Source organism: Salmo salar, chromosome ssa27 (genome assembly GCF_905237065.1).
Source record: "Salmo salar chromosome ssa27, Ssal_v3.1, whole genome shotgun sequence".
Lineage (NCBI taxonomy): Eukaryota > Metazoa > Chordata > Actinopteri > Salmoniformes > Salmonidae > Salmo > Salmo salar.
The window spans coordinates 33710438-33854616 of NC_059468.1; the positions used below are offsets into that span (position 1 = coordinate 33710438).

Sequence of the window (144179 nt, forward strand, 5' to 3'; positions counted from 1 at the left end):
CATTCACAAAGATGTGTGATTCTTCCTCCAAATGTCTGGAGAATAGAACGAACAGAGTGGGCTTCAGAAACACATCCAGTTGAATCTCTCTCCTCAGGAACATTCCGTCATCTCAACACCACGTGCCCAGATTGTCAACACTTCCTTCAAACCTTATTGAGCTGTGATGGAATTTGTAGTACTCTGCATTATTGCTAAGCTGTCATGATTAAAACATGCAATTCCAGTCCTCTCCAGTCTACCACTTCCAAAACTTCAATTTTATACAAGAGTGGGGGTCTAAAGCTCTAAAACGCTATGTTTGGCTTATGAAGGGCATTAGTAGTAATGCTCTTGGCTTGTTCCTCCACCCTCTTCCTAGAGAGAGCAGCAATGAGCTGTTTTATTGGATTGGTGGAATTTTATGCAGACAGCCGAATAACCCTTTGGAACCCTTTTAAGACTGTATAGTGTTATAGCAGCTGCAGGTAGCCTAGTGGTTAGAGTGCTGGGCCAGTAATTGAAAGGTTGCTGGTTTGAATACTCAAGCCGGCAAGGCTCATTTGATGTGCCCTTGAGCAAGGCACTTAACCCTAATAGCTCCTGTAAATTGCTCTGGATAAGAGTGTCTGCTAAATTACGTTAAAAAAAAACGTTTTGTTACAGTACGTGTTATTATCCTCATCCCTTTCACGAGTAACCAATCACAAATCTCCTTATTGCAGACATATCTGTACGATGTCCATATTAAGACAACGTCAGTCTCAAAAGGACTTGTTTCAGTCTCATATCAGTCAAAGCTTTAGACATAAATCTAGGGGGATGTAATCTCAGGCAGATTGTATTGTACCCTGTAGAACCCTCCGGAAGGCAAGGCAGCGCAGGCTCAGAGGGTTGAGGTGATGGAGATGATCGCATGGTGGGGTTTGTTCTTACCGTCCTTTTGTTGCAGAGTATCGCTTAGCTTATTAACTGACCTCAGGCTGAACACACACTGGTTTCCATGAAGGTGAGTTCTCGTGTGCCATATCATTATAATGTAATGAAACCTATGGTACGCTGTCTAATGTAGTGGTTATTGATTTTTTTTTAATGAGCAAGTAGGAGTGTCTGGTGAGCAGGTGTCGAAATTGTCAAGTCTATTTTTACTGATGTTAAATTATAAAGCATTCCATAATTACCTCTCATGGGACACTCCACCAGTTCTGACATATCAATCAAAAGTTAAATGAAATAAACAAACAGTCAGCTACATGATCTATGTTATTGGTCGCGTACACATATTTTACAGATGTTATCACAGGTGCAGCGAAATACTTGTGTTTCTAGCTCAACGGTGCAGAAATGCCTAGCTAAATGCTTGTGTTTCTATCTTCAACAGTGCAGTAATGCCTAGCTAAATGCTTGTGTTTCTAGCTTCAACAGTGCAGAAATGCCTAGCTAAATGCTTGTGTTTCTATCTTCAACAGTGCAGAAATGCCTAGCTAAATGCTTGTGTTTCTATCTTCAACAGTGCAGTAATGCCTAGCTAAATGCTTGTGTTTCTAGCTCAACGGTGCAGTAATGCCTAGCTAAATGCTTGTGTTTCTAGCTTCAACAGTGCAGTAATGCCTAGCTAAATGCTTGTGTTTCTAGCTTCAACAGTGCAGTAATGCCTAGCTAAATGCTTGTGTTTCTAGCTTCAACAGTGCAGTAATGCCTAGCTAAATGCTTGTGTTTCTAGCTTCAACAGAGCAGTAATGCCTAGCTACATGCTTGTGTTTCTAGCTTCAACAGTGCAGTAATGCCTAGCTAAATGCTTGTGTTTCTAGCTTCAACAGTGCAGTAATGCCTAACAATATACACAAATCCCCTCAGAACGAACAACGTCAGAGTCCAGAATATAAACATCTATGTATATGATGGTGTGTAGAGACAGTATGGACAGTATATATCAATAGAAAAGGTGTGTAAAGCAGTAGTTATAGAGGATGAGCCATGACTAAAATACATTACATACATATGAAGACAATAAAACTGTACATAAACATTATTAAAGTGACCAGTGTTCAATAACTATGTACATAGGGCAGCAGTCCGTAGGGTGCAGGGTAGAGTGCCAGATGGTAGCTGGCTCATAACAGTGACTAAGTTAAGAGCCGGGTACTGGGCGGAGGTCGACTAAAGTGGCTTTGTGTCCATGCTTTCTTGATACCTCTGCATCTGCATAGTTAGTCTGGAAGGTCACACATGCTGCGAATTAAATTATTTGGATTATTCTGATATCCAGGAAGTAACTACGCTATACCCCTTATTAAAACTCAATCCCAAATGGCACCCTGTTCCATATAGAGTGCACTACGTTTGACCAGATCCCTATGGACCCTAGTCAGAAGTAGTGCACTAGAGGATAGGGTGCCATTTCAGATGCAGCCCCAGTCAGTGATCTTTGAAAAACCGCTGTTCCTTTAGTTCTGATCTGGGAACAGGGAAACCATCGGTATTGCTGCTGCAGACCTCTGGGAGTTACTGACTTCAGATTGCCTATTCCTCTGCCCCCCAGCCCATTCCTCCCTCCCGCCATCCATCTGTCACTATCAGTAAGTCTCTGAGAGTTCCGCTTGATCCTCGTCTCTCTGTCGCTGTCACTCCGTGGACACACACACACACACACGGACGCACACACAAAAATACCCACAGACGCATGCACGCACACACACACACACGTTGCGGTTGGCCACCAACTCCCCTGCTTTGTGCTCCTGCGCCGCAGCTCTGCCTCTGACGCATATGGTAAGCTAGCTGTACGCATCATGATGTCGGAGCATCCTTCTTTCCGCTCCTCTGACCTTTTCTTTGCATGTCTCCTTTTTTGGGAATCCTGAGGAGAAGACTTCTGCAACAGTTGACATATAGGTTTCAATTCCATAATAGAATCTGACATACAGGTACATAAACAGAGAGCTCATCTAGCTAGCTCACAAACACAACATCTAATCAATTTTGAGAATAGAATGATCCCATGGACCAAACTGGTTGATATGATGTCAATATGATGTTATTTGAACTAGTTTTGACAAGTTTTGCCTGCTAAGATAAATTAAGTGAAGTATTGGCCATAACCTTTGTGTAAAAGGTCATCCTAGGTTTTGGTTAGAGGGCTTTGAGGAAACTGTCTGAATTCAAGACCCCCATATATATATATATATATATATATATATATATATATATATACACACACACATACACACACACATACATACATATATATATATATATATATATATACACAAATATATATATACACACACACACACACACACACACACACACACACACACACACACACACACACACACAAAAAAAAAAAAGTATCTGGATACCTCTTGAAACTAGTGGATTCGGCTATTTCAGCCACACATGTTGCTGACTGGTTTATAAAATCGAGCACACAGCCATGCAATCTCAATAGACAAACATTGGCAGTAGAATGGCCTTACTGAAGAGCTCAGGGACTTTCAACATGGCACCGTCGTAGGATGCCACCTTTACAATAAGTCAGTTCGTCAAATTTCTGCCCTGCTAGAGCTTCCCCAGTCAACTGTAAGTGTTATTATTATGAAGTGGAAACATCTAGGAGCAACAACGGCTCAGCCGTGATTGGTAAGCCACACAAGCTCACAGAACAGGACCGCCGAGTGCTGAACCGCGTAGCACAAATGATCTGTCCTCGGTTGCAACACTCACTACCGAGTTCCAACCTGCCTCTCGAACCAAAGTCAGCACAATAACTGTTCATTGGGAGCTTCGTGAAATGGGTTTCCATGGCCTAACAGCCGCACACAAGCCTAAGATAACCATGCGCAATGCCAAGCATTGGCTGGAGTGATGTATCACGCCTCACGGTCTGGCAGTCCGACGGACAAATCTGTGTTTGGAGGATGCCAGGAGAACGCTACCTGCCCCAATGCATAGTGCCAACTGTAAGGTTTGGTGAAGGAGGAATAATGATCTGGGGCTGTTTTTCGTGGTTCGGGCTAGGGCCCTTAGTTCTAGTGAAGGGAAATCTTAACGCTACAGCATACAATGACATTCTTGACGATTCTGTGCTTCCAACTTTGTGGCAACATTTTGGGGAAGAACCTTTTCTGTTTCAGCATGACAATGCCCCCATGCACAAAGCGAGGTCCATACAGAAATGGTTTGTCGAGAACGGTGTGGAAGAACTTGACATGCCTGCACAGAGCCCTGACCTCAACCCCATTGAACACCTTTGGGATGAATTGGAACACCGACTGTGAGCCAGGCCTAATCGCCCAACATCAGCGCCCGACCTCACCGATGCTCGTGACTGAATGGAAGCAAATCCCCGCAGCAATGTTCCAACATCTAGTAGAAAGCCTTCCCAGAAGAGTGGAGGCTGTTATAGAAGAGTGGAGGCTGTTATAGCAGCAAAGGGAGGGACCAACTCCATATTATCACCCGTGATTTTAGAATGAGATGTTCGAGGAGTAGGTGTCTACATACTTTTGGTCATGTAGTGTATACACTACTATTCAAAAGTTTGGGGTCACTTAGAAATGTCCTTGTTTTTGAAAGAAAAGCAACTTTTTGTCCATTAAAACAACATCAAATTGATCAGAAATACAGTGTAGACATTGTTAATGTTGTAAATGACTATTGTAGCTGGAAACGGCTGATTTTTAATGGAATATCTACATAGGCGTACAGAGGCCCATTATCAGCAACCATCACTCCTGTGTTCCAATGGCACGTTGTGTTAGCTAATCCAAGTTTATAATTTTAAAAGGCTAACTGATCATTAGAAAAGCCTTTTGCAATTATGTTAGCACAGCTGAAAACGGTTGTTCTGCTTAAAAAAGCAATAAAACTGGCCTTCTTTAGACTAGTTGAGTATCTGGAGCATCAGCATTTGTGGGTTCGATTACAGGCTCAAAATGGCCAGAAACAAATAACTTCCTTCTGAAACTCAGAAACTCAGTCTATTCTTGTTCTGAGAAATTAAGGCTATTCCATGCGAGGTATTGCCAAGAAACTGAAGATCTCGTACAACGCTGTGTACTACTCCCTTCACAGAACAGCGCAAACTGGCTCTAACCAGAATAGAAAGAGGAGTGGGAGGCCCCGGTGCACAACTGAGCAAGTGTAAGTCGCTCTGGATAAGAGAGTCTGCTAAATGACGTAAATGTAAATGTAGAACAAGGACACTAAAGTGTCTAGTTTGAGAAACAGACACCTCACAAGTCCTCAACTGGCAGCTTCATTAAATAGTACCCGTAAAACACCAGTCTCAACGTCAACAGTGAAGAGGCGACTCCGGGATGCCGGCATTCTAGGCAGAGTTGCAAAGAAAAAGCCATATCTCAGAGTGGCCAATAAAAAGAAAAGATTAAGATGGGCAAAAGAACACAGACACTGAACAGAGGAAGATTGGAAAAAAGTGTTATGGACAGACAAATCTAAGTTTTAGGTGTTCAGATCACAAAGAAGAACATTTGTGAGACGCAGAAAAAAATGTAAGATGCTGGAGGAGTGCTTGACGCTATCTGTCAAGCATGGTGGAGGCAATGTGATGGTCTGGGGGTGCTTTGGTACTGGTAAAGTGGGAGATTTGTACAGGGTAAAAGGAATCTTGAAGAAGGAAGGCTATCACTCCATTTTGCAACGCCCTGCCATTCCGTGTGGACGGCGCTTAATTGGAGCCAATTTCCTCCTTCAACAGGACAATGACACAAAGCACAGCTCCAAACTATGCAAGAACTATTTAGGGAAGAAGCAGTCAGCTGGTATTCTGTCTATAATGGAGTGGCCAGCACAGTCACCAGATCTCAACCCTATTGAGCTGTTGTGGGAGCAGCTTGACCGTATGGTACGTAAGAAGTGCCCATCAAGCCAATCCAACTTGTGGGAGGTGCTTCAGGAAGCATGGGGTGAAATCTCTTCAGATTACCTCAACAAATTGACAACTAGAATGCCAAAGGTCTGCAAGGCTGTAATTGCTGAAAATGAAGGATTATTTGATGAAAGCAAAGTTTGAAGGACACAATAATTATTTCAACAACAAAAAAATCATTATTTATAACCTTGTCAACATTTCATGTATGTTTTCATGGAAAACAAGGACATTTCTAAGTGACCCCAAACTTTTGAACGGCAGTGTGTATATATACACTGCTCAAAAAAATAAAGGGAACACTAAAATAACACATCCTAGATCTGAATGAATGAAATAATCTTATTAAATACTTTTTTCTTTACATAGTTGAATGTGCTGACAACAAAATCACACAAAAATAATAAAAATAACAGGCGGGCCAGTCCATAGCATCAATACCTTCCTCTTGCAGGAACTGCTGACACACTCCAGCCACATGAGGTCTAGCATTGTCTTGCATTAGGAGGAACCCAGGGCCAACTGCACCAGCATATGGTCTCACAGGGGGTCTGAGGATCTCATCTCGGTACCTAATGGCAGTCAGGCTACCTCTGGCGAGCACATGGAGGGCTGTGCGGCCCCCAAAGAAATGCCACCCCACACCATGACTGACCCACCGCCAAACCGGTCATGCTGGAGGATTTTGCAGGCAGCAGAACGTTCTCCACGGTGTCTCCAGACTCTGTCATGTCTGTCACGTGCTCAGTGTGAACCTGCTTTCATCTGTGAAGAGCACAGAGAGCCAGTGGCGAATTTGCCAATCTTGGTGTTCTCTGGCAAATGCCAAACGTCCTGCACGGTGTTGGGCTGTAAGCACAACCCCCACCTGTGGACGTCGGGCCCTCATACCACCCTCATTGAGTCTGTTTCTGACCGTTTGAGCAGACACATGCACATTTGTGGCCTGCTGGAGGTCATTTTGCAGGGCTCTGGCAGTGCTTCTCCTGCTCCTCCTTGCACAAAGGTGGAGGTAGCGGTCCTGCTGCTGGGTTGTTGCCCTCCTACGGCCTCCTCCACATCTCCTGATGCTCTGGACACTACGCTGACAGACACAGCAAACCTTCTTGCCACAGCTCGCATTGATGTGCCATCCTGGATGAGCTGCACTACCTGAGCCACTTGTGTGGGTTGTAGACTCCGTCTCATGCTACCACTAGACTGAAAGCACCGCCAGCATCCAAAAGTGACCAAAACATCAGCCAGGAAGCATAGGAACTGAGAAGTGGTCTGTGGTTACCACCTGCAGAACCACTCCTTTATTGGGGATGTCTTGCTAATTGCCTATAATTTCCACCTGTTGTCTATTCCATTTGCACAACAGCATGTGAAATTTATTGTCAATCAGTGTTGCTTCCTAAGTGGACAGTTTGATTTCACAGAAGTGTGATTGACTTGGAGTTACATTGTGATGTTTAAGTGTTCCCTTTATTTTTTGAGCAGTATATATATATATATATATATATATAAATACACACACAGCTCTGGAAAAAATGAAGAGACCACTGCAGAATTATCAGTTTCTCTGGTTTTACTATTTATAGGTATGCGTTTGGGTAAAATGAACATTTTTGTTTTATTCTATAAACTACTGACAACATTTCTCCCAAATTCCAAATATATTTGCAGAAAATGACAACTGGTCAAAATAACAAAAATATGCAGTGTTGTCAGACCTCGAATAATGCGAAGAAAATAAGTTCATATTCACAATACTAATGTTTTAACTTAGGAAGAGTTCAGAAATCAATATTTGGTGGAATAACCCTGATTTTCAATCACAGTTTTCATGCGTCTTGGCATGCTCTCTACCAGTCTTTCACATTGATGTTGGGTGACTTCATGCCACTCCTGGCACAAAAATTCAAGCAGCTCGGCTTTGTTTGATGGCTTGTGACCATCCAGCTTCCTCTTGATCACATTCCAGAGGTTTTCAATGGGGTTCAGGTCAGGAGATTGGGCTGGCCATGACAGGGTCTTGATCTGGTGGTCCTCCATCCACACCTTGATTGACCTGGCTGTGTGACATGTGGCATTGTCCTGCTGGAAAAACCAATCCTCAAAGTTGGGGAACATTGTCAGAGCAGAAGGAAGCAAGTTTTCTTCCTTGAACGTGGCTTGATTCATGCATCCTTCACAAAGACAAATCTGCCTGATTCCATCCTTGCTGAAGCAACCCCAGATCATCACCGATCCTCTGCCAAATTTCACAGTGGGTGCGAGACCTAGAGAGGCCTACAAGCCACAGTGTCTCGCACCCACTAGCTAGAATAAAACAATGATTTTAATTTGACCCAAACGCATACCTATAAAAAGTAAAACCAGAGAAACTGATCATTTTGCAGTGGTCTCTTCATTTTTTCCAGAGCTGTGTGTGTGTGTGTGTGTGTGTGTGTGTGTGTGTGTGTGTGTGTGTGTGTGTGTGTGTGTGTGTGTGTGTGTGTGTGTGTGTGTGTGTATATATATATATATATAGATATATACTGCTCAAAAAAATAAAGGGAACACTTAAACAACACAATGTAACTCCAAGTCAATCACACTTCTGTGAAATCAAACTGTCCACTTAGGAAGCAACACTAATTGACAATACATTTCACATGCTGTTGTGCAAATGGAATAGACAACAGGTGGAAATTATAGGCAATTAGCAAGACACCCCCAATAAAGGAGTGGTTCTGCAGGTGGTAACCACAGACCACTTCTCAGTTCCTATGCTTCCTGGCTGATGTTTTGGTCACTTCTGAATGCTGGCGGTGCTCTCACTCTTGTGGTAGCATGAGACGGAGTCTACAACCCACACAAGTGGCTCAGGTAGTGCAGCTCATCCAGGATGGCACATCAATGCGAGCTGTGGCAGAAAGGTTAGCTGTGTCTGTCAGCGTAGTGTCCAGAGCATGGAGGCACTACCAGGAGACAGGGCAGTACATCAGGGGACGTGGAGGAGGCCGTAGGAGGGCAACAACCCAGCAGCAGGACCGCTACCTCCGCCTTTGTGCAAGGAGGAGCAGGAGGAGCATTGCCAGAGCCCTGCAAAATGACCTCCAGCAGGCCACAAATGTGCATGTGTCTGCTCAAACGGTCAGAAACAGACTCCATGAGGGTGGTATGAGGGCCCAACGTCCACAGGTGGGGGTTGTGCTTACAGCCCAACACCGTGCAGGACGTTTGGCATTTGCCAGAGAACACCAAGATTGGCAAATTCGCCACTGGCGCCCTGTGCTCTTCACAGATGAAAGCAGGTTCAGACTGAGCATGCGACAGACGTGACAGAGTCTGGAGACGCCGTGGAGAACGTTCTGCTGCCTGCAACATCCTCCAGAATGACCAGTTTGGCGGTGGGTCAGTCATGGTGTGGGGTGGCATTTCTTTGGGGGGCCGCACAGCCCTCCATGTGCTCGCCAGAGGTAGCCTGACTGCCATTAGGTACCGAGATGAGATCCTCAGACCCCTTGTGAGACCATTGCTGGTGCGGTTGGCCCTGGGTTCCTCCTAATGCATGACAATGCTAGACCTCATGTGGCTGGAGTGTGTCAGCAGTTCCTGCAAGAGGAAGGCATTGATGCTATGGACTGGCCTGCCCGTTCCCCAGACCTGAATCCAATTGAGCACATCTGGGACATCATGTCTCGCTCCATCCACCAACGCCACGTTGCACCACAGACTGTCCAGGAGTTGGCGGATGCTTTAGTCCAGGTCTGGGAGGAAATCCCTCAGGAGACCATCCGCCACCTCATCAGGAGCATGCCCAGGCGTTGTAGGGAGGTCATACAGGCACGTGGAGGCCACACACACTACTGAGCCTCATTTTGACTTGTTTTAAGGACATTACATCAAAGTTGGATCAGCCTGTAGTGTGGTTTTCCACTTTAATTTTGAGTGTGACTCCAAATCCAGACCTCCATGGGTTGATAAATTGGATTTCCATTGATTATTTTTGGGTGATTTTGTTGTCAGCACATTCAACTATGTAAAGAAAAAAGTATTTAATAAGATTATTTAATTCATTCAGATCTAGGATGTGTTATTTTAGTGTTCCCTTTATTTTTTTGAGCAGTATATATATATATATATATATATATATATATATATATGTGTATGTATGTGTATGTGTACATGCCTGTGCGTGAAGTCTGAAGACATGGCGTTGTGCCAGAACCTGTGCTAGGCTGGTATCGTGGAAGGTTGCTGTGCTGGGTGAGTGGAATCAAAACGTTGCTTTACCTCCAAGCCCAGGAGATAAAGTACCTGTGTGTGTGTGGCTATGTCCAACAAGCTCTCACAGTCTCACTGCAAAATTTGACATTTATCCACAGTTCTCGAATGGTCAAATTTCAATGTTGTTCCAAACGACACATGGTTAAGGTTTTGGATAGGGTTAAAACGTAAAAATAAAAAATAAATGTCCACCAATGGGATCAGACACAAAACCTTATGATCCATTGTCATGTGATTACACCCATCCACCACCTCCGGCCTCAACAAAACCTACTTGATGGTAATAGCGCTCACTGTTGCCCCTAGTGGCTGGTTTTGGAGGCATTTCCTGACATCCTCAGGACATGGATAGATGTCCAATTTCGAAATCACTCTTGAGCGATCTGCCTGGCTATGTCAGTGTGCAAGTTCTTTTGTGCTGTGTATGTGTGAGAGAAGAACCTAACGTCAGTAAGAGGCAGACCTCTCCTCTCCTCTTAGGGGTTAGCCTACCCGTGGGTGTCATTAAGTGTCTGGTGGGAGAGCAGAGCTGCTCCATGTTTAAAACAGGAGGGCAGCCAGGCAGGTGTCTGACTGAGCCAATCTGTGGGATGTCATTACAGAAACAGCAGTGCTCTGAAAGGGCCAGATTTATCAAAGGTCTCCCTCACAGGGGAGCACTTCCACTACAGTCACTCTGCTGCGTTTGCCAGTTCGACTTTTTTTTTTGTATTTTACACACCGCTGTGTTTTCAGGGAGGGAGATATGCCACAGAGAGAAACCAGAAGGACACGCATGCACGCAGGCTTGCACGCAAACACGCACACACACAAACACAAAAACACACACACACACACACACACACACACACACACACACACACACACACACACACACACACACACACACGACATGTTATGGCTCATGGAATATACCAGTGTGGTCCTCGATCGTCATTGTTGCTGATCAGAACAGGTTAATGATATACTTTTTCTAGACTCCTAAGCAATTATTCCTTACACGCATGGCTAATAAGCTGGAATCGATGTTGATTAAAAAGTGGAAGATGGGATATTGATATTGGAAAATGTTCTGAGGAGTGGTATTGAATTTCTATTTGTTGTGGTTTTCAATTGGTCGTGAGAGTCGATGACCACGTCACTGCTAAACTGTAGTGCTTATCTGGTCACAGGTCACAGGGTCGCATTTTCAATTTGTGTTCGTGTTTGATCCATAAGTTTGTTTGATTTGTGAGTGACTTCTAACTCTTTGAAACCGAGTCTGTAAATGTTATTCGATACAATCTATTTGATCATTACAATTATCTTAGAAGCCCGACATAAAATGTTTGACTATCATATCAGACCAATCTTTTATAGGCTACTTTCTTGGAAAACAAACCCCAGATCCTAAGATCTGCATAAATGTGGCGGGTGAGTAATTTGTTCTATTCTGACATGGGTTGTATCCCAAATGATACCCTATTCCCTATAAATAAATAAATAAATAAATAAATAAATATATATATATATATATATATATATAATAAGAACATAATGCACTGCTTTTGACCAGAGCCCAATGAGCCTTCTTAATGGTGTTGAAGTTACTCTGTGAAGGGAGACTAAGATCTGAGGGGGGGACGAAAAAGAAGAAAAAAAAAACGCCTTACAATGAACACCCTACTAGTACTTTTGAAGATCATACACTCTATTTACACACACAAAAGTATGTGGACACCCCTTCAAATGAGTGGATTTGGCTATTTCAGCCACATCCGTTGCTGACAGGTGTATAAATTGAGCACACCGCCATGCAATCTCTATAGCCAAACATTGGCAGTAGAATGGCCTTACTGAAGAGCTCTGCGACTTTTGAAGATCATATTTTAGCCCTTGATGTACAGTACCAGTCAAAAGTTTGGACACACCTACTCAGTCAAGGGTTTTTCTTTATTTTCACTATTTTCTACATTGTAGAATAATAGTGAAGACATCAAAACTATGAAATAACACAAATGCAATCATGTAGTAACCAAAAAAAGTGTTCTAAATATCAAAATATATTTTATATTCTTCAAAGTAGCCACCCTTTGCCTTGATAACAATTTTGCACACTCTTGGCATTCTTTCAACCATCTTCATGAGGTAGTCACCTGGAATGCATTTCAATTAACAGGTGTGCCTTGTTAGAAGTTAATTTGTGGAATTTCTTTCCTTCTTAATGCATTTGAAATGACAGTCATTACTTTAAGACATGAAGGTCAGCCAATTCGGAAAATTCCCAGAACTTTGAAAGTTTCTTTAAGTGCAGTCGCAAAAACCATCAAGCGCTATGATGAAACTGGCTCTAATGAGGACCACCACAGGAAAGGAAGACCCAAAGTTCATTAGAGTTACCAGTCTCAGAAATTGCAGCCCAAATAAATTCTTCACAGAGTTCAAGTAAAAGACAACTGTTCAGAGGAGATTACATGAATCAGGCCTTCATGGTCGAATTGCTGCAAAGAAACCACAACAAAAGGACACCAATAAGAAGAAGAGACTTGTGTGGGCCAAGAAACATGAGCAATAGACATTAGACCGGTGGAAATTTGTCCTTTGGTCTGATGACTCCAAAAAAAGTATTTTTGGTTCTAACCGCCGTGTCTTTGTGAGACACAGAGCAGGTGAACGGATGATATCCACATGAGTGGTTCCCACCGTGAAGCATGGAGGAGGAGGAAGTGTGATGGTGTGGGGGAGCTTTGTTGGTGACACTGTCTGTCATTTATTTAGAATTCAAGGCACACTTAACCAGCATGGCTACAACAACATTCTGCAGCGATATGCCATCCCATCTGGTTCAAGCTTAGTGACACTATCATTTGTTTTTTAACAGGACAATGACCAAACACACCTCCAGGCTGTGTAAGGGCTATTTGACCAAGAAGGAGTGCTGCATCAGATGACCTGGCTTCCACAATCCCCCAACCTCAACCTGGTTTGGGATGAGTCAGACCGCAGAGTGAAGGAAAAGCAGTCAACAAGTGCTCAGCATATGTGGGAACTCCATCAAGACTGTTGGAAAATAGAATGATGGTCAAAGATAAAGTATAACACATAAAGTCCAAATAAAACATAATAAAAAGTAAGCTTGAATAACACTGAGGGGCAGTGTTTTTACAGCGAATGCCAGTTTGCCTGAGGCTGATGCCATGCAGGTGTTTGTACACATATACATACATGCATATACACACACTCTCATTCAAATACACACACACACAGACACACACACAGACACACACACGTAAATAGTGCCAGACATGCACTCATACATATACAGTTGGTCTTGCTGTTATGATCTTAGTTGTTCTTAGTTTTTTTTTGCATTGTTGTTTTCTGTTTTCTTTTGTCTTATTCTTTTTTCTCATGAGTTCATCTTCTTGGTTGTTGGTGCATTGGGGGGGGGATGGAATTCATTTTATTTTGTATTTCTTGGCGGGGGGGTGACTGTTGGATGGGTCTCGGATGGTTGAGGGACAGCTATGGGGAACTGTGGGGGGGGGGGGATCTTGGAGGGTTTGCGTCCCCGTTTTTTTTTTAGATCCATCGACGTGCCCCTGAGCAGGGCGTTGACCCTGGATGCTTCTGTGTGTCGCTCTGAATGGAAGTCTGTTGGATGACTGGTGTGGTGTAGTTGTTGAGCAGCATCACTGCAAGTATATTGTATGATTGGGATATAAAAAATATATATAATAATAAAAAATAAAAGACTGTTGGAAAAGCATTTCAGGTGAAGCCAAGAGTGTGCAAAGCTGTCATCAAGGCAAAGGGTGGCTACTTTGAGGAATATAAAATGGTTACAACATGATTTCATATGTGTTATTTCGTAGGTTTGATGTCTTCACTATTACTCTACAATGTAGAAAATAGTAAAAATAAAGTCAATCCTTGAATGAGTAGGTGTCCAAACTTTTGACTGGTACTGTACAGTATATGTAATCAATGGAAAAAGTCATAAGACCATAACTTGATACAAAACCTGCTTGGCTCACAACATGTTTCTCTCTGTACTGTTTCCAAGCCTGCTTCCCTGGAGCCAACCATGCCAGGAATACTTGGCTCATCCTAGCACTAGCTGCCTTCCCAGCAGCCGAGGCCAAGGTTAGGCCCCACTCAGGAGGTCCGTCCAGAGGAAAGGTGTGATGAATGGACTACAGCTGGACCTGGCCAGGCTGGCCTACATGAAAAAGCAGAGGTCCACATTCACAGAATTGGCTCATTTAGTACATTGTGTGTGTGTGTTTGTGTGTGTTTGCATGTGAGCTCCTCTACGTATGTATGTGTGTGATGCATAACACATTGTAAACTCACCAGATAGGACCTATTAGAGGTGAATCTAACGGAACCGTGCTGACTAACAATCTCAGGGTGCCAGTTTCCTCTCATACCCGCCACAGAGAGAACACACCAGGAAGAGAGGCTAGGGCTTCCTGGCATCGCGCCCACAGCCTGGGAACAAGTAGAAGCACTACTTCAAATGGACAGACGACTCGCTTAGGCAACGATAGTCACACACTACCATCATACATACAGTTGAAGTCGGAAGTTGACATACACCTTAGCCAAATGCATTTAAACTCAGTTTTTCACAATTCCTGACATTTAATCCTAGTAAAAATTCTGTCTTAGGTCAGTTAGGATGACCACTTTATTTTAATAAATGTGAAATGTCAGAATATTTCACCTTTTATTTCTTTCATTAGATTCCCAGTGGGTCAGAAGTTTACATACACTCAATTAGTATTTGGTAGCATTGCCTATAAATTGTTTAACTTGGGTCAAACTTTTCGGGTAGCCTTCCACAAGCTTCCCAGAATAAGTTGGGTGAATTTTGGCCCATTCCTCCTGACAGAGCTGGTGTAACTGAGTCAGGTTTGTAGGCCTCCTTGGTCGCACACGCTTTTTCAGTTCTGCCCACAAATTTTCTAATGAATTGAGGTCAGGGCTTTGTGATGGCCACTCCAATACCTTGACTTTGTTGTCCTTATGCCATTTTGCCACAACTTTGGAAGTATGCTTGGGGTCATTGTCCATTTGGAAGATCCATTTGTGACCAAGCTTTAACTTCCTGACTGATGTCTTGAGATGTTGCTTCAATATATCCACATAATTTTCCTTTCTCATGATGTCATCTACTTCGTGAGTGCACCAGTCCCTCCTGCAGCAAAGCACCCCCACAACATGATGCAGCTACCCCCGTGCTTCACGGTTGGGATGGTGTTCTTCGGCTTGTAAGCGTCCCCCTTTTTCCTCCAAACATAATGATGGTCATTATGGCCAAACAGTTCTATTTTTGTTTCATCAGAGGACATTTCTCCAAAAAGTATGATCTTTGTCCCCATGTGCAGTTGCAAACCGTAGTCTGGCTTTTTTTATGGTGGTTTAGGAGCAGTGGCTTGTTCCTTGCTGAGCAGCCTTTCAGGTTATGTCGATATAGGACTCGTTTTACTGTGAATATTGATACTTTTGTACCTGTTTCCTCCAGCATCTTCACAAGGTCCTTTGCTGTTGTGCTGGGATTGATTTGCACTATTCGTACCAAAGTACATTCATCTCTAGGAGACAGAACGCGTCTCCTTCCTGAGCGGTATGACGGCTGCGTGGTCCCATGGTGTTTATACTTGCGTACTTTTGTTTGTACAGCTGAACGTGGTACCTTCTGGCATTTGGAAATTGCTCCCAAGGATGAACCAGGCTTGTGGAGATCTACAATTGTTTTTCTGAGGTCTTGGCTGATTTCTTTTGATTTTCCCATTATGTCAAGCAAAGAGGAACTGAGTTTGAAGGTAGGCCTTGAAATACATCCACAGGTACACCTCAAATTGACTCAAATTATGTCAATTAGCCTATGAACAGCCATGACATCATTTTCTGGAATTTTCCAAGCTGTTTAAAGGCACAATCAACTTAGTGTATGTAAACTTCGGACCCACTGGAATTGTGATACAGTGAATTATAAGTGAAATAATCTGTCTGTAAACAATTGTTGGAAAAATTACTTGTGTCATGCAGAAAGTAGATGTCCTAACCGACTTGCAAAACTATACAGTGGGGGAAAAAAGTATTTAGTCAGCCACCAATTGTGCAAGTTCTCCCACTTAAAAAGATGAGAGAGGCCTGTAATTTTCATCATAGGTACACGTCAACTATGACAGACAAAATGAGAAAACAAATCCAGAAAATCACATTGTAGGATTATTTTATGAATTTGTTTGCAAATTATGGTGGAAAATAAGTATTTGGTCACCTACAAACAAGCAAGATTTCTGGCTCTCACAGACCTGTAACTTCTTCTTTAAGAGGCTCCTCTGTCCTCCACTCATTACCTGTATTAATGGCACCTGTTTGAACTTGTTATTAGTATAAAAGACACCTGTCCACAACCTCAAACAGTCACACTCCAAACTCCACTATGGCCAAGACCAAAGAGCTGTCAAAGGACACCAGAAACAAAATTGTAGACCTGCACCAGGCTGGGAAGACTGAATCTGCAATAGGTAAGCAGCTTGGTTTGAAGAAATCAACTGTGGGAGCAATTATTAGGAAATGGAAGACATACAAGACCACTGATAATCTCCCTCGATCTGGGGTTCCACGCAAGATCTCACCCCGTGGGGTCAAAATTATCACAAGAACGGTGAGCAAAAATCCCAGAAACACACGGGGGGACCTAGTGAATGACCTGCAGAGAGCTGGGACCAAAGTAACAAAGCCTACCATCAGTAACACACTACGCCGCCAGGGACTCAAATCCTGCAGTACCAGACGTGTCCCCCTGCTTAAGCCAGTACATGTCCAGGCCCATCTGAAGTTTGCTAGAGAGCATTTGGATGATCCAGAAGAGGATTGGGAGAATGTCATATGGTCAGATGAAACCAAAATATAACTTTTTGGTAAAAACTCAACTCGTCGTGTTTGGAGGACAAAGAATGCTGAGTTGCATCCAAAGAACACCATACCTACTGTGAAGCATGGGGGTGGAAACATCATGCTTTGGGGCTGTTTTTCTGCAAAGGGACCAGGACGACTGATCCGTGTAAAACAAAGAATGAATGGGGCCATGTATCGTGAGATTTTGAGTGAAAACCTCTTTCCATCAGCAAGGGCATTGAAGATGAAACGTGGCTGGGTCTTTCAGCATGACAATGATCCCAAACACACCGCCCGGGCAACAAAGGAGTGGCTTCGTAAGAAGCATTTCAAGGTCCTGGAGTGGCCTAGCCAGTCTCCAGATCTCAACCCCATAGAAAATCTTTGGAGGGAGTTAAAAGTCCGTGTTGCCCAGCAACAGCCCCAAAACATCACTGCTCTAGAGGAGATCTTCATGGCGGAATGGGCCAAAATACCAGCAACAGTGTGTGAAAACCTTGTGAAGACTTACAGAAAACGTTTGACCTGTGTCATTGCCAACAAAGGGTATATAACAAAGTATTGAGATAGACTTTTGTTATTGACCAAATACTTATTTTCCACCATCATTTGCAAATAAATTCATTAAAAATCCTACAATGTGATTTTCTGGAATTCTTTTTCTCATTTTGTCTGTCATAGTTGAAGTGTACCTATGATGAAAATTACAGGCCTCTCTCATCTTTTTAAGTGGGAGAACTTGCACAATTGGTGGCTGACTAAATACTTTTTTCCCCCACTGTAGTTTGTTTACAAGACATTTGTGGAGTGGTTGAAAAACGAGTTTTAATGACTCCAACCTAAGTGTATGTAAACTTCCGACTTCAACTGTACTAAAGGTGCACATAAAGTCTTACAGTATAACCCTTCTGGAAAAACATGAATTTCACCTGATCACATGTGAAGTGTTCTCAAAAACACATGTTTTTATGTGACCATATGATCATATGTGAGGTTAATGTGATAACATGTAAAGCAAAATGTGACAACATGTAAAGCAAAATGTGACAACATGTAAAGCAACACGTGTAAAGCAACATGGGTTTGGCCGGTGTAGGCCATCGTTGGAAAAAATACTTTTTTTCTTAACTGACTTGCCAAGTTAAATGGTTAAATAAAAACATAAAATAACAAAACCACACGTGTGAATATGTGATCACATGAAGTGTTCCAAAAACACATGTTTTCTACATGTAAAATCATGTAGATACATATTGTAAGGGAATGTACATACATATTGAACATTTCTGTCTGAAACATTAAAACAGTCCTATCCATTATGGCTATAAAAGTAAAGGGAAGTGGAATCCTTGCTAGATTGACTCTATCATACTTAATTATGCACGCATGCTTACACTCACACACCATCAAACACACAGCTCACCAAGCCTGAGGTACCCAAGAACCCCCACCCAGAGAACCCCTGATCCTCCAATCAGACATGGGCCAGATGGCCACACATGTTGGGCCTCACCCCTAACACCCCCACGGTCATGTTGCTGGAACTACCCTGATTAGAGCAGCCCTGGCCTGGCCCAGACACTCTGCTACTGAACCCGCTGGCTGGCTTCTGTGGCCTGCCTCTCTGGCCTGCCCACGGTCGGCCTAAGGCCCACCCAGGCCTGGCCTGAATGCCAATGAACTGGATGTAGTGTCGCTGCAGGGCTGAGTGTTCGTGTGCTCTCTCTCTCCTCTGTATGGAGTAGCTGGAGGAGTGTGTGTGGTCTCTCTCTCCTCTGTATGGAGTAGCTGGAGGAGTGCGTGTGGTCTCTCTCTCTCCTCTGTATGGAGTAGCTGGAGGAGTGCGTGTGGTCTCTCTCTCTCCTCTGTATGGAGTAGCTGGAGGAGTGTGTGTGGTCTCTCTCTCTCTCTCTCCTCTGTATGGAGTAGCTGGAGGAGTGTGTGTGGTCTCTCTCTCTCTCTCTCCTCTGTAAGGAGTAGCTGGAGGAGTGTGTGTGGTCTCTCTCTCCTCTGTATGGAGTAGCTGGAGGAGTGTGTGTGGTCTCTCTCTCTCTCCTCTGTATGGAGTAGCTGGAGGAATGTGTGTGGTCTCTCTCTCTCTCCTCTGTATGGAGTAGCTGGAGGAGTGTGTGTGGTCTCTCTCTCCTCTGTATGGAGTAGCTGGAGGAGTGTGTGTGGTCTCTCTCTCTCTCCTCTGTATGGAGTAGCTGGAGGAGTGTGTGTGGTCTCTCTCTCTCTCCTCTGTATGGAGTAGCTGGAGGAGTGTGTGTGGTCTCTCTCTCCTCTGTATGGAGTAGCTGGAGGAGTGTGTGTGGTCTCTCTCTCTCTCCTCTGTATGGAGTAGCTGGAGGAGTGTGTGTGGTCTCTCTCTCTCCTCTGTATGGAGTAGCTGGAGGAGTGTGTGTGGTCTCTCTCTCCTCTGTATGGAGTAGCTGGAGGAGTGTGTGGTCTCTCTCTCTCTCTCCTCTGTATGGAGTAGCTGGAGGAGTGTGTGTGGTCTCTCTCTCTCTCCTCTGTATGGAGTAGCTGGAGGAGTGTGTGTGGTCTCTCTCTCTCTCCTCTGTATGGAGTAGCTGGAGGAGTGTGTGTGGTCTCTCTCTCTCTCCCTCTGTATGGAGTAGCTGGAGGAGTGTGTGTGGTCTCTCTCTCTCCTCTGTATGGAGTAGCTGGAGGAGTGTGTGTGGTCTCTCTCTCTCCTCTGTATGGAGTAGCTGGAGGAGTGTGTGGTCTCTCTCTCTCCTCTGTATGGAGTAGCTGGAGGAGTGTGTGTGGTCTCTCTCTCTCTCCTCTGTATGGAGTAGCTGGAGGAGTGTGTGTGGTCTCTCTCTCTCTCTCCTCTGTATGGAGTAGCTGGAGGAGTGTGTGTGGTCTCTCTCTCTCCTCTGTATGGAGTAGCTGGAGGAGTGTGTGTTGTCTCTCTCTCCTCTGTATGGAGTAGCTAGAGGAGTGTGTGTGGTCTCTCTCTCCTCTGTATGGAGTAGCTGGAGGAGTAGTGAAGGGGAAATATTTAGCTGGGAGCAATAACGATGAGGACTGATTATTAATCAATTACGGCCACTTTGCCCGGAGCTTGGCGTTGGAGAGTGGGGAAGAGTAATTCTATTAGCAGTGATGTCTCGATAATGGATTTGATGTGTGTGTGCATATTATCATTTTTCTTCTCTCTCTCTCTCTCTCTCTCTCGTTCTTCCCCCTCTCCCTCTGTTTCTTCCCCCTCTTTCTCCGGTTATTGAAAGCTGGGAATATCATCTTCGTCAGCCCTTTAGTGTCATTTGGGCAAGGCGGAAGAGGAGGGATGGCGAGCGGGGAGAAGAATGCATGGAGGGGGGGGGGGATGGAGAGAAGAATGCATGGAGAGGGAACATGGGATCAGCCTAAATCCTGCAGTGTGTTTTTTCTCTCTCTCCCTCTCTCTCCCTCTCTCTCCCTCTCTGCAGAACATGCAAAATTACTGTGCATGTTCTGTGTCCCATGTCAGGGAGAGAGCATGTTCTGTGTTCCATGTCAGGGAGAGAGCATGTTCTGTGTTCCATGTCAGGGAGAAAGCATGTTCTGTGTTCCATGTCAGGGAGAGAGCATGTTCTGTGTTCCATGTCAGGGAGAGAGCATGTTCTGTGTTCCATGTCAGGGAGAGAGCATGTTCTGTGTTCCATGTCAGGGAGAGAGCATGTTCTGTGTTCCATGTCAGGGAGAGAGCATGTTCTGTGTTCCATGTCAGGGAGAAAGCATGTTCTGTGTTCCATGTCAGGGAGAGAGCATGTTCTGTGTTCCATGTCAGGGAGAGAGCATGTTCTGTGTTCCATGTCAGGGAGAGAGCATGTTCTGTGTTCCATGTCAGGGAGAGAGCATGTTCTGTGTTCCATGTCAGGGAGAGAGCATGTTCTGTGTCCCATGTCAGGGAGAGAGCATGTTCTGTGTTCCATGTCAGGGAGAAAGCATGTTCTGTGTTCCATGTCAGGGAGAGAGCATGTTCTGTGTTCCATGTCAAGGAGTGGTTTATGACCTTCTGTTTAATTTCCACTCATACATAAATGCATGCGGCGAGATATGGGACGCGTGTAAAATGGCACGAGGTGTCTAAGGTTTTTGATTAGATTCGTAGGATCCCCATGACGACAGCTCGTATTCGTAACGTCCCAAATGGCACCCTATTACCTTTGCACTGTGTTACTTTTGCCCAGGACCTCATAGTTATGCAATTTATATAGGGAACAGGGTGCCATTTGGGACTCAAACAATGAGTGTGTGGTTGTTTGCACTTTTAAAGACATTTAGAATGACGGTAAACATGTGCCTAACGCATGCATCTCTCTCTCTCGACATCACAATGCATCATTCCCTGTGCTGTGCCACAACTACCCAACACTGACAACACAATGCATCATTCCCTGTGCTGTGCCACACCTACCCAACACTGACAACACAATGCATCATTCCCTGTGCTGTGCCACATCTACCCAACACTGACAACACAATGCATCATTCCCTGTGCTGTGCCACATCTACCCAACACTGACAACACAATGCATCATTCCCTGTGCTGTGCCACACCTACCCAACACTGACAACACAATGCATCATTCCCTGTGCTGTGCCACACCTACCCAACACTGACAACACAATGCATCATTCCCTGTGCTGTGCCACATCTACCCAACACTGACAAAACAATGCATCATTCCCTGTGCTGTGCCACACCTACCCAACACTGACAACACAATGCATCATTCCCTGTGCTGTGCCACATCTACCCAACACTGACAACACAATGCATGGCATGTCGCATTGATCATGTTGCTCACATAAAAAAGGGAAAAGAACTGTTCTCACAATATAAGAACAAGCGTTAACACTTAACTTGAAGGGTTCCGTACCTACATAAAGACTCCATAACACATTCCTAACAGATACATACTGCCTTCCTAAACCATACATAACACATTCATAACACATTCCTAACCAATACATACTGCCTTCCTAAACCATACATAACACATTCATAACACATTCCTAACCGATACAGACTGCCTTCCTAAACCATACATAACACATTCCTAACAGATACATACTGCCTTCCTAAACCATACATAACACATTCCTAACCAATACATACTGCCTTCCTAAACCATACATAACACATTCATAACACATTCCTAACCAATACATACTGCCTTCCTAAACCATACATAACACATTCCTAACCGATACATACTGCCTTCCTAAACCATACATAACACATTCCTAACCGATACATACTGCCTTCCTAAACCATACATAACACATTCATAACACATTCCTAACCGATACATACTGCCTTCCTAAACCATACATAACACATTCCTAACCGATACATACTGCCTTCCTAAACCATACATAACACATTCATAACACATTCATAAACAGTACATAAGCATTTCAGTATAGTGTTTTTAACATCAAAATAAAAAACAAACTGAATACAAGTTTTCACTCTGGCTTTTTCACCGGTTCATTTTCCCGGTTATCATCACTACCATAACTGAGAAACTGTGTCATCCATCCACGGTCCACTCTGGTGGTGTCACTGGCTCTGGCCCTGTGACAGTCAGCCAGTCAGCACACAGAGAGAAGACCGGGAAGAGAAGAAGCTCATTACACAGGTTAAAGATCTCTGGGGCCTAATTAAGAGCAGCTAATTTCCTACCTGCACAAGGAAACACTGGCCCAGTCATTTTTCATTATTAATACTTTAAACACTGGCTGACAGACAGCCAGCCTTGACGGAGGGAATCTCAGGCCCATCAATTAACCCCTGTCCTGGGTTGCTGCTGTGGCTAGATGGTCCTCCGGGGGGAGGCTATGGGGGTGGGGTGCAGCTTGTACATATGAATATTAATCTCTTCACCTTTATCATTTTGGGACTGAGGGGGAAGGGGGGGACTGAGAAGGGAAATGAAGGGGGAGACGAGACAGAAGGGCCGGTGGCTCTAAGGACAAGAGATGCCCTCTCTTCGTGAGTGACCTTTACCATCTCTCTGTGTCTCACACTCACTCAACCTCTTGCTCCACATCTCCTTTGGAACCCTGGGAGGAACCTGAGGATGTCTGGGATTTTAACCTGCGTTTAGGTCTTTAGGATCTGTGTGTAGTAGAATCATCCATCAAGTCTGTCTTGGAGTGGTTACAGTTTAATGGTTTAACTGGCAAACAGATGAGGAGAGTGCTAGGAGAAAGGTGTAATTGTGAGCTATATCATTCATCTGCTTTAATATCATCCAATTCTCAAACTGTACTGGGGCCATGCCGGTATCAAGCGTTTTAGAGTAGAAGTGCTGATTTAGGATGAGTTTTTCCTTTTAAATCACAATGAATAAGATTACATGGACAGGAGGGACTGATCCTAGATCAGCACTTCTACTCTGAGTCACTTTATACATAAGCTGCAGCCCTGAAGATAGATATCTATCTATATATCTATCTATGTGTATATACACACAAAAGTATGTAGACACCCCTTCAAATTAGTGGATATGTCTAGGAGCAACAACGGCTCAGCCGCGAAGTGGTAGGGTGCACAAGCTCACAGAACGGGACCGCCGAGTGCTGATACGCGTAACGTAAAAAATCGTCTGTCCTTGGTTGCAACACTACAGAGATCCAAACTGCCTCTGGATGCAACGTCAGCACAAGAACTGTTCGTCGGTAGCTTCACGAAATGGATTTCGATTGCCGAGCAGCCGCACACAAGCCTAAGATCACCATGCGAAATGCCAAGCGTCGCCTGGAGAGGTGCAAAGCTCGCCGCCATTGGACTCTGGAACAGTGGATACGTGTTCTATGAAGTGATCTCTAGAGCAGTGGAAACACGTTCTCTGGAGTGATGACTCACGCTTCACCATCTGGTAGTCCAACGGATGAATCTGGGTTTGGTGGATGCCAGGAGAATGCTACCTGCCTGAATGAATAATGCCAACTGTAAAGTTTGGTGGAGCATGAAAATGCCCCCTTGCACAAAGCGAGGTCCATACAGAAATGGCTTGTCGAGATCGGTGTGGAAGAACTTGACATGCCTGCACAGAGCCCTGACCACAACCCCAGCAAACACATTTGGGATGAATTGGAAAGCCGACTGCAAGCCAGGCCTAATTGCCCAACATCAGTGTCCGACCTCACTAATGCTCTTGTGGCTGAATGGAAGCAAGTCCCTGCAGTAATGTTCTAACATCTAGTGGAAAACCTTCCCAGAAGTGTGGAGGCTGTTATAGCAGCAAAGGGGGGACCAACTCCATATTAATGCCCATGATTTTGGAATTAGACGTTCGACGTGTGTCCACATACACTACGTGACCAAAAGTAACATTGCATTCTGGACATGGAGATATTGATTAATACAGCAAATACTATTTCAGCAAAAGCTGAAGAGTTTCTCATCTACAAACCGATTTGAGGGAACACAAAAAGCACACTTTAAATCATGGCACTATGCATAAAACATGATATCAACAGAAAGTATGGAATATTTTTCCTCCATGACTGCTCCTCCTCCTGTAGTTTCCATTTCCTCCTGTCCCTGGGAGTCAGGATGCAGCCACAGAGACACCGACTAATCCCAAACGGCTCCCTATTCCCTTTATAGTGCACTACTTTTGACCAGGGCCCTGGTCAAGAATGAACTGTAAAGGGAACAGGGTGCCATTTGGGATGCAAAAACAGTGGTCGGGCTACCGCTCTCCCTGACTCGTGCCACTCTCCCTGACGCTCTCCCTGACTGGACCCCCTCTACCGCTCTCCCTGACTCGCTTCCACTGACTCATCCCCCCCACCGCTTCCACTGAATGATTCCCCTAGCGCCCAATGTACCATGACATGTGGGTCCAGTATCTCTGTAATGTATATGAAATAAAACATGGGCAACCATGTTGTGATCTGTGCCCTCTGTAGCACCTACGGTCCAACAGTGACCAATGCACCATGGCGCCGGAGCTGAACCAATTGTTTTTTTGTTTGTTTGTTTATCTGCGTTGTTTGGAACTTATTTTTTAACTCTTTTTGAAGATAATGTTGCCGCTACCATCTCTTATGACCGAAAATAACTTCTAGACATCAGAACTGCGATTACTCACCACAGACTAGCATAAGCCTTTTCCTTCTTTCACGACTCCAACGAGCCTGAGGCGGAGGATATATGGCTCCCTCGGGAACAGGCCCCGAGCCCCGTGGTCTGCGTGAAGAGGCGGAGAAAGAGAGGCCGGAGAGCGGGCTGCCTGCTGAGAAGTCGGAGGCAATCAAATAAACCCCCACTTCCCTCAATTCTGCTAGCAAACATGCAATCTTTAGACAATAAATGGACGAGTTATTGGGAAGATTAAACTACCAACGGGACATTAAAAACTGGAACATCTTATGCTTCACGGAGTCGTAGCTGAACGACGACAATACCAACATACAACTGGCTGGTTATACGATGTAGCGGCAGGATAGAAGAGCGGCGTCTGGTAAGACAAGGGGCGGAGGTCTATTTTGTAAACAACAGTTGGTGCACGATATCTAAGGAAGTCTCGAGCTATTGCTCACCTGAGGTAAAGTTTCTCATGATAAGCTGCAGACCACATTACTTACTGAGAGAGTTTTCATCTATATTCTTTGTAGCTGTTACATACCACCACAGTCAGAGACTGGCACTAAGATAGCATTGAATGACCAGTATTCCGCCATAAGCAAACAACAAAATGCTCACCCAGCGGCGGTGCTCCTAGTTGGGGCTAGGGGGCAGTATTGAGAATTTTGAAAAAAATGTGTGCCCATTTTTAACTGCCTCCTATACCAACTCAGAAGCTAGGATATGCATATTATTAACATATTTGGATAGAAAACACTCTGAATTTTCTAAAACTGTTTGAATGGTCTCTGTAAGTATAACAAAACTCATATGGCAGGCAAAAACCTGAGAAAAATACAAGCACACAGTGACAAAGGATTCATTTTGCACTTCCTACGGCTTCCACTAGATGTCAACGATCTTTATAAAGTTGTTTGAAGCGTCTATGATGAACAGAGACCGGATGACAAGGAAGGGAAGTTGACGTCCCTGGGATGTCGTCACTTCATTATTGCGCGCACATGCGCGTTCATGTGAGGCGAGACATTTTTCAAAACGTTTTTCAAGACACAGGAGAGGTCGGGTTGAAATATTACTGATGTTTCACGTTAAAAATGGCCCTAAAGATTGAAGCTAAACAACGTTTGACATGTTTGAACTAACATAAATAGATTTTTTTTTAAACTTTTCGTCGTGACTTTTAACATTTTGAGGAGCCTACTGAATGCGCTAACAACATGGAACAACTTGGAGTTATTTGGACATAAATTATGAACTTTGTCGAAAGAAACCACATTTGTTGTGGACCTGGGATACCTGGAAGTGCCTTCTGATGAAGATAATCAAAGGTAAGGGATTATTTACAATAGTATTATTGATATTAGATGGTTGCAAGATGGTGCTAACCTGTATATCCTAGCCTATTGTTCTTAGCATAGCACCCCGTTTATTGCAAAGTGTGATTTCCCAGTAAAGTTATTTTGAAATCTGGCAATGCGGTAGCATTTACGAGATGTTAATCTATAATTCTTTGAATGACAATATTATAATTTACCAATGTTTTCGAATAGTAATTTTGTAAATTGTAACGCTGCTTCACCGGAAGCATTTGAGGGAGAAAAAATTCTGAATTTCACCGTCACTGTAAAATGCTGTTTTTGGATATAAATATGAACTTGATGGAACAAAAAATGCATGTATTGTATAACATAATGTCCTAGGAGTGTCATCTGATGAAGATTGTCAAAGGTTAGTGCATAATTTTAGCTGGTTTTCTGCTTTTGGTGACGCCTGTCTTTGAATTGACAAAACATTACACACAGCTATTTTCAATGTACTCTCCTAACATAACCTAACTTTATGCTTTCGCCGTAAAGCCTCTTTGAAATCGGACAATGTGGTTGGATTTAGGAGATGTTTATCTTTCAAATGGTGAAAAATAGTTGATTGTTTGAGAAATTGAAATTATTAGATTCTTGCAGTTTTTAATTTCCCGCCATGGTATCTTGTCAATAAATCCCATTAGCGGGATCAGAGCGGGAAGGGGTCCTCTAGAGGTTAATAAATGTACAACCATAGGGAAAACAACTCTGGACCACCTATACTCCACACACAGAGATGCATACAAAGCACTCCTTACCCTCCATTTGGCAAACCTGACCATAATTCCATCCTCCTGATTCCTGCTTACAAGCAAAAATTTAAGCAGGAAGCACCAGTGACTAGATCAATTAAAAAAAGTGGTCAGATGAAGCAGATGCTAAGCTACAGGACAGTTTTGCTAGCACAGACTGGAATATGTTCCGGGATACCTCCAATGGCATTGAGGAGTACACCACATCTGTCATTGGCTTCATCAATAAGTGCACCGATGACGTCGTCGACCAATGGCATTGAGGAGTACACCACATCTGTCATTGGCTTCATCAATAAGTGCACCGATGAGCCCTGGATTACAGGCAGCATCCGCACTGAGATAAAAGGCTAGAGCTGCCGCGTTCAAGGAGCGGGACTCTAACCCGGAAGCTTATAAGAAATTCCGCTATGCCCTCCGACAAACCATCAAACAGGCAAAGCATCAATACAGGACTAAGATCAAGTCCTAATACACCGGCTCTGACGCTCGTCGGATGTGGCAGGGCCTGCAAACCGTTACAGACTACAAATGGAAGCAAAGATGAGAGTTGCACAGTGACACAAGCCTATCGGACGAGCTAAACTACTTCTATGCTCGCTTTGAGGCAAACAACACTGAAACATGCATGAGAGCACCGGCTGTACCGGAAGACTGTGTGATCACCCTCTCCGCAGCCGATGTGAGTAAGACCTTTAGACAGGTCAACATTCACAAGGCCACAGGGCCAGACGGATTACCAGGACGTGTACTGCAAGCATGCGCTGACCAACTACCAAGAATCTTCACTGACATTTTCAACATCTCCCTTTTTCCGAGTCTGTAATACCAACATATTTTAAGCAGACCACCATTGTGCCTGTGCCCAAGAACACTAAGTTAACCTGCCTAAATGACTACCGACCCGTAGCACTCACGTCTGTAGCCATGAAGTGCTTTGAAAGGCGGGTAAGGGCGCACGTCAACACCATTATCCCAGAAACCCTACACCCACCCCATTTGCATACTGCTCCAACAGATCCACAGATGATGCAGTCTCTATTGCCCTTTCCCACCTGGACAAAGGAACACCTATGTGAGAATGCTATTCATTGACTACAGCTCAGCATTCAACACCATAGTGCCCTCAAAGCTCATCACTAAGCTAAGGACAGTGGGACTAAATACCTCCCTCTGCAACTGGATCCTGGACTTCCTGATGGGCCGCCCCCAAGTGGTAAGGGTAGGTAACAACACATCCACCACGCTGATCCTCAACACAGGGGCACCTCAGGGGTGCGTGCTCAGCCCCCTCCTGTACTCCCTGTTCACTCATGACTGCACGGCCAGGAACGACTCCAACACCATCATTACATTTGCTGATGACACAACAGTGGTAGGCCTGATCACCGACAACAACGAGACAGCCTATAGGGTGGTCAGAGACCTGGCCGTGTGGTGCCAGGACAACAACCTCTCCTTCAATGTGATCAAGACAAAGGAGATTATTGTGGACTACAGGAAAAAGAGGACCGAGCACGCCCACATTCTCATCGATGGGGCTGTAGTGGAGCAGGTTGAGAGCTTCAAGTTCCTTGGTGTCCACAACACCAACAAACTAACATGGTCCAAGCACACCATGATAGTCGTGAAGCAGGCACGACAAAACCTATTCCCCCTCAGGAGACTGAAAAGATTTGGCATTGGTCCTCAAAAGGTTCTACAGGTGCATCATCCGAGAGCATCCTGACTGGTTGCATCACTGCCTGGTATGGCAACTGCTCGGCCTCCGACTGCAAGGCACTACAAAGGATAGTGCGAACGGCCCATTACGTCACTGGGGCCAAGCTTCCTGCCATCCAGGACCTCTATACTAGGTGGTGTCAGAGGAAGGCCCTAAAAATTGTCAAAAGACTCCAGCCACAGACTGTTCTCTCTGCAACCGCACGGCAAGCGGTAACGGAGCACCAAGTCTAAGTCCAAGAGGCTTCTAAACAGCTTCTACCCCCAAGCCATAAGACTCCTGAACATCTAATCAAATGGCTACCCAAACTATTTGCATTGCCCCCCCCCCCCACCCCACCACCACTCTCTGTTGTCATCTATGCATAGTCACTTTAATTAACTCTACCTACATGTACATACTACCTCAACTAACCGATGCCCCCGCACATTGACTCTGTACCGGCACCTCCCTGTATATATTGTTATTCTTTTACCGCTGCGCTTTATCGTAAATTCCGGACTATAAGCCGCAACTTTTTTCCCAGGCTTTGAACCTCGTGGCTTAAACAATGACACGGCTAATATATGGATTTTTCCCGCTTTCAATTTTTTTTCCAAAAAAAAACATTCTGTGACGTGCTCAGTTTTTTGGCGGCATGAAGCTTTCATTAGACCAATGAAATTGCCTAACGGGTTAAGGTTTACTGTTTAGATTAAATCGAGCGCTCTCAAACTTCCCATCATTCTGATTACGGTAGTCATTTTGTCACCCTCATTATGGCAAAGACACGGAGAAATGCATATGATGCAGCTTTCAAGTTGAAAGCGATTGATCTGGCTGTTGGAAAAGGAAATAGAGCTGCTGCACGGGAGCTTGGTCTTAATGAGTTGATGATAAGACGTTGGAAACAGCAGCGTGAGGAATTGACTCAGTGCAAAAAGACAACTAAGGCTTACTGCAAATGTTTTATTTTTTGTTACAAGCCGTGTTTCGTTAAAGCCTATTTATTTTTGTTACAAGCCGTGTTTCATTAAAGCCTGTGTAAAGTTCATTTGTTTCAATGTACCGGTAGGCACCTGCGGCTTATAGACATGTGCGGCTTATTTATGTTCAAAATAATATACTGCTCAAAAAAATAAAGGGAACACTTAAACAACACAATGTAACTCCAAGTCAATCACACTTCTGTGAAATCAAACTGTCCACTTAGGAAGCAACACTGATTGACAATAAATTTCACATGCTGTTGTGCAAATGGAATAGACAACAGGTGGAAATTATAGGCAATTAGCAAGACACCCCCAATAAAGGAGTGGTTCTGCAGGTGGGGACCACAGACCACTTCTCAGTTCCTATGCTTCCTGGCTGATGTTTTGGTCACTTTTGAATGCTGGCAGTGCTTTCACTCTAGTGGTAGCATGAGACGGAGTCTACAACCCACACAAGTGGCTCAGGTAGTGCAACAACCCAGCAGCAGGACCGCTACCTCCGCCTTTGTGCAAGGAGGAGCAGGAGGAGCACTGCCAGAGCCCTGCAAAATAACCTCCAGCAGGCCACAAATGTGCATGTGTCTGCTCAAACGGTCAGAAACAGACTCCATGAGGGTGGTATGAGGGCCCGACGTACACAGGTGGGGGTTGTGCTTACAGCCCAACACCGTGCAGGACGTTTGGCATTTGCCAGAGAACACCAAGATTGGCACATTCGCCACCGGCGCCCTGTGCTCTTCACAGATGAAAGCAGGTTCACACTGAGCACGTGACAGACGTGACAGAGTCTGGAGACGCCGTGGAGAACGTTCTGCTGCCTGCAACATCCTCCAGCATGACCGGTTTGGCGGTGGGTCAGTCATGGTGTGGGGTGGAATTTCTTTGGGGGGGGGGGGTCGCACAGCCCTCCATGTGCTCGCCAGAGGTAGCCTGACTGCCATTAGGTACCGAGATGAGATCCTCAGACCCCTTGTGAGACCATATGCTGGTGCGGTTGGCCCTGGGTTCCTCCTAATGCAAGACAATGCTAGATCTCATGTGGCTGGAGTGTGTCAGCAGTTCCTGCAAGTGGAAGGCATTGATGCTATGGACTGGCCTGCCCGTTCCCCAGACCTGAATCCAATTGAGCACATCTGGGACATCATGTCTCGCTCCATCCACCAACGCCACGTTGCACCACAGACTGTCCAGGAGTTGGCGGATGCTTTAGTCCAGGTCTGGGAGGAGATCCCTCAGGAGACCATCCGCCACCTCATCAGGAGCATGCCCAGGCGTTGTAGGGAGGTCATACAGGCACGTGGAGGCCACACACACTACTGAGCCTCATTTTGACTTGTTTTAAGGACATTACATCAAAGTTGGATCAGCCTGTAGTGTGGTTTTCCACTTTAATTTTGAGTGTGACTCCAAATCCAGACCTCCATGGGTTGATAAATTGGATTTCCATTGATTATTTTTGTGTGATTTTGTTGTCAGCACATTCAACTATGTAAAGTAAAAAGTATTTAATGAGATTATTTCATTCATTCAGATCTAGGATGTGTTGTTTAAGTGTTCCCTTTATTTTTTGGAGCAGTGTATTTTTTATTCAGGTGCGCTTAATAGTCCGGGAAATTACGGTAATTACTTGATACTTTTCTCTTATTCTTATCCATATTTGTTTAAACTGCACGGTTGTTAGGGGCTCATAAGTAAGCATTTCACTGTAAGGTCTACACCTGATGTATTCGGCGCATGTGACTAATAAAATTTTATTTGATCCAGTGCTGTATCTCATATAACATATATATATTATAAAAACATTGTTCTTTTCTTTGCGCTCTGTCTGGGCTACCAAGATAGATGGGTTGGTGATGTCTGTGTCCTCCTGGTCTCTGTGGACTCACGGTCCTCCTGGTCTCTGTGGACTCACGGTAGTGTAGATCGTGTGGTTCATTCTAAAGAGAGAGATCTAGACCACCCCCATGAGTCAAAAAGGTACAGATGTCATAATGAATCACTGGGTGTCCCAAATCAAAAATATATATAGGACAAAACACACATCACGACAATAGAGACACCCCCCAACACTACATAAAAGAAAGACCTAAGACAACATAGCATGGCAGCAACACATGACAACACAGCATGGTAGCAACACAACATGGCAGCAGCACAACATGGTAGCAGCACAAAATATGGTACAAACATTATTGGGCACAGACAACAGCACGAAGGGCAAGAAGGTGGCGACAACAATACATCACGCAAAGCAATGAAAACTAGAATGTTTTTTCCCCCATGTCTTTATTGATGTGGTTTTCCCTACCGAAAGACAAACATTGTTCTCTAACCAAGAATATAATAACAGAACACCAGACCTGAATGAAAGATCATGATCAATATTGCCATAGTCATAACAGCATGTGCAAAGATTCTGTAATACGTAGAAATGTCACCTTTAAACTGCATCCTACTATACCGTTAGTTCATGTAAACCATTTCACGCGTGTGCACTGTGCATCAAATTCACAAACAAAAGAAAATAAAAAACATTGGGGAAATCCATTTCAACATAACACATTTTTTGTGCGAGCACACAGTGTAGCAAAACAGCCGGCGCATGAACGGCCCGAGGCCGTTCTTATTTACAAGCAATAAAAAGCCTTACACCTGTTGATTGGTGGCAAGACTCGAACACTCGCCTCTGTGGGTGTTTCCCAACTGGCACCCTATTCCCTAGATAATACACTACTTTTGAGTAGGAATACGGCACCGTTTGAGTAGCATACCTGTACCATGGCTACTGCCAGATACCCATTCAAAATGGGCTTTCTCTGTGAAGTATAGCCTAGTGTACCAAGTTTGGAAAAGTTATTCAGACAATTGCCCATCGTCTCTGGGGGTAAACATTAGTTCAGTGGAAAACTCCAGGATCAAGACAGACAGGGCAAACCAAAAGACCAGTATTCACGCTAACCTGTTCCAACTGGACAGGATTTAGAAGAGTGGGTGCCAACTAGACCGCAGTTAGACAGACAGACAGACAGACAGACACACACACACAAAGAGAGAGTGAAAGAGAGACTGAGCCAATAAACTAGTGTCTCCCATCAAACTAGATAATCTTCCAAAAACACTCCAAAAAGGCCAGTAACCGGAATCAGAGGTTTTGTTGGACTTATCTGTTCCAGGTTCATTTTAAGCAATATTTATAATGTTACTTTCCTTGTAAAGTATGCAAAACACATTAAAATCTAGCAAAAGAATAATTAACAAATCAATTAATAATCATAAGAATGACTGATAATCATATCAAAACTATTCATAAGCAGCTTTTTAAAAGGATACTACAGGACTTTGGCAAGGAGTCCCTTTATCTCCTTCCCCAGAGTCAGATGAACTGGTGGAAACCATGTTTTAATACTCCGTGTCCAGTATGACTCTGGTTAAATAGATAAAGGGCCTCATTGCCAAAGTCCAGAAGTATCCCTCAACAACCTATGACAATTTAAAATATACAAGTGTCATACATGTTGTCAAATTTGGGCAATTAAAAATGAGGCCAGACCTTGCTTTGTTAGCTTCATTAGTTAAATGGATTCCAGTGGTACACCAGTGTGAATGATTGGGCCAAAGCCATGCCAAAAGCCAGGGGCTCAAATGAAACTCACATTAAATACAAAATACGGCCTGTACCCTCCTGGCTTGGTTAGTAACGTCTTACTGGGCTCCATGGCACACAAACATACGTTTTTACAGAACCAAACATGTTGACTTCCTGGCAGTCATTAATGTAGTAATGATTGAAAAGCAACAGCTGTCCATTGGTTGCCACATCCATGGTACACAGATCACCAAAGATAAATTAAAACAATTCAGGGGGTGCACACAGACAGCATTCATTGTGACGTTAGGACCAATTCAGGGGTGCACACAAACAGCATCCAAGTTTGGGGTTGCACACAAACAGCATTCATTGGGTAATTACACAGATCACCAAAGACAAATTAAAACAATTCAGGGGGTGCACACAAACAGCATTCATTGTAGAGTTAGGACCAATTCAGGGGGAGCACACAAACCGCATCCAATTCAGGGGTGAACACAAATAACATTCATTGTAACATTATCAGCTTTAAGTATGTTTAGTGTTTCAGAGGGTCTCCTTCCATAAAGAGTGAGAACGTTGAACCAATAGAATGCAATACCTGAAAACTTGGACGGATACACATTGCCTTCGAGACAGATTCTTGAAAAAAAATGTAATTAAAATATACTTTATAAAAAAGGCTGCAGGGCTACCCAGCAGGGCGACCCAGCTAGCACAGTTGACCGAATAGGTCTTTGGATACTGACAGCAGTACCTTTGACAGCAGTACCTCTGACAGCAGTACTCTGTAGAGTTATTGGAGGCATGAGTTTGGACATTTTTATTGCATTCCAAACGGTACCCTATTCCCGACACACATCACACAAACATGTTTTACCAGAGCCCAGCCCTGGTCAAAAGTAGTGCACTAGAAAAGGGAATAGGGAACAATTTCGGATGCAGCCTCCCTTTCAAAGTACAGTATGCAACTCCTGGTAGGGTTTGGGTGTTATACAGTGAGGGGAAAAAAGTATTTGATCCCCTGCTGATTTTGTACGTTTGCCCATTGACAAAGACACTCTTAAAGGGAGTGCTCCTAATCTCAGCTTGTTACCAGTATAAAAGACACCTGTCCACAGAAGCAATCAATCAGATTCCAAACTCTCCACCATGGCCAACACCAAAGAGCTCTCCAAGGACGTCAGGGACAAGATTGTAGACCTACACTCGGCCTGGGGCTCCATGCAAGATCTCACCTCGTGGAGTTGCAATGATCATGAGAACGGTGAGGAATCAGCCCAGAACTACACGAGAGGATCTTGTCAATGATCTCAAGGCAGCTGGGACCATAGTCACCAAGAAAACTATTGGTAACACACTACGCCGTGAAGGACTGAAATCCTGCAGCGCCCGCAAGGTCCCCCTGCTCAAGAAAGAACATATACATACCCGTCTGATGTTTGCCAATGAACATCTGAATGATTCAGAGGACAACTGGGTGAAAGTGTTGTGGTCAGATGAGACCAAAATGGAGCTCTTTGGCATCAACTCAACTCGCCGTGTTTGGAGGAGGAATGATGCCTATGACCCCAAGAACACCATCCCCACCGTCAAACATGGAGTTGGAAACATGCTTTGGGGGTGTTTTTCTGCTAAGGGGACAGGACAACTTCACCGCATCAAAGGGACGATGGACAGGGCCATGTACCGTCAAATCTTGGGTGAGAACCTCCTTCCCTCAGCCAGGGCATTGAAAATGGGTATTCCAGCATGACAATGACCCAAAACACACGGCCAAGGCAACAAAGGAGTGGCTCAAGAAGAAGCACATTAAGGTCCTGGAGTGGCCTAGCCAGTCTCCAGACCTTAATCCCATAGAAAATCTGTGGAGGGAGCTGAAGGTTCGAGTTGGCAAACGTCAGCCTGGAAACCTTAATGACTTGGAGAAGATCTGCAAAGAGGAGTGGGACAAAATCCCTCCTGAGATGTGTGCAAACCTGGTGGCCAACTACAAGAAACGTCTGACCTCTGTGATTGGCAAAACCCTTGTTGGCACCAAGTACTAAGTCATGTTTTGCAGAGGGGTCAAATACTTATTTCCCTCATTAAAATGCAAATCAATTTATAAAATTTTTGACATGCGTTTTTCAGGATTTTTTTGTTGTTATTCTGTCTCTCACTGTTCAAATAAACCTACCATTAAAATTATAGACTGATCATTTCTTTATCAGTGGGCAAACATACAAAATCAGCAGGGGATCAAATACTTTTTTCCCCTCACTGTATGTACTGCATACATCCTCATTCACCATCGACTAAGTGAACCCAGTTACTTTAAAGTGGCATTTTAAAGCAGAAATGTAGTTCTGTCTCTCTCTGTAGAGTCGACCTCTCTGAATAACCCCCTAATGAACCGCTCCCGTCGCTCACAACCCAAGGCATTCAGCAGGAAAAAAAAGGATTTTTAATAATTTGTGTGCCTGCTGCTGTGAATTAGCTACCGGTGCGTTTTTCTCTCCAGACATACTTGCTGACGGCACACAGGCTGGCACTCAAAAATGCTTATCATTACAAAAACTCATCTACTGGCTACCTTCCATTCCCCAATATTAGCACAAGTAAAATACATAAATAAAAACACTACTGAATAAATAAATGCTTTTTTCCCTCCCCTTTGTTTTAAATGGAACAAATTTTGGCACACAAGGTTCTTTGAGGTGCCAACCCCCCCTCGCCCCCTCTCCTCGGCTGGTGGTCTACATATGTGTGAGTGACACAACCTGTTCGGCACTAGCTCATCCCTCCCTCCTTTCCCTGGCATAACATTCCCCCTACTCCTTAAGCAGAGGAGTTTCCCCTCTCCCTGCCGCCCACCTCCCTCCCCTCTGCTCTGCTCCTTAACAGCAGGCTGCAGTACGTCCATCAGAAGAGCTGCATGAAGAAGTCAGGAGCCCAGTCCAGGGCGGTCTGGGCCACAGCCAGAGCGGCCGCCCCCAAGGTGGCTGAGATGCCCCACACGGCCATCTTGACGAGCTGGTTGGCAGCCTGGTTGGCATCCTGGTTCGGCTGCGTGTCCCTGGACAGGACCAGCTGGGAGTCTGGGCCTCCGAGGCCTCGGGCCCGGCCCTGGAGAAGCTGCCGACGTAGGACCGAGTCAGGCCGCTGCTGCTGAGTGGCCGTCTGGAAAGCCTTGAAACAGTTGATGGTGATGCTGGAGACAGACAGAAGTAGATACTGTCTGAGAGAAACACTTTCTCATCTCTGCTGAGTTAGTTATGGCTTACAAGAATACTGAAACGGTAGACAAATATATGTTAATAAGAAAGATTAAGGGAAAGAGACAGGTGAAAAAAAGTTAACAACCATATGGGAGGGAGGAAGGGAACAGTGCCCTATGGCCTTAACAAAGACACTTCATATGGCTACAGCTTTTTCTCAATTACATTAGCAACACAACACCAGCTAGTGCTGATGGGTAAGACCACAGCAACACACATTTTTTTATTTTTCTCCTCAACAGTTCGGCGAAAAACATCATTAAAAAATCATAAAATATTCACTTCCATTTCATTATCATCCCTCTGGAAGTAATAGTAAACATGGCGCTGCAATACCAAATGCAAATGCCTTTTTTCCTGATTATGAACCTTGCAACAAAAAAACGGGACGGTTAATGGCAGAAAAGCGCCTCTGGGAAAATGGTACCCTGAGTGTTCGTGCCTGGGCTGAGGGGCTCAATGTCTAAGTCGTTCGCTCTCCTTTTTTAAAGAGGGCTTTTAGAGTGTCCCCCTCTCCCATCTCTCTCCCTCTCATTAGTATAATTTGCTACTGCTCCCAGGCTGAAAATAGCTGACAGGTAACAGCAGAGCAATTAACTTTTAAACTTTCACTTTAAACAGCTTAACACCCCAGAGGGCCAGGTTGTTCTGATGAACCTCCTGTAGTGTACATACTGTAGTGGTACACCGATGACTCCTATCACTCACTCCTCTCCTACGGCATCCCAAATGACACCCTACTTCCTATATAGTGCACCACTATTGACCAGAGCTCTATGTGCCCTGGTCAAAAGTAGTGCACTAAATAGGGAATAGGGTGACATTTGGAATACACACTCTGTGTGACAGTGTACTGTGCAGTCGGTGGCTGGCTTAGCCCATGTTCTCTCCTCTCATTTGTCCTCCTGTTGAAAGGGACTAGGACCTCGCCAATGACCGTGACACTGAGGCTTTGAATACAGCTGACAGGATAGTGAGCTGATGACTGTGATCAAAGCAGCTCATTCTAAACCTTCAGGGAGTTGGGGGAAATATTTTGTCAGGTTGAGGTGGCTTTGCTGGTGTCTTAACTTAGAAATGAAGTATGTTGTCATTTCAGGGATATAGGGCCATTTCAAAATGAATTTGGCTATTGGCCTTGTGAGCCTTCCACCCTGTGCCCACCTGTCATTCTCTGTGACGTGGGCCGCAATAGTTGTGTATTCATGTTTTAATTAATGTTTAGCATTACTACACCAGTGATGCGTCCCAAATGGCACCCTATTCCCTAGGTCAAAGTAAAGTAGGGACACAACAGAGGTCAGACGGGTGAGTCGGCATGCAGCTGTCCTCGTGACCCAGAAGAAGCAGAGGATGTTAAGTGTGGTTGAGTCGTCACCGACAGGCCCTGTTCTGTTTGTCGTGGTGCCACCGGGAGCTGCTCTCTCAGCCGTGCAGTGTGACGCAACACTACCGCCCTGCTTGCACTCTCCCTCTTTACTTTTGAGTCCCTTTCTAGCTCTTTCCTTTGCCCTCCCCAGGATACACAGAATAAGTGGGTCACTAGTTCTAACACTTTACCTCACAGGTCATGTCATTCACCACTCTACTACTGAGCAAGGTGAGGGGACACGAGGTCATATGTTACTCTACATTAGGTCAAAGTTAAACAAACACGGACATGACCTTCCTTAACGAAGCTAATGCCAAGTCTCGAATAGGAGACCCCCACAGCCCACTCAGTCTGCCTAGCTCTCCTGGGTTGTATTCATTAGACACTAAAACAGAAGAAAACGGACTGAAACAGGGAGAATTCTACCTGAAATGCCCAATAAGTAATGCTACTTTTCCATTGCAAAACATTGTTTGCATTAATGATTATGACCCTGTCTTCTAGATGTCGCCTCCTCGCTCTACCCGATGTTACCTTTTGACTGACTGACTGACCTTACTACAGGAAGGAAGCAACCAGAAACCAGCCATCCAGAGAGCGTGGCACTATCAGTGTAACTACATTGCCTGTCAGGCAGACATTTGTATCCGGCTGTCACTCAAGGCCTCCTGTCAGCAATGTCATTTACCCCCGGAGAGGAATGACTGCAGCTCTAGTGGAAGGATACAGACCGAGAGACGACTGCAGCTCTAGTGGAAGGATACAGACCGAGAGACGACTGCAGCTCTAGTGGAAGGATACAGACCGAGAGACGACTGCAGCTCTAGTGGAAGGATACAGACCGAGAGACGACTGCAGCTCTAGTGGAAGGATACAGACCGAGAGACGACTGCAGCTCTAGTGTAAGGATACAGACCGAGAGACGACTGCAGCTCTAGTGGAAGGATACAGACCGAGAGACGACTGCAGCTCTAGTGGAAGGATACAGACCAAGGGACGACTGCAGCTCTAGTGGAAGGATACGGACCGAGAGACGACTGCAGCTCTGGTGGAAGGATACGGACCAAGGGACGACTGCAGCTCTAGTGGAAGGATACGGACCGAGGGACGACTGCAGCTCTAGTGGAAGGATACGGACCGAGGGACGACTGCAGCGCTGGTGGAAGGATACGGACCGAGGGACGACTGCAGCGCTGGTGGAAGGATACGGACCGAGGGACGACTGCAGCGCTGGTGGAAGGATACGGACCGAGGGACGACTGCAGCTCTAGTGGAAGGATACGGACCGAGGGACGACTGCAGCTCTAGTGGAAGGATACAGACCGAGAGACGACTGCAGCTCTAGTGGAAGGATACAGACCGAGAGACGACTGCAGCTCTAGTGGAAGGATACAGACCGAGAGACGACTGCAGCTCTAGTGGAAGGATACGGACCGAGGGACGACTGCAGCTCTAGTGGAAGGATACGGACCGAGGGACGACTGCAGCGCTGGTGGAAGGATACGGACCGAGGGACGACTGCAGCGCTGGTGGAAGGATACGGACCGAGGGACGACTGCAGCGCTGGTGGAAGGATACGGACCGAGGGACGACTGCAGCTCTAGTGGAAGGATACGGACCGAGGGACGACTGCAGCTCTAGTGGAAGGATACGGACCGAGGGACGACTGCAGCTCTGGTGGAAGGATACGGACCGAGGGACGACTGCAGCTCTGGTGGAAGGATACGGACCGAGGGACGACTGCAGCTCTGGTGGAAGGATACGGACCGAGGGACGACTGCAGCTCTGGTGGAAGGATACGGACCGAGGGACGACTGCAGCTCTGGTGGAAGGATACGGACCGAGGGATGACTGCAGCTCTAGTGGAAGGATACGGGCTACGGAGAGGGAAAGTGAGGGAGGGAGGGAGGTAGGGGGTATGTAGATGTCACTGTTAACTGTGAATTGGTATGGCAAACACTCACAACCACACACACAAAAAAAAAATCAGCGCCAAGCATCCTATCACACAACGTCATGACCTTCAAGATGTTAACACACGGACTTGTTTACAATCATACGATGCCTTTGCGTATGAAACACAGATTTTTAGACTGAGTATGAGAGAGAGGAAGGAAAAATGAATGCAGAGGCAACTCTTCGCTTCTCGTTGGAGGGAGCTCTGTCAGAGGTGATTGTGCACAAGGTCTAACTGGCTAATCCGTTTCCAACGCTTCTGTGCTTCCCAGCATGCTCGCTGTCGCTGCGCAGGAACCACTGCCGTGCCAGCCCACTCCACCCCCACCTCAACCCCCCACCGCCTGGCTCAGAGATGTGCCGGAGGTGATATCACTGTCCCCCAGTGCAGCCTCAGTGGAGGCCAAGCCGGCTACATCACAGTCCTGCTGGGCCAGCCGCCTCTCACAGTAAATCCAGAAGGCCGGGAGGGGAGGCCCCTCAACCAAACAGCCAACCAACCTACTGCTGCTGGAGGAGCTGATGCACTGGGTGGGGTACAGCTGGCAGCTTCTGCAGGAAAGAAGTGCTAGGCTAAATTCTGTTGATTTGATTGTGATAAATCACAATGTTTCTTAATCATCAGAAAATTGTCACTGAAGAGGCCTGAAAAAAGCTATTGAGGGAGAACTCTACATCACCACATCCTCCCCATTGTAGCCCATTCTAACCACATCCTCCCCATTGTAACCCATTCTAACCACATCCTCCCCATTCTAACCACATCCTCCCCATTGTAGCCCATTCTAACCACATCCTCCCCATTCTAACCACATCCTCCCCATTGTAGCCCATTCTAACCACATCCTCCCCATTGCAGCCCATTCTAACCACATCCTCCCCATTCTAACCACATCCTCCCCATTGTAGCCCTTTCTAACCACATCCTCCCCATTCTAACCACATCCTCCCCATTGTAGCCCATTCTAACCACATCCTCCACATTCTAACCACATCCTCCCCATTGTAGCCCATTCTAACCACATCCTCCCCATTCTAACCACATCCTCCCCATTGTAGCCCATTCTAACCACATCCTCCACATTCTAACCACATCCTCCCCATTCTAACCACAGCCTCCCAATTATAGCCCATTCTAACCACATCCTCCCCATTCTAACCACATCCTCCCCATTCTAACCACATCCTCCCCATTGTAGCCCATTCTAACCACATCCTCCCCATTGCAGCCCATTCTAACCACATCCTGTCCGGGGGTATCATCGGATGGGGCCACAGTGTCTTCTGATCCCTCCTGTCTCAGCCTCCAGTATTTATGCTGCAGTAGTTTATGTGTCGGGGGGCTAGGGTCAGTCTGTTACATCTGGAGTATTTCTCTTGTCTTATCCGGTGTCCTGTGTGTATTTAAATATGCTCTCTCTAATTCTCTCTTTCTCTCTTTCTGTCTTTCTCTCGGAGGACCTGAGCCCTAGGACCATGCCTCAGGACTACCTGGTATGATGACTCCTTGCTGTCCCCAGTCCACCTGGCCGTGCTGCTGCTCCAGTTTCAACTGTTCTGCCTGCGGCTATGGAACCCTGACCTGTTCACCGGACGTGCTTGTTGCACCCTCGACAACTACTATGATTATTATTATTTGACCATGCTGGTCATTTATGAACATTTTAACATTTTAACATCTTGACCATGTTCTGTTATAATATCCACCCTGCACAGCCAGAAGAGGACTGGCCACCCCTCATAGCCTGGTTCCTCTCTAGGTTTCTTCCTAGGTTTTTGGCCTTTCTAGGGAGTTTTTCCTAGGGAGTTTTTCCTAGCCACCGTGCTTCTTTCACATGCTTTGCTTGCTGTTTGGGGTTTTAGGCTGGGTTTCTGTACAGCACTTTGAGAATATCAGCTGATGTACGAAGGGCTATATAAAAATAAATTTGATTTGAAATTTGATCCTCCCCATTGCAGCCCATTCTAACCACATCCTCCCCATTGCAGCCCATTCTAACCACATCCTCCCCATTGTAGCCCATTCTAACCACAACCTCCCCATTGCAGCCCATTCTAACCACATCCTCCCCATTGCAGCCCATTTTAACCTCATCCTCCCCATTGTAGCCCATTCTAACCACATCCTCCCCATTCTAACCACATCCTCCCCATTGTAGCCCATTCTAACCACATCCTCCCCATTGTAGCCCATTCTAACCACATCCTCCCAATTGCAGCCCATTCTAACCACATCCTCCCCATTGTAGCCCATTCTAACCACATCCTCCCCATTCTAACCACATCCTCCCCATTGCAGCCCATTCTAACCACATCCTCCCCATTGCAGCCCATTCTAACCACATCCTCCCCATTGTAGCCCATTCTAACCACATCCTCCCCATTCTAACCACATCCTCCCCATTGCAGCCCATTCTAACCACATCCTCCCCATTGCAGCCCATTCTAACCACATCCTCCCCATTGTAGCCCATTCTAACCACAACCTCCCCATTGCAGCCCATTCTAACCACATCCTCCCCATTGCAGCCCATTTTAACCTCATCCTCCCCATTGTAGCCCATTCTAACCACATCCTCCCCATTCTAACCACATCCTCCCCATTGTAGCCCATTCTAACCACATCCTCCCCATTGTAGCCCATTCTAACCACATCCTCCCAATTGCAGCCCATTCTAACCACATCCTCCCCATTCTAACCACATCCTCCCCATTGCAGCCCATTCTAACCACATCCTCCCCATTGCAGCCCATTCTAACCACATCCTCCCCATTGCAGCCCATTCTAACCACATCCTCCCCATTGTAGCCCATTCTAACCACATCCTCCCCATTCTAACCACATCCTCCCCATTGCAGCCCATTCTAACCACATCCTCCCCATTCTAACAACATCCTCCCCATTGTAGCCCATTCTAACCACATCCTCCCCATTCTAACCACATCCTCCCCATTGTAGCCCATTCTAACCACATCCTCCCCATTCTAACCACATCCTCCCCATTGTAGCCCATTCTAACCACATCCTCCCCATTCTAACCACATCCTCCCCATTCTAACCACATCCTCCCCATTCTAACCACAACCTCCCCATTGTAGCCCATTCTAACCACATCCTCCACATTGTAGCCTATTCTAACCACATCCTCCCCATTGCAGCCCATTCTAACCACAACCTCCCCATTGTAGCCCATTCTAACCACATCCTCCCCATTCTAACCACATCCTTCCCATTGTAGCCCATTCTAACCACATCCTTCCCATTGTAGCCCATTCTAACCACATCCTCCCCATTGTAGCCCATTCTAACCACATCCTCCCCATTCTAACCACATCCTCCCCATTCTAACCACATCCTCCCCATTCTAACCACATCCTCCCCATTCTAACCACATCCTTCCCATTGTAGCCCATTCTAACCACATCCTTCCCATTGTAGCCCATTCTAACCACATCCTCCCCATTCTAACCACATCCTCCCCATTCTAACCACATCCTCCCCATTCTAACCACATCCTCCCCATTCTAACCACATCCTCCCCATTGCAGCCCATTCTAACCACATCCTCCCCATTGCAGCCCATTTTAACCTCATCCTCCCCATTGTAGCCCATTCTAACCACATCCTCCCCATTCTAACCACATCCTCCCCATTGTAGCCCATTCTAACCACATCCTCCCCATTGTAGCCCATTCTAACCACATCCTCCCAATTGCAGCCCATTCTAACCACATCCTCCCCATTCTAACCACATCCTCCCCATTGCAGCCCATTCTAACCACATCCTCCCCATTGCAGCCCATTCTAACCACATCCTCCCCATTGCAGCCCATTCTAACCACATCCTCCCCATTGTAGCCCATTCTAACCACATCCTCCCCATTCTAACCACATCCTCCCCATTGCAGCCCATTCTAACCACATCCTCCCCATTCTAACAACATCCTCCCCATTGTAGCCCATTCTAACCACATCCTCCCCATTCTAACCACATCCTCCCCATTGTAGCCCATTCTAACCACATCCTCCCCATTCTAACCACATCCTCCCCATTGTAGCCCATTCTAACCACATCCTCCCCATTCTAACCACATCCTCCCCATTCTAACCACATCCTCCCCATTCTAACCACAACCTCCCCATTGTAGCCCATTCTAACCACATCCTCCACATTGTAGCCTATTCTAACCACATCCTCCCCATTGCAGCCCATTCTAACCACAACCTCCCCATTGTAGCCCATTCTAACCACATCCTCCCCATTCTAACCACATCCTTCCCATTGTAGCCCATTCTAACCACATCCTTCCCATTGTAGCCCATTCTAACCACATCCTTCCCATTGTAGCCCATTCTAACCACATCCTCCCCATTGCAGCCCATTCTAAAGTCAATCAGACAAATAGAGCCAGAAACCAGGGGTTGGAGTGCGGTGAAAGCTACTAATTTCATCTCCGCCCCAAGAACAATATTGGGGCATGTACCACACGACCCAGCCTTCCCAAATTACCCACTCCACCTCCCCCCACCTCCCCCTCTGATGGAGATGGGGGTTTTGCATGCTAAATAAGACAGCCCCATAATTACCTAGGGACTAGGCTTATTTAGTGGATAGCTGGCATCCGCACAAGCCCCCCCCCCCTCTCTCTGTGGTGTGACGAGTGTGACGTTGAAAAGAGAATACATCCCAAACCCAGACGACTAACCCTCCCATCCGTCTCCACAACCTTTTCTGACAAGAGACAGGTTTTTCTGCTTCTCTCGCTGCCTGTCAGATCTGAAGTGAACCAGATTTCTGTCACTGGATCCAAAACACTGTTTAGAAGGCATTTCTGTCCACCAGGGAGACATGAATAGAGGGAGAACAACATTGCTCTTGCGGGCATGGTAAAGGTATTCATTACCTCCCGCTGGTGTTGATAGCATCATAAAAGTGAGACAAGCAACCTACCTGTGGGGGGAAAAAGGAGAAACGCACAGGGATCTACAGGCTCAATCTCACAGACCGACACATAGTGTTTGCATACAAAGGACTGGTATGCAAACAGGCAGGACTGAATGTCAGCCACATCACAATAGACACTAAGGAGGAAGAGGATCAGCTCCAGCATCATGAGGAGAATAGTCTGTGGTGTGGGCTGGGGGACTTTGTGCTCAACAACCCCACCTGCTGGACATGTGGAAAAACCACAGAGCGCTCTACTCTACTCGCAGTCTGAACAAAGTTAGATCTACTGCGAATACTACACAGGGGACTATCTCCCCTCACGTTCCCTATGTTTCAGGTCAGTTCAGACTAAAACCTGATTGTTGGATATGTGAATATTGTAAGTCTAGAGTGTGGTACGTTCAGCCCAACACACTATTGGGGGCACACTGCCTGCCCTCCAGGACACCTACAACACCAAGTGTCGCAGGAAGGCAAAGAAGATCATCAAGGACCTCAGCCACGGCCTGATCTCCCATCCCTCAGACGCAGGCAGTAGAGGAGCATCATGGCTAAAACTGACAGACTGGCTAATAGCTTTTACCCCGAGACGATCAGACTACGCAACAGCAACCACTAGTCAGCAACCTGACCCCCCTGTCCCCCTCCTGCCCCCCAGACTTCCTTTTTTGGCTTTGAGGTTCAGATCTGAATTTGAGGGATCTAGAGGATCCACGCCAGGCCTGAACAGTAAAATCCCATCCCTTACAACAGACAGACATCCAAGAGTCTGCAGGCTGGATGGAATCCCCTGCTGGGTCTACACTGCAGATAATCCACCGTCTACAAGCTCAATCTGACTGTGCTACATTTGGTTCCAAGTAATGTCTCCTCCATTACCAAGTGACTGGCAGGATCCACATCTCCATTAATTCCTCAGCCAGATGTAGCAGGAGCCTCTGTTCTTTAGATCATAGACCCTGACAACACTAGTCATAACACTGGACTACTAGTTGGTTGAAGCAGTCTCCTCCCCTCCCAAAGGTACTGTATTATAGAGGGAGACCCTGAAACACTCACCTCTTGCGGGACTGCAGAGCAGCACGCTTGGCCAGCAGGGAGGGTGGGTAGCGGGTAAAGAGGCAGTGGGCCTGGGTGATGAGCTCCTCGTAGGGCAGGTCCTGGGGGATCTTAGACAGGAGTTGGTGCACCATGGCCATGTCACACTCGGTTTGCTTCACCTCCTTCTCCCTGTGCAGGACGATCTACAAAGGAGACAGAATATTAGCATGCTCTGTCCCATTCAACCAATCAGTAGAGAGTAGTGACAATTCGTCTAGCTACATTCTGTTAAAACCCAATTAATACGTTTCAATACATTCATAGTAGATCAACGCCTACCATCAACGCCTACCATTATACACCAGACTGTGATCTCATCCGGGAGATGTGCGGTGAGTAACGATTGTGGGTTTTGGCCGGGCACACAGTCAAAGGGTTAAGCCCCCCCCCTCCGTGCCGAGTAACCTGAGCGGCAGGACGAACTACTGTGCCTGGTAACCTGAGCGGCAGGACGAACTACTGTGCCTGGTAACCTGAGCGGCAGGACGTACTACTGTGCCTGGTAACCTGAGCGGCACGACGAACTACTGTGCCTGGTAACCTGAGCGGCACGACGAACTACTGTGCCTGGTAACCTGAGCGGCAGGACGAACTACTGTGCCTGGTAACCTGAGCGGCAGGACGAACTACTGTGCCTGGTAACCTGAGCGGCAGGACGAACTACTGTGCCTGGTAACCTGAGCGGCAGGACGAACTACTGTGCCTGGTAACCTGAGCGGCAGGACGAACTACTGTGCCTGGTAACCTGAGCGGCAGGACGAACTACTGTGCCTGGTAACCTGAGCGGCAGGACGAACTACTGTGCCTGGTAACCTGAGCGGCAGGACGAACTACTGTGCCTGGTAACCTGAGCGGCAGGACGAACTACTGTGCCTGGTAACCTGAGCGGCAGGACGAACAACATTTCCTGACTGCTTTGTATCCCGACTTCAAAAGGCCTCAGGCCCCCTTTGGTTTGTATGCAGCTCCAATATCTAGCAGGGGATAGGCTTATGGAAGGAGACGAAAGGGGCCATTTAAAGCAATCTAGCACAAACACAGCTAGTCCTCCACACCAAACCTCTGGTGAGTTCATTACAGTTGTTTAATTAACTGGTCTAGCTACAACAAAGTGCCCTGGATCCCTGTACTTGCTTGTGTGAGTGTGTGTGTGTGTGTGTAAAAAGATAAATCCTTGCCTTTTCTTTTTGAAAAACTTGTTGTTTTCTTTTGCTGCTGACAAGTAGTCAAAAAACAACTCCATTTACAAAGCGCAGAGCGAGAAAGACACATTTGAAGTTTGGCGAGATATCACTTCCCCAATACCATCTAATGAGAGTTTAGTGGAATGTGTGGACTACTTCGTGTTTTTTTGTCCATTAGTGACCACTGTCCTATACACTGAGAGGACAAAACATTAAGAACACCTGCTCTTTCCATGACAGACTCACCAGGTGAATCCATGTGAAAGATATTATCCCTTACTGATGTCACTTGTTAAATCCACTTCAAATCAGTGTAGATGAAGTGGAGGAGACAGGTTAAAGAAGGATTTTTAAGCCTTGAGATAATTTAGACATGGATTGTGTATGTGTGCCATTCAGAGAGTTAATGGGCAAGACAAAATAATGAAGTGCCTTTGAACGGGGTATGGTAGTAGGTTCCAGGCACACCGGTTGGAGTGTGTCAAGAACTGCAACGCTGTTGGGTTTTTCACACAACAGTTTCCCATGTGTATCAAGAATGGTCCACCATCCAAACAACATCCAGCCAACTTGATACAACTGTGGGAAGCATTGGAGTCAACATGGGCCAGCATCCCTGTGAAACGCTTTCGACACCTTGTAGAGCCCATGCCCTGACGAATTGAGGCTGTTCAGAGGGCAAAAGGGGGTGCAACTCAATGTTTTGTACACTCAGTGTAAATAAGAGTGCATCTCCGAATTCACCTCAGATAGTAATTTGAGCATGGTACAGTCACTTACAGAAAATACACACTGCACCAAAAATATGTTCAGCAGACAACTTGAAAGCACACAGGCGCAGGTACAGAGTAAGGCAGAAGAAACATGTCCATTCCTCACAAAAATGCACAACAACATATCTATTGTATTACTATAAAACAGAGGTCACAGTTCAAATGGTGGTTCTTACCACAGCAGCGAAGTAGATGGCCATCAAAGGGTGTGAAGCCAGGAAGAAGTCATAGAGCCTGAGAACGTGACGGAACTCAGACAGGACGTGGCCGTACCATGTGATGAGCCAGCTCAGAGCAAAGATGGTGCCCACCTCGGCCCTGCAGCAAAACACATGAAGGCAGTTATAATTTTTGGGATAATGTGATAGGCTAGAGGTACGATATATATATATATATATATATATATATATATATATATATATATATATATACTGCTCAAAAAAAATAAAGGGAACACTTAAACAACACATCCTAGATCTGAATGAAAGAAATAATCTTATTAAATTCTTTTTTCTTTACATAGTTGAATGTGCTGACAACAAAATCACACAAAAATAATCAATGGAAATCCAATTTATTAACCCATGGAGGTCTGGATTTGGAGTCACACTCAAAATTAAAGTGGAAAACCACACTACAGGCTGATCCAACTTTGATGTAATGTCCTTAAAACAAGTCAAAATGAGGCTCAGTAGTGTGTGTGGCCTCCACGTGCCTGTATGACCTCCCTACAACGCCTGGGCATGCTCCTGATGAGGTGGCGGATGGTTTCCTGAGGGATCTCCTCCCAGATCTGGACTAAAGCATCCGCCAACTCCTGGACAGTCTGTGGTGCAACGTGGCGTTGGTGGATGGAGCGAGACATGATGTCCCAGATGTGCTCAATTGGATTCAGGTCTGGGGAACGGGCGGGCCGGCCCATAGCATCAATGCCTTCCTCTGGCAGGAACTGCTGACACACTCCAGCCACATGAGGTCTAGCATTGTCTTGCATTAGGAGGAACCCAGGGCCAACCGCACCAGCATATGGTCTCACAAGGGGTCTGAGGATCTCATCTCGGTACCTAATGGCAGTCAGGCTACCTCTGGCGAGCACATGGAGGACTGTGCGGCCCCCCAAAGAAATGCCACCCCACACCATGACTGACCCACCGCCAAACCGGTCATGCTGGAGGATGTTGCAGGCAGCAGAACGTTCTCCACGGCATCTCCAGACTCTGTCACGTCTGTCACGTGCTCAGTGTGAACCTGCTTTCATCTGTGAAGAGCACAGGGCGCCAGCGGCGAATTTGCCAATCTTGGTGTTCTCTGGCAAATGCCAAACGTCCTGCACGGTGTTGGGCTGTAAGCACAACCCCCACCTGTGGACGTCGGGCCCTCATACCACTCTCATGGAGTCTGTTTCTGACTGTTTGAGCAGACACAAATGCACATTTGTGGCCTGCTGGAAGTCATTTTGCAGGGCTCTGGCAGTGCTTCTCCTGCTCCTCCTTGCACAAAGGCGGAGGTAGCGGTCCTGCTGCTGGGTTGTTGCCCTCCTACGGCCTCCTCCACGTCTCCTGATGTACTGGCCTGTCTCCTGGTAGCGCCTCCATGCTCTGGACACTACGCTGACAGACACAGCAAACCTTTCTGCCACAGCTCGCATTGATGTGCCATCCTGGCTGAGTTGCACTACCTGAGCCACTTGTGTGGGTTGTAGACTCCGTCTCATGCTACCACTAGAGTGAAAGCACCGCCAGCATTCAAACGTGACCAAAACATCAGCCAGGAAGCATAGGAACTGAGAAGTGGTCTGTGGTCCCCACCTGCAGAACCACTCCTTTATTGGGGGTGTCTTGCTAATTGCCTATAATTTCCACCTGTTGTCTATTCCATTTGCACAACAGCATGTGAAATTTATTGTCAATCAGTGTTGCTTCCTAAGTGGACAGTTTGATTTCACAGAAGTGTGATTGACTTGGAGTTACATTGTGTTGTTTAAGTGTTCACTTTATTTTTTTGAGCAGTATATATTATATTATATATATATATATATATATATATATATATATATATATATATATATATATATATATATATATATATATATATATATATATATACACACACATACATACGTGGACACCCCTTCAAATTAGTGGATTTGGCTATTTCAGCCGCACCCGTTGCTGACCGGTGTATAAAATCGAGCACCCAGTCATGCAATCTCCATAGACAAACATTGGCAGTAGAATGGCCTTACTGAAGAGCTCTGCGACTTTCAACGTAGCACCATCATAGGATGCCACCTTTCCAACAAGTCAGTTCGTCAAATTTCTGCCCTGCTAGAGCTGCCCCGGTCAATTGTAAGTGCTGTTATTGTAAAGTGGAACCGTCTAACCGAGTGATGAAGCGCATAGCACGTAAAAACTGTCTGTCCTCGGTTGCAACACTCACTACCGAGTTCAAAACTGCCTCTGGAAACAACGTCAGCACAAGAACTGTTCATCGGGAGCTTCATGAAATGGGTTTCCACGGCCGAGCAGCCACACACAAGCCTAAGATAACCATGTGCAATGCCAAGCGTCGGCTGGAGTGATGTAAAGCTCGCCGCCATTGAACTCTGGAGCAGTGGAAACGCGTTCTCTGGAGTGATGAATCATAGTTCATCATCTGGCAGTCCGACGGACAAATCTGTGTTTGGAGGATGCCAGCAGAACGCTACCTGCCCCAATGCATAGTGCCAACTGTAAAGTTTGGTGGAGGAATATTAATGGTCTGGGGCTGTTTTTCATGGTTCGGGCTAGGGTCCTTAGTTCTAGTGAAGGGAAATCTTAACACTACAGCATACAATGACATTCTAGACGATTCTGTGCTTTCAACATTGTGGCAACAGTTTGTGGAAGGCCCTTTCCTGTTTCAGCATGACATTGCCCCTGTGCACAAAGTGAGGTCCATACAGAAATGGCTTGTTGAGATCAGTGTGGAAGAACTTCACTGGCCTGCAGAGCCCTGACCTCAACCCCATCCCTGCAGCAATGTTCCAACATCTAGTGGAAAGCCTTCCCAGAAGAGTGGAGGCTGTTGTAGCAGCAAAAGGAGGGTCCAACTCCATATTAATGCCCATAATTTTAGAATTAGATGTTTGACGAGCAGGTGTCCACATACTTTTTTGGTCATGCAGTGTGGTCATGTAATGTAGTCAAAGGTAGAGGAAAGATGGAGGAGAGAGTGTGCTGAAATAGCAGTGGGCCGGATTCCAACAGCCTAGGCCATGTGAACAAGTCAAGTGAATTCAAAGTACATCGTCACAGAGTCTCAATACACTTTACAAGAGGGAATAAACAGCAACAACATCGCTCAACCTCTCATTATAAAAAGCAACAGCTAATTTGTACACTGGCTAATGAAAAAACACCAGTTGAAGTCTCACTAGCTGATGTCACAGGAGGTTGGGGATGATGGGTTTGTGGTAATGGCTGGAGCGGAATTACTGGAATGGTATCGAATACTTTCCATGTGTTTGATGCCATTCCATATGTTCTGTTCCAGCAATTATTATGAGTTGTCCTCCCCTCAGCAGCCTCCACTGGTTGATGCACAGAAAAATTCAATCTCCTGCTGCTGCTGGGGGGGGCAGCGCTTATCCTGTATTTGCCTCCAAAGTGGGGATGGATGTCTTAGTGAAATGTGTAAATAAAAGGCTACATCCCACAGGGCTCTGGTCAAAAGTAGCACTATATAGGAAATGGTTTCCATGGAAATAGGGTGCCATTTGAGACACACCCACAAGTTATGCCGATGCCAGCTTCTGTGAGTAAGGACGGTCACACACTGATGATGTAATTATAGACTACAGAGAGCCCAGTCCTAAAGGCAAGGCATTAGGCACGGTTCACTACAGAAGCCCTTTGGACTGCAGTTCTTAATGCAGCTCTATTTTAGGAGCCAAAAATGGCTCTTGGGTGATTGCACGCCAGCGGGAGCTGAAAAATATTTTGGTATCTCAGATTGTTCTGGCAATTCTCACATAGGAACGTCATGCTTTTTACTTTTTAATGTCTTAAAATGAACAAATTCAAAAAAGGTAGATATATTTGTAATGTTGAATAAATGTGTGATGTTTAATTTCAGAATCTAGACATACTCCATATTGTATAGCACACTATAAGGAGGATAACGACAGCAAGATGTCTATATCATTTACGGTTCACAGATCATAGGGTCTTACATGACAAATCTAAAAAAGCGCTTAAAATGTCTGCTTTCAACAGCTTTTTCTCAAAAATGGTTGGTGATACAAAATGTAAAAAGCATTTCAAAACATCCTTCCTCTCAATTAAGTTTATTATGTGAAAATTGCCAGAACAATCGGAGATACCTAAAAAAATTCTGCTGGCGTGGAACGATCCTTTTCTGAGTTGTTATTTCTGGGCTTGGCAGGAGAACAACTCATTGTACTCTTGAGTGCCGCTCATTTAAATCCCCTGTGTCTAACATCCATAAGCAGCCCTATAGCCAACTGAACATTTAGGACGGAAACCACAACAGCAACAATCATTGCATTGTCAAATGTCTTGCCTCTATAAACCTTTCATTTTGTTAAAATTAAGTAACGCCTACTTATAAAAACTAGGCTAAAGAACTGTTCTAGCATCAAATACTTCTTCAGGTAGCCTAAAAGGTAGCCTAAAAACAGTGGCAGCAGGGCCAGACGGAGCACACCAAACCTGTGGGCTTCTGTCTCAAATAGTACCCTATTTTCTAGGTAGGGCACTAGCCTACTGTACTTTTGACCAGGACCCATAGAGCTCTGGTCAAAAATAGTACACTACATAGGGAGATATGATGCAATCTGGGATGCACCCTTCTGCTCGTGGCCCTACACTAGCCTACAGTGACCAGAACAGAGACAGCAGGTTAGAAACCTCCCTCCTGCCAGCCCGTGTCCCAAGATGCACCCCTATTCAATATTTAATAACTAGATCCTCCTATTCTCTACATTTTACATGGCGCTACTATCAAAAATAACTTTATTTTCTATCAGGGCCTGGGGACACTCTGCACGCAACAGAGAAAGACGGAGGGAGTGAGTGAAAACTCAACACTAGAGGTTTATGTGATACAGGTTACCCCATAAAATTCCAACGCAACACCCAGGACACAAATAAGACGAGGACAATATCAAGTACTGTGGTAGTGCGTGTTAGTACACCACACACTGGGGTTTTAAGAGGGTTGGTTACACACACACACACTTTGACCAGCATTCAAATAAAACACAGCTTCAGGTTTTGAGTCTAAACATTGATCCTTATCTAACGCGTTACATTTCCTCTGAGCTGTATGAAAGACATGTCTAGCGTGCAAAAACAAGAATGTCCTCAACCATGCGACTTGCCAACGCAACAATCATATTGACGTTGAAAAAACCTTAAGATGGTTGACAATCAAGACACTGACAGAACAGTGACAGCACAGTGGAAGGCGGTGGAATCCTTTGACTGGCTGACAGCTAGCTGTGGAGACAGGAAACCAGGGCCCATTCTTAACTCAGTCTTCCAATTAAATCCCACCGTGCTATACGTTCTTGTCAGACCATCAATTATACAAACACATCAAATAAATAAGAAATCCAGTCTTTCCTCATTCTCTAGCCCTCTGTTCTGATGTCTCATACTAACTACACACACTGATGGCAAGGCAGGTAGAGACAGATTGATTTTACTCTATCCCATCGATTACTTCTCTCTCAGTTTGACTCGAGTGTAATTAATATCCTGGCTGCGACAACCTACCTTTCCAAGACAAACATGTACACTCTACTGCCCCCTTCAGGAGAGAAGAGTGGGAAGCATGGCCGGTGTTCATAAAGCATCTCAGAGTAGGAGTGCTGATCTAGGATCGGCTTTGCTTTTTGGATAATAATGAATACAATTACATGCACATGGGAGAACTGATCCTAGATCAGTATTCTACTTTCAGAGCCTTCATGAATATGGGCGTACACAAGTAAACACATTTTATGTATACACTGGATGTCAAATATATATATTTGACATCCAGTCAAAAGTTTTAGAACACCTACTCATTAAAGGGTTTTTCTTCATTTTTACTATTTTCTACATTGTAGAATAATAGTTAAGACATCAAAACTATGAAATATCACATATGGAATCATGTAGTAACCAAAAAAAAAAAAAAAAAAAAAAGTGTTAAACAAATCAAAATATATTTTATATTTGAGATTCTTCAAATAGCCACCCTTTGCACACTCTTGGCATTCTCTCAACCAGCTTCACCTGGAATTATTTTCCAACAGTCTTGAAGGAGTTCCCATATATGCTGAGCACTTGTTGGCTGCTTTTCCTTAACTCTGCGGTCCGACTCATTCCGAACCATCTCAATTTGGTTCAGGTTAGGGGGATTGTGGAGGCCAGGTCATCTGATGCAGCACTCCATCACTCTCCTTCTTGGTCAAATAGCCCTTACAAAGCCTGGTGGTGTGTTGGGTCATTGTCCTGTTGAAAAATAAATGATAGTCCCACTAAGCCCAAACCAGATAGGATGGCGTATCGCTGCAGAATGCTGTGGTAGCCATGCTGGTTAAGTGTGCCTTGAATTCTAAATGAATTCTAAATGAATCACAGACAGTGTCACCAGCAAAGCACCCCCACACCTTCTCCTTACAGTGGGAAATACACATGTGGAGATCATCCGTTCACCCACACCGCGTCTCAGAAAAGACACGGCAGTTGGAACCAAAAATCTCAAATTTGGACTCATCAGAACAAAGGAAAGATTTCCACCAGTCTAATGTCCAATGCTTGTGTTTCTTGGCCCAAACAAATCTTTTCTTGTTATTGGTGTCCTTTAGTTGTGGTTTCTTTGCAGCAATTCGACCATGAAGGCCTGATTCACAGTCTCCTCTGAACAGTTGATGTTGAGATGTGTCTGTTACTTGAACTCTGTGAAGCATTTATTTGGGCTACAATTTCTGAGGCTGGTAACTAATGAACTTATCCTCTGCAGCAGAGGTAACTCAGTGTCTTCCTTAACTGTGGCGGTCCTCATTAGAGCCAGTTTCATCATAGCGCTTGATGGTTTTTGCGACTGCACTTGAAGAAACTTTCAAAGTTCTTGAAATGTTGTGTACTGACTGACCTTCATGTCTTAAAGTAATGGACTGACGTTTCTCTTTACCTATTTCAGCTGTTCTTAACATAATATGGACTTGGTCTTTTACCAAATAGGGCTATCTTCTGTAAACCAACCCTACCTTGTCACAACACAACTGATTGGCTCAAACGCATGAAAAAGGAAATAAATTCCACAAAATAACTTCTAACAAGGCACACCTGTTAATTGAAATGCATTCCAGGTGAATCTGGAATGAATCTGGAATGAATTCTCAACCTCATGAATATGGTTGAGAAAATGCCAAGAGTGTGCAAAGCTGTCATCCAGGCAAAGGGTGGCTATTTGAAGAATCTCAAATATATTTTGATTTGTTTAACACATTTGTTTAACACATTTGGTTACTACATGATTCCATACGTGTTATGTCATAGTTTTGATGTCTTTACCATTATTCTACAATGTAGAAAATAGTAAAAATAAAGAAAAACCCTTTACTGTCACATACACCAGATAGGTTTCACCTAACCTCTGATGTGTGAATATTTATTTATTTATTTAACAAGGCAAGTCAGTTAAGAACAAATTCTTATTAACAATGACGGCCTACCAAAAGGCCTTCTGTGGGGATGGGAGGTGGGATTAAAAATACTATTAAAATTAAAAATAAATTAAATATAAATACAGGACAAAACACACATCACGACGAGAGAGACAACACAACATAAAGAGATACCTAAGACAACAACAAAGTAAGGCAGTAACTCATGACCTGAACCACCTACTGAGATGTGCCTTTTGTTTAGTAAATCAGATGATAATATGAGGTGCTAGGGAGGCTGGATTGGGTCTTTAACTCTAACAAATCCACACAAAAAAACGAATAATTACCTCAGCATAAAATCATGTAGCTGTGGATCAACTTGCTCCAGTATTGGCATTAGGTAGTTCAGTATGTGCTTGGTGCTGTCCATGGTAGGATCCATGAAATCCCTGCAGGAGCATAGCGTGGCCATGATGGACACAGAAGGGAAGCCATCTTTGTTGTGTTAAAATGTTAAAACAAGGGGTATAATAAGAGAACAGGGTCGCAATATTATTTGAAATCTTTCAAATACTTGTCAAATAAAAATAAAATAATGTTGCATGTGTCGTAAAACAACAGACTAACAGTAAAAATCTGTGTTTGATTGAGCTTGCCTGGCGCAATGAAACCAATGGAATAGTCTGAAAATTGCCATGCCCACCCATCTGGCACTACAGTCAGGCTCAAGCAAAATCTCACAGTAGTTGAAAGATTTCAAATACTATTTCAACTCAGGCCTGGGCTGTTATTTATTCATAAAGCGTCTCATAGTAGGTGTCCTAATATAGGATCAGATTTACCTTTAATATTGAATAACATTACACTGTATATGGGTAGGGGGGGACCTGATCCTAGATCAGTAACAAAAGCAATAACCCTCATAATCAATAACATTATACTGTATTATTGGCAGGGGGGGGGGGCAGATCTGATCCTAGATCAGTAACAGCAATAACCCTCATAATGTATAAGATTATATACAGTGTGGGCAGGGGGGACCCGATCTGATCCTAGATCAGTAACAGCAGCAATAATCCTCATATCTACCTGAGGTGGTGATTGGAAAGGGTCTCCACCATGGCAATGGCCATGCGCTCTCCAACCACCAGTAGGAAGGTGACCACGATGTCATGGTAACCCTGGTAGTAGTGTAACGCAGGGTTCTTCTGTAGGACAACCAGGATGATGTCGATCAGCTGTTCCTGTAGTACCTGCCTCTCGTCCACACGCATGCCTGGGGAGAGGGGAAGAAAACATGGCTGTATCTCAATAGCGAATGGGGAGAGGGGAAGAAAACATGGCTGTATCTCAATACTGGTTGGGGAGAGGGGAAGAAAACATGGCTGTATCTCAATACTGGTTGGGGAGAGGGGAAGAAAACATGGCTGTATCTCAATACTGGTTGGGGAGAGGGGAAGAAAACATGGCTGTATCTCAATACTTCGGGAAAAAATTAAAAATATTACAAATTTAAAAAAAAAGAGATAGCAGCAAACTCTTTCGCTCTGATTCAATCCATATATTAACAACCAACGTCTAGGCAGCAAACTGCAATCACTAGAGCTTCAGATACTCGTCTCAACCTCAGTGTCTCCATACCTGTCAACTGTTTGCTTTCATCATTTAATTAACTTCAAGAACACTAGACACTGATACAAGCAGCCCATCTCTGGTAGACACAAGGACTGGATTGAAGTCGGTTTCCATCATATTGGTTTTAGTTTTAATAATCAAGTCTCCTTCAATCAGTGGTCATGATGAAGAAAAGGAAATCAGGAAATGCTTAAGGAAGCCACTGAAGAACAGTATTGAGATGCCCCCCAGTAAGACCCTGAGTTAACTGACAAAGGGAGGAGACCGTGAAGTATCAGCTGACCCCTGATCAGATCAAATGCATGTACAGTGAGTGAGTAACTTCCATTCTATTTTATTCAATGGCAGGGAGTAAGTTGCCTCTACTCTAATGTATTATATTCTATTGTATTCTATGTCAGGCACAGTGAGTGAGTTACCTCTTGGGAAACGTTTCATGGACCTCCTGACATCAAGGAGCACCTGGTTGAAGTCCTTGTGGTTCTCTCGGATATCCTTGGCTGGAATCAAAACACAACTGCTTGGTGTCCACCCCCCTCCCAACCATTGGTTTCAGTTGAACATACAATATTCATCAGTACTACTGCCAAAGGCCTTGAATGTTGCTTGTGGGGTATTTACGTTCCTCTGTTGCACAGTTTTGAGGACTAAGGATGAGTCAACGTTGATAGAAGCCACCTGAAGTTAATGAGGTTAATAGTAGGCTACATTCATTTAACATACATCAACGGACTATAGACAGCTAGATGCATGCTGACACAATGTACAACTTGGCGTCATAGGGATAGTTTCTACAGCCATGTCTCAGGGCAATGGCCAACTGCAATAATGGGCATCCATATTCCTCACATGTAAACATCTCACTCACTTGGTTTAGCAGGCAAGTTGTACACATTGACGCTGAGCAGCTTGGGCCAGACTTTCCTCCTGATCTCGTCTGTTAGAAGGCCTCCCTCGCTGATGGCCGCCCTCCGCAGGGTCTCAATGTCCACAGGGTCACAGTTCAGGGCCTGGTGGATCTCCACCAGCTTCAGCTTTTTCCACGACTCATGCTCTGTTTGACAACAGAAAATATGAATTGAGATCATACATGTCGTTCAGATAGCAGTACGGTCTTGACTGTGGTCACGGTTGGCTTGGATGATATCCCCAGTATTTATTGAGTACCACTGCAAGCAACAGCTCTTGTCTATGCTGGTATGTTGAAATCACTTTTTGTCAGTCAACTCCTTTGACATAACGCTATTTAAAGTGCTTGCTTTTCACACTTAATACTATGTTACTAATTTGAAATGTAGTGCATATAGTTAGCAATAGTATCCCACCAATCTATTTCAATCTTGCTTTGCTTCAACTGCATGGGCAACTTTACTGACAGTAACTACTTTCACTTATGCAGGTTGACATGTTTTGAAAAAGAATGAGTGATTATGAATTCTAGAATGTGCATTTGTATTGCCATTAAGAATGATGGTTCATATGGATAAATCCCATCCAGGCTCTGCTCTGGGTCAATCGATGGTCACATTGCTTTGTTGTTCCACGTAGCATGTTGGGCAGCTGGCCAGCCGACAGAGGACTCATACAGAGCTAGTTACACGAGAAACTATGCATCTATTCAATTATCAACTGTACAACTATTCTCACCATGTACTATATGGGTAGATTATCTGCAATTTGGTAATGATTTAGTACTGATTGATTAAGTTTACCTCCATGTTGCTGTGCATTCCCATTCACCCGGGCTCCTGTACCTTGCTGGTGTTTCCTTCCCTTTTTCATATCCTGTTAAAATTAATAGAGCATCAACAGTACATATGTTTTGCTATCGGCACTTGCAGATATAAATCCAGCTTTAAAATAGTTTATCTAACGACAGAAAACAACAATTAAAACGAATTCAGAGCATGAGCTGTCATTTGTCAAACAGCTGTTCCTGTCCATCGGCACTTGTCCCAGGAAATCAACAGAGGTATTTATTTTGAGGAGGGATTTATATTTTTATGTTATCTGATTGGTGAAAAAGGATCTCCTTCTAAAAATCTACGCATCTTATTGGCTCATTCACTGTCAATTGTAAATAGATTAAGGCGGGCTCAATGTATTAGCATTTGTAGTTTTATGTTCTCACCGATTTCATCGTCTGGTAAGCAAATTCGTGGCTATGAGTGGACTTTGAGCAAAAACACATGTTTATTAATAATATTTCACATATTTTATAGGGCTTTTTTTTATAATGACTTAATCCAAAAGTATTAAAACGGTGCGCCACTTGGCAGCACCAAAAGAACTTCAACTCCCGAAGTCCTCGTCGGTTCACTTCAGGACGACAGAGCGAGCCCCCATAGAATCTCATACAAACTATCGCTCCTCCTCAATCAACCGAATGTTGGCGTTTACAACAGGGACTGCAGCCCGCTCCTCTACAGCTTGCTGACAACACGGGCTGGACTTTCCAGCCGAGACTTGAGGGAGAAACGTCTAGTGCAATTCCAGCAAGATAAGGTTGAATGTATCAAATTTAGGAAATGGGCGACAGAAACGATAGAGTCCCAATGATGACAGGCAGGACAAGGAGATCAACCATCGGCCCCACGCCAGCTGGGGGCAATTCGAAACAAGCCAATGGCAGCAAGCAGAGCAGCGCAGGGGAAAAAACGCCAAGCCATCCGAGCCACAGCAACGGGAAGGTGAAGAAGGAAAAACAGGTGCACGAGCCGGTCAGGACACCACAGGAGAGGAGCAAAATATGCGAAAGGCTCAGGTAAAGCATGACACAGAAGCATAACACACGGCTTTTTGAGGTCACAGACACGTATTCAATCCCTGATGTCTTCAGTTCTAGCTGCCTGTCACTGATCTTTTGTCACTCAGAATGTTATGTATTGAAGGCCTTTGGTATTAACTATAGGTTCCTCATAATATGAGGCCAAAGACTAATCAGCTAGGTTCACTTACGCCATGTATGTTCTCTTTGCTTAGCTACGTGTTTGAGAGAAATCTAGGCCACATGTCTATAGGCTACATTTGCAGATCATGTATTCTGCAGTGAATGTAAATGTGTAACACCAGTGGAGCTATGGCTGTACACCATTCAGTGATCCTCAATCTTGGTCCTGGCTGGATGACGCACAACAAAGTCTGTTGATTCAACTAATCATCAACTCCTTTTTACTGTCTCCCCAGCTGCCATGTCCTCCAGGAGTCCCTGCTCAGCTCAGCCAGTGGATACAGTAACTACAGAGGCATCCTGAACTGGTGTGTGGTCATGCTGGTAAGTGCAAGCCTGCCTTCTGTACATAGCAAATTGCACATTAAATTGTCATCCACCTCCTATGATTAAGGAAATATGGACATGTACACACCATATAAATATAATTATTAATCATTATATTTCTATGGTACACAGTCAAAAAAAATCTCATTTGTTTTTAAAAAACAATACTTTTTTGGGGGGGTTGGATGACATAATGTGATTAATAAGGAGCATGCTACACTTGATGCACTTTTCTTCCAATTATTGATAAGCATGCGCCTATTAAGAAACGGACTGCTAGAGCTGTTAACAATCTGTAGATTGATGAGGAATTGAAAAGCTGTATGGTTGGGTGGGACGATGCAAAAGGAGTTCACATCTGATTGGCAAACTTACTGTAAATTGAGAAATTATGTGCCTAAACTGAACAAAAAGAAGAAATTGTCTTATGAAACCAAAATAATTGAAAAAGTATGATTGGGGAAAAAAGTGTTGGAATACTTGAAATTAAATAATGGGCAGAAAGACAAATTCAACTCCATCTCTCATTGAATCAGATGGCTTATTCATAACAAAACCTTCTGATGTTGCCAATTACTTTAATGACTTTCTTTGGCAAACTAGGCATGAAATGCCAACAACATATGCATGCATAAAATACCTAATAATGAAAGAAAAGCATTGTAATTTTGAATTCTATAAAGTTAGTGGAAAAGTTGTCCATCAATAATGAGAAACCACTTGGTATAGACAACTTCGATGAAAGGCTACTGAGAATAGTAGCGAAATATATTGGCTCATATCATTTTTTATTTTATTTATTATTAACAATGTTTGTCCTCAGACCTGGAGGGAAGCCAAAGTCATTCCACTACCTAAGAATGGTAAAGTCCACTTTACTGGCTCTAACAGCTGACCAATCAGCTTACAGCAAACTTCTGGGAAAAATTGTTTTTGACCAGATACAATGCTATTTCTCTTTAAACAAATTAACAACAGACTTTCAGGGCACTCAACATGTACTGCATTGACAAAAATGACTGCTGATTGGTTGAAATAATAAGAAGATTGTGGAAGCTGTACTGTTAGCTTTCATTATAGTCTTTGATATAATTGACCACAACTTGTTTAAAAAAAAAAACTTGTTATGGCTTTTCAACCTCAGCTCTGAATCCACAATATGGCAATATTTCTAATAGAACACAAGGTTTTCTTTAAAACATGTAAATGTCTGGTGTACCGCAGGGCAGCTCTCTTGGCCCTCTACTCTTTTCTATATTTACTAATGACCTGCAACTGGCATTAAGCAAAGCCAGTGTGTCTACTAGGGTTTCCGTTAGCAGGTAATAGCTGGCTTTTGTCCGTTTTTTAAAATGTATTTATTAAGAAAAGCTGATGTCCGGGAGAAGAAAAAATCCCATTGCTTTTTAACCTTTTCATTGATGGAAATGCATTTGACTGGTCATGCTTATCGGTCTGTAGGTTAATTTGCATAATTTAGTGGAATTAAATTGGCATGTGTGTACAGTATATTTGTTATGGATCTTATTTATCACGTGTACAGATACAGAACCTTTGAGTGGAAAATCTGTCAGACAGCACGAGAGCCGCTGCTGCAGCATCATGTGGTGCTTTCAAGACAACTGGGAACTCTGAAAAATACGAGGTTAAATCATGACTTCAGTGATCTTCAGGTCGGAAAGTCAGGGCACTAGAAAGAGGCCAGAGTTCCTGAGTTGGATGACCGTTAAAAATGTTTTTTTTCTCCCAGTCGGAGCTCGTGTTCTTTCCCCCCAGTCGTTTTGAACGTACTGAAGTCAGAGTTCCCAGTTGTTTTGAACGTGGCAACGGAAGGCAGGCTTCATCACACACCACTTTGCAATGAGCTGGAGGCAGTATGTGTTTTGAAAACATACTTAATTGTTTGAAACTCTGAATGTTTTAATACATATGAGGCATGTCATACCTTGCTTCAAAGTAGCCTAATAGATCTCCTCTCTTTCTAAACAATATTTTCAACTCTTGACACATGAAACTGCTCACATGTTCAGTGCCCTTTTGAACAGAGTGTTTTCCTGCTAATTGCATTATGGAACTAACATTCACATGTAGCCTCCTGCTTTGTGTGCATTGCTGCACTTATAATGTGAATAAATAATAGTTTATCAACATTTTAAAGTTAAACATTCTGATCTGTTGCATCAGACTTACTGTTTTTTTATGTAGCCTAGGCCTACTGGTTGTATGAACTTGGGATCTATCGTCCCACAACTGTCCCAGAGTCTGTTTGGAATAGGCTTTTTCTTTCTCGACGAGCTGACCAATAGAATAGGTAGCGTAAACTTTCCTACTATAGTAGATTGACATAAGCTAGTGATTTTACTGTTCGTTACTCAGCTTGTTGGCTGAGGAAAAATAAATGTGGACAGTTATTCTAACATGTTCAAAGTACACCAGAATTCGATAAGGACTGCACATCATTGCATCCTTGACTTGCATGTTCTGTTAATATGAATTACCATATTCTAAATGTGATTTCTGTCATTCTGAGCACCGTGGGTGGACGTCCTAATCAGGTTACACACCCAATGCATATGGGTCTGGTAAATTTAAAAAGTTGCCGGTCAAATGTCCGGCGCCACATTTTCCGTAACGGAAACCCTGGTGTCTACGTATGCTTATGATTCAACCCTATACGTGTCAGCAACCACTGTAGCCCTAAACAAAGAGATGGAGTCCGTTTTAGAATGGGTCCTGAACATCTCTAAAACTAAGCATTGCATATGGTACAAATCATTCCCTAAGTTCTACACCTCAGCTGAATCTGGTAATGAATGGTGAGGCTGTTGTGCAAATTGAGGAAACTAAGTTACTTGGTGTTAACTTGAATTGTAAACTTTCATGGTCAAAACCTATTGATTCAATGGTTGTAAAGATGGGAAGGGATCTGTCTGTGATAAAGAGATGCACTTCGATCCTCTTCACTGTAATTGGAGGGATAATATCAATACTATGCATGCCAGACTCTACTGGCTAAAGTAGAGGAGAGACTGACTGCATCACTTATTTTTAGAAGCAACATTAATGTGTTAAATTCAAAATTGTTTACATAGTCAACTGACACACACCAGTGGTCTTTTCAGTTTCCAAATCCAGGACCAAAAAATCCAGGACAAATTCAAGAAAATGTGCAGTATTATATAGAGCCATGATTGCATGGAACTCACTTCCAGCTCAGATTTAGCAGATGAACAGCAAACCTGGTTTACTGATTTAAAAACAACACCTCACAGCACAACGCCTCTCCCTATTTGACCTAGATATTTTGTGTGTATGTACTGATATGTAGGCTGTGTGGCATCTTTTTTAAATGTATGCGGTTCTGTCCTTGACCTGCTTTTGTCTATTAATGTTCATTATTATGTCATGTTCTGTGTGGACCCCAGGAAGAGTAGCTCCTGCTTTCCCAACAGCCAATGGGGATCCAAATAAACTACCAAATCTAGGCCTGGGATTCTGCCCCTGTTTTGCCACTGAAACCGTCGAGACCTATTTATGCTTAAACCGCTTTCACAGAATAATCACCTGATCTAAAAGGTGTTTTGAAGACAGACATTCAGAAGTAGGCCACTGCTACATTTTCATAAAGCAGGCTGTGCAGAAGCCTCTGGTTGCTCTGTGAACCACCACCACTCTGTTAGTCTGGTCTTTGATCTATTTCAGCTGGAAGCCAGTTGCTGTAGGAGGTGCCCTGAGGTTAGAGCCACAGAGAGAATACAGTGATGCTGCTGGCAACTGAGCAGCTATATTGGGGCTATTAAAATCAATCTGCATGGACCCATATTGTCTTTTTTAGACTCTGGAACTCAGACTGCAATTTTTTTGAATACCATGTTGAATACTCTTCTGTCAATCAGGGTATTCATTGGATCTGTGCAGACTCCAACTCTGATCAGCTTTGAGGATGGATGGTTGATTCTGTCTCTCAGTAGACCTACATGTCTTCTTTCCTGCCAATAGCTGCAGTTGTTTTGACCGTCTGCCGATCTCAGCTAGATCTCAGCTAGATCTCAGCTTCTCTTGTGCTGTTGTCTACACAGTGAGAATCATGCATACAGTAGATAACCGTTGTAGCTCAATGGTGTGGTAATGTCTTTTCAGTGCTGTCTCTCAATAGCAATGGTAAACAATATTTTTATCCACGCTACGCCTGAGCACGGCAAACATAAAATGATCAGTTTGATAAGAGAATAAGGAACTCGTCTCTTGCCGCCTCATATTTTATTATTATTAGAGAGAAGTGTTATATGAGCTACGAAGAGACTTCGGACGAGAGCTGATGCTTTTTGGCCATGTGTTATACAGCTTGCCTCATTCAACTCTCTTGCTCTCACTCACTCACTTCTTGATCACTTTCTTGCCCTTATATCAACAAACTAAAACTTTACTTTACATTGTAGCAGTAACAGAAAAGACAGTCACCACCCCTCTCTTGACACTTTGGCAGATAGACTCTGTGGTGGGTATTTAACACTGTAACACGTTGTCCTCCTGTTTCTCTCAGTGAGAGGAGCCTGACAGAGGTTCTTACTCTAATCTCTCTACAATGTGTCCCTTCACATATTTTAACTCATTGTGCTACTCCACCTGCCTCTTGTAGCCTACTGGCGGACATAGGTCGAACAACACATCCAAGCAAGTTTTCTGGCATAGGTCCATTGGACAAACCGGAGGTCCATTTTAGCTGGGTTTAATGTGGTCTCTGATGTTTTGATCAGTCAAGTTTGCACTGTTTAGATAAGCAAGGTGCAACCTATTTACACAGTGCAAACACGGTCTGCCTGGTATGCTAGGCTGCTGGCATTGTTACAGTAATGGAGTGGGCAATGGGCATTGGCTGTCATTTGACTTTGCTGGGGAGGCCAGAGCACTCATGACTCCCATCAACTGTTTGATTTGTCAGATGATGTGTTACAGTTAATTCTGTCCCCAAGGATAAGGTCAAGTGATGACACAGTCTGAGGTGAGAATTTATTTCTTCCTTTGAGGATAACCATTTTTCCTGTTCTCCTTCAAAAGTGTGACTGGAATTTCAAGGGTATTTTATCATTTTTCTGGCAGAACATGGCATTTATAACTTGCACGGACAGAAGGGAGGAATTGTTAAATGCTAATTACTGAAATGAATACGGACAGAATCCCATGTCTTCTAGCTAAAAATAAACACCCATTTATTTCTGTTTGAAGAGAGACTGCTGGAAAAGCTTCCCATCGTCTTCAAAGCATCTGAGCGAGAAGTCTAATTTCCAAAGCCGGTATTAATCTGTCTTTGAAACATGATCGCTATGCCATTCCCCAGAAATCATCCCTATATTCTTTGTACCCGGTAATGAATAATTATGAAATTCAAGTGGAAAATTGCTGGCAAGAGGGGATATGTGCGCTAGAAAACAGATCTAACAGCGAGGAATGTCCATAGAAATATAATTAATTTGAATGTATTTCTATGGGCATGACGTCCACGGTCCTTTTTGCAACAATCCTTTACAGATGGCTTACCACATCGTCTTACGTCAGATTCCGCCTGACACACGTTGTGTAGGAGTGATGCCATCTGACGTAAGAAAATGGGCTCATCAAGGATATTATTCTGTCACAATGATGCCCAGCTAGTTAGAAAGGGCTTGTTCCTCTGCATGTGCTGCTTAATGTAGGCCTAACCAGGTTTCTCTTTCTATCAAAGGGCTCCTGACCTAGCCTCCATCTATCCGCTGTATGTAGGCTGTGTTAATAAACCATCAATATTGCAGTTTCCATATCTAACAGGTCATGTACACTATATATATGTGGACACCCCTTCAAATTAGTGAATTTGGCTATTTCAGCCACACCCACTGCTGACAGATGTATAAAAACTAAATTGAGCACTAAATTGAGCACCCAGCTATGCAATCTCCGTAGACAAACATTGGCAGGAGATTGGCCTTACTGAAGTGCTCTAACTTTCAACGTGGCACCATCATAGGATGCCATCTTTCCAACAAGTCAGTTCATCACATTTCTGTCCTGCTAAAGCTGCCCTAGTCAATTTGGAAGTGCTGTTATTGTGAAGTGGAAACGTCTAGGTGCAACAACGGCTCAGCCGCGAAGTGGTAGGCCACACAAGCGCACGGAACGGGACCGCAGAGTGCTGAAGTGTGTAGCGCTTAAAAGTTGTCTGTCCTCGGTTGCAACACTCACTACCGAGTTCCAACCTGCCTCTGGAGGCAACATCAGCACAAGAACTGTTCGTCGGGAGCTTCATGAAATGGGTTTCCATGAGGGAGCAGCCTCACACAAGCCTAAGATCACCATGTGCAATGCCAAGCGTTAGCTGGAGTGGTGTAAAGCTCTTGGACTTTGGCTCAGTGGAAACGCATTCTCTGAAGTGATGAATCACGCTTCACCATCTGGCAATCCAATGGACGAATCTGTGTTTGTCGGATGCCAGGAGATCACTACCTGCCCCAATGAATTTTTGCCAACTGTAAAGTTTGGTGGTGGAGGATTAATGATCTGTGGCTGTTTTTCATGGTTCGTGCTAGGGCCCTTTAGTTCCAGTGAGGAGAAATCTTAACGCTACAGCAATGACACACTACATGATTCTGTTCTTCCGACTTTGTGGCAACATTTTGGGGAAGGCCCTTTTTTCTGTTTCAGCATGACAATGCCCCCATGCACAAAGCGAGGTCCATACAGAAATGGTTTGTCGAGATCCGTGTGGAAGAACTTAACCGGTCTGCACAGAGCCCTGATCTCAACCCCATCGGATAACTGTGGGATTAATTGGAACGCTGACTGCGAGCCAGGCCAAATCCTTCAGTGCCTGACCTCACTAATGCTCTTGTAACTGAATGAAAGCAAGTCCCCACAGCAATGTCCCAACATTTTAGTGGAAAGCCTTCCCAGAAGAGTGGAGGCTGTTATAGTAGCAAAGGGGGGACCAACCCATGAGATGTTCGACAAGCAGGTGTCCACATACATTTGATAATGTAGTGTATGTTATGTTAGGTTAGGTAGCCAAAGGCTACATGCATAATTGATGCTTAGCTACACTACATGACCAAATGTATGTGGGCACCTGCTCGTCGAACATCTCATTCCAAAATCATGAGCATTAATATGGAACATTGCTGCGGGGACTTGCTTCCAGAGTATGTGAGCAGAGTTGAGTGGTCGGAAATCCCGCTCATCGCTCATGGAGCGGTCCGCACTCACAGGAAGAAAATAACTGCCACTCCAAATTCGCTCCATTCATTAAAATCACAATTTAACCAACACCCATCTATTTTTGTGGCTTCCTGGACCAACCATTTGGTTTTGAATTATTGAAACCAAACCATATGATTTGAATGAAAAGTATTTGAATAAACAAAGGTGAATCTAAGAAGCTCACCATGTTAAATAGGCTACATGTCATATTAAACAGCATATAAACTCTCTAAATAGGTCAGGAGCCAGACAGTCTAAGAAGGCTATATGATTTCAATTATTTCAAGGCTATAGCCTACAAAGAAACACATTGTGAGTGTGACACACTAGGCTGGTAGGGAGTCAGGGACATTAGGTCCTCAGCATTTAAACAACATTTCTTTGTATTAAATCATTTTATAGCCTTTAAATTCATTTTTGTCTGTGGCTTCAGGCTCATGCGACGGTGCCTGGATGGCAGGCCAGCAGTGGGGAATATCCTCTCCGTGCTTGCAGAGCCACTGGGGATGCTAAACATCCTTTTGGCCAGGTTGGGCAGAGATTTATTTATTTGATTTTTCTACTCTCTGAATGGGTCTCTTGGGGTCTGTCTGTTTTTCACGGGCCTTTTCAGAACGGGTCTTACTATCCTCGAGTCCATTCGGAACGGGTCTCCTTTAAAAAATAATAAGTTATGCATATCGGGCCGGGTGGGAAAGCGATGGGTCCATTTGGGAATGGGTCAAACGTATTAGACCTGTGAAGACCTATAGCTCAAACATAAAGATAGTATTGAGTATTTTTGGGGGGGAGGGGTGAGAGCAAATTAGCAGTTCATCTATATCAGATGACAGAAAACAGGTACATTGTGAGAAATGAGGAAAGATATATATATATACACACATAGAGTATCTCACAAAAGTGAGTACACCCCTCACATTTTTGTAAATATTTGAGTATAACTGTTCATGTGACAACACTGAAGAAATGACACTTTGCTACAATGTAAAGTAGTGAGTGTACAGCTTGTATAACAGTGTAAATTTGCTGTCCCCTCAAAATGACTCAACACAGCCATTAATGTCTAAACCGCTGGCAACAAGTGAGTACACCCCTAAGGGAAAATGTCCAAATTGGGCCCAATTAGCCATTTTCCCTCTTTGGTGTCATGTGACTCGTTAGTGTTACAAGATCTCAGGTGTGAATGGGGAGCAGATGTGTTAAATTTGGTGTCATCGCTCTCACACTCCCTCATACTGACTGGTCACTGGAAGTTCAACATGGCACCTCATGGCAAAGAACTCTCTGAGGATCTGAAAAAAAGAATTGTTGCTCTACATAAAGATGGCCTGGGCTAAAAGAAGACTGCCAAGACCCTGAAACTGAGCTGCAGCACGGTGGCCAAGACCATACAGCGGTTTAACAGGACAGGTTCCACTCAGAACAGGCCTCGCCATGGTCGACCAAAGAAGTTGAGTGCACGTGCTCAGCGTCATATCCAGAGGTTGGCTTTGGGAAATAGACGTATGAGTGCTGCCAGCATTGCTGCAGAGGTTGAAGGGGTGGGGGTCAGCCTGTCAGTGCTCAGACCAAACGCCGCACACTGCATCAAATTGGTCTGCATGGCTGTCGTCCCAGAAGGAAGCCTCTTCTAAAGATGATGCACAAGAAAGCACACAAACAGTTTGCTGAAGACAAAGGACATGGATTACTGGAACCATGTCCTTTGGTCTGATGAGACCAAGATAAACTTATTTGGTTCATATGGTGTCAAGCGTGTGTGGCGGCAACCAGGTGAGGAGTACAAAGACAAGTGTGTCTTGCCTACAGTCCAGCATGGTGGTGGGAGTGTCATTGTCTGGGGCTGCATGAGTGCTGCTGGCACTGGGGAGCTACAGTTCATTGAGGGAACCATGAATGCCAACATGTACTGTGACATACTGAAGCAGAGCATGATCCCCTCCCTTCGGAGACTGGGCCGCAGGGCAGTATTCCAACATGATAACGACCCCAAACACACCTCCAAGACGACCACTGCCTTGCTAAAGAAGCTGAGGGTAAAGGTGATGGACTGGCCAAGCATGTCTCCAGACCTAAACCCTATTGAGCATCTGTGGGGCGTCCTCAAACGGAAGGTGGAGGAGTGCAAGGTCTCTAACATCTACCAGCTCTGTGATGTCGTCATGGAGGAGTGGAAGAGGACTCCAGTGGCAACCTGTGAAGCTCTGGTGAACTCCATGCCCAAGAGGGTTAAGGCAGTGCTGGAAAAGGATGGTGGCCACACAAAATATTGACACTTTGGGCCCAATTTGGATATTTTCACTTAGGGTTGTACTCACTTCTGTTGCCAGCGGTTTAGACATTAATGGCTGTATGTTGTGTTATTTTGAGGGGACAGCAAATTTACACTGTTATACAAGCTGTACACTCACTACTTTACATTGTAGCAAAGTGTCACTTCTTCAGTGTTGTCACATGAAAAGATATAGTCAAATATTTACAAAAATGTGAGGGGTGTACTCACTTTTGTGAGATACTGTATATATTTATATTTTTTTTTCACCCTTGTTGATCCCACATCTCATCTCCTGTTTGTTTTTGGAGAAATACAGGAGGAAAAACAAGCCATACTGTATCAAGTTACTCTGCCTTGTGTGGGTTGGTTCCCAGGGTTATCTTTTGCCAGAATAGATTGTTATCAGCCTTCATAGAATGGAGATGATTAAGTATGGCTCATATCAACATAGGGCAGTAGACTTTGACCTGTTAAAATCAAGATAGAATCCTATCTTTGGTCCAGACTGGTGTGCGTTCATCTTAACTACTAAACTAACACCCTGGAACAGAAATTACTACTGATCAATGTCTTTTCATTCATATGATTTTGTTTGTATGAATTTTGTCAATACAATAGAGAAGTTAAGAGATGCTCCGGAACTTTGGCAACTACTAAGTATTTTTTAAACTTCCTGCTTTGGGCTGAATGTGTCAATCTATTCATAATCTATGAGCAGAATTACTGTCTTACCTCAGTTAACCATGAAATCTCTAGTAGAATGCAACTGTTTTTCTGGAAGCTGTGCTGCACCATTTGCCTTACATTTCCCCCCACGTGGGCCAGCACCCTAGCAATTCGAGTTCAACCAATGAGCTTCAGCCCCACGCCATATGAGTCACAGAGCGAGAGCAATGACGTGGTGCACATATCTGCACATAATGTGATGTAGTATGCCATTTTTAGGGATGACTTTTGGCTCATGAGTGCTACTTTCATAACTACTGGCTAAAAAGTATACAAAAGTACTGGAGAATCCCTTTAATAAGAATGGCATAGCCTAAGCTTACTATCACAGTGTACCTTTTGATGTACCTTTTTCAATTGGTAAAGCACATTAGCGCTGTCTCCAACAACAACAAAAAGTATTGGTCGGCCAAGAGTCGTCTCTTCAAACAATCAATTGGTCAAAATGTTTAAATGTGTAATTTTCCATATAGACACATTCTATGTTTGAATAAAATCAATTATATGTAGGCTACTGTGCTTGTCTGATGCTTTAAGCACAGCGATCAAAAAAAATTAAGACACACAAATTACTAAAGAGGAGCCTAACCAGAAGAACAAATCCTGACCCTCCTCCACCTGCTGCTGGCCTTCTGCAGATTCTACCTTTTTTAACTCCTGAAGTTGCCGGGTAACATGCTACACCAGCGGTCGGCAACCTTTTCCATTTGGCATGCCAAGTTATCGTACCATTTCTACTGATCTGCGTGCCAGTTATGATTTTCATTTGCACATTTTCGTGGAACAGTTTCATTTCATTTTATAATAAGGTCATCGTACAGTGATTCTTCCTTTAAAAGTTACGAGCTTATGCTGTAACCGTTTGTGGTAGATAGTGTGGTGCAATGACAGAATGCTACCATCTCAAAGTCAATGTCATGTGGTTAATCAAAACTCTATCTAAAACTATATTGCCAATATGTAAAAATAGCTTACATAAAGCCAACAAATAAAAACATTGCAGCCCACAGGTAGAAAGTATCCTGATTTAAAAAAAAAAATCTCTATCTATCCTATAAATCACATTGGCTACACATGGCCTATCTGCAAGGAACTTGAAACATTGTATCAACTAACTTGGTCTGCCCAAAGCTTGTGCTATCAACATTGGAGAGAGCTGGAAAGATGTTTCAAATTGTTTACGTTGAGAACTATTGTCATTCTCAATTAATGTAAAAACAGACTTTGTTTACTTACTGTTTGAGGCAAAGAAAAAATGACTTTGAGAAGCTCCACGGTGATGGTGAGTTAAGACAATGGGAAATAGTATCAGATCCCCAAATGGGAACATTTATAGGCCTACATTTGCGTGCCGGCCAGGTACGTGGCAGGGTCTGCAGACAATCACAGATTACAAAGGGAAAACCAGCCACGTCATGGACACCGTCATGCTCCCAGACAAGCTAAATACGTTCTCTGTGGTCAACATGAGTAAGACATTTAACCGTGTTAACCATCGCAAGGCTGTCGGCTCAGACGGCTTCCCTAGCCGCATCCTCAGAGCATGCGCAGACCAGCTGGCTGGAGTGTGCACAGACATATTCAATCTCTCACTATCCCAGTCTGCTATCCCCACTTGCTCCAAGATGTCCACCATTCTTCCTGTTCCCAAGAAAGCAAAGGTAACTGAACTAAATGCCTATTGCCCCGTAGCACTCACTTCTGTCATCATGAAGTGCTTTGAGGCTAGTTAAGGATCATGTCACCCTAGACCCACTTCAATTTGCTTACTGCTCCAATAGATCCACAGACGGTGTATTCGCCATCGCACTGCACACTGCCCTATCCCATCTGGACGAGGAATACCTACATCAGAATACTGTTCATTGACTATAGCTCAGCCTTCAACACCATAGTACCCTCCAAGCTCATCATTAAGCTTGAGGCCCTGGGTCTGAACCCCGCCCTGTGCAACTGGGTCCTGGACTTCCTGACGGGCCGCCCCCAGGTGGTGAAGGTAAGAAACAACCTCTCCACTTCGCTGATCCTCAAGGGTGCGTTCTCAGCCCCCTCCTGTTCACCCAAAACTGCGTGGCCATGCACACCTCTAACTCAATCATCAAGTTTGCAGAAGACACAACAGTAGGAGGCCTGATTACCAACAATGAGACAGGGTGTGCATGGCGTGGAGGTGTGGTGCCAAGAAAATAACCTCAACGTCAACAAAACGAAGGAGCTGATCGTGGACTTCAGGAAACAGCAGAGGGAGCACGCCCCTATCCACGGGACCGCAGTGGAGAAGGTGGAAAGTTTGAAGTTGGCCTGCGTACACATCACTGACAATCTGAAATGGTCCACCTACACAGACCGTGTGGTGAAGGAGGCTGAAGAAATGTGGCTTTGGCCCCTAAGACCCTCAAACTTGTACAGATGCACAATTGAGAGCATCCTGTCGGACTGTATCACTGCCTGGTATGGCAACTGCACCGCCCGCATCACCGGGGGCACACTGCCTGCCCTCCAGGACACCTACAGCACCCGATGTCACAGAAAGGCCAAAAAGATCATCAAGGACAGTAACCCCCCGAGCCACTGCCTGTTCACCCCGCTACCATCCAGAAGGCGAGGTCAGTACAGGTGCATCAAAGCTGGGACCAAGAGACTGAAAAACAGCTTCTATCTCAAGGCCATCAGACTGTTAAACAGCCATCACTAGGCGGCTTCCACCCGTTTACGTAACCCTGAACCTTAGAGGCTGCTTCCCTGTATACATAGACATGGAATCACTGGTCACTTTAATAATGGAACACTCATCACTTTTTTTTATAATGTTTACATACCGCTTTACTCATCTCATATGTATATACTGTATTCTACTGTATTTAGTCAATGCCACTCTGACATTGCTTGTCCTAATATTTATATATTTCTTAACTCAATTATTTTACTTTTAGATTTGTGTATTGTTGTGAATTGTTAGATACTACTGTGCTGTTGGAGCTAGGAACACAAGCATTTCACTACACCCGCAATAACATCTGCTAAATATGTGTATGTGACCAATAACATCTGCTAAATATGTGTATGTGACCAATAACATCTGCTAAATATGTGTATGTGACCAATAACATCTGCTAAATATGTGTATGTGACCAATAACATCTGCTAAATATGTGTATGTGACCAATAAAATGTGATTTGATTTGAGGTGAGCCTAGTCTATACGTAATCAAGTGTGTGTGTGTGTGTGTGTGTCCTTTCTCAAGATTGACAGGAGCGATCCAAACAAAAGACCATTAATCAATTGACAACTCGCAAATGGAATTGAATAAACTTTTTCTCACAAGTGTAGCCTAGGTTATGTGTTCTGCAAACAACGTGTCCACTCCTCAATGGTAAGAGTATTATAATAATAATAATAATATATTGAATGCATTAAAAAATAATTTTCCATAACCAAACAAACATTGTAGATTACAAATGATGGTAAATATACTACTGGTGTGTCATCCCCGCAGACTGCAATGGATTAGTCCACTCCGACAGGTGCTGTGTATGTATGTATGTATGTATGTATGCCATTGCTCGACAAAAAGTCTACCAGCAGCCTATTAACTAAACAATCGACCAGTCGATTAAATGGGGTCAGCCCTAAAGCACATTTTATATTTTAATCATTAACAGACGCTCTTATCCAGACAGACTTACAGGAACAATTAGCGGTAAGTGCCTTGCTCAAGGGCACATTTTGATTACTGGCTCAACGCTCTTCTTAAGCGCTAGGCTACCTGCCACACACTGATTACAAAATGTCTTGTATTGCAGGTCTTGAGCAATGCACGCCTTTTCCTGGAGAATCTTCTAAAGTAAGTATGTGCAGCTATAGGCACCCCAAATATCTATTAGTCTAGTCTGTTAAACTTCTATATCATCATGTGTTGATCACTGAGATCCGAACTGTATCTCCCATCACCGCAGATCCATTCATTTTGACCACAGCTTCTGTAGTAAGCCTCTCATAACTATCTCCTTGTGAACAAAAATATCCATCCATGTGACTTTTTTGTCTCTTTCCCTCCTCTCTCTGATAGATATGGGATATTGGTGGACCCCATCCAAGTTGTTTCACTGTTCTTAAAAGACCCATATAGCTGGCCTGCACCATGCCTTGTCATTGGTATATAGCTTTAATCCGTTTCCTCTTTGGCATGCTAACTGTATTATTGTGGTGGTTGTACATCTTCCAAAATCTATTTATTTGAATAGCTCATTGTCTGGCTTTTGTTGCTTAGCAACCTGAGTCTATACCTGTTTAAAATACCATCAAGTGTTTTTCCACCAACTGTGGGCAAATGTACTCATTTTGGAACAATGTAGCAATATTATACAGCTGTCTTTTGTTGAATACCAGAGTGTGTTTTTTTTATTTTTCCTCCTGCAGTCTCCAACGTGTTCATAATGGCAGCTTTGTACACAGAGCGGAGGCTATCTGTGGTGAGTGTCGTGCCATAATGTCTGGGACTAATGTGAACGATGCACTGTGAAATCTTACTAATCTCTCTGTTGCTCGTGAACACAAACATTTCAGACATCTGTTAGCTGGAAATGGAGGGGGACAGCATTTTCCTCTAATCAAAACCAATGTGGCTCCTCTAGCTAGTTGACAACAAGGGCTGTTCTTTGTGTCTTTGGAAGGTCACTTGTTTTTTTTTAGATAAGGATTATATTGTATTTCACCCCCCTAATATTTATTAGATAGGTCAGGTAAAGACTGACAGGAAAGGTGGAAGGAGAGGGGAAAGGATGTACTAGAAAGAGTGGGCTGGATTCGAACCCACAGCCTCACTGGTACCCACACTCTTACTGGTACATGTATTCTGGAACCACCCCTGTCCCACAGAGATCCCAGATAGTTTTAATTTTAATCCTGTGCTCGGGCCACTGTGTTAACAATGGTTTTAATTCCTGTTGCTCTGCAGGGCACCATCTCAGAGACGACTGGAACATTTCTTTACTTGGTCAATCTGACTACCCTCCTCTGTTTCCCATCAGCCACTGTGCTCACGCTGACCTCCATGACCCCAGGTGAGATGGCCTGATCGTGATGCTTACGCTGCATGGTCATATACATAGATCTAATGTGTCTAGGCTAAAAAAATATTTCTTGATCAAAAAGACTAAAGGCTTTTCTCAGAGCGGATGTATTTAAAAGAGGCACATATAGTTTTGTAAAGCTTGATAATATCAATAATTTTTTTCTTGTCCAGCTGGTGGAGTCTTTGCCCTGGGTGTGTACACCATCCTCTTCATGAAGCTGTACTCATATAAAGACGTTAACATGTGGTGCAGAGAGATTAGGCATACCAAAGCCCGCACCCTGACCCGCTCCCATTCATGTGAGTACTACTGACCACTACTGACCAGTAGTACCACTGTGTCGAACTTTACATTTTAGTCATTTAGCAGACGCTCTTATCCAGAGCAACTTACAATTAGTGCATTCATCTTAAGATAGCTTGGTGAGACATCACATCATGTCGTGTACATTTTCCCTCAAAGTATCTATCAGCAAAGTCAGTGTTAGTAGGAAAAGACAAGGGACCTTTTTTGGGGGTGGGGGGGTGTCGGGGGCACCGTGGGAGTTATTTAAGATACTCTTCAAAGACGTAGGTTTTTGGAAGATGGTCAGGGACTCCGCCATTGGGGTGCCAGTACAGAGAAGAGCTTTGACTGGGCCAAGAGACCAGAGGTGGCAGAACGGAGTGCTCGGGTTGAGGGTTTAAGCATAGCCTGAAAGTAAGGAGGGGCAGGTCCTCTTGCTGCTCCGTAGGCAAGCACCAAGGTCTTGAAGGTAATGTGATCTTTGACTGGAAGCCAAGGGAGTGTGCAGAGGAGAATGGTGACGTGTGTGGGAGGAGTAGGAAGGTTGAACACCAGGCAGGCTGCGGTATTCTGGATAAGTTGCAGGGGTTTGATGGCACAAGCGGGGAGCCCATCCAACAGAGAGTTGCAGTAGTCTAGGCGGGAGATGACAAGGGCCTGGATTAGGACCTGCGCCACTTCCTGTGTGAGGAAAGGTTGTACTCCATGGATATTGTAGAGCATGAACCTGCAGGAGCGAGTCACTGCTTTGATATTTGCAGAGAACGACCGGGTGTTGTCCAGGGTCACGCCAAGGTTCTTTGCACTCTGGGAGGGGGACACCGTGGAGTTGTCAACCATCATGGAGAGATCTTGGAGCAGGCAGGTCTTCCCTGGGAGGAAGAGCAGCTCAGTTTTGTCGAGCTTGAGGTGGTGGGCCAACATCCAAGCTGAGATGTCTGCCAGGTACGTGGAGATGTGTCGCCACCTGGGCGTCAGATAGGTGGAAGGAGAAGAGTAGTTAAGTGTCATCTGTATAGCAATGATAGGAGAGACCATGTGAGGATATGACTGAGCCGAGTGACTTGATGAAAAGAGGAGAACACTTGGGGGGCACCAGTAGTGAGAGCACGTGGTCCAGACACAGATCCCCTCCATGCCAACTGGTAGAGCGACCTGCCAGGTAGGATGCAATCCAGGAGTGTGCAGAGCATGAGATGCCCAACCCTGAGAGGGTGGAAAGGAGGATCTGATGGTTCAAGGTGTCAAAGGCAGCGGATTGATCTGAGGATGAGATCAGAGGTGAAAGAGTTAGCTTTGGCAGAGTGGAGAGGCTCTGTGATACAGAAGAGAACAGTCTCTGTTGAGTGAATAGCCTTGAAGCCTGACTGGTTAGGGTCAAGAAGATCATTCTGAGGGAGATAACGAGAAAGCTGGTCAGAGACGCTCACGTGTTTTTGAAAGAAAAGACATTAGGCATACCAGTCTGTCGTTTTTGACGTGAAAGGGGTCAAGTCTTGGTTTCTTGAGAAGGGAAGGGACTCTGGCCATATTGAAGTCAGAGGGGACGCAGCCAGTGGTCAACGATGACTTGATAAGGGAAGTGTGCAATGGGAGGAAGGGAGTGGGGTCAAGTGGGGTAGTTCTGTGTGAGTGGGATCAGTGGGCTCAGTAGGCTTAGTGAATGAGTAGCGGATTTTGTCTGCGGAGGGAGGTGGAGGATTCAGGACGATGGAGGAGAGTTTCCCAGGGTTGGAGACAGAATATTTCAATTTAGAGTGATAGTGGCTTTAGCAGTGGATACAGAGGAGGAGAAGGTAGCGAGGAGGGAGTGGAAGGATGATAGGTCCTCCGGTAGTGTTCCTCCATTTCCGCTCAGCTGCCCGCATTCCTGTTCTGTTAGCACGCAGTGAAGGACTCAGCAATGGAGCGGGAGGGGAAGGTCGAGCCGGCCGGGAGGAAAGGGGACAGTGAGAGTCATAGGATGCGGAAAGGGAGGAGAGTAGGGTCGAAGAGGCAGAGTCGGGAAACAGAAAGGACAAGGATTTAGCAGAAGGGAGAGAGGATCGACGAGGAGAAAGTAGTGGAAGAGAGAGAGTGAAGATTGCAGCGGCACATGACCATCTGGGTAGGGGCTGAGTAGGTAGGGTTGGAGGAGAGGGAGACCATCTGGGTAGGGGCTGAGTAGGTAGGGTTGGAGGAGAGGGGGACCATCTGGGTAGGGGCTGAGTAGGTAGGGTTGGAGGAGAGGGAGACCATCTGGGTAGGGGCTGAGTGGGTAGGGTTGGAGGAGAGGGGGACCATCTGGGTAGGGGCTGAGTAGGTAGGGTTGGAGGAGAGGGAGACCATCTGGGTAGGGGCTGAGTAGGTAGGGTTGGAGGAGAGGGAGACCATCTGGGTAGGGGCTGAGTAGGTAGGGTTGGAGGAGAGGGAGACCATCTGGGTAGGGGCTGAGTAGGTAGGGTTGAGGGAGACCATCTGGGTAGGGGCTGAGTAGGTAGGGTTGATGGAGAGAAAAGGAAACAAAGTAGTTGCCAGAGACATTAAGATGAGGTCAAGCATATTTCCTGCCTTGTGATTGGGGAAAGGGTGAGGTCAAAAGAGGAAAGGAGTGGAAAGGCGTTGGTAGGTTAAAGTTGCCCAGTACGATTAGTGGTGAGCCATCATTGGGAAATTAGCTTATCAAGGTGTCAATGTCATTGTGGGCACCAGGTGGGCGATAGATGACAATAATGTTAAGCTTGAGAGAAGGGACCGTGACTGCTGGGAATTCAAATGAGAGAGACAGTTGAGAGGGGGGGGGGAAGAGAAAATCTCTATTTAAGAGAAATGAATAGCTCTGTGCCACCACCGCGACGACCAGATGCTCTCGGACTATGAGAGAACACATAGTCAGATGATGAGAGAGCAGCTGGAGTAGCAGTGTTCTCTGGGGAAATCCATATCTCCATCAGGGCCAAACGTGAAGGCAATATAGGCTGAGATGAACTCAGCATACAGGTTTACCTTCATACTACCTACCTTACTTGCTGCGTGTGTGTGTGTCTGTTTGCTTGTGTATTTATGCATGTGTGCATAATTAGGACATTCATTAATTTAAGTAAAAGCACAAATAGCCAAAAATGTTAGAGGTGCTTCAAATTCTATGGCTGCCATCTTTCTACAGTACACCCTCCAGAGGATAATACTCTACCTGGTTGACATTATTGGTATTTGATCTTTACTCCAGTGCTGCTAGTGTAATTATGTCAACTGGATAGCATCGCCAAATTAGAATGTTGACATACTCACTCTCACACTCACACACAGCTCTGGGTCTTCTCTCAATTTGCGCCCTCTCGATAACACGGATGCTGGCTGAGATCTGATTGGCTATCCCAGGATAATTACGCTGACCTCTCCAAAATGCGTGTGATGTGAGGAGAAATAGACGGGTATTTAATTAGCTGTATGACTCATTGCTGTATGAGTAACTTCTGTGACCTGTTTCTTTGGCTGGGCTGTTGTTTACTGCGAAAAGCTTTCAGCGTTTGTTTAAATATGTATATTTTGCCCCCTGAATAAATACGAACACACACACAGATGATTAGATGCACCCTCATGTTTGCAGCAATGTCACACTTTCTGAAAAGTTACTGTTCTGCCATCGCCATCTATTGGTTGTGTAGAAGTACTGCTGTCAGAAATAATTTGTTTTTTTTCATCCAAACTTTCTATGCCCCCATAGGTCCATCTGTGGCCCAGTCAAATGGATCAGCTGTACATGCTCATGTGTCCTACCCTGGGAATCTCACACACAGAGGTCAGAACAGAAAGAGATGCAAAACATAATGACTAGTAGCTAGTTGCAGTGTACTGTTGAAAAATAATGTAATCCATAAATCCAAATAAACAATTTTTACGTACAAAATTCTTATTTCAAAAGAAGATGAATTAATTTGTGTTTCACTGTCCTCCCTCCACAGATATCTATTACTTTGTGTTTGCCCCAACACTCTGCTATGAGCTGAACTTCCCCCGGTCACCACGGATACGCAAGAGCTTCCTGTTGAGGAGACTCTTTGAGATGGTGAGGTCAAAGATCATATCATGAAAACAGAGATGTGCTATTTACATGCACCCTAAATAATACACACTGCGATTATGAAAACATATTTTTAAAGGGCCAATTCGCAGTTAAAGCATTTTTCCCCACAACTGTTTCACTAAAAAGCTGAGGGATGGGACTGGAGATATGTAATCACTCTCAAATTCATAGATGGAGCTATGGATGCAAGAACAGACCATCCCATTATATTTTTTACCATGTTTTGAGGCTATGCAGTGTTTGTTTGCATTCACTTTATTTACAAACATTGGACTAAAACTAATCTCATGAGGCATTTATTAAGTTACATTCTTCAAGAATCAATGGGTACATATCATAAATTCAAAAAATGTATGTAGCAACTGCTGATTGCCTCTTTTAATACATTTTGAAAGATGTTGTGTCATCTAAAAACTGATCTCAAATCTTTTCCAGCTTTTCTTCATACAGTTACTGATTGGATTGGTACAACAGGTACGTTCATTATGTGTTATCCATACTGACATTTGTTGCTATTTGGTGTATTTTCACTCATCAAACCAGATTAAAATTATTTTGATTAATGGGTGACTTTATTATCCCAAATAACAAGGTATACTTTTATGTTAACCATGTCTCACAGATGCACTAATCTGGATGTTATTTGATTTCAGTGGATAGTGCCGACGATTCAGAATTCGATGAAACCATTCCAGGTAAATATTAACATCCGTTGTCTGTTAGACTTCTGTCTATTCAACTGCTCCATTCCTTTGTGCTTAGGGGTGACTTAGTTTCATGTACCCTCTATGGCAGGATATGGACTTTTCCAGAATGATGGAGCGCATGTTGAAACTGGCTGTGAGTACAAATACAGACCACATAACCTAAACCCATGTCTCCATTAAGGCTGTCCCCCGCCCCCCCCAAAAAAAAAAATATTAAATGTTTTCATAAATAGACGCACACTGTGTTTTAATAAAATCAACTACACTGAACAAAAATATAAATGTAAAGTGTTGGTCCCATGTTTCATGAGCTGAAACAAAAAAATCCCAAAAATGTTCTATATGCACAAAAAGCTTATTTCTCTCAAATTTTGTGCACAAATTTGTTAACACCCTTGTTAGTGAGCATTTCTCCTTTGCCAAGATATTCCATCCACCTGACAGGTGTGGCATATCAAGAAGCTTATTAAACAGCATGATCACAGGTGCACCTTGTGCTGGGAACAATAAAAGGCCACTTTAACATGTGCAGTTTTGTCACACAATGCCACAGATGTCTCAAGTTTTGAGGGAGCGTGCAATTGGCATGCTGACTGGAGGAATGTCCACCAGAGCTGTTGTCAGAATTTCTGAGGAGTATTTCTGTCTGTAATAAAGCCCTTTTGTGGGGGAAAACTCATTCTGATTGGCTGGGCCTGGCTGCCAAGTGGGTGGGCCTATGCCCTCCAAGGCCCACTCATGGCTGCACCCCTGCCCAGTCATGTGAAATACATAGATTAGGGCCTAATTCATTTATTTCAATTGACTAATTTCCTTATATAGACTGTAACTCAGTAAACACATACATACAGTACCAGTCAAAAGTTTGGACACCTACTCATTCAAGGTTGTTGTTTTTTTACTATTTTCTACATTATAGAATAAAAGTGAAGACATCAAAACTATGAAATAACACAAATGGAATCATGTAGTAACCAAAAAAAGTGTGCAAAGCTGTCAAAGGAAAAGGGTGGCTACTCTGAAGAATCTCAAATAAAATATTTGGTTACTACGTGATTCCATGTGTTATTTCATAGCTTTGATTTCTTCACTATTATTCTACAATATAGTAAAAATAAAGAAAAACACTTGAATTAGGTGTCCAAACTTTTGACTGGTACTGTATGTACATAATCCTTAATGTCCAGACTGTCTAATGGCACAAGGCTTCCTCTCCTCTCCCCTCTACCCCAACAGGTTCCCAATCATTTAATCTGGCTCATCTTTTTCTATTGGTTTTTCCACTCTTCCATGAACTTCGTAGCTGAGCTGATGCGGTTTGGGGACAGGGAGTTTTACCGGGACTGGTGGTAAGTGGATGTTGATTTCCAGTTAGCCTTGTATTTGTTTTTAGTTTGTTATTCGTGCAGTGATACCATGTGAATTGTGCCATCTGTTTGGGTTACATGTAGTGATAGATGTAATGCTAAAATAGCTTAGTCAAAACAATTGTTTTACTTCAAGAGCGAGGCTGCCCTGCACATCCTTTCCCTCCATGTCATATACAGTTGCAACTTTGTCTCTCTGAGCCAGTCGCATGTTGTTTTGTAGGAACTCTGAGCCGGTCACATGTTGTTTTGTAGGAACTCTGAGACGGTCACATGTTGTTTTGTAGGAACTCTGAGACGGTCACTTACTTCTGGTCTAACTGGAACATTCCTGTGCACAAGTGGTGCCTCCGGTGAGTAGGAGTTGAAGAAATAACATTGATTGAAACAATACCACCACCTACAGCACTGACTTTATGGCAGTGTGTGTTCACTAAGTGCCGTAACCTTCTGTGACATAATGGATGGTTTTAAGATTTACTGTAAAGTACACTCTGGGTTACTGTCTACAGTTCCAAACTAATAAATCATTTATTTTCATCATCCGTTCTCCACAGCCACTTTTACAAGCCCATCATGAGGAGGGGAGCGAATAAGTGGGTCGCCCAGACGGCCGTCTTCCTGGTCTCCGCCTTCTTTCACGAGGTTTGTGTGGGTGGCTGCCATCGAACGCTGACTCATGGTTTCACACTTGACTTACCTGATTTTACATGTCAGTGTTAAAGGCTGCACTGTAATAATCCTCCTCCCTCTCTTTCAGTACTTGGTGAGCGTTCCTCTGAAAATGTTCAGACTGTGGGCGTTTATGGGCATGATGTCTCAGGTCAGACAACCTTTTCATTATCAAACGGTGGATTTGGGTGACCTCTGTTAGTGGTTACACACACAGGTTTTTAAAGTACCTGGCTTTAGAGTTCAGTGTTAAAGGACGGTTTCCCCCTAAAACTGACCTTTTCAGATTCCCCTTGCCTGGTTTGTTGGCCGCTTCCTGAGAGGTAACCATGGCAACGCTGCAGTCTGGATCTCGCTCATCATTGGCCAGCCCGTCGCCGTGCTGATGTACGTCCACGACTACTACGTAATACATTACATGTCACAATCATGAACAGTTGGTCGCAAGCAGAGGAGCAATACATTATACTAAAGGACAAATTGAATGTCAAATGTTTACTTTGAAAGGGAAAAATATTATGAAGCTTGACTGAATAGTAAGAATGTTACACTAAGTAAATAGTTTGGCCTCCAGAAACCATTTCTCTAATGCACTTATACATCAGAGAGACTTGGCTCCCGTCCTATCATTGCTGTGAAACACTGCCCTGACAAAACTAGAGAACATTTGTAGGCCTTTTCTCTGTTTCTTACTTAGTCTACAACTATGAAGATCAATGCAGACATTCCTATAGATAAACCTTACAAATCGGTGTGCTGCTTTTCCTCATGTGTTTGACACATCTTTCTTGCCTTTGATTAAATGATCTGAGTATATTATTTGAAGTTGTGAACTCATGTGGCTGCAGTAATAACCAGTCACATGTATTGTGCATAAGTCAAGCCAAATCTGTTATTACACTTGTGAAACTAATGTGTTTGCACTACAATGCATGCTGTTTGCTAATAAATACACTTTTTTTTTTTGCCATAATCTTTGTAAATGGAACTGGTGGAGTTGTTGCACATGCAGCTAAGAAAAATATGGAAATGTCTGTTCTACTCCATTACAACCAACTAATTGCAGCATTACCACAAATGGAAGAGGCAAGTATAAGGGGGAGAAAGTAAAGAACTTGTCTGTAGGTGCTGCATTAAAGAAAATTGTGGTAAATAAAGTATACCAGTTTCAATTTAAGAACCAAGAAAAATGTACAGCTGCGCCATATTGCAAAATAACTAGGAAGAGATTTTTAATGTACTGATTCCATGGCACATGGTTTATGAACTGATACACAAAACGACACTGGATTCAAAACTTAGTTTTTCAATTAAAATGATTTATACAAAATTCTTGCAACCAATAGAATGTTATAGGGTATACAACCATCCCAGCTCTGCATATTTTGCTGCGAAGAGAATCATTTGTTTTGGTACTGTCCATATGTAGCTTGTTTTTGGTCGCAGGTTCAGGAATGGCTGACAAAATGCTACATTTACCTGGAGTTAACTCTGCAAATAGCACTGCTGGGTGATTTTAAAGTCAGTCAAATCGATCAATAATATAACTTAGCAAAAATTGAGGGGGGGGAAGGAAAATATATATTTACCCAAAAAAAATAGATGGGGGATGATGCAGACAATTACATTGATAGAAGCCACAATATTAAAGCTTATCTACCCCCTCCCCCAAATGTACTAAATAGACAAGTGCTCTTAAGATGAATCAGAGCTTAAGTACAATAAGTTGTTTTATGCCAATATTGCCATCCTATTAAAAAGATGCTGGTGATCCAAATAGTAATAACCATATTGATTGTGTTGTACCAAACATACAGTATGCATTTGTCCCTTTACTCCATTCCAGACCTTCTGCACTTCAGTGATCCTTGTTTTGTCACTAGTATACTGGAACTGTGGTCTAGTTAGCCCTCAACCCTTCATGTTCAGTAGGACAGTCTATACATGCCTTTTTTCTTCAGCAAATTGCCTACTTATTCATGCCCGTGTGCCTGACATCTCTACATGAGCCACATAAACCAAATCCAGCCTGTATTCTCACTTCAGAGAAACTAAAGTGCTTAGTTTCTATTGTCATTGTAGAAAATAAGTATTGGTTGAGTTCGGTTTTAATTCTTTCTTTACACTTTTCATTCTTTACACTATTCATTCAGGAAGTTTGCTCATTTACAATCAAGATTAGTGTATATTTGATGGGCAGGTAAGAGGTATTTTCAAAATGTGATGTTTGTTTATACTGTAACTCAACTAAAGATCTATTTTAAGCCCCCAATCTAGTGGGTAATATGTTTCTAGAACCTTGAATACCAGTGTGAAGTCAAAGGATTGCATATGTAGGTGAGAGGGTAGATTTTTCTATTAAATAAAATCCTGCCTGTGGAACTGTAACCTGACTATTTGCTTTCTTGTACATAATGTAATAACCATGAGTTTACCATGTCCAGTGCTGTTGTCAATTATTCATTTGTTGCACAATAATTGAGGGTTCCACTTGGAATTGCTGATTTTTCTGCTAAACAATGTTTATTGTGCAGAGAAACAAGAATTTAAGCAACAATCACATGGTTCCAAAATATGAAAAAAAATGAACATTACAACAAATTCAGACAATCTGCAGATAAAATTCACATCTGGTATGGGGTAGGAGAATCGATTCAGCTGCCCTACTGCTATAAAAATACAAAAGACAAACATGTCAATTAGCTACAAGAACTGCAATCCATATTGTACTTTTCTTCAACAGATCATTCTTTGAGATGCATATGGACCCTGGTCAAAAGTAGTGCACTATAAAGGGAATTTGGTGTGCAGACTGTATGAGCTGTGCAGTCCAGAAGAAATACCAGCCCGCAAAGACGCACGAGACTGAACTTCACTGTCAACGTTCGAGTTGACATAATATTAGCCCCCTTTCAATGCAACATACTGAAACAAAATGAACTATGCACGACTCAGTTTTAGGCAGAACGCATCATCATCGGAGGAATTCTATTGCATTGACAGGCACGAGCGGTTGCGAATAGATGTGCTTGTTTTGAGATCAAAGCAAGATATTTTTTCCCCAGTTATAGCTAGTCAGCAATGGGGGAGTGATGGCTTCCAACAAAAGCATAAAATGTGTACATTTATAGCCATCTTTGAAAAGCGAGTCAGGTAAAAGCTTTTTTTATGTCGCAGTGCTGTATTTTTAGATGGGCAGCCAATAAGCATCACACTGCTACTGTAGGCTGTATCATAGAACTATTATTCACTATTTCAATAGTCAGTTCCATGTTAAAATCTTATGGGATGCTTTTGATGATAGGCCACTCTGGTAGGCCTACATTATGATCAAATAGCCACAGTAGCAAACTAACTTAAGCATGGCCTCAGTCTTCACAGTAAACGCACGCCAGAGGTGGCACAGAATTTTCGCTCAAGTTTGTGCTCAGCATCCCGAAAATTAGCTCAGTGCCGGAATTTCTTTTAGGAAACATTGGCTGTAGGCCTACATTATGACAAAGTAACATTTATCTTGAAATTGACATTATTTGTGCTCACCTTTGCTTTGTTCTGTACGGGTAAATACAGTTTGAACTCTGCAGGGAGCTCATCTTCTGAGTACAGTCGGTCAGAGAAGTACACTCTCCGGATGCGGCAGTTTGCATGGATCTGGAACCCAAAAAATGTAATTATAATTATTTCACCTTTATTTAAGCTAGTTAAGAACAAGTTCTCATTTACAACGGCAACCTGGCCAAGATAAAGCAAAGCGACACAAACAACACAGAGTTACACATGGAATAAACAAGCGTACAGTCAATAACACAATAGAAAAAAAGAAAGTCTATATATAGTGTGTGCAAATGGCGTGAGATGGTAAGGCAATGAACAGGCCATAGTAGCGAAGTAATTACAGTTTAGCAAATTAACACGAGTGATAGATGAGCAGATGATGATGTGCAAGTAGAAATACTGGTGTGCAAAAGAGCAGAAAAGTAAATAAAAACAATATGGGGATGAGGTAGGTAGATTGGGTGGGCTATTTACCGATGGGCTATGTATAGCTGCAGCAATCGGGTTAGCTGCTCAGATAGCTGATGTTTAAAGATAGTGAGGGCAATATAAGTCTCCAGCTTCAGCGATTTCTGAAATTTGTTCCAGTCATTGGCAGCAGAGAACTGGAAGGAAAAGCGGCCAAAGGAGGTGTTGGCTTTGGGGACGACGAGTGAGATATACCTGCTGGACCGCATGCTACGGGTGGGTGTTGTTATCGTGACCAGTGAGCTGAGATAAGGCAGAGCTTTACCTAGCATAGACTTATAGACGACCTGGAGCCAGTGGGTCTGGCGACAAATATGTAGCGAGGACCAGCCAACGAGAGCATACAGGTTGCAGTGGTGGGTGGTATATGGGGCTTTGGTGACAAAACAGATGGCACTGTGATAGACTGCATCCAATTTGCTGAGTAGAGTATTGGAAGCTATTTTGTAAATGACATCGCCGAAGTCGAGGATCGGTAGGATAGTTTTACGAGGGTATGTTTGGCAGCATGAGTGAAGGAGGCTTTGTTGCAAAATAGGAAGCCGATTCTAGATTTAATTTTGGATTGGAGACGTTTAATATGAGTCTGGAAGGAGAGTTTACAGTCTAGCCAGACACCTATGTATTTGTAGTTGTCCACATATTCTAAGTCAGAACCGTCCAGAGTAGTGATGCTAGTCGGGCGAGCGGGTGCGGGCAGCGAACGGTTGAAAACATGCATTTGGTTTTACTAGCATAAGAGCAGTTGGAGGCCACGGAAGGAGTGTTGTATGGCATTGACGCTCATTTGGAGGTTAGTTAACACAGTGTGCAAAGAAGGGCCAGATGTATACAGAATGGTGCCGTCTGCGTAGAGGTGGATCAGGGAATCACCCGCAGCAAGAGCAACATCGTTGATATATAAAGAGAAAAGAGTCGGCCCGAGAATTGAACCCTGTGGCACCCCCATAGAGACTGCCAGAGGTCCGGACAACAGGCCCTCCGATTTGACACACTGAACTCTATCTGAGAAGTAGTTGGTGAACCAGGCGAGACAGTCATTTGAGAAACCAAGGCTGTTGAGTCTGCCGATAAGGATACGGTGATTGACAGAGTCGAAAGCCTTGGCCAGGTTGATGAAGACGGCTGCACAGTACTGTCTTTTATCGATGGCGGTTAAGATATAATTTAGTACCTTGAGCGTGGCTGAGGTGCACCCGTGACCAGCTCGGAAACCGGATTGCACAGCGGAGAGAGTACGGTGGGATTCGAAACAGTCAGTTATCTGTTTATTTACTTGGCTTTTGAAGACTTTAGAAAGGCAGGGCAGGATGGATATAGGTCTATAACAGTTTGGGTCTAGAGTGTCACCCCCTTTGAAGAAGGGGATGGCCCCCTTTGAAGAAGGGGATGACCGCAGCAGCTTTCCAATCTTTAGGGATCTCGGACGATACGAAAGAGAGGTTGAACAGACTTGTAATAGGGGTTGCAATAATGGCGGCGGATAATTTTAGAAAGAGGGTCCAGATTGTCTATCCCAGCTGATTTGTACAGGTCCAGGTTTTGCAGCTCTTTCAGAACATCTGCTATCTGGATTTGGGTGAAGGAGACGCTGGGGAGGCTTGGGCAAGTAGCTGCGGGGGGTGCGGAGCTGTTGGCAGGGGTTGGGGTAGCCAGGAGGAAAGCATGGCCAGGCGTAGAGAAATGCTTATTGAAATTCTCGATTATTGTGGATTTATCGGTGGTGACAGTGTTACCTAGCCTCAGTGCAGTGGGCAGCTGGGAGGAGGTGCTCTTATTCTCCATGGACTTTACAGTGTCCCAAAACCTTTTGGAGTTAGAGCTACAGGATGCAAATTTCTGTTTGAAAAAGCTAGCCTTTGCTTTCCTGTGTATAAAATACAGGCAAGGTAATGCAATGTGCCATTTAATCTTGTTCCAAACATAGCCTAACTGATAATTCAAGGTTTGACGTAAGAGATAGCCTGGTCCCAGGTCTGTCTGTACTGTCTTTCCAACCCCTATGGTCACCAAACTTGGCATGCCAATGACCACAGGAGTTGGCAAGGCAGCACAAACAGACCTGGGACCAGGCTAGGTAAGAGCTCTGTATAGTGTATCTTGGACCATGACCCTGGTCCATGAGCCTTTCTGACTGACCTGCACACGGAGTGTCTCGATGTAGTTGGTGCCGTAGGCCCGCCGTGTGAAATCGGACAGGTTGAACTGGATCTGGTTCCAGCCGTCATCCAGCCTCATGGGCATTGTACAGATGAAGGGTTTTACCCGCGTGGTGCTCTGGTAGTTACTGGCCCGGAACCGCCTCCTCACATTCTTGTCATCCAACACCTGCGATTGGAAAGGGAGAGCTAAGCTCAGTCAAACTGATCACTTGTACCCTTTTCACACCACTGAGCCAAATCGAAGCAAGCTGTACTGGACTGGCCTGGTTACGCATCCACCATAGTAGCTGGAACCGCACTGTAAAGAAGAATATGAATAGAATAGCCTTTAAACGAGCCAGTGCAGTACGGGTCAGCCCTATAGTGTCAATCAGGCATTGTTGTATAAAGAATTGCTTTACATGTTTTACAATAGCGTATAGCTTTCTTTGTATACATATGCAATGGATCTATTTGTTGACTTGGATGATAACCTACCTGGACTTCAAAGGTGAAATACTTCTTCAAGTTCTTGATGATCATAACCAAGAAAGGTAGTTTGATGCCAAGTGTCTTCTTTGGGTCTGCCGGACATGTGATGTAGGTTGTGCTGTTGAATTTAAGGACAAATGGTTAGATGTGGTTGCCTGAGTAAGAGAAAACAGGCTGGTGAACATGGAACAAGCTTACCTGACATTTGTTCCCTCCACTTCAAGCACCAGCGACTGGATGTCATTGTCTGTAATCCGTTTTATGTGGCCGTTCCTGACCTATAGCACAAGCAACATTTTGAAATGGGTAAGCTAGCGTGTACTATTACTTTTAAGAAATGTGTTTTATTGAATGTGAACTCAGGAAGATTAGGCACACTCTGATTAACTCATGGGTATCTAACCTAGCTAATAAACTGACGTTAGCTAACTAACTAAAGGCCTGCTTATGACAGTGGCATGAGGAGTACAACGACAACACAGTAGCCTTCAAATCTGAGTTAAAACAAAGCTTACAGCATGACATGCCCTAATGCTAGCTAGACACTGGGCAGTTTGAGGACCACAGATCAGCTAGCTACTAACTTTAGTAACGTTAGCTAACTTCTAGATTTATACTGCAGTGTCATGCGCAAACTAGTTATCTAGCTAGTTATATGGCTAAAGTTAGCTACTTGCTCTCTGGAGCTCACCACCATACCAAACCCTGCAATAAAGCTTTAGCTAACGTTACCTACTGTGGCTAGCCAATGTTACCTAGCCTTGTCAAATTAGCAAGCAAATTCATGCGTAAGCTTCTGTAAATCGTTGCTTACCTTTTTATCCCATATCTGAAGAGGTTTGCTCCCAATGCTATACAATATAGATAGGAATCCACTTTGAAATGTGTTTTTAAACATTTTGTGTGCGTTTATAACGCCGTCTCGTGTGCATGTGTTGTTACTTGTTGCTAACGTTACTTTAGTTTAGCTAATTGATTTAGCTTATGCTTCAACTCCAAGTTACGTGTGGCACACAATAATGGCGATTCCTTCTGCCTCGCAAAACGCCCAAAAAGATACGCGTCTTCTATGAAAAGTACCTTCAGAAAACCCTAAATGTTACTAAAGTATTGCCGTCCGGCACCACTGTCTGTACCAGCAATATAAACCATGCACTTGCTCGCCGTTTCCCCTTTTGTATTGTTGAGTTGCTATAAAATGTAAGGCGGCCCACTTATCACAGCGGACTTCATTGTTGACTCATATCAGCTACCATGGTAACACAAAGCTTTAGCGGGGCCAGAGACACTTTGGAGGAGATGGGAAACTCCATAGAGCCAGCTCGTACTTAGGTTGGGCCTCATACACCCCTTTCTGTGTTTGTAAAAGATTGCCGCAGGAGGGCGATGCTCGCAAACTGGTGGCAGAATATGGGGCAGTTCTTAGAAATCCAGCAACAAAAAAAAAGCCTCTATTTAGATGTTATTTATGAGTGCATTTCACACTACTTTTGGATTATAATTGTATTTTCAGGCTTGTATGAATGTCCTGCTTAATATAATGTTTGTGTCATGGTGTAACAGTATAGCTTCTGTCCTTCTCCTCGCTCCAACCTGGGCTTGAACCAGGGACCCTCTACACACATCAACAACTGACACCCACGAAGCCTCGTTACCCATCGCGCCACAAAAGCCGCGGCCTTTGCAGAACAAGGGGAACAACTACTTCAAGGCCTCAGAGCGAGTGACGTCACCGATTGAAACGCTATTAGCGCACACCATCGCTAACTAACTAGCCATTTCACATCGGTTACAATGCCAAACCAACTGCATTATACTTCAAAAACCTTTCAACCAGTACAATAGTTCTTTGGCTAGCTTTTGCTACAGCCTATGTCAATGAGCTTTAGCATTCTATGCCAACAATTCCTGCATTCAAAATAGTTATTTTACAAAGATAACAACTAAATACAAGACCATGGTGCTTGCCTACGGAGCTGTGAGGGGAACGGCACCTCCATACCTTCAGGCTCTGATCAGGCCCTACACCCATACAAGGGCACTGCGTTCATCCACCTCTGGCCTGCTGGCCCCCTACCTCTGAGGAAGCACGGTTCCCGCTCAGCCCAGTCCAAACTGTTCGCTGCTCTGGCACCCCAATGGTGGAACAAGCTCCCTCACGACGCCAGGACAGCGGAGTCAATCACCACCTTCCGGAGACACCTGAAACCCCACCTCTTTAAGGAATACCTGGGATAGGATAAAGTAATCCTTCTAACCCCCCCCCTTAAAATATTTAGATGCACTATTGTAAAGTGGTTGTTCCACTGGATATCATAAGCTGAATGCACCAATTTGTAAGTCGCTCTGGATAAGAGCGTCTGCTAAATGACTTAAATGTAAATGTAAATATAATCTTAGTGACTGTTCAAGCAATAATCAAAACATCATTGCAAGCGTATGAGAACCCCAAAAATATATTTTGTTTAGAATTCATAAAAACTTAAATCTAGGCTATAGTGAATGGGCGCAGATGGCGATGGCTTTATTGCTGCAGCCAAGAGTCGCACGCATCTGTACCTTACGTCAGTGTGTTGTGTACGGGTAAGGGGTCTATAGAATTTCTATCTCCTCCTTTCCGTAATATCTCTGGCATGGCTGTCTTTAAAAAAGGGGACTGTCTAAAAACATAACTGCAACAGTGTAGCACCGTTTCACTCCCCAAATATTTTTGCAACACCTGAATTACCTCTTCCGTTTCATCAAAGTGCTTATTGTGTTTTTGATTAGACAAAATAAAACTAATGATTTATTCCAATCCCAGATAAAGGTTAAAATTATTCTAATAACACAGGACACTCACACCAGATGAGGAGGAGATAGAGTCCTATCAGAGCTCCATAATCATCATGTTTAGCCAACAAAATAGAGCTCGTGATTTGGCGGGAGAAGTGGGCTTTTTGGCAAACTCACAGAATCCAAGGTAACAAGAGCACACGGGCAGGGTTACAAAAGTTGAACTAGTGGTGCGGATAGTGGCGGTGGATATGCATCTTATTCTACCTTCTACAAAGACTGGTAAACTTGAAGCACAAATGATACAATCAGAATGCTACTTTCAGAATTACACCTGCCACGAGGACAGTTTATACCCACGTGCAAAGAATAAATAAATGATGTACAGAACCAGTCAAAGGTTTGGACACAGCTGCTCATTAAAGGGTTTTTCATTATTTTTACTATTTTCTACATTGTAGAATAATAGTGAAGACATCAAAACTATGAAATAACACATATAGAATAATTTAGTAACCAAAAAAGTGTTAAACAAATCAAAATATATTTTTGATTTTTAGATTCTTCAAAGTAGTCACCCTTTGCCTTGATGACAGCTTTGCATACTCTGGTGACGCTGACCTTAATGGTGGAGACACTCGGCATCTCCCCTGGGTTCTATTCCATTGCTTTTATCACACAGCTGGGCACAGCGACTTTACCCTCAATCCAGAATGAAAACAACACCATGGTGAGAATGACGGAAGAAACACAGCACAATGATGAGAATGAGGAAGAAACACAGCACAATGGTGAGGATGAGGGAAGAGACACAGCACAATGATGAGAATGAGGGAAGAGACACAGCACAATGGTGAGAATGAGGGAAGAGACACAGCACAATGGTGAGAATGAGGGAAGAGACACAGCACAATGGTGAGAATGAGGAAGAAACACAGCACAATGGTGAGGATGAGGGAAGAGACACAGCACAATGGTGAGAATGAGGGAAGAGACACAGCACAATGGTGAGAATGAGGGAAGAGACACAGCACAATGATGAGAATGAGGAAGAAACACAGCACAATGGTGAGGATGAGGGAAGAGACACAGCACAATGGTGAGAATGAGGGAAGAGACACAGCACAATGGTGAGAATGAGGGAAGAGACACAGCACAATGGTGAGAATGAGGGAAGAGACACAGCACAATGGTGAGAATGAGGGAAGAGACACAGCACAATGGTGAGAATGAGGGAAGAGACACAGCACAATGGTGAGAATGAGGGAAGAGACACAGCACAATGGTGAGGATGAGGGAAGAGACACAGCACAATGGTGAGAATGAGGGAAGAGACACAGCACAATGGTGAGAATGAGGGAAGAGACACAGCACAATGGTGAGAATGAGGGAAGAGACACAGCACAATGGTGAGAATGAGGGAAGAGACACAGCACAATGGTGAGGATGAGGGAAGAGACACAGCACAATGGTGAGAATGAGGGAAGAGACACAGCACAATGGTGAGAATGAGGGAAGAGACACAGCACAATGGTGAGGATGAGGGAAGAGACACAGCACAATGGTGAGGATGAGGGAAGAGACACAGCACAATGGTGAGAATGAGGGAAGAGACACAGCACAATGGTGAGGATGAGGGAAGAAAAACTAAATTATGAGAATGAGGGAACAAACATTTGACATATATCGAATGCTAAACCTTTGGATACATTTTTCACACATTTTATTCTTGTCGTGGAACAGGGACAGTGCTAGGAACCTCCAAAATGTGTGATATAATCACTGAAACCTCCCTTATTAAATGAATAACGCACACTGCCATAAAGTGGTGATAACTAGACACACTAATCATTTCACTAGGTCTTTTTCTCCCCACATTCACTATAAAAGTCATTGTCATGTGTACAGCTGTTGTGTTCCAGGCAGTTCAAATCTATGAAATCTTGAGCATTTTGAAGTAGATTGAGCACAAACGCAGTTGAATATCTGAAAATGCTCTAGGCCTACTGACAGTGGGAATTGTTCCTTTATTGGGTAAAATTTGAAAGCTTGTTTAGGAAAGTAGTCTGCCCTGCTCACGGTTCCACATACAATACTGCTTTATATGACTCCCTTTACTATTTTGAATTGGTATAATGTTTACTTTGTCCTGCCATGTAACTTAATAAAAGCATTATATTAACTTTTTCAAACAAGACACAATGGGTTTTTGTGCGTTTTACAGTCATTTACCCTTGAGTTCTCAATTAACTTTTTCATTGGTAGCGCTGTAGGCTATCGGAACCCCAGAAAAAGTATCCCACCTTTAAAGCACATCTCCTTTGGAGATTATGAATTGGTTTGGCTCAACTCTTCGAGTACTCTCCTCCATCCTCACTTTACCTCCTGTACAAAAAGGTCAAAGGTGATCAAGAAGAAGAGGAAGGGAGGAGAGCAAATGTGGCAACAAATACGCTTGTATGAAATGAGACACTCCATCTTCACTAGCATGTCATCAGGCAAATTAAGTTTACAGGGATGGAATCCCCATATAAGTGTGTAAAGTAGTAAAAAGGTCAACTAACGTAGTCAACATCTACAGGTGTTTTATTGTGTCCTCTTCATACAGAATAAGGCTTTCAATTGTTGGCCAGTCATTGTGTTTAGCCTGAGGCCAGACTTAAGGGTTACTCATGTGCTATACCAGGCTTCCAATGGCAGTAGCCATGACTTTTACCAGCCATAAGATATGATCAAAAATGATTTTTATAGACCTTTGCTGCTCAGATGGTTGATCAAGCAAGAAATAATTAGCTGTAGCTTTCCATATGAAACAATAGTGAATTCTGAATCATTATTGAGCTATAGTGTATGTATCATAGTCTCCATTGTAAGATCCCCACCATGTTTCTGTTTAGTATGAGCCCAAGTGTTGTATTTTCTGATACATTTTCTCCCAGGATCAGTTCATTTCATATTTTCATTTGATGCGTTATAGTTTATAATTGTGGTCTATTGTTGCTGTTCTACCCTAATGTTTCCACTTCAGCTCAAACCTACAATCCATGCAAACCCTTACTGACTTATGGCATACGGAGGGACCTGTGCAATTGCTCCTCTCCATGCATAAAATCCCCCAGGAGTTTGGATTTAAGCCTGTAGCTATTTATTTGTTTTCAGTGTATCCACATAAATAATTTATCTTTGGTAGATATATTCTGCTATTGGAATGCAATAAATACTATCATTCTCATTTTGCATGTAGGCCTAGTGCTCAAAACAAAAAAGTGTGCTCAAAACGCTGGGCAAAAACAAATATCATATTTCCTTTAGGACTGCAGAATGGCTTTTATGCAACTGACTTTCGTTCATTTTTCCCTTTTAGAAATACGTATCTTGACATAATATCTTTGGCAATGTGGCCTCAAAAAGTTGATTGTCCAATATTTGGAAATTTGACTCATCATTTATTTACCCATCTAGACATTTTGGTTGCGTACAAAATGGCACCCTATTCCCTATATAGTGCACTACTTAGGAAATAAGTAGTAGTAGTGGGGTAGTTTAAATTGAAGTTCGGTTTAAGAACATTGATAACTCAATTCACGTAACAATAGGGAATAAGTAGTAGTAGTGCAGTATATAGGGAATAAGTAGTAGTAGTGCAGTATATAGGGAATAAGTAATAGTAGTGCAGTATATAGGGAATAAGTAATAGTAGTGCAGTATATAGGGAATAAGTAATAGTAGTGCAGTATATAGGGAATAAGTAATAGTAGTGCAGTATATAGGGAATAAGTAATAGTAGTGCAGTATATAGGGAATAAGTAAAAGTAGTGCAGTATATAGGGAATAAGTAGTAGTAGTGCAGTATATAGGGAATAGGATGCTATTTGGGAGGAACCCTTTCTCTCATGATGATCCAGAAGATCAACAAAGTTTCAACACATTACTTCAGAAAAAAATGACTTTCTACATATAAGAAACACTGATTTGATCTGATCCTCACATCTGGTGTTACATTAGAGGTTTGGTAAATGGTTTGTCCTAATCGGTCCAGTAAACACTGTGTGTGCTGGGACGTTAATCCCTTGTCACTTGCAGTAGTGTGTGCAGATGTGCACATCGCACAGCATTGTCTGGACGGATTTAGAGCTGTCTGACTGAAGCCAGAGAGCCAGAGCAAAGAGATGTCTGATCTGAGAGGGTTTCTCTCTGGGTTTGGCAGCCGTGTCCCGCTGCAGTGGCAGAATGCAACGTCTGACTATGCCAACATGTGTGTGTACTTCTTTCCCTACCTTATAAGGGGCTCAATGTCCTTACATTCACCTGAATGTCCCAACAATTCACCTGAAAGTCCTAACGATTCACCTGAAAGTCCTAACGATTCACCTGAATGTCCTAACGAGTCACCTGAATGTCCTAACGAGTCACCTGAATGTCCTAACGATTCACCTGAATGTCCTAACGATTCACCTGAATGTCCTAACAATTCACCTGTCACGTCCTGACCAGTATAAGGGTTATTTGTTATTGTAGTTTGGTCAGGACGTGGCAGAGGGTATTTTGTTTATGTGGTTCGGGGTGGTGTTTTATGTAGTAGGGTGTTTGATTTATTATTTCCGGGGTTTTGGGGTTATGTTCTAGGTTTGTATTTCTATGTGGTCTCTAGTCTTTTGTATTTCTTTGTCTAGTTTATTGGGGTTGGACTCTCAATCGGAGGCAGGTGTTTTCTAGTTGCCTCTGATTGAGAGTCCTATATATGGGTATGTGTTTGGTTAAGTGTTTGTGGGAGATTGTTTCTTGTTTTGCCTGTGTGAGCATGACAAGACTGTTTTGTTGTTCGTGCGTTCTTCATTTTGTTATTTTGGTGTTCTCTTTATTTAAAAATAAATAACAAGATGAGCATCCACATTCCTGCTGCGTTTTGGTCCTCTATTCCCGATGACAACCGTTACATCACCTGAATGTCCCGAAGAGATAGGAAAACAACTTTTTGAATTTGTTCAAATGCTATTTTAAACCTTAAGGGTTAGGTTTACGGTTTTGGGGTTAGGGTTAGATTCAGGCTTAAAGGTTAGAGAAAATGTGTGTGTCTGACAATGCCAGCATGTTCCCATGCTGTGGTGCCTTTGGCATACTGTGTAGCCTATGGGGAAACCAGAGATTATTAGCAGAGAGAGGAGAACGAGATGGACTACTTGCATCAGTCAGGATGTAGACATTCTGGAGAGCAGGAAGTACTGTGAGGTTACAAACTCTTTAACGACAGAAGGGCTGTTCCATGATTTACTTTTTAGTCTCTGTGTCACTTCATAAACACTTTCTTTTTTCTTCTACCATTTCTGTTAGTTCAAAGATATGTATGTTTATATACTTGAGTATTTCTGTCTTATATAAAGTATTTATTTATCATCTCACCATTGCACTTGTGTGTAACAAATAATTTATGAATAATGGCACTGATGGAAAATCAGTCATGCTGTCGATTTACTTCACACTGTTTGACAAGCGTTGTGTTTCCAAACATACAGTTGAAGTTGGACGTTTACATTCACTTAGGTTGGAGTCATTAACTTGTTTTTCAACCACTCCACAAATTTCTTGTTAACAAACTATAGTTTTGGCAAGTTGGTTAGGGCATCTACTTTGTGCCTGACACAAGTACTCTTTCCAACAATTGTTTACAGACAGATTATTTCACTTATAATTCACTGTATCACAATTCCAGTGGGTCAGAAGTTTACATACACTAAGTTGACTGTGCCTTTAAACAGCTTGGAAAATTCCAGAAATGATGTCATGGCTTTAGAAGCTTTTGATAGGCTATTTGACATAATTTGAGTCAATTGGAGGTGTACCTGTGGATGTATTTCAAGGCCTACCTTCAAACTCAGTGCCTCTTTACTTGACATTATGGCAAAATCAAAAGAAATCAGCCAAGACCTCAGAAAAAAAATTGTAGACCTCCACAAATCTGGTTCATCCTTGGGAGCAATTTCCAAACGCCTGAAGGTACCATGTTCATCTGTACAAACAATAGACGCAAGTATAAACACCATGGGACCATGCAGCCGTCATACCGCTCAGGAAGGAGACGCGTTCTGTCTCCTAGAGATGAGCGTACTTTGGTGCGAAAAGTCCAAATCAGTCCCAGAACAACAGCAAAGGACCTTGTGAAGATGCTGGAGGAAACAGGTACAAAAGTATCTATATCCACAGTAAAATGAGTCCTACATCGACATAACCTGAAAGGCCGCTCAGAAAGGAAGAAGCCACTGCTCCAAAACCACCATAAAAAAAGCCAGACTACGGTTTGCAACTGCACATGGGGACAAAGATTGTACTTTCTGTTCTGATGAAACAAAAATAGAATTGTTGGGCCATAATGACCATCGTTATGTTTGGAGGAAAAAGGGGGACACTTGCAAGCCGAAGAACACCATCCCAACCATGAAGCACGAGGGTGGCAGCATCATGTTGGGTCTCTTGGGTCTCTTGGATGTCGATTATGGCAACCCCCCGCACCTCTCTGATTCAGAGGGGTTGGGTTAAATGAGGAAGACACATTTCAGTTGAATGCATTCAGTTGTATAAATGACTAGGTATCCCCCCTTTCCTTTCAGTTAGAGGATTTTTTTTGGTAGATCATCATACATGCACATCTGGTAATAGTGGTAGATCATCATACATACACATCTGGTAATAGTGGAACTGGGTGAACCATGGCTGTATGGCACACTGCTCCAAACCGCTCTCCTTTTTGTTGGTATTGCCTCATTGGAATCCTCTCGGTCTGTAATTGTTATTTGCTCTCAAACAAGGCTTGTCTTGCACCCCAACAGAGCACTTTTCTTTCAGACTTGGACAGAAGTCGAAAAACCTATTTACATGATTACATCTAAATATAATGGGTGGCTTATGGAATATCTCAAGGTCGCGTTGCAGAGTGTCCTAAGTATTTTCTCTGTGGTGTCCCTCAATATAACGTTACAGACATTATACAATACGCCACAAAGCAGTGGTGTCTGGGTAAAAATGCTTCTCTCGTAGAAAATGTGTAATCCCTGATGGATTGGTTGCTGCCGCCATATTTGATTTTGTTTTAGCAACTCTGAATCCCTTTATTGACAGGTGATCTACACCATACCATATATGGCTGTACAACACATTAAAAACACCTTCCTAATATTGAGTTGCACCCGCCTCACCCCATCCCCAGCAGTTCCTACATCCATTTTTGGACTTATAAAGTAATGATATCTACCCATTGATTCTTGAAGAATATAATTTAGAAATATCTAATGAGATTATTTCAACCCCATTAGAACCCATAATATAATCTTTTTTTTAACTCCAATGTTTGTTAACAAAATGTAAACAAAAACTACAATTTTAATATTATGGATGGTCAGTCCTTGTATCCAGAGCTCTGTCTATGAATTTGAGCGTGGTTACATTTTTTCAATCCAATCACTCAGCTTTTTACCGAAACAGGGGTGGGGAGTCAGCTTTGTTATTGTTTCCAATGCTGATTGCTGCTTTAAAGAAGCAGGGTGGGAGTCATCCTGCTACAATGTCATATCATGATGTCACAGTATATAATATACAAATAATATGCTTACATGAGGAAACAATTCTACTGCTGCCCTTGGATCAGTCCATCATCATCATCATCATCAGTAACCATTTCCAGTTTGAGTAAGTTGTCATCTTTGTCCTTTCACTAGGGCTGCCTCCTAACTCCAGTAGCCTGTCTACTACAGAGAAGCGGGTCTCCCTCACGTCAATCATCAGGAGACTCAAGCCAAACTCCTGGAGAAGAGAATAATAAACCATATCTATCTATCTCACCTACTAATCTCACTGCAACCCCCCTCCAGGTCTCTGACTCTACGTTATTCAGATCTTTTTTTTGGTTTCTATGCCTGTGATATGTGGTTGTCCCATCTTAAGATGAATGCACTAACTAAATCGCTCTGGATTAGAGCATCTGCTAAATGACTAAAATATAAATGTTAAGATGTTGAGTTTTAGATAAATAAATAACAAATCAAGCGGACAAATGTTATAGTCAGACGTATCTCGGACATGGACTTCATTGGCTACATCACAAAACCCATTCCCGACCTAACCGTAGCCTCCGTTCGGCCCTTTTCTCTTCGGTATACCAGCCCAAGTACCAGATGAATCTCCACATTGGTGCCTCCCAAGCCATCGCATCCTTCGGTACCATCCACTCACTGCTTAAATTATCCAGCAAAGAGGCCCGGCTCATACCAAACAAGGTAGGATATCTGCCACATGATACCCGCAGTGGGACGCACTCTTCTTCTCCCTCTCATCCATCACTTCTCACTTCATCTCATCTGTCAAGCAAATGTATTGCTGTGTGATCTCGAAGGACTGGAATAACCGACTGTGCTGTATATGCAATGCACAGGCTATGTAACCATCAATCAATCAATCAAATTTATTTACTTTGGTGGAGGAGGAATAATGGTCTGGGGCTGTTTTTCGTGGTTCGGGCTAGGGCCCTTAGTTCTAGTGAAGGGAAATCTTAACACTACAGCATACAATGACATTCTAGACGATTCTGTGCTTCCAACATTGTGGCAACAGTTTGGGGAAGGCCCTTTCCTGTTTCAGCATGACATTGCCCCTGTGCACAAAGTGAGGTCCATACAGAAATGGCTTGTTGAGATCAGTGTGGAAGAACTTCACTGGCCTGCAGAGCCCTGACCTCAACCCCATCCCTGCAGCAATGTTCCAACATCTAGTGGAAAGCCTTCCCAGAAGAGTGGAGGCTGTTGTAGCAGCAAAAGGAGGGTCCAACTCCATATTAATGCCCATAATTTTAGAATTAGATGTTTGACGAGCAGGTGTCCACATACTTTTTTGGTCATGCAGTGTGGTCATGTAATGTAGTCAAAGGTAGAGGAAAGATGGAGGAGAGAGTGTGCTGAAATAGCAGTGGGCCGGATTCCAACAGCCTAGGCCATGTGAACATGTCAAGTGAATTCAAAGTACATCGTCACAGAGTCTCAATACACTTTACAAGAGGAAATAAACAGCAACAACATCGCTCAACCTCTCATTATAAAAAGCAACAGCAACATCAACAGCTAATTTGTACACTGGCTAATGAAAAAACACCAGTTGAAGTCTCACTAGCTGATGTCACAGGAGGTTGGGGATGATGGGTTTGTGGTAATGGCTGGAGCGGAATTACTGGAATGGTATCGAATACTTTCCATGTGTTTGATGCCATTCCATATGTTCTGTTCCAGCCATTATTATGAGTTGTCTACTCCCCTCAGCAGCCTCCACTGGTTGATGCACAGAAAAAAATCCAATCTCCTCCTCCTGCTGGGGAGGGGGGGGGGGGGGGGGGGGTTTAATGTGTTTATATAGCCCTTCTTACATCAGCTAATGTCACAACGTGCTGTACAGAAACCCAGCCTAAAACCCCAAACGGCAAGCAATGCAGGTGTAGAAGCACAGTGGCTAGGAAAAACTCCCTATAAAGGCCAGAACCTAGGAAGAAACCCAGAGAGGAACCAGGCTATGAGGGCTGGCCAGTCCTCTTCTGGCTGTGCCGGGTGGAGATTATAACAGAACATGGCCAAGATGTTCAAATGTTCGTCGATGACCAGCAATAACAAATGGCACCCTATTCCCTATAAAGTGCACACCTTTTGACCAGAGCCCTATGGTGCCATTTGGGACACCCACACTGACTTTCACAGTACATTATTTTACCCTGAAGAGATTCTCTGGCTCTTGGCTGTGCTGGGTTGCAGCTCACAGTCATTGTTTCCATCTCTTTGTGTCTGTGTCCAGGATGGCTGCATTCCACTGCTCCTAGCTGTCGAAGCCGGGCATGTTGGAATCATTAAGGAGCTCCTTAGAACTCTAGCCGAGCCTCAGCTTAGGGCTCAGAAAACAGGAAGAGCCAACAAAGGTGTCTGGGGTTGCATGGGCCCAGCAAAGTGTTTGATTTATGAATAACAGCTATACTGTAGCATTATTAATAATACTACCCTATATTATTGATACACAATAAAGTATGAGTTAGGGTTTTAAAATAACTTAGTAGCTCTGGATTTTGTCACAACACCAGTCTAGTATGTACTGTATAACATGATGTCACATAACATCAGTCTAGTTTGTACTGTATAACATTGTCACATAAAACCATTCTAGGATGTATAACATGTCACATAACACCAGTCTAGTTTGTGCTGTATAACATTATGTCACATAACATCAGTCTAGTATGTACTGTATAACATTTTGTCACAACACCAGTCTAGTATGTACTGTATAACATTTTGTCACATAACATCAGTCTAGTATGTACTGTATAACATTTTGTCACAACAACAGTCTAGTATGTACTGTATAACATTGTCACATAAAACCAGTCTAGTATGTACTGTATAACATTTTGTCACATAAAACCAGTCTAGTATGTACTGTATAACATTGGTTGTACCGGTGAGGTGGGAGGTGGACGTGGACATCGAGCGGGCGTCGCGTGTAGAGCCTACTCCACCACAGTGTCCAGCTGGACGGGTGTATGTTCCGCGTCAGGTTCGTGACAGGCTGATCTGTTGGGCTCACACGTCCCCCTCTTCTGGTCATCCGGGCATCGGTAGGACGGTGCGATGTCTTAGTGGGAAGTACTGGTGGTCCACCTTGGCCAAGGACGTGAGGGTTTGTTTCCTCCTGCTCGGTGTGCACTCAGTGCAAGGCTCCCAGACACCTGCCCAGAGGGAAGTTACAACCCCTTCCCGTTCCACAGCGGCCTTGGTCACACCTGTCGGTGGACTTCCTGACCGATCTGCCTCTGTCACAGGGCAACACCACGATCCTGGTCATTGTGGGTCGGTTTTCTAAGTCTTGTCGTCTCCTCCCTTTGCCCGGTCTCCCTACGGCCCTACAGACTGCGGAGGCCCTGTTTACTCACGTCTTCCGGCACTACGGGGTGCCTGAGGACATAGTATCTGATCGGGGTCCCCAGTTCACGTCCAGGGTGTGGAAGGCGTTTATGGAACATCTGGGGGTCTCGGTCAGCCTTACCTTGGGTTTTCACCCCGAGAGTAATGGGCAGGTGGAGAGAGTGAACCAGGATGTGGGTAGGTTTCTGCGGTCGTATTGCCAGGACCGGCCAGGGAGTGGGCGAAATTCATCCCATGGGCAGATGGCCCAGAACTCACTCCGCCACTCCTCTACGAACCTGTCGCCCTTCCAGTGCGTGTTGGGTTATCAGCCGGTCCTGGCACCATGGCATCAGAGTCAGGCCAAGGTTCCTGTGGTGGACGATTGGGTGAGGCACTCGAGGGAGACCTGGGAGGCCGTCCACGGGTACCTTAAACAGGCCGAAGGGCGGCAGAAGGCAAGCGCTGACCGCCACCGCAGACCGGGTCTGGCTCTCGACCCGAAACCTGCCCCTTCGCCTGCCCTGCCGGAAGCTGGGTCCGCGGTTTGTCGGGCCATTTAAAGTCCTGAGGAGAATAAACGAGGTGTGTTATAGGTTACTGCTCCCCCGTATTACCGTATTAACCCCTCGTTTCATGTGTCTCTCCTCAGGCCGGTGGTGGCTGGTCCGCTTCAAGAAGCTGAGGTGCTGGAGGTCCCTACTTGTCATCACCATTCCCTTTTTCCTATTGGATAGAAAACACTCTAAAGTTTCTAAAAATGTTTGAATGGTGTCTGAGTATAACAGAACTCATATGGCAGTCAAAACCCCGAGACAGATCCCATGCAGGAAGTGGAAATCTGATTTGTGGACTCACCTTCAGCACTTTGCCTATAAAACACACCGTGAGTTAGGATTCATTGAGCACTTCCTAAGGCTTCCACTAGATGTCAGCAGTCTTTACAAAGTGGTTTGAGTCTTCTATGGTAGAAACTGAACCAAAGAGGGGCTTTGGAAGTTGGTCACAGGGGGAGGGCCATTACCACTATGACACGGGCGCCCATGGCTACCCTCCCCTTTCGAAACATTTAGTAAGACAATGCAATCGTCCCCCTTGAATATTATTGAAGCTCTGGTTGAAAAAGGCCCTAAAGATTTATGTTATACAACGTTTGACATGTTTGAACGAACTTAAATATATATTTTTTGCACATTCGTGACGACAAGTCCCGCGCGCTACAGTACATTTTGAGTAGCCTTCAGAACGCGCTAACAAGAAGAAGCTATTGGGACATAAATGATTAACTTTTTCGAACAAAACTACATTTGTTGTGGACCTGGGATTCCTGGAAGTGCCTTCTGATGAAGATAATCAAAGGTAAGGGAATATTTACAATAGTATACAAGAGTATATTTGATATTAGGTGGTTCCAAGATGGCGCTAACTTGTATCGCCTAGCCTATTTTTCTGAGCATAGCATCCCCTTTTATTGCAAAGTGTGATTTCCCAGTAAAGTTATTTTTAAATCTGTCAATGCGGTTGCATTCACAAGATGTTAATCTATAATTCTTTGAATGACAATATTACATTTTAAAAATGTTTTCGAATAGTAATTTAGTAAATTGTAGCGCTGCTTCACCAGATGCATTTGAGAGAAAATATTTTCTGAACGTCACGCCGATGTAAAATGCTCTTTTTATATATAAATATGAACTTTATCGAACAAAAGAATGCATGTATTGTGTAACATGATGTCCTAGGAGTGTCATCTGATGAAGATTGTCAAAGGTTAGTGCTTCATTTAGCTGTTTTTTTGGTTATTTGTGATGCATGTGGTTGGTCGGCTATTTTGACGATGTACTCTCCTAACATAATGTAATGTTTTGCTTTTGCTGTAAAGCCTTTTTAAAATCGGACAACATGGTTCGATTCAGGAGACGTGTATCTATAAAACGGTGTAAAATAGTCCTATGTTTGAGAATAAAAAATAAAAAAGATTTTTCGCTGGATGTTGATCCCGCATGCGGGACCAGCGTTTCAAGAGAGCGTTTGTTTTGGTATTATACCTGACCTGTATGTTTATGGGACTTGCCTATTAAATACGCATCTCTGCTCTCCTGCGCTTGACTCCTTCACCTACCTCTACACAATCCCGTCACAGCTTGAGTAAAAGTCTAAAAGTATTTGGTTTTAAATATACTTAAGTATCAAAAGTAAATGCAAAAGTATGAATAATAAAAAATTCCTTAGCCGGACAGCACAATTTTACTTTTATTTTTTATTGACGGATAGTTAGGGGCACACTTCAACACTCAGACATTGTCACGCCCTAACCTGAGAGAGACGGTTTATTTCTCTTTGTGGTTAGGTCAGGGTGTGGGGTGGGCATTCTATGGTTTATATTTCTATGTTTTGGCCAGGTATGGTTTCCAATCAGAGGCAGCTGCTTATCATTGTCGCTGATTGGGAACCATACTTAGGCAGCCCTTTTCCCTCCTTGTGTTGTGGGATCTTATTTTTGTACTGCTGTGTAAAGCCTGCAAGACGTGACGGTCGTGTGCCATTGTTTATTTTGTTTAAGTGTTCAGAGTTCAAATAAATAGCAAGATGAACACATACCACGCTGCACCTTGGTCTGCTCCTTTTGACAATCGTTACAGACATAATTTACAAACAAAGCATTTGTGTTTAATGAGTCTGTCAGATCAGAGGCAGTAGGGATGACCAGGGATGTTCTCTTGATAAGTGTATGAATTGGACTATTTTCCTGTCAAAATGTAACGAGTACTTTTGGGTGTCAGGGAAAATGTATGGAGTAAAGAGTACATTATTTTCTTTAGGAATGTAGTGAAGTAAATGTTGCCAAAAATATAAATAGTTAGGTTCAGATACCCTAAAAAAGACAGCAGCAACATTAAGGCAGTTATATACAATTACAAGTATTACATTTCATAGCACTTTTCACAACACATTAAGTGTGTGTCCTGAGGACACTACTCTACTGTCACATATCTACAATACAAAATCCATGTGTACGTGTGTGGAGAGTGCATGTGTATGCATGTGTCCCGCTGTTCCATAAGGTGTATTGTTTTCAGTTTTTTAAATCTGATTCTACTGTTTGCATCAGTTACCGGATGTGGAATAGAGTTCCATGTAGCCATGGCTTTATGTAGTACTGTGCTCCTCCCATAGTCTGTTCTGGACTTGGGGACTGTGAAGAGACCTGTGTAACAAAGTCTCAGGGAGTCAGGAAACAAGTGCAGTGCGAGTTTAATGACAATGAACATGGAACGAATACAAAACAAGAAGCGTCTAACAAGAAAACATAAACAATACTACCTGATGACTGACAGAACAGAGTGTTAGATAAATGGTAAGTAATCAAGGTAGTAATGAAGTCCAGGTGTAACTGAAGGTGGGGCGCAGGTGTGTGTAATGATGGTTGCCAGGACGAGCGGGAGAACAGGGACTAGACATGACCTGTGGCATGTCTTGTGGGGTATGCATGGGTGTCCGAGCTGTGTGCTAGTAGTTTAAACAGACAGCATGTCAATACTTCTTACAAAAACAAGTAGTGATGAAGTCAATTTCTCCTCTACTTTGAGCAATGAGAGATCAACATGCATATGTTAGCTCTCCTTGTACATTTAAGGGCTCAGATATGCTGCCCTGTTCTGAGCCAATTGTACTTTTCCTAAGTCCCTCTTTGTGGCACCTGACCACACGACTGGACAGTAGTCCAGGTGCGACAAAACTAGGGCCTGTAGGACTTGCCTTGTTGATAGTGTTATTAAGAAGGCAGAGTAACGCTTTATTATGGACAGACCTCCCCATTTTAGGTACTGTTGCATCAACATGTTTTACCATGACAGTTTTGTTGCTTCTTTAATCAGACAACAGTTTCAGCTGTGCTATCATAATTGCAAAAGGGTTTTCTAATGATCAGTTAGCCTTTTAAAATGATAAACTTGGATTAGCTAACACAACGTGCCATTGGAACACAGGAGTGATGGTTGCTGATAATGGGCCTCTGTACGCCTATGTAGATATTCCATTAAAAATCAGCCGTTTCCAGCTACAATAGTCATTTACAACATTAACAATGTCTACACTGTATTTCTGATCAATTTGATGTTATTTTAATGGACAAAATAAATGTGCTTTTCTTTCAAAAACAAAGACATTTCTAAGTGACCCCAAACTTTTGAATAGTAATGTATGTTATTGGGTTGTCCAGGTACATGTATGTTATTGTGTTGTCCAGGTACATGTATGTTATTGTGTTGTCCAGGTACATGTATGTTATTGGGTTGTCCAGGTACATGTATGTTATTGGTTTGTCCAGGTACATGTATGTTATTGGGTTGTCCAGGTACATGTATGTTATTGGTTTGTCCAGGTACATGTATGTTATTGGGTTGTCCAGGTACATGTATGTTATTGGGTTGTCCAGGTACATGTATGTTATTGGGTTGTCCAGGTACATGTATGTTATTGGGTTGTCCAGGTACATGTATGTTATTGGGTTGTCCAGGTACATGTATGTTATTGGGTTGTCCAGGTACATGTATGTTATTGGGTTGTCCAGGTACATGTATGTTATTGGGTTGTCCAGGTACATGTATGTTATTGGGTTGTCCAGGTACATGTATGTTATTGGGTTGTCCAGGTACATGTATGTTATTGGTTTGTCCAGGTACATGTATGTTATCGGGTTGTCCAGGTACATGTATGTTATTGGGTTGTCCAGGTACATGTATGTTATTGTGTTCTCCAGGTACATGTATGTTATTGGTTTGTCCAGGTACATGTATGTTATCGGGTTGTCCACGTACATGTATGTTATTGGGTTGTCCAGGTACATGTATGTTATTGGGTTGTCCAGGTACATGTATGTTATTGGGTTGTCCAGGTACATGTATGTTATTGGTTTGTCCAGGTACATGTATGTTATTGGGTTGTCCAGGTACATGTATGTTATTGGGTTGTCCAGGTACATGTATGTTATTGGGTTGTCCAGGTACATGTATGTTATTGTGTTGTCCAGGTACATGTATGTTATTGGTTTGTCCAGGTACATGTATGTTATCGGGTTGTCCACGTACATGTATGTTATTGGGTTGTCCAGGTACATGTATGTTATTGGTTTGTCCACGTACATGTTATGTTATTGGTTTGTCCACGTACATGTTATTGGGTTGTACATGTATGTTATTGGCTTGTCCAGGTATGTTTCGCTCTGTTTCTCCCTGTAGAGAGTGGGCAACACTGAAGTCCTAAAGGAGATGCTCAACAGTGTTCCCTCCAGTCACCTGCAGATGGCAGTCAACAAGCACTCCAAGGTACTGATAGAATTACATGACTTGGAAATACATTACTTGGGTTAGTGTAGGGTTTTCTTATGACATTTAAATACTGGTATACTGCTATGAAATAACTGGTACTGCTGTTAAATGGGTATGTTGCAGGTGAGTGTAATTCTGAAGTATGTGGATGACATAAACTCCCTGCTGCATTTGGGTTATGTTGTGTTATTGTTTTACTGAGAGGGCACTCTGTCTGTGGGTCCATACAGAACGGCTGGTGGTTAGAATCCTGCTGCAGAACCATGCCAGGGCGGATGTCTTTGAGGTGAAATCTCCACTTACAAAACAAAAACTAGTTTCACATAGTCCATCCCTGTTCCAGTTTCTTCCGTTTGGTGCGTAATGAACACGACACCTATAGGACGGCAAGGCAACTCTCCACTTGGCGGCGGAGCGAGGCCACGAGGACATCGCTGACATTCTGCTGTCCCATAAGGCCTTTGTGATCGTTAAGACCAAGCTGGGCCTCACTCCTCTACACCTGGGGTCCCAGAACGGCTCAGCCAGCCTGGTAAGACTACTGGTGGAAACACACCTGGCCAGCATCGACGCTCTCTCCCTGGTCAGTGAGCTGAGCAATAACCCCCTCAATTATGGAGGTCTCGTAAACGTGGACATATCCGTCTTCATAGGAAATGTTCCAGCAGAATATGTTGTTGCTAATAGGACAATATGTTGCATCTCCCAGATTGCAAACATGTGTAAGTTAAAATCAAAGACGTGGCAAATTCTCTTCCCATACCTTCATCTTTTCTAAAGATCATTATTATTTGCACCAAATTACCCATTGGTTTATATCTGTGACCACTCCTGTTCTGTCCTGTGTTCTGAACCTTAATGTGTTTGACCCTCAGACTAAGCAGACCCCTCTCTACCTCGCTGAAATCAGTGGACAGCTGGATGTGTGCAGCAGCCTGCTCCACCTCAGAACATACATCATAGTGAGTCTGTTTCTCTGGCTGTTTCTCTGGCTGACTCTCTGTCTGACTCTCTGGCTGACTCTCTGGCTGACTCTCTGGCTGAGACTATTTCAACTGTGTCTGTGCTAAATAAACAAATGAACATTGAGATCTTTCCAGAAGGGAATGTGATGGAGAACTCCAGATCTTTCTTCTGTAGTTGTAACTTCAACAATCTAATTTGCATACCAATTCCTCTGTAAGCTCTTTGTTGTTTTACCTGTGCCTTTCCTATCAGCACAGCCAGATGGCCCTCCACCTGATTGCATCAAACGATCATTCATTTATTAATGTATTCATCCATCCATCCATTCATTGATTCATTGCCATCCATCAATTCATCAATTCATTAATTCATCCATCCGTCCATCCATTCATTCATCCATCCATCCATCCTTTCACAAAGAGAAGGTGAGACTAGCCTGGGGATGGGAACGTTATGAGAAGAGGGGATGTTAATGAGGCGTCAGGTAGCCTGGCGGGTAGGAGCGTTGAGCCAGTAACCAAAAGGTTGCTGGATCGAATCCCCAAGCTGACCATGTAAAAATCTGTCTTTCTGCCCCTGATCAAGGCAGTTAACCCACTGTTCCCCGGGCGCCAAAGACGTGGATGTTGATTAAGGCAGCCCTCCGCACCTCTCTGATTCAGAGGGGTTGGGTTAAATGCGGAAGACACATTTCAGTTGAATGCATTCACTTGTACAACTGACTAGGAATCCCCCTTTCCCTTATGGAGACATACAGTAAAGGGACTAGTTTGGGGATGTCATGGGAGAGTTTGGGGATGTTTGGGGATGTCAGGGGAGAGTTTGGGGATGTCAGGGGAGAGTTTGGGGATGTCAGGGGAGAGGTTGGGGATATCATGGGGAGAGGTTGGGGATATCATGGGGAGAGTTTGTGGATGTCATGGGGAGAGTATGGGAACGTTATGGGGATGTCATGGGAAGAGTATGGTGACAATAGAGAGAATACATTATTCGGCACAGGTCAAAAAGTGATTGATGAGGTATTTTATGGGTCACGTGGTTATGCCCATATATGTGCATCCTGTCCTTAAGTTCTCACGTTATCGAGTGAGTGTTTATGTAACCTGATAGTGCATCTGTTTATGTTAAAGCCTGTGTTTACATTAAAGCTGTCAAGGTGATTGATGTGTAGTGACATCGTTAAACTGTGGAATGGGTTTGAACATTTGAAAGAGTATGGCCACTGTTGTAGTGAACTCATGGCCTGGCTGTTGTATATGAAACAGTAATTTCCGGGGGGGTAGGGTATTGGTCAGTATAAGTAAAGAGGTGTGAACGCTGCGAGCGACAAGAAACCTCGAGAGATAAACCCCAGAACACTAAAGAAGAAAGAAATAAAACATGGCTCCTAGACCAATTGTGGGTGTATTGTGTCCTTCCTGTCAAGAACACAATGACAAAACCATCGAAGCCATTCTTTGTGATGCCCCTGATTGTTTTAATGGAGTGCTGGACATGAGTGACGGCCATATGGGTTACAATTTCCAACCGGACGATTCAACTGTGAAGATTTTTACAAACAGCTGCCTCAGCACCCTTTTTCAACCAAAAACAGGGAGTTTTTCTCTTGCGTTGCGTATGAGAGAATGGCTTAAGATACGCCTTGCTCTGTGTCAGATCGAAGAGGCCCTGAGTGGGACAACCCTCCCGGGGTACGCATTGGAAGAGGAAGTCTGCGGGCGAGATGATTTGAAAGCCATAAGAATCTCTTAAGTGGCATATAGTCCAGACTCCAAAGTGAAAATTTTAGGATGTGCCGAATTCAATAGTTCAAATGCAACCAAATCAGTTAGTTCGTTTGTATTTTCAAAAGCATGCACGGAGGTCAACTATTTTGTGCCTGTCTTTAGCTTCAGGTGGGGAGATTATCATAAAGTCCTTGACATGATGAAACAAGTGGAAAATCTTTTCCAACATCGTGAACATTTACGCCGATGGGCGCTTCTATCCTTAAAACTTCTCTAGGATAGGGGGTAGTATTTTGACGTCCGGATGAAAGGCTTGCCCAAATTAAACTGCCTGCTTCTCGGGCCCAGAAGGTAGGATATGCATATTATTAGTAGATTTGGATAGAAAACACTCTGAAGTTTCTAAAAGTGTTTGAATGATGTCTGTGAGTATAACAGTACTCATATGGCAGGCAAAAACCTGAGAAAAAATCCAACCAGGAAGTGACTTGTAGTTTTTCTATCTAATCCCTATTCAAACTACAGTGTCTGTGGGGTCATTTTGCACTTCCTAAGGCTTCCATTGGCTGTCAAAAGCCTTTAGAAACTTGTTTCATCCTCCTACTGTTACTGGGCAGAGAATAGGAGCTCAGTCAATCAGTGGACTGCCTGGGACCAGTGAGTTGTTTACTACGCGGGCATGCTGGCGCGCCGCTCCTTCTTTTTCCTCTGTAATGAATACGCTATTGTCCGGTTGGAATATTATCAAATGTTAAAAAGACCCTAAGGATTGATTGTAAACATCGTTTGACATGTTTCTACGAACGGTAATGGAACTATTTGACTTTTCGTCTCTGGTTTTGCGATCTCGCGTTATGCCTTTGGATTAGTGATCTGAACGCGCAAACAAAACGGAGGTATTTGGACATAAATATGGAGTATTTCGAACAAAAATAACATTTCTTGTGGAAGTGGGAGTCCTGGGAGTGCATTCCGACGAAGATCAGCAAAGGTAAGGGAAGATTTATAATACTAATTCTGAGTTTAGTTGACTCCAGTACTTGGCGGGTAACTGTATAGCTTGCTTTGATGGCTGAGCTCTGTACTCAGAATATTGAAAAATGTGCTTTCGCCGTAAAGCTATTTTAAAATCTGACACAGCGTTTGCATTAAGAAGTGTATCTATAATTCTTTCAATAACTGTTGTAAATTTTAGCAATGTTTATGATGAGTATTTATGTAAATTGATGTGCTCATTCACCGGAAGTTTTGGTGGGAATACATTTTCTGAACATCACGCGCCAATGTAAAATGGGGTTTATGGATATAAATATGAACTTTATCAAGCAAAACATACATGTATTTTGTAACATTGAGTCCTGGGAGTGTCATCTGATGAAGATCATCAAAGGTTAGTGATTCATTTTAGCTGTATTTGGAACGTCTTGAATAACAATAAGCGGCACATGTACTCTTAAATGTCCACTCAGCACAGCCCTCAGAGCATGGTTCCTCTCTAGTTTTAATCCTAGCTTTATGACTTCTAGGGAGTATTTCCTAGATGCTGTGCTTCGGCATATGCATTGATGGATCTTAGATTTTTAGACTGGGTATCTGTAAAACACTTTGTGACAACTGCTGATGCAAAAAGGGCTTTTAAAAAATATATTTGGTTGATTTACAGATTTGTGTTATTATAAAAAATAATATAACAATATTATTATTATTATTATTATTATTATCATCATAATCTTTATTATTATTATGTTACAGGTGAGACGTCCCCAGAAATTTCAACATCTTGTCAAGTGCTCAAATCTGTACAGCAGCCCCAGACAATCATGTACAGTAGCTCCAACTTACAAGAATTGGTTTACAAGGCAGTGATGAAAACAGTTTATATGAGCGCTAATTCAAACATACAATGATATATATTTGATACAATTACCCATTGAAAACTGTTGTTACAAAATCACTTCGCATTGTGTTAATTTCAAGGTTTCACAAACATAAAACAACTATCTAGTTAATGTTTCTTGGACCAACACACTGTTGAGTTTCCTATTGTCACGTCCTGACCAGTAAAAGATGTTATTTGTTATTGTAGTTTGGTCAGGACGTGACAGGGGTGTGTTTGTTTTGTGTTGTCGGGGTTTTTGGGTTGTGTTCTATGTTTTGTATTTCTATGTTCTATTTTCTATTTTTTTCTATTTCTATGTCTAGTTTATTGTTTTTGACCTTCAATTGGAGGCAGCTGTTCCTCGTTGCCTCTAATTGAAGGTCCTATTTAGTAGGGGTGTTTTTTTCTATGGGATTTGTGGGTAGTTGTTCCTTGTTTATCTGTGTGCCTGACAGGACTGTTTTTTGTCATTCTTTTTGTTTGTGTGTTTTTTTTGTTTCTGTTCTTCAATAAAAGAAGATAATGAGCATACACATTCCCGCTGCGTTTTGGTCCAATTCATACGACGCTCGTGACACCTATTTACTAAAGAACAGTCATTAAGGCAAAACATAAAGAGTTGTAATATAATCTGTATACATGTCATTCTGAAACATTTTGATGATGTTGATGTGATAACACATTTTTTATTCATCTCTCAATTTAGGATAATACCGTTTATTTTGACTTTACTTAAACTGTATTATTTATGTTGTCTCATACCATGCTAATACACTACCAAGCAATGCAAACAGATGTGGAATTAACCCCATAACAGTTGTGTGTCTTTTTGGATCAAGAATTGATCAAGAATACTAACAGGCATGATCAGATCCTCTTTCATATGTAGGCATCATATAATGCACAGTCACATGCAAATCCATAAACTCCACCAATAAAACATTGAAAACCTTAACATGACTGCTGGCAATGACATTATTTTTGTCACCATCCATCAATGGTTGAATTGTGTTATTTTTCTTTGTACATGCATCGAGCTTCCAATAGTTCAGATAGAGCATGATCAGCACACTGTATTTCAGATAGAGCATGATCTGCATACTGTAGTTCAGATATATCATGATCAGCAGACTGTAGTTCAGATAGATCATGATCAGCATACTGTAGTTCAGATAGAGCATGATCTGCATACTGTAGTTCAGATATATCATGATCTGCATACTGTAGTTCAGATAGATCATGATCTGCATACTGTAGTTCAGATAGATCATGATCAGCATACTGTAGTTCAGATAGAGCATGATCAGCATACTGTAGTTCAGATACATCATGATCAGCAGACTGTAGTTCAGATAGATCATGATCAGCATACTGTAGTTCAGATAGAGCATGATCTGCTGATCAATAATAAAGATTTACCTGCACCTGTACACAGACGATACAGTTGTGTTCTCTATTGCCCCGCCCTGCTGATCATGATCTATCTGAACTACAGTCTGCTGTGTGTGTGGAGTAAAGGTGGCCTAGAGTTTTTTTTCTCCTATGGTTGCACGTGACATGCTGGTAGAAATTAGTTAAAACAGATTTAAATTTGCCTGCATTAAAGTCCCTGGCCACTAGGAGCGCCGCTTCTGGATGAGCATTTTCTTGTTTGCTTATGGCCTTATACAGCTCATTGAGTGCGGTCTTAGTGCCAGCATCAGTTTGTGGTGGTAAATAGACTGCTACGGACAATATAGATGAAAACTCTCTTGGTAGATAGTGTGGTCTACAGCTTATCATGAGGTAATCTACCTCAGCTGAGCAATACCTCATGACTTCTTTAATATTAGACATCGTGCACCAGCTGTTATTGACAAATTGTCACGCTCTGACCTAGTAGAGCTGTGTTTTCTCTGTTTAGTTAGGTCAGGGTGTGATAGGTGGGTGGGCATTCTATGTTTTGTTTTCTATGTTTTAACCGGGTATGGTTTCCAATCAGAGGCACCTGTCTTTCGTTGTCTCTGATTGGAAGCCATACTTAGGCAGCCTGTTTTTCCCTTTGTTTTTGTGGGATCTTGTTTTTGTGCAGCTGTGTGTGTGCAGCCCCAGAACGTCACGTTTGTTTCAGTTTTCACCTGTTTCTTGTTTATGTTCGGGTTCTCTAAATAGATATGTGGAACTACCGGCACGCTGCGCCTTGGCTGATCTATGACAGGGAATTTGAAGATAGCACTTGTGACACAAATAGCCAAACACCCCCCCCCCCCCCTCGTCTTACCAGGCATAGCTGTTCTGTCCTGCCAATGCATGGAAATCCCAGCCAACTGTATACATATCTGTATCGTCGTTCAGCCATGACTTGGTGAAACATAAGATATTACAGTTTTTTATGTCCTGTTGATAGGATACAGTGAGGGAAAAAAAGGATTTGATCCCCTTCTGATTTTGTACATTTGCCCACTGACAAAGAAATGATCAGTCTATAATTTTAATGCTAGGTTTATTTGAGCAGTGAGAGACAGAATAACTACAACAAAAAATCCAGAAAAACGCATGTCAAAAATGTTATAAATTGATTTGCATTTTAATGAGGGAAATAAGTATTTGACCCCCTCTCAATCAGAAAGATTTCTGGCTCCCAGGTGTCTTTTATACAGGTAACGAGCTGAGATTAGGAGCACTGTCACGGGTGTCGTAGGGTGTAGACCAAAACGCAGCGGGAAAATATATACTCATGTGACCTCTGTGATTGCCAACAAGGGTTTTGCCACCAAGTACTACTAAGTCATGTTTTGCAGAGGGGTCAAATACTTATTTCCCTCATTAAAATGCAAATCAATTTATAACATTTTTGACATGCATTTTTCTGGATTTTCTGTTGTTATTCTGTCTCTCACTGTTCAAATAAACCTAGCATTAAAATGATAGACTGATCATTTCTTTGTCAGTGGGCAAACGTACAAAATCGGCAGGGGATCAAATACTTTTTTCCCTCACTGTAATCCCGAACGGAGATGATTCAGTTTATTTACATTGATTGCACGTTGGCCAATAGAACGGATGATAGAGGCGGGTTACCCTCTCGTCGACGAATTCTCACAAGGCACCCCAATCTCCGCCCCCTGTATTTCCATCTTTACGCGAGTGTTCTCGGGGATGCAGTATATCCTTCTCGTCGGACTCATTAAAGAGAAAATCTGAGTAATCGCTGTTCTGATATCCAGAAGCTCTTTTCAGTCATAAGAGATGGTAGCAACAACATTATGTCCAAAATAAATGCGAAAAAAAAACGGACAAAATAGAACGGTTGTTCGGAGCCTGTAAAACGGAAGCCATCCCCTCCGGCGCCATTATCCAATGGGTCGCGAATGAGACAACCTGGTTCAATTTGGGGCCCGAGGCAAAACGAGTTGAGAACTTGTGTATAAACCAGTTGAGAACCACTCTACTAGTGTTTAAACCAGTTGAGATTTCATGATGGCGCCGGAGGTGATGGCTGCCGTCTTATCGGCTTTTAACCAACCAAACTATTTATTTATTTTTTTCGCCTTGTTCGTAACTTGTTTTGTACGTACTGTAATGTTGCTGCTATCGTCTCTTATGACTGAAAATAGCTTCCTGGCATCAGAACTGCGATTACTCACCTCAGATTAGACAAAGAGTTTTTCTTCAATGAGTCGGACGGGAGGAATATACTACAGACACCCGACCAGGAAATGGAGATTTCGCGAAAAGAAATCAGGGTGCCTTGTGAGGATCAGGCGATGAGTTGCTAATCTACCTTTGCCTTCTGTCCTGCTAGCTAACGTTCAATCGCTGGAAAATAAATGGGACGAACTGAAATCACGTATATCCTACCAACGGGACATTAAAAACTGTAATATCTTATGTTTCACTGAGTCGTGGCTGAACGACAACATTAAGAACATACAGCTGGCAGGTTATAGACTTTATCGGCATGATAAAGTGTATTACCAGCAGCTTCTGGTAAAACATGTCTGTAATACCAACATGTTTCAAGCAGACCACCATAGTCCCTGTGCCCAAGAACAGTAAGGTAACCTGCCTAAATGACTACCGACCTGTAGCACTCACGTCGGTAGCCATGAAATGCTTTAAAAGCTGGTCATGGCTCACATCAACACCGTTATCCCAGAAAACCTAGACCCACTCCAATTTGCATACCGCATCAGTTGAGAACCACTGGTCTAGTGTATAAACCAGTTGAGAACCACTGGTCTAGTGTATAAACCCGTTGAGAACCACTGGTCTGTGTATAAACCAGTTGAGAACCACTGGTCTAGTGTATAAACCACTTGAGAACCACTGGTCTGTGTATAAACCACTTGAGAACCACTGGTCTAGTGGTCTGCCAATCAGGACACTTAACTGTCTGCCAAAGCCTCCGATTTTACAGTATACATTGTATGATGCTTCATTCTAAAGTTAAATAAGTAAAAAAATGTATGAAGCATTTATTGTAGTAACATGTGTAGAGATACTTATATTTTATTATCATGATATAACATGTGAGTTACTCAGTAACTCCATTACTTAGTTAAAATGGTCACAACTGTGAAATAGAGAAATAGGAAGTCAAACCTGTCTGCTTTCTCTGTCACATAACTTTCTTTATTTTGGCTAATTGCTTCTTCCCCACCCTCTCTGTATCTCCTATATCTATGCTTCCAAATACTTTAAAGTACTACTTAAGTCGTTTTTTGGGGTATCTGTACTTTACTATTTATATTTTTTACAAATTTTACTATTAGTTCACTACATTCCTAAAGAAAATAATGTACTTGTTACTCCATACGTTTTTCCTGACACCCAAAAGTACTCGTTATATTTTGAATGCATAGCAGAACAGAAAATCGTTCAATTCACACACTTATCAAGAGAACATCCCTGGTCATCCCTACTGCATCTGATCTGGCGGACACACTAAACACAAATGCTTAGTTTGTAAATTATTTCTGAGTGTTGGAGTGTGCCCCTAACTATCCGTAAATAAAAATAAAATAAAATGGTGCCGTCTGGTTTTCTTAATAAAATAAATTTGAACTGATTTATACTTTTACTTTGGATACTTAAGTAATTTTTTGTGATTCCATTTACTTTTGATACTTAAGTATATTTAAAAACAAATACTTGAAGACTTTTACTCAAGTAGTATATTGCTGGTTGACATTCACTTTTACTTGAGTCATTTTCTATTAAGGTATCTTTACTTTTACTCAAGTATGAAACAGGACTGTAAATATTATGGCTATGAAACAGGACAGTAAACATTATGGCTATAAAATAGGACTGTAAACATTATGGCTATGATACAGGACTGTAAACATTATGGCTATGAAACAGGACTGTAAACATTATGGCTATGAAATAGGACAGTAAACATTATGGCTATAATACAGGACTGTAAACATTATGGCTATAAAACAGGACTGTAAACATTATGGCTATGAAACAGGACAGTAAACATTATGGCTATGAAACAGGACAGTAAACATTATGGCTATAATACAGGACTGTAAACATTATGGCTATGAAACAGGACTGTAAATATTATGGCTATGAAACAGGACAGTAAACATTATGGCTATAAAATAGGACAGTAAACATTATGGCTATGATACAGGACTGTAAACATTATGGCTATGAAACAGGACTGTAAACATTATGGCTATGAAATAGGACAGTAAACATTATGGCTATAATACAGGACTGTAAACATTATGGCTATAAAACAGGACTGTAAACATTATGGCTATGAAACAGGACAGTAAACATTATGGCTATGAAACAGGACAGTAAACATTATGGCTATAATACAGGACTGTAAACATTATGGCTATAAAACAGGACTGTAAACATTATGGCTATGAAACAGGACAGTAAACATTATGGCTATGAAACAGGACAGTAAACATTATGGATATAAAACAGGACTGTAAACATTATGGATATGAAACAGGACTGTAAACATTATGGCTATGAAACAGAACAGTAAACATTATGGCTATGAAACAGGACAGTAAACATTATGGATATAAAACAGGACTGTAAACATTATGGCTATAATACAGGACTGTAAACATTATGGCTATGAAACAGGACAGTAAACATTATGGCTATGAAACAGGACAGTAAACATTATGGCTATGAAACAGGACAGTAAACATTATGGCTATAATACAGGACAGTAAACATTATGGCTATGAAACAGGACTGTAAACATTATGGCTATAATACAGGACAGTAAACATTATGGCTATGAAACAGGACAGTAAACATTATGGCTATAATACAGGACTGTAAACATTATGGCTATGAAACAGGACTGTAAACATTATGGCTATAATACAGGACTGTAAACATTATGGCTATGAAACAGGACAGTAAACATTATGGCTATAAAACAGGACAGTAAACATTATGGCTATGATACAGGACAGTAAACATTATGGCTATGATACAGGACTGTAAACATTATGGCTATGAAACAGGACAGTAAACATTATGGCTATAAAACAGGACAGTAAACATTATGGCTATGATACAGGACTGTAAACATTATGGCTATGAAACAGGACAGTAAACATTATGGCTATGAAACAGGACAGTAAACATTATGGATATAAAACAGGACTGTAAACATTATGGCTATGAAACAGGACAGTAAACATTATGGATATAAAACAGGACTGTAAACATTATGGATATGAAACAGGACTGTAAACATTATGGCTATGAAACAGGACAGTAAACATTATGGCTATGAAACAGGATAGTAAACATTATGGATATAATACAGGACTGTAAACATTATGGCTATGAAACAGGACAGTAAACATCATGGCTATGAAACAGGACAGTAAACATTATGGCTATAATACAGGACTGTAAACATTATGGCTATAATACAGGACTGTAAACATTATGGATATAATACAGGACTGTAAACATTATGGCTATGAAACAGGACTGTAAACATGGCTATGAAACAGGACTGTAAACATTATGGCTATGAAACAGGACTGTAAACATTATGGCTATGAAACAGGACAGTAAACATTATGGCTATGAAACAGGACAGTAAACATTATGGATATAAAACAGGACTGTAAACATGGCTATGAAACAGGACAGTAAACATTATGGCTATGAAACAGGACAGTAAACATTATGGCTATAATACAGGACTGTAAACATTATGGCTATAATACAGGACTGTAAACATTATGGCTATGAAACAGGACTGTAAACATGGCTATGAAACAGGACTGTAAACATTATGGCTATGAAACAGGACAGTAAACATTATGGCTATAATACAGGACTGTAAACATTATGGCTATGAAACAGGACTGTAAACATTATGGCTATGAAACAGGACTGTAAACATTATGGCTATAATACAGGACTGTAAACATTATGGATATAATACAGGACTGTAAACATTATGGATATAATACAGGACTGTAAACATTATGGCTATGAAACAGGACAGTAAACATTATGGCTATGAAACAGGACTGTAAACATTATGGCTATGAAACAGGACAGTAAACATTATGGATATAAAACAGGACTGTAAACATTATGGCTATAATACAGGACTGTAAACATTATGGATATAAAACAGGACTGTAAACATTATGGCTATGAAACAGGACTGTAAACATTATGGCTATAATACAGGACTGTAAAAATTATGGATATAAAACAGGACTGTAAACATTATGGCTATAATACAGGACTGTAAACATTATGGCTATAATACAGGACTGTAAACATTATGGCTATGAAACAGGACAGTAAACATTATGGATATAATACAGGACAGTAAACATTATGGATATAATACAGGACTGTAAACATTATGGCTATGAAACAGGACAGTAAACATTATGGATATAATACAGGACTGTAAACATTATGGCTATGAAACAGGACTGTAAACATTATGGCTATAATACAGGACTGTAAACATTATGGCTATAATACAGGACTGTAAACATTATGGCTATGAAACAGGACTGTAAACATTATGGCTATGAAACAGGATAGTAAACATTATGGATATAATACAGGACTGTAAACATTATGGCTATGAAACAGGACAGTAAACATTATGGCTATGAAACAGGACTGTAAACATTATGGCTATAATACAGGACTGTAAACATTATGGCTATGAAACAGGACAGTAAACATTATGGCTATAAAACAGGACTGTAAACATTATGGCTATAATACAGGACTGTAAACATTATGGCTATGAAACAGGACAGTAAACATTATGGCTATGAAACAGGACAGTAAACATTATGGATATAATACAGGACAGTAAACATTATGGATATAATACAGGACTGTAAACATTATGGCTATGAAACAGGACAGTAAACATTATGGATATAATACAGGACTGTAAACATTATGGCTATGAAACAGGACTGTAAACATTATGGCTATAATACAGGACTGTAAACATTATGGCTATAATACAGGACTGTAAACATTATGGCTATAAAACAGGACAGTAAACATTATGGCTATGAAACAGGACTGTAAACATTATGGCTATAATACAGGACTGTAAACATTATGGCTATAATACAGGACTGTAAACATTATGGCTATAATACAGGACTGTAAACATTATGGCTATAATACAGGACTGTAAACATTATGGATATAAAACAGGACTGTAAACATTATGGCTATAATACAGGACTGTAAACATTATGGCTATAATACAGGACTGTAAACATTATGGCTATAATACAGGAGAGGAACCTTCCTCTCTCTTTTCTATTAAATTATACTAAACTCTGCAGCCACCTGTGCTTCTTTCATTAATAACGGCAGAGATATGGGGGAACCCTTCTCTTCTCTCATTCTCTATGATTAACCACCAGGATGTTGTTTTTACCTGGTCAGACCAGGACGAGTACAGGGTGTCCGGGGAGTGAGACGGATGTGTTTGAAGCACATAACATTTAATAAGTCACTGTCAATAGGACTCTGCTTAACGTAACGCCAGACAGAAAGCGAAAAGAGGGGAGAAATAACCCAGTTTGCAATCCAAATGGCGCCCTATTCCCTTTTTAATGCGCTACTTTTGACCAGGACCCATAGGGTCATAGTCGAAAGTAGTGCACTACGTAGGGAATAGTGTGCCATTTGGAACGGAGACCAGGATTCTCATCTTTCATCTCTCTAAGTACCTTGCAGTACTAAGTGTCTGAATCTCGTCATATTGTATTGGTGATATTTTTGTATTACCTAAACTTTAATCAGGTTTAAGGTCTGTAATGTACGGTATATTCCGATGACGTACAGTAATTGCACGTTGTTGAGAAGACTAAAGCTGTTGAGCTTGAAATGTTTATAGAGATTCTAATTCATATATCCATGTAGTATGTGTTTTCACTCCAGTTTGTTTTAGCCGGTTTACACATTTGCATAGAAGGTAGGCAAACTCCTTGGGTCAGACCAGTTGGAGTGTAAACAGTCTGTTAAACTTGAACTTACAGTCTGTCCCAACACAAACACAATGCATGACTTAGAGCATGTAGTCATGAGGCAACTTCAAAACTTTGTGACAACATCAAAATCAGAATCAATCTATGAATGACCATTCTAGGCATGGCCACATTTGTATTCTGTAGTCGTCAGTTAATCTTCTGTAAATCATTCATTTTTTTGTTATAATATATATTTTTTCACAGAAAGTGGAAGACATCCCTCTCCCCTTTCCAACACATTTTCCTGTAAATCATAAATTTTTGGCGAAAGATGAAAATACTATAAATCTGTGGAGAGGAGTCTCTGTTGGTTGTTGGGGTCAAACCTTTCTCAGACGATGGACAGACTACCAAGAGAAAGAGAGACATGGGCCAATCGTGCAGAGTTCATCCTTTCTTCAGTAGGCTATGCAGTCGGAATTGGAAACGTGTGGCGCTTTCCATACGTCTGCTTCAGCGGTGGTGGAGGTAAGTTCATGGAGAAGTATGCTTTGGAGTATAACATTACCCTGGAGCTCTTATAATAGTTTTAATAGACTATTATTAGATCAAATGTTTTCTCATTGATTTCTACATCTAATTACCATGTCCTCTCCTCAGGTGCATTCCTAATTCCCTATCTCACCATGATGTGTCTGTGTGCCATTCCACTGGTGTTCGTGGAGTTTACAGTGGGGCAGTACACAAAAAGAGGACCTGTTGAGGCGTTCATCAACATCTGTCCTCTAATGAAAGGTGGGATAACTTTTGCCTCAAAAAGGGAAGATCATACATTACAAGATATCATTTACCAGTATTATGAAGTCAGTTTTATATCAAGAGAGACCACAAGCAACAGAATACTAGAGCCTGTATCATTTTTTATTTTATTTGACTTTTAACCTATGCTATGTTTATTCCATGTTTGTTGTTGTTGATCTCCAGGTGTGGGTGTGGCTATGGTGATGCTGTCCTTCATCGTGGCCTCCTACAACAACACAGTCCTGACCTGGGTTCTGTACTACCTCTTCCACTCCTTCACAGCCCCGTTGCCATGGCAGCTCTGTAATGCCACCTGGAACATTCCAGAGAACTGTTCCAGCTTCATGGAAAACGCCACCACACACCTGCAGTCCGCCACTAAACAATTCTTTGAGTAGGTTTACATGTTACAGTAACATTTTAACCGTTCTCATTCAATGTTACTTCAAGCTGTGATGTTGGTTTAACCAAATTCCCAACACAGACATCTCCCTAGATGTTTTTATTCACCAAGCATGTAGCATCATTACACTTAAATACTGTGTATGTTTAGCCATAGGCTCCTGGAAATCACTGAGGGGATTGAGAATGTGGGCCACCTGCGATGGGAGCTGGTCGGAATTCTCCTGCTGATCTGGGCCGTCCTATTCTTCTGTGTCTTCAAGGGGATCAGATCCACTGGAAAAGTTGTCCACCCTCCTGACCATTGTTAAAGACATTAGATACCCAACAGAGAACTTCATCAAAGTGATTCTGCTCTACTAATGATGAGTGTTGGGGAGAACTATTGTGACACTCGAATCACTGTGTGTGTGTGTGTGTGTGTGTGTGTGTGTGTGTGTGTGTGTGTGTGTGTGTGTGTGTGTGTGTGTGTGTGTGTGTGTGTGTGTGTGTGTGTGTGTGTGTGTGTGTGTGTGTGCGCGCACGCATCCATCCACAGGTGGTGTACTTCACAGCACTGTTTCCATATGTGGTCCTTCTGGCTCTTCTGTTCAACAATGTCCGACTACCAGGAGCCCTGGATGGCATCCTATTCTTCCTGACACCCAAATGGAACAAGCTGGGAGAGATACACGTGAGTGGGTCAAAGCACTTCTAAACTTTGGCTTGACTTCGACCTGAAGAAGTGATCTTATTCTTGAATGAATGACATAGACACGTTGTTACACTCATTGTGATGGTCTTGGTTAGGTTTCCCTACACTGATTTTCTTAGTCAGTTTGCAGGTCTTGCTCCCATAAAATAATGACTTTGTCAGTCTATAACACTGTACCTTTCCATGCTTGAGTCATTATGTGGGAAGTGTTAGAGAGCCATTTGACCTCAGGAATGCCCACTCATTGTTTCATGCTTCCAGGCAGTGGTGTTTTTATTTGTCTAGAGAAAACAATGTTTAACCAGCTCCTGTTGTAAAAAAGTCTCAAGCGTTTGGTTCTGTATACTGTTGTTCCAACTAGCTCCTGGGGCACTGCACTGGGGCTGGCCCATTGCTTCCAATGTGTGTGTGTCTCAGGGGGCATAAGCATAAAGACAAATGTCCGTTCTCTGCAAGTTAATGGACAATAAGGTGATCTTTTTCCCAGGTATGGATCGATGCTACTGCTCAGATCTTCTACTCAATAGGTGTTGGATTTGGCTGCTTACTGTCTATGGCCAGCCACAATAAGCACAACAATAACATCCTCAGGTAGGCTGCAGAAAGCATTTTTTTTTAAATGTGTGACATTTTGCACATTACACTGCCATTGCTAACAAACACACAGATATACAGTATTTGGCCACATACAAACTGACTGCCTCCTGGTGTGGTGCTACTGTTGCATGGATTTCATCTGAATTATGTACAAAAATTACTTCATAAACGTAAACAATGAACTCATCATTATCTTTTGTGTGCGGCAGGGATGCAATGATTGTCACTTTGGCGAACTCTGCCACCAGTATTTTTGCTGGCTTCGTCATGTTCTCTGGCATCGGCTACATGGCACATGTGCGCCACCTCCAAGTGGAGCAACTGGCTGTTGAAGGTACTGTTCAGGAGGACTTAGCTCTGGTCCAGGGCGTTACTGACTGTTGGAGGTACTGTTCAGGAGGACTTAGCTCTGGTCCAGGGCGTTACTGACTGTTCGAGGTACTGTTCAGGAGGACTTAGCTCTGGTCCAGGGCATTACTGGCTGTTGGAGGTACTGTTCAGGAGGACTTAGCTCTGGTCCAGGGCGTTACTGACTGTTGGAGGTACTGTTCAGGAGGACTTAGCTCTGGTCCAGGGCGTTACTGACTGTTGGAGGTACTGTTCAGGAGGACTTAGCTCTGGTCCAGGGCGTTACTGACTGTTGGAGGTACTGTTCAGGAGGACTTAGCTCTAGTCCAGTGCATTACTGACTGTTGGAGGTACTGTTCAGGAGGACTTAGCTCTAGTCCAGTGCGTTACTGACTGTTGGAGGTACTGTTCAGGAGGACTTAGCTCTGGTCCAGGGCATTACTGGCTGTTGGAGGTACTGTTCAGGAGGACTTAGCTCTAGTCCAGTGCATTACATGTGGTTTGCTGATGCTGAGTCTTCTTCAACAGGCATCTTTTTCAAGTTTTAATGTCACGTACACAAGTACAGTGAAATGCCTTGCTTGCTACCTCTAATCCCAACAATGCAGTAATCAATGTCAATGTATTACTAAAAAGAACAAGGTTTAACAAAAACACACGAGAAATAAGAAGAACACGAGAAAGTAAGAAGCTATATACATGGTCAATTCTAATACCATATTTACAATGTGTAGGGATACTGGAGTGATAGAGGGATATATGATATATGATTAACAGAGTAGCAGCAACATCTATGATGAATGTATGTGAGTGTGTGTGTGCATTTGTGTAGAGTCCGTTTAAATGGGTGTGCATGTTATGTGTGAGCAAATTAAGTGTGTGTGTGGTGTGTGTGTGTGTTTTGGAGAGTCAGTGTGCGTGAGTGAGTGAATAGAGTCCTGTGAGTGTTCATAGAGACAGCGCAAGAATACAAATAAAACAAAAGGGTCAACTCAGAGTCTGTGTAGCCATTTTGTTCGCTATTTATTTAGCAGTGTTATGGCTTGGGGATAGAAGCTGTTTAGGGGCCTGTTGATGTCAGACTTGATGCACCGGTACCACTTGTTGTGCAGAAGTAGAGAGAATGGCCTATGGCTTGGGTGGCTGGAGTCTTTAATAATTTTACGGACCTTCCTTTCACACCGCCAGATATAGAAGACCTGGATGGCAGGGAGCTGGGTGGTCTGCACCACCCTCTGTAGCGCCACGCGATCGAGAGTGGTGCGTTGCCATACCAAGCAGTGATTTAGCCAGTCAAGGTGCTCTCAATGGTGCAGCTGTAGAAATGTTTGAGGATTTGAGGGCCCATGCCAAACCTTTTCAACCTCCTGAGTGGTAAGAGGCGCTGTCGCACCCTTTTTACGACTGTCCGCCTGTGTGTGGACCATGTTAAATCCCTAGTGATTTGGACACTGTCACGTCCTGACCATAGTAAGTGGTTATTTTCTATGGTAGAGTAGGTCAGGGCGTGACAGGGTGTATTTGTCTATATTTTGTATTTCTATGTTGGTTTTGTTTGATATGATCTCCAATTAGAGGCAGCTGGTCATCATTGTCTCTAATTGGAGGTCATATTTAAGTTGATGTTTGTCCCACCTGTTTTTGTGGGTGATTATTTGTGAGTAGTGTTTGTTTCTCCTCTGCGTCACGGTTTGTTATTTTGTAGATTTCAGTTATTTGATGTATTGCATAGTTTTCACGGATTAAATAATATGTGGAACGAAACACACGCTGCACTTTGGTCCGATCCTTTCTACAGCCGTGACAGACACAGAGGAACTTGAAGTTCTCGACCCGCTCCACTGCAGCCTCGTCGATGTGAATAGGGCGTGCTCGTTACTGACTGTTGGCATTTAGGGGTTTTTTCCATTCCAGTTTATGGCCATTGAAATGCATTGGGATTTAGGCAAATATGTTTGTAGTGTAAAACAGTATGTGGTATTACATGTGTTTTTTCAAGCACCAGTGTCAGCCTGCACGTTTTAAAGTTGTTTTGGTGTTGGTAGCTTTAACGGTTCAAGAGCAGTGGCCAAAAAGTATAAATGGTATCAAAAATCTGTATACAAGCAACCTATTCCAGACCGGTCTGTACGTTTTAAAGTTTGAATGGCGACATGTGGGGTTATGTACAGATTGTGAGCTTCAACGGTGGGAAGACTAGTTATGACTGGAATTTTTCCCATTCAAGTTGAAGGCCATTGCAATTCATTGGCATTGATGAAAATATGGTTGTAGGGTGAAAAGTATTAGTAGTATGGGGTTGGAACAGAACACAACATTTTTTTAATGAACAGAATCAGGAACACAACTGATCTATACTGTTCCGGAAACAGAACTGTTATCTTAAAAGAGTGGGAACCGGTTAAAACTTTAATTTACGTTCTGAGAATTTTTTGCTGTTGTACATCAAAGCCGTCCCTCTGTCAATCAGAAACTTCTTCCAGTGTCTGCATGCCAGCTGAAAATCTTTGACAGAATTTTATTTTGCTAGTCGGAACAGTTGAATGGAACAAACCAGTAATAGTTCTGTTCTATATTTTTTTAAGCAAACTGCGGACGTTCAGCCTGGAAGTTTCAAAATTGTTTTGGTGTTGGTAGCTTTTATAGGTTTGGCCCTACAGGTGGCAGCAGAAGGCAAATAATAATAAGAATGAACAGTTTCTAAAGCATATCTAATAAACAGTCAAATCAAATCACATTTTAATTGTCACATGCACCTAATACAACAAGTGTAGACTTTACAGTGAAATGCTTACTTACGAGTCCTTTCCCAACAATGCAGTTAAAAAGTACGAAAATTAACAAATAGATAAATTAAATAATAACAATAAAATAACATAAACGAGGCTATATACAAGGAGTACTGGTACCGAGTCAGTGTCCTGGGGTACGAGGTAGTTGGGGTGGTTAATCAAATCATTTATTAGTCACATGCGCCGAATACAACAGGTATTCACCTTACAGTAAAATGCTTACAAGCCCCTAACCAACAATGAGGTTGAAAAAATACAAATAACAATAAGAAATAAAAGTAACAAGTAGTTAAAGAGCAGCAGTAAAATAACAATAGCGAGACTATATACACAGGGTGGTACCGGTACAGAGTCAATGTGCGGGGACACCAGTTAGTCGAGGTAATTGAGGTAATATGTACACTACCGTTCACAAGTGTCACAAGCGTCGTTGTATGTAGACCAAAACGCAGCAGGTATGTGAATCCTCATCTTCCATTTATTGAAGAAAAACAAACGACGAAAACAGTCCTGTAAGGTGCTCAGACTATACACGGAAACAACTACCCACCAAACCCATGAAGAAAAACCCCTACTTAAATATGATCTCTAATCAGAGGCAATGAGGATCAGCTGCCTCCAATTAGAGATCAACCCAAACATACACAACATAGAAAATAAGAACTAGAAAGGAAAACATAGAAATAGAACAAACCCAAAATCCCCAAAACACACAGAACAAACACCCCCCTGCCACGCCCTGACCATACTATAATAACTCAGGACGTGACAACAAGTTTGGGGTCACTTAGAAATGTCCTTGTTTTTGAAAGAATTTCTTTTTTAAATTCCATTAAAATAACATAAAATTGGTCAGAAATTCAGTGTAGACATTGTTAATGTTGTAAATGACCATTGTAGCTGGAAACGGCAGATTTTTAATGGAATATCTACATAGGTGTACAGAGGCCCATTATCAGCAATCCTCACTCCTGTGTTCCAATGGCGTGTTGTGTTAGCTAATCCAAGTTAATCATTTTAAAAGGCTAATTGATCATTAGAAAACCCTTTGCATTCATGTTAGCACAGCTGAAAACTCTTGTGCTGATTAAAGAAGCAATAAAATTGGCCTTCTTTAGACTAGTTGAGTATCGGGAGCATCAGCATTTGTGGGTTCGATTACAGGCTCACAATGGCCAGAAACAAAGACATATCTTCTGAAACTCATCAGTCTATTCTTGATCTGAGAAACGAAGGCTATTACATGCGAGAAATTACCAAGAAACGGAATAGGACAAGTACATTAGAGTGTCTAGTTTGAGAAACAGACACCTCACAAGTCCTCAAATGGCAGCTTCATTAAATAGTACCCGCAAAACACCAGTCTCAATGTCAACAGCGAAGAGGCAACTCCAGGATGCTGGCCTTCTAGGCAGAGTTTCTCTGTCCAGTGTCTGTGTTCATTTGCCCATCTTAATCTTTTCTTTTTATTGGCTAGTCTGAGATATGGCTTTTTCTTTGCAACTCTGCCTAGAAGGCCAGCATCCTGGAGTTGCCTCTTCACTGTGCTTTTCTTTCAAAAACAAGGCCATTTCTAAGTGACCCCAAACTTTTGAACGGTAGTGTACATGTAGGTAGAGTTATTGAAGTGACTATGCATAGATAATAACAGAGTAGCAGCGGCGTAAAATAGGGGGGGGGGGGCAATGCAAATTGTCTGGGTAGCCATTTGATTAGATGTTCAGGAGTCTACTGGATTGGGGGTAGAAGCTGTTTAGAAGCCTCTTGGACCTAGAGTTGGCGCTCCGGTACCGCTTGCCGTGAGGTAGCAGAGAGAACAGTCTATGACTAGGGTGGCTGGAATCTAGCAGTTGCCATACCAGGCAGTGATGCAACCTGTCAGGATGCTCTCGATGGTGCAGCTGTAGAACGTTTTGAGGATCTGGGGACCCATGCCAAATTATTTCAGTCTCCTGCAGGGGATTATGTTTTGTCGTGCCCTTTTCATGATTGTCTTGGTGTGCTTGGACCATGTTAGTTTGTTGGTGATTTGGACACCAAGGAACTTGAAGCTCTCAACCTGCTCCATTACAGCCCCGTCGATGAGAATGGGGGCGTGCTCAGGCCTCCTTTTCCTGTAGTCCACAATCATCTCCTTTGTCTTGATCATGTTGAGGGAGAGGTTGTTGTCCTGGCACCACACAGCCAGGTCTCTGACCTCCTCCCTATAGGCTGTCTCGTCGTTGTCGGTGATCAGGCCTACCACTGTTGTGTCATCAGTAAACTTAATGATGGTGTTGGAGATATGCCTGGCCGAGGAGTCATGAGTGAACAGGGAGTACAGGAGGGTCTGAGCACACATCCCTGAGGGGTCCCTGTGTTGAGGATCAGCGTGGCGGATGTGTTGTTACTTACCCTTACCACCTGGGGGCGGCCCGTCGGGAAGTCCAGGATCCAGTTGCAGAGGGAGGTGTTTAGTCCCAGGGTCCTTAGCTAGGTGGTGTTCCTTTTGTCCAGGTGGGAAAGGGCAGTGTGGATCTGTGGATCTGTTAGGGTGGTATGCAAATTGGAGTGGGTGTAGGGTTTCTGGGGTACGGATGTTGATGTGAGCCATGACCACCCTTTCAAAGCACTTCATGGCTACAGACGTGAGTGCTACGGGTCGGTAGTCATTTAGGTAGGTTACCTTAGTGTTCTTGGGCACAGCACAGGGTCTGCTTGAAACATGTTGGTATTACAGACCCGGAAAGGGAGAGGTTGAAAATGTCAGTGAAGACACTTGCCAGTTGGTCAGCGCATGCTCGGAGTACATGTCCTGGTAATCCATCTGGCCCTGTGGCCTTGTGAATGTTGACCTGTTTAAAGGTCTTAATCACATCGGCTGCGGAGAGCGTGATCACACAGTCGCCCGGAACAACTGGTGCTCTCATGCATGTGTTAGTGTTATTTGCCTCGAAGTGAGCATAGAAGTAGTTTAGCTCATCTGGTAGGCTCGTGTCACTGGGCAGCTCTCGGTTGTGCTTCCCTTTGTAGTCTGTAATGGTTTGCAAGCCCTGCCACAACCGACGAGCGTCAGAGCCGGTGTAGTATGATTTGATCTTAGTCCTGTATTGACACTTTGCCTGTTTGATGGTTTGTCAGAGGGCATAGAGGGATTTCTTATAAGCTTCCGGGTAAGAGTCCCGCTCCTTGCAAGTGGCAGCTTTAGCCTTTAGCTCGATGCGGATGTTACCTGTAATCCATGGCTTCTGGTTGGGGTACAGTCACTGTGGGGACGACGACATCGATGCACTTATTGATGAAGCCAATGACTGATGTGGTGTACTGGTGTTGCCATAGGAAGAATCCCAGACATAGGAATAATCCCAGACATATTCCAGTCTGTGCTTGCAAAACAGTCCTGTAGCTTAGCATCTGCTTCATCTGACCACTTTTTTTTATTGACCGAGTCACTGGTGCTTCCTGCTTTAATTTTTGCTTGTCAGCAGGAATCAGGAGGATAGAATTATGGTCAGAATAGCCAAATGGAGGGTGAGGGAGAGCTTTGTACCTGTCTCTGTGTGTGGAGTAAAGGTGGTCTAGAGTTTTTTCCCCTCTGGTTGCACATTTAATATGCTGATAGAAATTTGGTAAAACAGATTTAAGTTTCCCTGCATTAAAGTCCCTGGCCACCGTTTTCCTGTTTGCTTATAGCAGAATACAGCTCATTGAGTGCGGTCTTAGTGCCAGCATCGGTCTGTGGTGGTATGTCGACAGCTACGAAAAATACATTTGAAAACTCTCTAGGAAGATTGTGTGGTCTACAGCTTATCATGAGATACTCTACCTCAGGCGAACAAAACCTCGAGACTACATTAGATATCATGCACCAGCTATTATTTACAAAAATACATAGTCCGCCGCCCCTTGTCTTACCAGACGCCGCTGTTCTATCCTGCTGATACAGCGTATAACCAGCCAGCTGTATGGTGATAATGTCGTTGTTCAGCCACGACTCCGTGAAGCATAAGATATTACAGTTTTTAATGTCCCGTTGGTAGTTTAATCTTCCTCGTAGGTCGTCGATTTTATTTTACAATGATTGCACATTAGCTAATAGAACGGAAGGCAGGGGGGGTTTACTCCGTCCTCTTTTTCTCCGTCGTCTCTTCACGCAAATGACCGGGTTTTCGGCCTGTACCCGGGAAAGCAGAATGTCGTTCACGTCGGGCTCGTCGGACTCGTTATAGGAAAAAAAAGCTTCTGCCAGTTGGTGGTGAGTAAGCTCTGTTCTGATGTTCAGAAGTTTTTTTAGGTCATAAGAGGCGATAGCAGCAACATTGTTTTCAAAATAAATTTAAAAAACATGTTACAAACAAGGCAAAAAAACGAACATAAGAACACAATCAGTTAGGAGCACGTAAAATATCAGCCATCTTCTCCGGCGCCGTCTTCAAGGTAATAATTGGGTTTGGTTAGGTGATTGATTGAATTGCTATGTACATCTATGTGAGGTGTGAAAAGCATAAAGTCTGGGTAGCCATTTAATTAACTGTTAAGCAGTCTTATGACTTTGGGTTGGAAGCTGTTCAGGAGCCTTTTGGTCCCAGACCTGGCACTCCGGTACTGCTTGCAATGCAGTAGCAGAGAGAACAGACTGTGACTTGAGTGGCAGGAGTCTTTGACAATTTTTAGAGCCTTCCTCTGTCACCGCCGGGCTTAGATGTCCTGGATGGTAGGAAGCTTGACCCCAATGATGGGCGGTACGCACTACCCTCTGTTGTGCCTTACGGTTGGATGCTGAGCAGTTGCCATACCAAGCGGTGATGCAGCCAGTCAAGATGTAGTGTGAAGTAATTTAATGATGCAACTGCCGTACCTGGCCTAGAATGTGTTCTTGCCTGAACTGTCACACTAGAACTGTACCTGGCAGGTACTGACAACACATGTAAAGAACGTGTCATGGTTATACACACAGTGACACTATGTTGTGTATTGTGTGTGTTTATCCAGGGCCTGGTTTGGCATTTGTGGTTTACCCAGAGATCTTCAGCACCATGCCTGTCTCTCAGCTCTGGGCCTTCCTCTTCTTCCTCATGCTGATGTGTCTCGGCCTGGATAGTCAGGTTTAGCAGCACACACACACACATAGCCAGTATAGTTTAATGTATGTTTTGTCTGTATAGTTGAATGTGTGCTTTGTCTGTATAGTTGAATGTGTGCTTTGTCTGTATAGTTGAATATTTGTTTTGTCTGTATAGTTTGCCCTTGTGGAGGTCATGGGGACTTTCGTTATGGACAGCTTTGGCCCAAAGATTCTCCTCATGCTGAACTATAAAGAGCTGGTGACCCTATTACTCTGCTTCTTGACCTTCCTGCTTGGCCTTCCCTGCATTACTCAGGTGTGCGCGTGTGTGTGTGTTTGTGTGTGTGTGTGTGTGTGTGTGTGTGTGTGTGTGTGTGTGTGTGTGTGTGTGTGTGTGTGTGTGTGTGTGTGTGTGTGTGTGTGTGTGTGTGTGTGTAACTTGTTTCAAGAGGTGTAACCTTGGTGCCATTATCCTTTTCAAACAAATAACCTATTGTGCCCTTGGGTCTTGGTCTTTACAGGGCGGGGTCTACATCTTCCAGCTGTTAGACTATTCTGTTGGCATAACACTGATGTTCACTTCTTTATTTGAAGTTGTTACTCTAAGCTGGATATTTGGTAAGTGCTCCAATGAGAACTTATATGGTGCTCTTTTCCACAATGAATGTATCTGTTTGCTTCATCTGACCCTGAATAATAATAACCTGTAGTATGTATCACATTATTCATCGATTTTTCTCTCCAAAACAAGTCCTCTTGCTTCCAAAGATTTGTTAAGGATTTTCTGAACATGTCCCCAATGGAAATGTCATGTGACCTTTCTTTCCAAAGATTGATTTCATATACAGCAAGTAATGACCTTTGCAGATATCATTCTGATCATTGCTTAAATGCTTTACACTTCCTGCTGATTTGTAGGAGTATGGCGGCTCTCTATCATGGTGAAAAGGATTCTGGGAAAGCCTCCAAACGTCTTCTTTAAGGCCTGCTGGTTGGTGGTGTCTCCGCTGTCGATCGTGGTGAGTCTACTTGAAGATTCTCATTCATGCACTAACCCAGTGCAGTGGGTGACATGGCCCTGATCCCAGGGAGGTCGTTCAAGTTTGATGTCCAAATCTGACATCTATCCATGTCCTGAAGTCGTCGGGAAATGCCAATGAAAACCGAACATTAGGGACAACAGTGAGCTCTAATACCATCAAGTAGGCTTGGGTTGTGGAAGGGGGTGGCAGATGGTCGTAATCCCATGACTCTGGATCAGAAGGTTGTGTGTTCGATCTCATTTGTGGACACTGGTTTAATGTTGTTTTGTTTTAACCCTGTTTTGTTTTAACCCTATCTAAAACCTTACCACTTACCTTAACCATTCAGAATAAGTGCCTAAACTTAACCCTTAACTTTGAAGTTTGATGTTTGGAAAACATGGATAAACGCTCTCTTTTCTAAGACTGTGAGCTTGTTGCTTATCCAGGGCAGCTGGTTAAGAGAATGCCAAGAGTGTGCAAAGCTGTCATCAAGGCAAAGGCTGGCTATTTGAAGAATCTCAAATAGAAAATATATTTTGATTTGTTTAACACTTTTTTGGTTACTACATGATTGCATATGTTATTTCATAGTTTTGATGTCTTCACTATTATTCTACAATGTAGAAAAGAAAAAGCCTTGAATGATTAGGTGTTCTAAAACTATTATGAATATTTACAAAAAATGAATATATATTTATTTAACTAGGCAAGTCTGTTAAGAACAAATTCTTATTAACAATGACAGCATAGGAACAAGGTTAATTGCCTTGTTCAGGGGCAAAACAACAGATTTTTACCTTGTCAGTTCAGGGATTCAATCTTGCAACCTTTCGGTTACTAAACCAACACTCTAACCACTAGGCTACCTGCCGATTGGAAACGATGCAGACAATTACAATGATAGAAGCCATAATATATCTGCAATATTAAAGCTGATCTACCCTCTAAATAAATGCATACAAATCACGCTGCATTGTATTGCGAGTTTAACTGTGTTTCCCGGTTCTGTATTTTGCACAGGTACGTCTCTTGCCTTTTTATAGTGGACTTTTCTTTAGGATTAAGATATTTGTTAACAAAAATGTATGTATTCAACCTTAGCTAATTTTCACCTAGCCAGAAGATCCGACCTGCTTGCTTACAGCTGCACTAGGGTCGGACAGGCTGTCTAGATTAAGACACCGTGGATCCGGCGCCAAATATGGCTAGGAAAACGTACCTCAATCCAGGGATGAAAAATCTAATCTGTGGTGTCTTAATCTACACGGGAAGCCTGTCCGACCCTACTGCAGCTGTAAGGCTATTACTTTTTACCTTGAAAGGGAAACTCTTTTCCCAACCAATCTTTTCTACCTGCAGGCCATATTGGTCACTGCCATGGTCCAGCACAGCCCACTTCTTTACGGGAAGACGTATCTCTACCCAGCATGGGCTGAAGGTGTTGCATGGATCATCACCTTTCTGTCCGTTGGCTGGATCCCTCTTGGAGCCATGCATGAGCTTCTTGGAAGGAAAGGCACTTGCTTAGCGGTAAGGTTTGTATGTGAATGCACATTAATCCATGATATGGATGGATGGATGGATGAATGTGTTGATGGGCAGATATATGAATGTATTCCTCTCTCCTGGTGTAGAAGCTGAAGGCGTCGGTGACTCCCAGGATCACCCTGGAGGAGGTCTGTAATGTGCCTGTCACTGAAGACCAACACCAGGACCATGTTAAGTCTCTGTACAGTCTCTCTGAGGTCAGTCCTCTACATGAAGAGAAAGACCGTGGGGACATGTGTGACCCTGAGTGACCCATCTGCTAGAGCATGGGGTTTGCTTAATAAAGGAATGTGACTCTGTCAATATTTTATTTTGGTGCTGTATTCATTTGATACTTTCGGTACACCACTGGAAGGTACAAAGGTGCTGTAGTCCAGACTACAGCCGCCTGAAAGCACACATTAAGGCTTACTTCAGGATCTGCTATGTACATCCTAATATACACAGTTTCCAAGACACTTTGGGTAAAGAGAGTTGAAATATGCCTGCCGTTCTGTGCTTTGTCACTGTGACAAGTGTTTAGGCTTGTTTTTAGCCCATGGACCCTGACAGGATAGTGCCGGTCCATCGCAAAGCTCTCAAAGTACAGTAACACTGCTAGAGGTGTTGTTACAATAGCTTTTAATGAGACAATGGTGCAAACATTGTCTACGCTATATAGACCTCTGTTTATTTGAAATAAATGGTATTTATTTTTATCTTTATTTATCTTGACGTATAGACTGGCTTAGATGGTGGTTTACTTCCTGAGTGCTCAGCACCAGGTGGTGTTTATACCATGCTGGAGATATCTTCTTTACGAGTTGCATTTTCACACAAAATAAAAAAAATGTTTCTGTCAGACTTTTGTCCTTAAAAGGGTACTTTCTTGATTCTACCGTTATTAGTTCAACTAATTGTCTCGCAAAACTAACAATCACCTCATAAAAATCCACTATTAGGTAGAAGTGAAGGCACAGGGAGAGAGTGAGTCCATGAATGCAGGGTCGCCAGCACTCGGAGGCCAGGTGCCAGTACAGTGTGAGAGGGAGGTTTATGAAGACATAAACAGAGCAGGACAATAGACCACCCTGGAGCCAGCCTCAAACAAACTTCATGTGCCCCCATGTCAAGTCAGTGTGGTGGAACATGCTAATCTCCTGTCTTAAAAACACTGGCCCCATGATGGACCGGTGTGGCTACAACATATAGGCTGATGAGGGTGGGGGGGACAGAGAGAGAAATAGTAGGGGTGGGGGATGGGGGGGTTTGCTGATGATCTGGTGTTTCTGTCCCCAACCAAGGAGGGCCTACAGAAGCACCTAGATCTTCTGCACAGATTCTGTCAAACCTAGGCTCTGACAGTAAATCTCAGTAATACAAAAATAATGGTGTTCCAAAAAAGGTCCAGTTGCCAGGACCACAAATACAAATTCCATCTAGACACCGTTGCCCTAGACCACACAAACAACTATACCTACCTCGGCCGGTAACAGGTAACTTCCACAAAGCTGTGAACAATCTGAGAGACAAGGCAAGAAGGGCCTTATACACCATAAAAAGGCATATCATTCGACATCCCAATCAGGATCTGGCAAAAAATATTTGAATCAATTATAGAACCCATTGCCCTTCACGGTTGTGAGGTCTAGGGTCCACTCACAAATCAATAATTCATAAAATGGGACAAACACCAAATTGAGACTATGCATACAGAATTCTGAAAAACATATCCTCAGTGTAGAATGTAAAACACAAAATAATGCATGCAGAGCAGAATTAGGCCGATACCCGCTAATTATCCAAATCCAGAAAAGAGCCGTTAAATTCTACAACCACCTAAAAGAAAGTGATTCCCAAACCTTCCATAACAAAGCCATCACCTACAGAGAGATGAACCTGGAGAAGAACCCCCTAAGCAAGCTGCTCCTGGGGCTCTGTCCACAAACAGATGCTACAGAGCCCCAGGACAGCAACACAATTAGACCCAACCAAATCATGAGAGAACAAAAAGATCATTACTTGGCACATTGGAAATAATTTACTAACAAACTGAGAAAACTGGAATGCTATTTGGCCCTAAACAGAGAGTACACAGTTGCAGAATACCTGACCACTGTGACTGACCCAAACTTAAGGAAAGCTTTGACTATGTACAGACTCAGTGAGCATAGCCTTGCTATTGAGAGAGGCCGCCGTTGGCAGACTTGGCTCTCAAGGGAAGGCAGGCTATGTGCACACTGCCCACAAAATGAGGTGGAAACTGAGCTGCACTTCCTAACCTCCTACCAAATATATGACCAAATTAGAGACACATATTTCCCACAGATTACACAGACCCACAAAGAATTCGAAAACAAATCCAATTTTGATAAACTCCCATATCTATTGGGTGAAATACCACAGTGTGCAATCACAGCAGCAACATTTGTGACCTATTGCCACAAGGGCAACCAGTGTAGAGCAAACACCATTGTAAATACAACCCATATTTATATTTATTTATTTTCCCTTTTGTACTTAACTATTTGTACATCGTTACAACACTGTACATAGCTATAATATGACATTTGAAATGTCTCTATTCCTTTGAAAGTTACTGTTAATTTGATTGTTTATTTCACTTTTGTTTATTATCTATTTCACTTGCTTTGGCAATGTAAACATATGTTTTCCATACCAATAAAGCCCTTTGAATTTAATTGAGAGAGCGAGAGAAGGGTGGGGTTCCTTCCATCTCTGTGGTATTTCATGGTATTGTGGGAGATACAATGATGAGAGATTGGTAACTAGTGTAATTAAATGCCCTGTTGAAGATCATTTGTTTAATGTCTCCCAGTGGAGTAGTCCAGTGAAAATATCTAGAAACGTTTTATTGGTCCTCAGAGAGACCTATGTTGATGTATTTGCCAGAATGAGTTCAAAGAAAGCTTACATCTTATTCTATTCAGAAACTAACGAGCACTGACAGTATAATGATTCGTCAACAACTGTGATTTCACCTCAACTCTTCAGAGAGGTATCTGTTAAACTGAATGACCAGGGCCATTTTGATTTAATTGAACTGAATCTGTCAGTGTAGAGGTGTGATGATTGGTCAAGTCCCAGGTTTAAACCAGCCATGTACTGCACTATACACCATGTCCTGTGTACTTAACCTGGATGCCATCAGTGTGCTGTATATTCAGCTGCCTGGTTGGTTAATGTACAGTGAGGTTGAAATCTGTATTCGTCACTCTGGATCACCAAGGCATTCTGCCAAGTTATTCAAATAATACCATTCCCTCTTCATAAATTAGAAAACAGAACCGTTTACAGAACAAGCTGAGCAAATTAAGAACAATATATTTTTTGGAACCAGACCAAGACTAGTGCTCGTCTTAATAGTAACAACTTCAGTATCCTAACGGAAACCTTCTATCTATTTCTGTGTTATAAGAGGAAAGTAGGCAAAAGACTGTCTACATCAGCACTCCAGTCTACATCAGCATTCCATCCTGTCTACATCAGCACACCATCCAGTCTACATCAGCACTCCATCCTGTCTACATCAGCACTCCATCCAGTCTACATCAGCACTCCATCCTGTCTACATCAGCACACCATCCAGTCTACATCAGCACTTCATCCAGTCTACATCAGCACACCATCCATTCTACATCAGCACTCCATCCAGTCTAAATCAGCACACCATCCAGTCTACATCAGCACTCCATCCAGTCTACATCAGCACTCCATCCTGTCTACATCAGCACACCATCCAGTCTACATCAGCACTCCATCCTGTCTACATCAGCACACCATCCAGTCTACAGCAGCACTCCATCCTGTCTACATCAGCACTCCATCCAGTCTACATCAGCACACCATCCTGTCTACATCGGCACTCCATCCAGTCTACATCGGCACACCATCCTGTCTACATCGGCACTCCATCCAGTCTACATCAGCACACCATCCTGTCTACATCGGCACTCCATCCAGTCTACATCAGAACTCCATCCAGTCTACATCAGCACTCTATCCTGTCTACCTCGGCACTCCATCCAGTCTACATCAGAACTCCATCCAGTCTACATCAGCACTCTATCCTGTCTACCTCAGCACTCCATCCAGTCTACATCAGCACACCATCCTGTCTACATCGGCACTCCAGCCAGTCTATATCAGCACTCCATCCTGTCTACATCAGCACTCCATCCAGTCTACATCAGCACTCCATTCTGTCTACATCAGCACTCCATCCAGTCTACATCAGCACTCCATCCAGTCTACATCAGCACTCCATCCAGTCTACATCAGCACTCCATCCTGTCTACATCAGCACACCATCCAGTCTACATCAGCACTCCATCCTGTCTACATCAGCACACCATCCAGTCTACATCAGCACTCCATCCAGTCTACATCAGCACACCATCCTGTCTACATCGGCACTCCATCCAGTCTATATCAGCACACCATCCTGTCTACATCGGCACTCCATCCAGTCTACATCAGCACTCCATCCTGTCTACATCAGCACTCCATCCAGTCTACATCAGCACTCCATCCAGTCTACATCAGCACACCATCCAGTCTACATCAGCACTCCATCCTGTCTACATCAGCACTTTTGTGAAACCGTCATAACTCCAGACAGTTTCACAATATCAGATCAATCCCATGTAATATTATTTAGCAGTTTTATAGCGAACAAACTACTACTCTCATACTGTATATTCCCCTATACAGCCATGCAATCCACCACCCTCTATATGTTCTCGTTTGCTAACACTTGCTATCCTTTTAGCTCACAGTGGCTAGCAAAGACAGCTAGCCACTGTGAGCTAAACAATGCTTTTCCACTTGCAATTTGTCATGAAGTACCTCCCTCTTCACACACCATGATGGCATCTCTTGAGGCCCATTTGAAATGCTCAAAATATCTTTGTTGTGACCTGTAGTTCCAGGCACTAATATCCACTTATCCATGTATTTATTTCATGGCCTATACTAATGTCCGCTTCATTTACTGTATTCAATCGTTTTATTTACACAAACACTTTCCCTCCGTCATGTTTTCGTCCAGGAGCAGCAGAGCTCCTAATCCTTGGGACCGTGACGTCACAGCTGAAGTAAACTTGGGAAGGTTCTTCCTCCTTTAGTGTCCTAACCCAGGGGGAAATGGGATTAGTACAGCCAGGGGACTTCACTGCAGTGATGGAGTAGAGTGGAAAGGGAGAGAGGCCCAAGGCACTGACTGAGAGTCTGAGAGACTGGACACTGAGAGACTGCCTAGTGAAATCTTGTGAGAAACATACTGGGAGGTATGAAGATGCCCCTTGACCGATTTAAAGGATGTAGAGAGACTTTCAGAGATTGATTGATTCTGAGAGAGAGACATTGAGACAGGAAAATCTCAAACTCAAGGAGAATTCAAGCCTCTAAAGGACATGGTTTGTTACAGGGAATGGACGTAAAATGATTTTCAATCCTAAAATAATTATGACATGGTGTGCTGTGGAGTGAGAAGATACATTAGATAGATATCTCCTATAAGACGATCTCTGAGCACCCAGGACATACGTTAGAAAGAGTCCAAGGTGACAGAGGCTACACGGGTCACTGCACTCTGATTGGCTAAATTAACTGCTATAGCGAAGATCAACATCCACCCACTCTTGACAGGTTATCACGTGATTCTATCCTTGAAACAGGTAAGTTTGGAGGAGTTTTCTGTTGGCTGAATTTGATGATGTTAAATTGATAGACTTTGAATGTGACTCATGAATACATTGTGGAGATGTAGTGATATAGGTGCATCTGAAAGTAAAAAAATATTCTCAGAATGGAGAATGCTCTGAGAAAATTCTGTCTTAGCGAGAGAGAGAGATAGAGAGAGAGTGAGACAGACTAGCAGAATGAGATAGCTCTCTCAACAGATTGGCTACCCGCACTTTACATTTTTAGAAAGGCTTAGTCCACTGAATACTAGTTCATTCATTGTCGTACTGTGAACTCTTACTCCCCAGGCCATACAGAGGTGCACTGTGTCTTTAACAAGTTGTTCTTTTGGGCGATGGTTGGTGTGACACAAGGTTTTTGGTAAGGTTTGAGTATATTTTGTGAACTGCCAATGAAGTACGACGCTCTCTCTGAGCTCCGTATTCGTCACTGACAGCTAGGTGTCAAGATGCTAGGACACTTTATCTGGAAGTTCAGTCATAACTCTTATATAAGAGTGTACTTATGAAAGGTTTAAGTGTATCGTGCTTCCAGGTTTATGGAAAACGAATGTAGGCATTAGGATAGAATGAAGTGTTACTAATAATACTTGTGGGAGTGTGCGAGCAGACTATTAGGATTAGGATTTGTGTTAAAGCCAATGGAAACTATGGAGCACTTGCACTGACTCAAGTGTCTGGTATATTGGTATATTCATGCAACTAAAATATGTATCATGTTGTAGAACATAGTGATACGTTTGTTAATAAAGTTATACGTCACACTTCGCCACATCACACCTCACCATTTTCACACAGCACAGCACAGCAGTGTCTCAAATACAGTATCAGCTAAACATGAACACACTACCTATGGCCCAGGACATCTGATCAGGGTACTGAAGAGGTCAGAACTACCTATGGCCCAGGACATCTGATCAGGGTACTGAAGAGGTCAGAACTACCTATGGCCCAGGACATCTGATCAGGGCACTGAAGAGGTCAGAACTACCTATGGCCCAGGACATCTGATCAGGGTACTGAAGAGGTCAGAACTACCTATGGCCCAGGACATCTGATCAGGGTACTGAAGAGGTCAGAACTACCTATGGCCCAGGACATCTGATCAGGGTACTGAAGAGGTCAGAACAAGCTATGGCCCAGGACATCTGATCAGGGTACTGAAGAGGTCAGAACAAGCTATGGCCCAGGACATCTGATCAGGGTACTGAAGAGGTCAGAACAAGCTATGGCCCAGGACATCTGATCAGGGTACTGAAGAGGTCAGAACAAGCTATGGCCCAGGACATCTGATCAGGGTACTGAAGAGGTCAGAACTAGCTATGGCCCAGGACATCTGATCAGGGTACTGAAGAGGTCAGAACTAGCTATAGCCCAGGACATCTGATCAGGGTACTGAAGAGGTCAGAACTACCTATGGCCCAGGACATCTGATCAGGGTACTGAAGAGGTCAGAACTAGCTTTGGCCCAGGACATCTGATCAGGGTACTGAAGAGGTCAGAACTAGCTATGGCCCAGGACATCTGATCAGGGTACTGAAGAGGTCAGAACTAGCTATAGCCCAGGACATCTGATCAGGGTACTGAAGAGGTCAGAACTAGCTATGGCCCAGGACATCTGATCAGGGTACTGAAGAGATCAGAACTAGCTATAGCCCAGGACATCTGATCAGGGTACTGAAGAGGTCAGAACTAGCTATGGCCCAGGACATCTGATCAGGGTACTGAAGAGGTCAGAACTAGCTATGGCCCAGGACATCTGATCAGGGTACTGAAGAGATTCTCTATCCTAAAAAAATCAATGATCTGCACACAATCTCTCATAACAAATGACTAACAATAAGCCCGGTATTATTACATACTGTATAACGTGGGACTAGTGTTGACCGCTTTTCATCCAGACGCTACATTAGTTCATTAAGTGTGTTTATCTACAGTGTGTGATGAGGGACACACAGTACCCTCACTCTGCATCACCACCATGTATGTTGACTCGCTAGGCCTAATCCCCTGTTCCTGCCCAGATTTACAAAGTCTACACAGCCCGTTCATGTATGGCCAAGATAAAGAAACGTGTGATGCTCTCACATTCTTCCAGTGTGTATCTAAGGGAGGAAATAGCTCTGGTCATTTCCTCCCAGGACCTCATTTTCACTATGAAAGCAGATATTTAATGTGGCAGAAATATCCCTGTTGAGCATACCATGGAGGGTACAGTCAAATCGTTGTGGTCTAAGGGCCTTTTTCTGTTCTAGTGATTATAGTTCTACAGAGCATATTACTTGTACTCCCTGAGAAACTCAATGTTGTTCGCATTATACTGTCACATGATGACAATACTGTATTACTGTTTTTCAGAAGAAGTCCATCACTGCCTCTCAGCAATGGAGATTCTCACGTCCTTGGTGGTCAATGC

The 144179-nt window shown here is 43.3% G+C and overlaps 5 protein-coding genes across 9 annotated transcripts in view; 3 read left to right on the forward strand and 2 right to left on the reverse strand.

Annotated features, from left to right (window-relative positions):
* Positions 1-35557: 35557 nt before the first annotated feature.
* Positions 35558-59363, reverse strand: LOC106588987 (TBC1 domain family member 20). Its single transcript, XM_014178583.2, has 8 exons — positions 59123-59363; positions 58279-58464; positions 57830-57910; positions 56865-57051; positions 56123-56224; positions 48289-48430; positions 46114-46298; positions 35558-36710 (listed from the first exon to the last, which is right to left on the reverse strand). The coding sequence occupies exons 1-8, from the start codon at positions 59190-59192 to the stop codon at positions 36422-36424; spliced, it is 1242 nt and encodes a 413-aa protein (XP_014034058.1). The 5' UTR covers positions 59193-59363; the 3' UTR covers positions 35558-36421.
* Positions 59364-59531: 168 nt separating this feature from the next.
* On the forward strand, positions 59532-85479 carry LOC106588986 (diacylglycerol O-acyltransferase 1). Of its 4 annotated transcripts, none has more exons than XR_001324747.2 (17): positions 59532-60174; positions 60597-60684; positions 74723-74763; positions 74989-75074; positions 75339-75391; positions 75877-75982; positions 76165-76293; positions 79986-80060; positions 80224-80327; positions 80781-80819; positions 80999-81040; positions 81119-81185; positions 82356-82401; positions 82675-82772; positions 82977-83064; positions 83180-83242; positions 83378-85479. XR_001324747.2 is itself a non-coding variant. In XM_014178582.2 (17 exons), exons 1-17 carry the CDS (start codon positions 59939-59941, stop codon positions 83522-83524), a joined length of 1476 nt encoding a protein of 491 aa, XP_014034057.1. In that variant the 5' UTR covers positions 59532-59938; the 3' UTR covers positions 83525-85479. The 4 variants fall into 4 exon arrangements, 2 of the variants coding, with proteins under 2 accessions (XP_014034057.1, XP_014034055.1); XR_001324746.2 differs by having other exon boundaries at positions 81141-81185; positions 82289-82401; XM_014178582.2 differs by having other exon boundaries at positions 82707-82772.
* A 109-nt stretch (positions 85480-85588) lies between these two features.
* LOC106588988 (cilia- and flagella-associated protein 20) lies at positions 85589-91018 on the reverse strand. 2 transcript variants are annotated; one of them, XM_014178585.2, is made up of 6 exons: positions 90562-91018; positions 89946-90025; positions 89754-89865; positions 89254-89442; positions 86632-86742; positions 85589-85757 (listed from the first exon to the last, which is right to left on the reverse strand). In XM_014178585.2, exons 1-6 carry the CDS (start codon positions 90643-90645, stop codon positions 85755-85757), a joined length of 579 nt encoding a protein of 192 aa, XP_014034060.1. In that variant the 5' UTR covers positions 90646-91018; the 3' UTR covers positions 85589-85754. The 2 variants fall into 2 exon arrangements, with proteins under 2 accessions (XP_014034060.1, XP_014034059.1); XM_014178584.2 differs by having other exon boundaries at positions 85589-85760; positions 90562-91016.
* A 32049-nt stretch (positions 91019-123067) lies between these two features.
* On the forward strand, positions 123068-136361 carry LOC106588989 (sodium- and chloride-dependent GABA transporter 1). Its single transcript, XM_014178586.2, has 13 exons — positions 123068-123335; positions 123468-123602; positions 123792-124002; positions 124162-124294; positions 124549-124683; positions 125192-125295; positions 125511-125635; positions 133413-133525; positions 133661-133801; positions 134007-134103; positions 134404-134504; positions 135870-136040; positions 136145-136361. Exons 1-13 carry the CDS (start codon positions 123206-123208, stop codon positions 136307-136309), a joined length of 1761 nt encoding a protein of 586 aa, XP_014034061.1. The 5' UTR covers positions 123068-123205; the 3' UTR covers positions 136310-136361.
* A 5091-nt stretch (positions 136362-141452) lies between these two features.
* LOC106588982 (G-protein coupled receptor 20) overlaps positions 141453-144179 on the forward strand; it is a 3852-nt gene continuing 1125 nt past the window's right edge. Inside the window, exons 1-2 of the mRNA XM_014178577.2 lie at positions 141453-141736; positions 144122-144179. The exon at positions 144122-144179 is cut by the window's right edge and continues 1125 nt beyond it. Coding sequence (XP_014034052.1) covers positions 144148-144179 — 32 coding nt within the window. The 5' untranslated portion in view covers positions 141453-141736; positions 144122-144147. The remainder of the gene's footprint in view (positions 141737-144121) is intronic.

Bases quoted from the DNA above. Each gene is read 5' to 3' on its own strand.
- LOC106588988 (XM_014178584.2), bottom strand. From the start codon at position 90,645: ATGTTTAAAAACACATTTCAAAGTGGATTCCTATCTATATTGTATAGC. The intron at 89,866-89,945 runs GTAAGCTTGTTC...TAAATTCAACAG, and splicing joins GTGGAGGGAACAAATGTCAG to CACAACCTACATCACATGTC. The intron at 86,743-89,253 runs GTCAGTCAGAAA...TTTGGGTTCCAG, and splicing joins TCGAGACACTCCGTGTGCAG to ATCCATGCAAACTGCCGCAT.
- LOC106588986 (XM_014178580.2), top strand. From the start codon at position 59,939: ATGGGCGACAGAAACGATAGAGTCCCAATGATGACAGGCAGGACAAGG. The intron at 81,186-82,288 runs GTGAGTACAAAT...CTACCCCAACAG, and splicing joins AGCGCATGTTGAAACTGGCT to GTTCCCAATCATTTAATCTG. The intron at 82,402-82,706 runs GTAAGTGGATGT...GTTGTTTTGTAG, and splicing joins GAGTTTTACCGGGACTGGTG to GAACTCTGAGACGGTCACTT.
- LOC106588989 (XM_014178586.2), top strand. From the start codon at position 123,206: ATGGACAGACTACCAAGAGAAAGAGAGACATGGGCCAATCGTGCAGAG. The intron at 123,336-123,467 runs GTAAGTTCATGG...TCCTCTCCTCAG, and splicing joins CTGCTTCAGCGGTGGTGGAG to GTGCATTCCTAATTCCCTAT. The intron at 123,603-123,791 runs GTGGGATAACTT...GTTGATCTCCAG, and splicing joins CATCTGTCCTCTAATGAAAG to GTGTGGGTGTGGCTATGGTG.
- LOC106588987 (XM_014178583.2), bottom strand. From the start codon at position 59,192: ATGAAAAAGGGAAGGAAACACCAGCAAGGTACAGGAGCCCGGGTGAAT. The intron at 58,465-59,122 runs GTAAACTTAATC...GTTGTCAAACAG, and splicing joins GAATGCACAGCAACATGGAG to AGCATGAGTCGTGGAAAAAG. The intron at 56,225-56,864 runs GTAGATATGAGG...ATGCTCCTGCAG, and splicing joins CTTTCCAATCACCACCTCAG to GGATTTCATGGATCCTACCA.